The 144,179-nt window shown below is 46.7% G+C and overlaps 1 protein-coding gene and 1 long non-coding RNA gene across 2 annotated transcripts; one reads left to right on the top strand and one right to left on the bottom strand.

The window, feature by feature from the left end:
- Positions 1-61,958: 61,958 nt before the first annotated feature.
- Positions 61,959-105,126, bottom strand: RYBP (RING1 and YY1 binding protein). The gene is made up of 5 exons (XM_064667176.1): positions 104,960-105,126; positions 104,034-104,159; positions 70,148-70,324; positions 69,942-70,040; positions 61,959-66,020 (listed from the first exon to the last, which is right to left on the bottom strand). Exons 1-5 carry the CDS (start codon positions 104,989-104,991, stop codon positions 65,768-65,770), a joined length of 687 nt encoding a protein of 228 aa, XP_064523246.1. The 5' UTR covers positions 104,992-105,126; the 3' UTR covers positions 61,959-65,767.
- Positions 105,127-105,243: 117 nt separating this feature from the next.
- LOC135420145 (uncharacterized) lies at positions 105,244-118,307 on the top strand. The gene is made up of 2 exons (XR_010433393.1): positions 105,244-117,119; positions 117,945-118,307. It is a non-coding gene; the product is annotated as an uncharacterized LOC135420145 (long non-coding RNA).
- Positions 118,308-144,179: the final 25,872 nt, after the last annotated feature.

Genomic DNA, 144,179 nt, shown 5'->3' with positions numbered 1-144,179 from the left:
AAGGCATATTAAGGTGCAGAGAAGGACATTCTCTCCTGGCTTTGGCACAGCAGAACTCAGGGCTTTTTTCTCCCTTAATCCAAGTCTTACTGCTCTGCTGCTGATGGCCCCTACCCCACAGTGCCATGAGTTTGTCCCAGATGTTGGCAGAGATGGCCATTGCTTCACTCTGACATCAATGGAGAGCTCCCTGATCTGGCTCTGACATGATGTTTTCGTTACTATGCCTTCTGAAAAGCACACTAAGCCTTTTCCTACATGGCTGGAAGACTAAAGAGGTCCATTGACCTACATGTTTATCCTGGGGTTCATCATCTGATATTAAGATTTATTTTATGTTTATTTTGAGCAGAAATCATTCTGTTTGCACAGAAAGCACAGTGGGTTTGTGTATGGACACGCATCAACCCATCAGCCCTAAATCCTTCAGCAAAGCAAGATCACCTCCTTTAACACAGAAGGAAGGAAGGGTCTGACTCACTCCCAGCATCAGGACAGGAGGACAATGCAGATCCACGTTTCTAGCCTGCCTCCATTTCCCATCACAGCCATATGGGAAAGGGAACGTGCTCACATAGCTGGGAGCTCGAAGCAAGGTTTTGCTTTCAGCTGAAGTGAGACATATCATTTCCCCAGGATGCACTATTAAAGAAGAAAACCTTTGCCAATGTTATGCTTGGTAATGCAATGATTTTCATAACAGCCCAACATGGTTCATCAGCATGTGATCTGGCATGGGATCAGCTTTCCCTTAAACCATCCGAATGGGCTACGAGAGGTGAGAGAGAGAACAGACACAGTGTCTGGTTGGGTTTTCAAGCAATCCTTGCAGCAGCCTCAGTGCATCTCAGCCCACACTGCCTCACACCTGGCTCAGAGAGAAACTCAGATGCAGCACTGCTGGGTTAGTGGTTGGACTCAATGATCTTACAGGTCTTTTCCAACCTTAATGATTCTATGATCCCATTCTATGATCTGCCTTGGACCAGACCTTGGCAAGCTCACCTCAGCACGCCACCCACAGTGCTGTGGGCTGGGGGGAGCACCTCCCTAGCAAGCCTGGAACCCCCACATTAGTAGGATTTGCTTAATTTTCAGCAGGAAGCTTGATCCCAGGCACTTCTCTCCACTTACAACAGCCATGGTTAAATAGCTACCTAGCATCACCTGAAAATTCAGGCTAGCAGCCTTAAGTAACTTCACCATTAAGAAGGAAAAGAAGGACTGCAATGCAGACCCCTGCAGAGCCAGGTCCCCTTGGTGGACCCCTCTAAGCATGCTGCCAGAGCTGCTCAGAAGCAGGACAGAGGTGCCATCTCACCACACCATCTTCTCCTGGGCAAAGACCATTTGGGATGCTACTATGCACCAAAAAAAAAAAAAAAAAAAAAAAAAAAAAAAAAAAAAAAAAAAAAAAAAAAAAAAAAAGAAAGAAAAAAAAAAAGAAAGAAAAAAAAAAGGAAATTTTCCCCTCTTTTTAAAACATTCAGCTCATTTCAATGATGTGATTAACAGAGCATCTTGCATGCTGTGACATTAATGGATGGGGCGGTAAGGTGTGAAACACTGGTGAGAGAGCAGGGAGCAGGGTGAGAGAGCAGGGAGCATCCCCGGAGCAAATCCTTCTGCAGCAATTCCTGGAGCTGTGCCCCCGGCTGTGTCGGGGGAGCCGCCGGCAGCCACAGCCCCTACACACATACACACACAGACACTCCTGCACCACTCCTGCTTTTGCTCTGGGATTGTGTCGGGGGAGACAGGAGAGGGAAAACAGCTGTGGGGCTTCCTAGAATCAAACCCTTTCTCCCTACCATGGTGCAGGGTTATTTTTAACCCAGGTGAGGTCCCCAGCTCGGCCGGGTTTTGTATCAGCAAGGGAGGGTGAGGTGGAAACCAGCACCCAGAGGTGTGAGTTCCAGGGGGAAACATCCTCAGGAGCAAGGCTAAGGGGGGTTGGAGCAAAACCCCAACATTCTAAGCCACGTCCTTGGCTTTACAAGAGCTGGAGTGTGCTATGCAACACATTTTGGCACACAGCCCTGTGAAGGCTTGAGCAACTGGGAGACAACATTCCCTGAGGGAACGAGGAGCTTTAACTTTTGTAGCACAGCAAGCATGCAAACCCAGGATCTTGAGGGAATAAGAAAGATATGTCATTTCATTGCTGTTCTTGGAACGAAGACAAAAAAGCAAAGGAAAACAAAACAGAGCACCCCTTGGGATCCATAAAGAGGAAACTAAAAATATGATAAATAGGCTGGATCATTATTTTCTGAAGATGACATATTGCAGCTCATGTTATATATCTAGATTTCTATTGTCACTAAGGATAAAAACTTTGGCACGAAGTAAGTCAAGGAGAAAAATTTAATTTCTGCCATACCACAAGCCAATAAACACTGGTAAAGAGCCATTTACTGAAAACACAAGCCAGAAAATCCAGTCCTGCAGGACAGGAGAGAAGGAGAGCACTAGCTCTCCTTGCCAACAGCTGGCAAAGGGTTAAGCAAAGGTGTTATTCATCACGTTCACTTGAATGTTAGGAGAAGCTAAGAGAATTACAAGATCAGAAAATAACTGCAAAGTGTGTAAAGATAATCATAAATCCGAGGGAAATAATACAGGGTAATAAATGCTCAGGAGATTATGCTAAAACACCTTCTGTTTTTATAATCAAGCAGTAAGAGTGGCCAGGTACCCACTGCAGCAGGTTATCTCCTGCAGTGGGGGATGCTGTGGCCTGCGTTGGGATTTACCCGTGGAAACTACTCCCAGAGGAATCTGGAGACAAAGCAGAAGAGTGGAAAACTGAGTAATATTAAAAATAAATACAGAGAAGGCAGAAAGCCGGGATCCTTCATGCGGTTTTAAAGGCACAACAGCATAACAAGAGCAGCAGCCGACAGGGACGGAAACCCCCTCTTTTAGAGCCGCTTGGCACCAGGCGTGAAATCTTCAATTTCAGATGTTGGGGAGGAACCTACACATTAACACATTGTAACAAGATTCAACTACCCCACCGGCTTTCCCAGAAAATAGGGGTCACGAAGCCAGCCTGTACTCAGAGCTGGGGAATTTTTCCTCATTTTCTTCCTGACTCTGCTAAGTCATCTTGTAGTAAAGTCTCTCTTGGTATAACTGCTGTTCTTTTAACTCTTGAAACCCTGAAACGAGACTGGGAGTTTATGAGTTTGTGGGGGTTTTTTGGTCCCTAAGGCATAAAGCACATTCCTGCTCCTTCACATCCCCACTCCAAGTGGAAGCGGGTGGACTGAGGTAGAGCTGGCAGGATGCTCAGGGGCAGCTGGCTGGTCACAGCTCATCCTGCCCCAGTTTTCACATGGGCTTTTGAGAGATGTGCTGAACAGCCAGGAACACTTAACCCCTTAAAACCTGAGGTTTTAGCATCACTCAATGGTAAAATAGAGTCAGGAGGTTTAGTTACATCAGCAAAATGTCACATGAGCAGAGGTTAAAGCACACAGGTTTGCCACTGCGCGTGGGGGTCTGCAGTGCATCATGAAAATGCCTTTTCAGGGTGGTTTGGTTTTTTTCCTAGTTCAAACAGCTCTGAGCACGTGACCCCCTACCAAAACCAGCACACTGACCAGATGTGAGAGAAGCAGTTTGATTTGCAGCTCAAAGGTGGCTGCACGCCACTCAGGGCTGCGCCTGCCCCAAACTTCCATAGATCTCCAACAGCACAAATACAGATGTGATGCAGAACCTGCACACGAGCACAGCCAGGTAGCCAAAACACCTGGGACAGAGCAACCATAAGGTGAGTGTTTCTGCCATCACCCTGCCACCAAACACCTCTCAGTGGTTTATGCACATGTGTGTAAGGACACGCCAGTTCCAGGGGAGCTCGGACACACCAGCACTACATGCTCAGCTGCTTACCCAGATGGGAAGCAATAAACCCATAAAGCCACCTTTTTCTCCTTATTCTGGTGTTTTTGAAGCCTTTCTTTGCATGACCCATGCATTTCAGAAACACACACATAGCTAAGTAACCACAAAATCCATTTCTTTGATTTCCCAAGACACCGTGGGTACAGCAGCAATACCTCCCATGGGAGATGAGGATGCACAGAACACATTCCCCTCACAGGTCTCCATAGGAAATCCCACCCTCAAGTGTTTTTCTCTTCACTCAGAACACATACTTTGACTCCTGTGATGGGAATATGAGGGAACTCACAGACCCAGCAGCAGGCTCAGTCCATCCCTGACACGCTGCACAGAACTTTCCCTTCTGCTTAACAAGGAAAATATTCCCAAGTTACAAAATGCCTTACAGCTACACCTTTGTCTTGGATAAAAATGGAGTACTGTTATCCCTGAAGTAAATGTTTTCAGCAGCACAGTTTGGTGGAAAAGAGCAAGGGGGAAGAAAAGAAGATGAATAGCTTCTTAAAGTAGCTCCTGTTTTCAGTCCTCTCCTCCCTCACATTTGAACCAGCCCTTATCCACCTCTGAATCCTGGGTTTTATGACAATACATGTACTACACCAGGCCCCTTAACAGCCTCCAAAGAGTCAGATTTAATCTGTTAAGTCTTAAAAACAAACAAAAAAACCCTAACCCCAAACCAACCCAAGTATGCATTGAATATAATACCTGGATAAATCTTTATGGAACACCAGGGGAATGAAAAGGCAAAGCAAGATGTATATCCCTTCATTTCATAGCAAAAACACAGCCACTATTCACACTGCAGAGTTTTTCAGATGAAAAAATACTGATCCATCCTTCATTGGAAAAACATGGACCTGCAATTTCCACAGGGGTTCATTTCCAGCACTATGGCCCCATCCTGTCTTGGAATATTTTTTTTCCCCTAATTATACCTATAAAATAAAGATTTGCTCCCTGCATAATTGAAAAGGGCACAACTGATAGATATCTATTTCTGGTCGATGATCTCACTTTGTTTATGTAGGAAAATTTCCAGAGGGTTCCAAAGACACACACAGAAAGGTACCCACCTCCCCCAAATTATTCCCAGACTTCTCCAGTCTGAACGTATTTATTTGCAATAATGATTGCGGCTTTATGCGAGCAGATGGGCAGTCCCTGAGAGGATGATTTGTTTCCCCTCTTTTCTTACTTCGTGATGTATTTTATGATTTCAGCAGGTCAGTGGCTGCCATGTGTTTCTTTCTAATCTGCGAGTGCTTTTCGTTTGCCTCATTCTTGGCAGCCGTCATATTTACCAAAGAGATCAGACACGGACAGATGATGGCAGAGATCCAGGCTCCTTGAGAGTTCAGCACTTGGATGTTGGCAGCAAATAAAGATATATGGATTGCTGTTGTTGGTTCAAACTTACAGGGGCTTTTTTATCCCTTGTTATATTTCAGTATTACATGTGCACATGCATATATAGATAAATGTGTGTGTGTGCTCACACACATGTGTTTTTAAATTCTCTTTGTAATACCCTCGACCAGATAGAATACAGATGAGCTGTTACACAAAGAACAATAGATGTCAACTAGATTACTACCCACTCCTTTTTCTCTTTTCTCCTCTTCCTTTTTTCCCCCCCCCTCTTTTTTTTTTTTATAGGCCTGGTTTGTTATAAATCCTCCATGCCCATTAACCTCTGAACCTCACTGATGATATCTCTCCCGAGCTAAATTGCCTGTATTTCCAGACATTTGTTTGTTCACTTAGAGGTCTGTTGGCAGAGGGAGGGGGAGGACAGCCCATTGCTGAATAGGTCTCATGGATTATAAATGAAAATTCTTTTGCTCCTTGTAAGATGATGCTTTGAGACCTGTAGCAAATGGACAGCTTGAGTTTATAAGCCCACAGGTGGAAGCCAACAGTAGAAAGTTAATCACACTGATAACAAAAATATCCTGGCAGCACAGTGGGAGCAGTGGATCCATCCCCACAGCTGTGTCCTACCCAGTAAAACCTCTGTGCCAATACAAGAAGTCACCTGCTGTCACTGCTCTTGCTGCAGCAGTAGCATGAGAGGCTGAGTGGGGCCAGGACACTGCCCTGCAGAGCCAGGGAAGGCAACAGAGCCCCTGGAATAGACCAGAACAGGGACACACTCCTGTCCAAGGGGCACTGACAGAGGGAAAACTGCAGGTCCAGTTAGTACTCCCAGGAATTTTGTTCCCATTATTGCTCAGGACCAAGAAGTCTGCTCATCCCATAGGCTTGGGTGTAAGCCACAGGCTCTGTGGCTTTGCACAAAGTCTGGCCACTGAGATATCAAAGATGAAACCCCTTTAGCTGTCAGTGGCTCCCAAACAGCCTCCAGCCAGACCTACCACGCAGTTTCTTAATAAACATGGCCCTAGCACTTCCAGGAGGCCTTTCAGCTCATTGGAAACATGCTAAACAGCATTTCCAGCATCCTAACTTTAAAATAAAACCTTGGAAGCAGCAAGAGTGCTGGCATTTCCAACGCAGACCTCCTGCCTTCATTACTGTTATATATATTTAAACTTATAGTTCCAAAATAACATTTTACTTCCATACATCATTACACCCCTTTAAGCATGGCTTCCATCTGATCTGTCCTGGAGCCAATTCCTCAGTCTTCCCTGCTTGCCACGGGTGTGGGTCCCCAAAATCTGCTGCTGGTGGGAACGGGAGTAACTCCCCAGATGCTCTGGCATGCTGGATGCCCCCTCCCAGCCTTTACACTGAGGACATCCTCCACCAGCCATTGCTGGCTTGTGAAGATCATCCCCAGCTTTCTGATCCTACCACCTAGTTCACCCTGTTCCCTGGGAACAGGTATGGAAAAGCCTTCTAGATGGAATACTCATGAATAATGTGGGACCTTTCCTAACTGGGGTTTGTCACACTCTACTGTGACTTATATCAGAGGCTTCCCAGCTAATTTCCATGTCCTGGTTATAGTTCCTAACTCCTCTGGACCAGTCACTGGGCCCAAGCCAAGAGCTGCAATGAGGAGTGTGGGTTACCTGCCCCCCATAAACACACATATAACTGCACACCTGCTGTTCCGTGCAGCTGCAGCAGTAGCAGGGACAAACATCTCCCCAGGAAAGAATTAAACAGCCTGGGGTGGGGTTTTACATAGCAGAGGGGAGGAAGGTCCAACAATCCATGGTTTTCTAGATCATTCATGTTTTTCTTGCTCTCTCAGTAACAACTCCTGATTTCCATGGCAACCCTCACATGCTACAGTGTGTGGCAGTTTTTGTTTATGTGGAACACTGTTCCCACTTACTGGGATGACCAAGCTCCCCAAACAGCCAACAGAAAGCTCCCAACACAAACACTCCACCATCTCCATCCTACTGTCCTGGACATTCATTTGCACATTCCCCAGTGCCTGGGAGAGGACAGTATCCACCAGGATATACACTACTGTCTGCTCCCCATCCAAGAGCTCATTTTAAACTTGGCCATGGTTTCTATTTTAATCCCACACAGACATTTTTGGAAACACTTACTAAACCATTAACACATTTATATGAAAGGAAAGATGTGATTAGCATTTCCCCCCATCACTTCTTTTTGTGTCAATTTTTTGGCTCACAGGCTGCAGCAGAACGTGGTTACAGCCATGCACACAACTCTAGTGGGTGTGAATTCCTTCACGGCATAAACTTGATTTACCTCTGCCTCACTCTGCTGTTCCTCCATTTCTGTACACGCTATTTTACCAACACTCCTGTGTTTGCAGTAAGATGAACATCACAAGCTTTTCCCCAAGCTCAGAGGCCAATTTGAAAACTTCGTCTGGGTTCAGTGTGGGATTTTTAGCAGGCTGTGTTAATGGTTCATTATGACAGTTGATCTGCCTGTCTGGCCCTTATGTGTCTGCTTTCTACACCTTTTGAGATGTTTTCCTAAGTAAGAATGATTTCCAATATAAAACAGCAGCAATTAGTACATTTATTTATTTTACTGTGATTCACACCACGACACTGGCAGTCTCTAATGGCCAAGGCACAGAAAAAATAAACAGTGTCCACTTGAACTATCTTAAATTTATCCCATATGATGGGTCAGAGGAAAATCAAGGCTGCTGTGGGATCGTGTTTGCAAAGATGGAGCCAACAGGGCTGCAAATTAGCACAGAGGAGAGAGTTGGAGAGTGATGCTAACAAAGGGCAGCTGCTTAGAGCTGGGGAGGTGACCCAGCCAGAGAGCTCCAGCAGAGCCTCCTTCCTGAGGCTTTTTGTCCAGTTGCATGTTTTTCTTCACTGCACTGAAGTCTCATTTGACAATTCCTAGCATTCATCAAGGAGCTGCATTCATCATGGACACGGTCCCTGTGATCAAGGGGTCTCAGACATGAATCAGGTGCTTCATCAGGAGACCACAGAGGAAGGCATGAAATGAAATTCTGCCCAAAAGGAGGGCACCAGTGTTTCTTTGGGTAAAGATGACTGAATATATCCCACACCCAAACCGGCTTGGCTGAGACAGCCAAATCTATCAGCTATGACTTTAGAATAATGAAGTTATGCATCTTACAGGTGGGAACTTCTCCTGATTTTTGTGGGCTCTTAGAACTCTCCCAGTAGAGCTGCAGATCATTGGGTACTGGATTCCCAACAACAGGTTTGTGTCACTTAGCTGCCTTCTTAGTCTGCTTTGAAGTTCCCCCACATCCTGCTGGACATGGAGCTGGGACAGCTCAGACTTCTGCTTCTGCCACCAAAGCTTGGCTTTTCTTAGACTTCTGACTCTAAAGGAAAGTCTAAAAAAAGCATCTACCCACATCTCTTGGTATTAGCACTTGCCTGAGACACTGGGACACTGATATTTCCAAGAAAGACACACCACACTCAATTGCATCACAAGTGCTCATGCAGGACAAAACCATGACTCTGACATGGAAGCTTCATCAGAATAGTCTCTCACAATCCTGAGACATCTTTGTTGCATCCAATTTTCCCCTTCCCTCCCCTCCATCTCCCTGAATTTAAGTGGGAAGAGGTGTTTCCATATAAAGCCTACTTCCTCTGCCTTCTTCAGGAAAGAATCTAATCACTGCTGAGACAGCAGAGCCATCAGTATGGAGCAGGGAGCTCCACTCTCCTTATGGGGCTGCACAGGGCAGTGCAGCAAACCAATATATTGATTAAAAACTCAAGGCCTTTCCCTTGACTTACAGCAGCCATAAGAATAAATAAAAGCCATTTTGTAAATGGCTTTGTAAATAAAAGCTCATTTTGTAAAAAGCAGCTCTCAGCATCTCCCATTTGCTCCTGGCCCTGGATTCCCACCTGCATCTTTTGAAAAGCTATTCCCATGCTGTTACATTGGAAACTGTGTGGCTTCCTGCCTTCCTTCAGGTCTCTTCCTTGACACTGGGTGAAATTTCACACATATCAGTGATCCTCAGAGCTGGAGAGGCAAGGAAGGACAACTTCAGAAGCTGAACTTCGAGGAAGAGGTGTAAAGCTAAGGACCACACAAGGAATTGTGGCTTCTTCAGGATGGGGGGGCTGAGACATGGGTGAGTCAACATGCTGGAGGTCAGCTCTGTTTAGATGAGAGTCAGTAGGGCAGCCAGCAAGTGCTGCTGCAGACACAGCCGACAAAACCTCGTCATAACACATTTCTTAGGCAGAAAGGAGCCGCTCAGGTTTACTCTGGCATTCAGACAAAGAAACGTGGGGAGGTGGGTCCATGTGGCCTTCACACACGTGTGAGGCTCCAGAAACATGGGGAGAAACCTCTCGAGGGGGAGAACAAAGACAGAGATTGGATTTTGGAGGTGGAAGTCCTCAGCATGTTACCACCAGCTACAGGTGGCTACCATATGAGCAGGCAAAAACGTGCCTGCGAGCAGAGCGATGACAGGTCCACAGGCACGAGGAGTTTTCTCCAAGATGCACTTAGGCATCTGCTCTATATTAGCATTGTTTTACTTAAAATGAGCATTTGGGAGATATTTAAGCAGGTAAGTGGCTGCACCCAAGCATAAGGAAGAGGCATTAGTAAGCAGATGTGGAGACACTTGTCAAGTTGGATAAAGTCAGTCCCATCACCAAGATAATCACCAGAGCACATTGTGGGCTCTGTCAGGGGACACGAAGAGCAGCAGTGGCTCAGGTCAGCAGCACAGGTTACAATCACTGCAGCGAAATGCTGAGTAGTGAGGAATTGCAAGAGTTTTGAAGAACTGGAATAAAGAGACTGGAAATTGTTGGTCTGCTTAGAAACAGCGGAACCCAGGTTTTATAGCTTGGAAGGAAGAGTCCTTTGTTTTCATGGCAGGATAACAGTGCACATGACTTACTCTCTGTGGTTAAAACTTTTGCCAGCTCAGCCTGTCTGGGAAGGGGTCATGAGCTGCTGTACTCAGCCCTGGCTTGTCTCAATGTTCTGCAATATCTGAGTTCATTTTTACAGCCCTGTTAAAAAAGCTCAAATTAATAACTACACCGTTCGGACTCAGATAATACCCAAATACGACCAGTAACTGTGCAGATGAATGAACAAGGCTCAGGTAGGGGAGAGAACAGCTTCAAAGGCTGAGGGGTAAGATATATGCAAACACCTAATAAATATGACAAAAAAACCCATTAGACCAAGAAGAGCTGACTTGACCTTGAGGCCGAGGAAGCAGAAGGAAGCCACTCATGTGGCTGAGGCAAAGGGGATGTAAAAGCAGACAAGGAGTTTCCTGAGGGCCAGCACTGAACAACAACTGAGGCAGTCAGGACAGAGCAGCGGCACAGCTCATCCTCAAAGCCCAGAGTGGGTTTGTTCCTCTGGATGTGTCCAGCCAGAAGCAATTACTCCTGTCACTCCATACCAGTGGGCCAGACAGGTTAAGCTTAAACCTTTTGTCCAGAACAGAACTTCAGTCTTGTGAACTCATCACAAGGGGGGGGGATCTGGGCCTATGGAAAGTCACAGAACCACAGAATGATTTGGGTTGGCAAGGACCCTAAAGATCATTTTTTTCAACATTCACTTGCATAGTCCTCTACTGTGAGTCTTCTGATTTCTCCAGCCTGAACCACAGGACATGAATGGCAGTCCCAGCCTGCTCTTTTTCAGAGGCCAGGGCACAGGGATTTCACATACATGTTTAAGTTCAGGTTTTCCTCTCATTTCTTTAAAAGACTTAATGCCTTCAATGCTTGGATTCCAGGATTTTAAGGGCTTTAGCTCCGTTTCCTCCTTTCCTGCTCTGCATCTAATACTTCAGCCCATAAATCTCTGCAAGCACATGGCACAAAAACAGATAAGAAAAGCTGTATAGCCATAAAACATGCTGGAAAGAACCAACATAAAACCCACCCAATACAAGGATTATAACCAAAGGAAGAAGAGACAGAGAAAACCAGATTAAGCATTGCTGTCAAAGTTTAAGTCTCAGAGAAGATGTCATATGATAGCTTAATTAAGCCACAATAGATCTTAATCAATCACTCTACTGATGGAAAAGTTTCAGAATAGGACAAGCTGATTTGGGGAATTTTTTTGCAAATATGGTGCTGTACTAACGGCTGAGATTTCCCCCTTCCTCATCTCCCACATCCCTGTACACCTCTCCTCTACTAGGGATGCACATTTGGAAGAGGTCTGATGGACCCCTCTCCTTTAAGGAGAATGTAAATGCCCATCCCCACCCCATCAGCCCTCCTCTGGTACAGAATGCATGCAAAACCTCACCAGGCATCGCCTTCGGCATCTGTGCGATGATGACACAATTAACATGAATAACTATTCCACTCCATAGATTTAGTCCTTTTCCTCTGGGTAATTATGATCTTTCTTCCCCTCCCCAACACTCATTTCAAATCCTCAAGGGTAATATGCAGTCAGCTGATTTTACATTTATCTCGGTTCTATTTGTTTGACACATTTCAGGCAAGCTCCACAAAGCCAAAACCTCCTGCTCGTTAATAACATTCACATCACCTCCTTCTTAGCTTCTTTAACATGCTGCTTTTATTTGGTCTAATTGCAACTCTCAGCGTGATTAATCACAACATTTTTGCGGGGAGCTGGGGAATTTGATATCCCTGTCCTCATATGGATCTGATCACATCCATGCTGAGAGTCCAGGCACGCTTCCTGCAGTCTTAATGTAAGAGCTTAGTGTCAAACAACCCTCCTTGGCCAGTATACACTAATTACTAGTGCTGCTATATTCACCTAGGTACCAGACATGGATTAAAGATCAAAGGTAGATAATATGATCCCACCCTGGGAAATAAAGTTTTCCTCTTACAAAGGTCTTCTTGCATGTAGGCTTGCTTCTCAGTCAACCCTCCAGACTAGATAATTTACCAGATAGAATCATAGAATCATTTAGGTTGGAAAATACCTTCAAGATCATCAAGTCCAACCACAAAAGTTTAGCAGGGATACCGGAGGTTGAAAGAACTAAAATTACACCCAGGAAGACCCTTAATCCAAGGGGCTGAGTCTCCTTGGAGAGAGGCTGCAGAGATGGTAAAAAGCACTCTAGAAAGCAGGCTCAGAATTAACCTGTGCTTCTTACACACAGGAAGATAAACATCACCAAAGAAGCCTCCTCAAAAACAAGTTTGATGCTTGCAATAGTTATGGCTTTAATTTTTTTCTTTTTCATTTTATAGTGCTACTGATGAAAAGTTTTTAAATCAGAAAGCTTGGAATATCATCTTTTGCTTATAGAGGTTGCTAGCAAAGCTCCCTCGGATTTTAAAGAAACATGAAGAGCATCAGTGTACATTTCTGAAGCATCATCTGGAGGTCATACATTAATATTTGAAGAAGACACAACCTTCCTTCCCACTGTACTGGTAGGAGCAGCACGACTGCAGTAAGCTTCTCTGCTACAGGCTGAATTTTTAACCAGTGACATAGTGTCATACCCAATTTCCACCTTCCAAAATCCCCTTTCCCTCTCCCAAATCACCTGGGGAAAGGGCCAAAGCTGTTTCCCAGCGATGGACTTTCCTTTTTCTCCCACCAAGACAGACTGTCAGATTAGATGAAAACCACAAGGACACCAACAGCATCTCCTACTCACTACTCTCCCAGGCTGCCTATTCCCCACATCACTTGCTTTATAAAGCCTTTTAATCAATCGCTAAAGGCCCAGTGATTATCACCTTCTCAGAAAACACCATTTGAAAGAAGGGGCTTAATTGTTGGCTCCTTCTTGGTGGACCCAGAGTTTCATCTTTTTCCTGATAATCCCCTCCAAGTGCTATTCCCCTTTCCATGCTTTACCAGATGTTACCACTTGGACGCTGAAAGGCTGAGAAGGCAAAGACCTAAACATGGGATTCAGGATGGTGTGTGAAGTGGGAAAGGGCCCTTTGACAATAGGCGGGAGATAAACAGGTCAGGAACCCTGTATAGCACACATAGAGGAGTCCTGGGTCACAGCATGGACACGGAGCTGTGACCTTCCCATGTGAGCATTCATGAAGCTGGCTGGTCACCCACAGAGGATAAATGATCCCTGCTCCAGCCAGCAATCACTGACCACTGCATCAGTGAAGGTGACAAGTGTGCAGTAAGGGTATGCAATGCTCCTAAAATCCTCTACCTAAAATCTCTTGCTGTTTACTGAGCATTTCTCACACACACACACATCTGCAAGTCTCTGTAGCCCTGACAACAGGCAGCACAAAAACCAGCATCTCTGGGCATAAAGTATTCAGCCAGTGACAGGCCTCCCAAAATAAAATGGAAATGCAGACTCTGAAAAGCTCCCCAGAGCACAGGGTGGCCCTGCCAAAACCAACACCTCACAATTTCTCACTTAGCTGGTCTCTGCTCCAATGCCTTTTCCAGGTGCCCAGCTTCCAAACTCCTCCCAACACCCAATGTTTAAACAAGATTTGACTATGACAAACAACCCTGGAAGAGCATTGGTGCAAAAATCACATGATTTTGTTTGTGCACTTGAGTTATTTAAGGAAAAAAAAGGCTTTTCTCCACCGAATATTTAAAAAAATCCCACCTAAATCACCATTAATATTCTAAAATACTGTTAAATTGTATTTACACAGGTATGCGTTGTCATGCTCTTGGACCATTACTTGGAGAAAGGCAGAATCCATAGAACTTGCATCACTTCTACCAAAATAAATCCGAAATATCAAAAAATAAGGTAATCAACATTATCTGACAATGATGAACAGAAGGATTTGTAATTGTAATTTATTATCCGACCATACCCTTTCCTCCAAGTTCCCCATTTTGATCTGCCAGGGATGGCACGAGCCATGGATCTTCTGTTGATACAGGTGATCCAGAGGGGTTAATGGAAGGTTTTGTGTTCACACAGAGCTGCTGCAGGTCTGCACAAGCTCGTCTCAGCCACGCCATCCCTGTCACTCGTGGCAAAATGCACGCTCAGAGCGAAGCAGGAAAACCAGCCAAGGCTGGGACTTCTTTCCCTGCTGTACGTTACGCTACACACAGTCAGAAAATCTATCAAAGCACACGCCTGAGCAGCCTGTTTCAGCTTTTAATGTTGCTTAATATAGACTTCTAAGGAGTATCTTCAGTTCAGACACGGTAACTTGAGAGCACAGCGTGAGCGTTACACACAGACAGCTTTGAAACTCAGCAGTAGGCACGGAGAAGCAGCAGAGCCCAGACCAGCACAGTCCCAGCCAGCTGGAGAGCTCTGCCAGGCAAGTCCCTTGTCTGCCACCTCCCTCTATCCCCAAAGGGCCTTGTCCCCCTTTAAAAGGGGCAGGAACACATCTGTAGGTACTCAGCGTGTCCTTGTTCCTGCCACACACCACTCAGCCCTTTCTGCTGATTTTCCTTCCCCTCTAATCACCCAGCCAAGCAAATTCTCAGGGGAGTTGTGCCTGGAAAGGAGCACAGAGGCAGCAGCAGGAGATACAGCCCTTACAGCATAATATGGCAAATTTGGCACCAGGTGAAGGCACTAGATATACACTGAACACTGCTGTTCATGCAACCTAAAAACATCCTAGAGAGACACCAGCAACCATCCTTCCCTGGAAAAACATGAGGGCCAGAATAGATATAGAACACTGAGAGGATTTCCTCATGGGAAAGCACAGACCACACACCAAATTTAGCCTTCTTCAGCTCAGCATAAAAAGAACCCAAACAAAACAAAATACCCAACACATCGTTCCTCACCACCAGCAACCAGCCCACAGGGCTTCTGGCAGATTTGGGATGAAAAAGCCCACAAGCAGCATCTGAGTTTCTTACTGATGGAGATGGGTACCACGTCCAGGGTCACACCAGCATCAGATGCAGTTGCTTGTGAACAGAAAAGACACTGAGCAAGGGGGAGCCGCAAAGGGAGCAGCGAACACATGACCCTCTCAGCACAGTTTGGGTGAAAACAAGGTGTTATTGTCTGTCCCAGCACACCTCAAAGATCCTTGGGCCTTTTTGTGAAATATAAGGACGCAGGCTGTGTTGGCCACAAGTAGAAAGACGAGAAGAAACTCCCACAAAAAAAGGGATGAGCAAACCAGTTTCCAATTTTTCTGCACGCATCAGAACCTTACCAAGCAGCAAAAACACCAGCAGTTTTTCACCAGTTTGGCCCAGCATTTTAGCTGGAGTCCCACAGGAGCTGGCATGGTTTGCTCCATCCTGGCACACGTTCAGACTATCCATTCACCTCCCCATGACTCACCTCCCGCTTCTTCTCTTCCTGGGGAGTTCAAAGGAAGTTGAATCTTCTCGGGGATTAGCACATCACGCAGTCATTTCTGTCCAGCTTCTGCTCTTATCACCAGTCCGTTTCCTAAAAACAAGAAAGGGGGGGGGGGAGAAGGAAAAAAACCATCAGCAAGCCACAATCTGGTTGTTCTCTATTCTCCTTAAAATATTAACTAGACATTGACATACTGGAGTACTTGCTGCAGGAAACCTGCTGCGATTGGGGATAACCGGGACATTACGGAGGGCTATGAATCAACTCAACTGCAGAGGCTTCAAGTCCTTTTGCTAGGCAGAAGTGAAATATGCTCCCTTACAACGTAGTGACCATTTCAGTATTTTTTCCAGTTATCTCCAGAACATTTATTAGATTAGGAGGTTTTATTTATGGACTCTGAAACTTTGCTGTTTCCCAGCGAAGCGGTTGTTATCTGTTTAATGTTCCTTTTGTTCTTCTGGACATTTGCATTTATTTATTTTGATTCATTGCTGCAGAAGTACCAGGCTCCAAGTACCTGCAGTTCTAAATACACCCACAACACGCACGTCTTCAACATTTAAAATATCTTTCCTCTAACAGCCTCTCTAGAGTCAGAATATCTCCATTCCCAGGTGAAACCCAAGCATCCTGGGATCAAAACTGCTGACACGTGACAGCTAACACTAAACTTTCAAAAGCACTTGTGCAACCCGATGCAAGATGCTTCATAGTTTGTCACATTTATGGGAAAGTCAGAGCTTGTTACAACTGATTTATTTAATACAAGGCTTCATAGATAAGGCGCTGGAGAAACAAGCCCTATATATAAAAATATATTATGTAGATATTTTATAAAAATATTTTTTCATATGTTTTTACATATATATATATATATATATAAAATTGGGATGTTATTTACCCCCCAGATAAGCCCAGCCCATCCAAAGCTGGCCTTTCCTCCCCAAAGCAGGGAAATTTCACCTATTCCTCTGCCTCTGCTCATGAACAAGGTTAAAAAGTTGCCCACGTGCCTTTGAGCGATTTGAATTTAGGGCTGAAAACAGGGGGTTTTTTTACCTATACCCAAGCCCTCAAATCCAGATGCGAGTCTTAAATCAAATGATCTGTTTAACACGGATGCAAACCAAGGCCTGAGCTGCAGGCTGGGGATCTGAGCTGTGCTGCAGGACCAGGGCCTGAGCAAACAGAGAGCCCACTGTGCTCCTGCCAGAAACAAAAGGAGCGTGGAGCAAGTTGCCAAAGGAAACCAGGCATGAAGAGAGTCTCCACCCCAAAATACCAGATTTCAGCTTTTGCTGGACTCGGGTGAGTGTGTAACGTAATGCTGAGCGTTGGTCACCAACCCTACAGCATCCAGAGGCAGTTTTCCTTGGAACAGATGTGCTGGGTGCATGTGCACTCTCATGTTCAGACTTCCCCAGGTGCCAAATGTACTACACTGCTTGTAATGTATATTTTGTAGAAATATTTAATGCCTCTCTCAATTAGGAAAATATATGGAACCAAATAATACACGAGTAAAGGCAACAGATATGACAAGGGATTTGCAAGTTTTGGTGGAATTTGGGTATAAACTCTGGGGATCCTTGAAATTAAAGTTGTTTTAATTAATTAATGCAAGCAATGGATTTGGAGCAGCCTTGTAAAACAAATGGAAACTTAACATATCGGGCTTGTTTCAAAGAAGTTTTTTTTCCCCTGGAATGACTACCTGTGGTTCAACAGACTGTCATTTGGAGAAACAAGCAGGAAAAGGAAGACACAAGAGCATTTCCCCCTTCCCCCAGACTCCAACAGCAGGGGAAAGACGACACAACAACAAGGATTTCCAGGAAACTGGGATGTGCTGGAGGCTGCTGGTCACCATCCATGCACAGGAAGGGCATCTGGGAAAGATATGGTCATTCAGGAGGGCTCCCCACAGGGTGAGCCAGGAAGGGGGCATACCAGGAAAGCAGACTGAGGAATGACAACACGAGGTAAGACTGTGACAGCAGCCTCTGCCTTATGCTAACAGCTCAAAGGCGTATTATCTACCAAGAATTCCACCTGGAAAACCACTAATAAAGCAAGTCAGGATATTCCCCAGCGGGGGAATTAGAGCTAATGAGCGAAAGGATGCCTTCCCTGCCCGTTTCAGGCTGTGAGCACAGGCAGAAGCTGCTCACTGGAAGTTTTACATTTACCACTGTGTTGGTCTCTGAAAAAAACCCTGCAATTGCTCAAATTTCTGTGTTAATGGCACTGAGCATCACCCCACTCCACAAGAAGCTGCTGCCCTGACATCCACAGCAATGCCACTGGGATGGCAGCCACAAGGAACTAACCTGGGACACTGGGGACACTAAAGGGGCAGAACATTACAGCAGAGGCATATTAAACCTCAGCACTTGGTAGCCATCATCCACTTCACAGACAGGACACATCTCCTGCTTTTCAGGCTCTCTAAGAGTTTTTCCTATCTCCAGCAGCACACCAGGCATGCAGCAGGGCATCCACTATAAACAAAATCATCCTCAGCCGTGATGATACCGGCTCTGCCTTTGTTGACTCTGAATTCTGCTTTTGAAGACAGCAAGGAAAGAAAACATGAAGATACAATCCTGCTGCTACTCTACAACTATCCCTTTTTTTCCCTGGCTTATCTCATTTTGCATATGTAAAGAACTACAGGCAAGACATCTCTGAAAGCAAACAGACACCAGAACTTCCCCTCAAAATCAGTGGCCAGCACAGGCAGTTTTCGTTCAGGCAGCAGCAAGTTTCCAATCCATGCCTAAAGCAGGGAGGCTGGGGACCACTTCTGGCACTAAGGATCAGGAGGATCTGTTGAGAAGCCACAGTCTGTGACACCTTTGGGATTGGTGCACAGCTCAGGTCCAGTCTGGGAAAACACTGCTGGTCCTTAGGCATCTCCTGAGCGGGAACATCACCACCATCATTCTGACAAAACTACAGAATGGGCATAAAATCCTTCCCTTGAAAAAGAATTTTAAAAAAAAAAATCTCCCCAATAAAAACACAAAGGATCTGCTTTTGAACCCATTTAAAAAAGGAGCAGCTTTTACAATGTAAATAACATGGCTTTAGGAGAGACCTGTGTACAGAAGGATGGGACTGAGGTTGTCAGAAATGCAGGTGGTGAAGGAAAGCGCCTGGAAATGAGCTGTTCTCCATGTTCAACGTTTCTCCAATCATTTTCATATTAGCATATCTCTAAGTGCATATAATTTTCACATCAAAGAGTAATTTTTTAGGTATTTAAAAAGAAGAAGAAAAAAAAACCAACAAAAAACCCCCTAGGATGGAAGTAGAGAATAATTTCTTTCCTGAAGTCTTTCAAGCAGCTCCTCTCTATGACATGACAGAAAAATTACAGAGGAGACAAGTGTTTAGAAAACTCTTCTCTGGAATTCAGATTATTCTTCAAGCACACAGTAAAAAAAGGTTCAGCCAAACTGCGACAGGAAACATAAGGAAAGTCCTGGGAACACCAAGGCACCAAACTCAGGAGTAACCTGCATCCTCTGCCCCTTGCTTAGGGGCTGAAATAATCATCATTCCTGAGCTTCTGGTGGGAGGGAAAACTGGAGACAAGTCTGAGGCTCTCTTGTCTCCCAGCAGTCCTTCCTGGGTGGGGTGGTCCTCGTGCAAAAGCCAAGATTCTCTCTCTCCCTTTCCCTCTACACTGCTCATCCTTTGCTCTGCAGCCTACAAGGCTCTTTTATTCCTCTGGGTCTGGACAGGAGCATCATGAACAAGCAGCAGGCACTTCCCTCCAGCCCTCACCAGGTCCTTGCAGGGCCCCATTTACTCTCCCTTGCCTCTTGTAGCAGCTCAAAGCTGGCCTTGGTGCTCTGTTCCAGCAATCTGAGGAACCAGACTCAGGCAGGAGCTCTCCTTTAATGATATTTTATTAAAAGACTCTATTACAAATAGCCACTTAAGCAAGTGAACCTTTGGAGCCTTTAGTCCATGATGTCAGTGCTGTGGCTGGATGTTTCCTGGGAGTATTAAACCTGATGCTAATATAGGGCTGTTCTATATGACAGCTATAAAACTGGTTAAGCATACCAGGCAGGAGGCCAGCAGGGCTTTTTGTGGCTATCAGGGCTTGGCTAAAGGTCTCCTGCAACAAGGCAGGAGGAAGCAGGGCTCTAGGAAGGGGTTCAGCTTTCCTTCACCTACTTTGCAAGGCTGGATACCCCCACGAGGCTGGAAAAATCCATGTAGCAGAGGCTACACAGCAAAGCCTTTGCACCTGTATCCATATCTCCTTTGGCTGGTGAAATCATCCATCTCTGTGCACAGTGTGGGGTCCCCAAAGCAGCACTGCATCACCAGCCATATAGGATACACCACCCCTCCCTCCTCATTCCAACTGCAGCCACGGGCAGAACTGTGGGAATACCCAACATTTATCCTAAGCCCAATGAGTTTATTGGTACATTCAGTAGCACCATTTACACAAACCTGGCCTTCCAGTTTGCCCTCCACTGCTCTCTGGGAGCAGGTCTGCCCTCTCCACAGATGCACCCCTACGGGTGTCCACTGGGAGCTGCCTGCCCACAGCAAACCCTCCTGCTTGCAAATCACAACCAAGCTACACCAGGAATGTGAACAGTGTTTGCCAGCAGTAACTGATATTAAAACTAACAGTAAAACTGGTTCGACCCACCTGTCAGCTGGAGAAAGATAAGCAGAGGGCATAATAATGCACATTAATCACGTCTCAATCTGCAGTTTTCCACCAATAGGTGGCACCAGCAATTTTTGGAAGTGCTACAACATGGTACATCTGCTCCCTCGCCACGAGGCATCCAGCCCATGGCATTGCAGGGAAGATGGGTGGACCAGCTATTGCAATGGCAGCATCCAGCTCCTTTTTTTCCTTTCAGTTAAGGCAAGGTTAAAACTCCCACAGGCCAATTTTTCCTTACCCAGACAAACTTATTTCAGGATTAAATCTAACTTGAGTGAGTCTTGCAAGGAATATGAGTCTGGAATCTGTATGCAAATACATGAGAAAAAATTGTTTAAAATGGAAACACAGGCTGAACCTTCGTAGAGGACACAACAAGTGTACAATTTAGCACAGCAAAGCCAAAACTTCTTGTAACTGAGGCTGGCCACTCATGTAAAAATGTCTAAGTCACAGTCTAACATAGTTTAAATATATTGCATAAATACATTACCTTGACATAAGTATCCTACTGAGGAAAACATCAAACCATTCGTGTGCCCAAGACAAGGTGCTCAACCCTGTGCACACAATAAAGGAAAAGCAACCCCAGCCAGGTCAAACCAAGCCTGTGGCAGGCACAGCTCCACAGGAAAAGCTTCTCAGAGCCACAGGAAGGATGAAAGCAGCCTGAGAGGCAAACTCCCATCAGCTGTCCCACACCACTACAGGTGCATGGCATCTAACTGCCTCAGCTTACAACTCCAAGCAGCTGAATTCAGCCCGTATAAATTATTAAAGAGCCTGCAGAACATTACACAGTTCATGTAGTTAATGATTATAGTTCAGTGTCTAGGTCAGATATAATTAGATGTTACATTAAAATAGCTTCACAGAGCCATTTATTCTGATTTAATTACTTAAAATGATAATATAATGAGCAGTGCTTTCAAAGAAAAAAAGAAATCTTTTAATGAGCTCATTTTAAGTTAATATAAGGCAAATTAATCATTTAACAAAATGCGATAAAAAGACAAGTCCATATTTTAAAATATGTTGTGCCCATGTCAAAGGGGTTCCTTTATTGCCGTGCTGGGAGAGACACACAAATGGGTGGCTCTTGAAACACCACCACATCCAAAACACTGTACATCTGGAACATCTTTAAACCGTGTTTTCGTCCTTCCCCAGATATACCTGCTATGTCAAAACCCTTTGAAATACAACCTGCACAACAGATTTATGACCATCAAACTGTGTCTTTATTCCAGTGTGAAACAGAGCAATAGCTGTGCAGAGCAGTCACCCGAGGAGGTGAGCTCATGATGAAGGGTTAATCTTGGGTTGGTTCATTAATCATTCATTTGCCAGCTCAGAAAATTAGCTTTCACTTGTTTGTTTGCTCAAGAAGAGATAAGCCCATTCCCTCGCTAGTTCATCTATTTTCTTCCCTTTGCATTGTTTTAGAGATTTTAATCCTTTCCAATTTTTGTAATCAGTCATTTTGGTCTTTTAGCAGGAGTGTTTCCAAGCACGCAGCAATTACTGGAGTGAAAGCAAGCAGCTCCCTGCAGGGAAGGAGCAGGCTCTGGTTCCCAATCCTGCCAGGAATCTCCCCTCACCGCTCCACACAGCATCTTGTGCAGTGGTCGAGCAGAGGAGTCCCCCCACTTCTGCTGCAAACAGGACTCCCTGCACTTCCACAGGCATTTAAATAAGCATCTATATCAGATAAAAGGGGAAGTCAAGATGTACTGAGTGGTTTGCAGGTTGTCTCCCAGCCACCACCACTCACCTCCTCTGTCCTCACCTGGAACAGCCTCACTAAGCCAGGAACAGAAACCTGGACGTGAGGGGGGTCCTACTCCCAACCCCGATTTTTTTCTCACAACACAAACCTCTCAGTAAATTGTTTGCAAACATTTCCACAGCATCACCTGCGAAACGCGTGGTCTCCCAGCTCAGGCATCGCTTGGATACCTCGGTGAGGGAGTAGAGGCTGTCACACAGCAACTGCACTACTCCCACCAGCAACATAAATAATTCGGGGCCACACGTTTCTCTCCTAACATGTTGCCTCTGCTCCCAATTAGGCAAAGCCAGTGGCTTTCAGCTGCTGTGCTCCCTCAGCAGCGGGTACAGGAGCAGGAGTGTGGTGCTATGACAACACTGTGGGTGCCATCCATCTCACAGGTGGCACAGGCAGCCTTCGGGTGCACCCACCCGTGACCTCCCCGTCCCCTCCCTCCCAATTACTGGGGCTTGAGTGGACTGCATCTGGGATATCACTAAGCCTTTTTTTTCCCCCTTTTTTTCCTATTTTTTTCACTGGGTCCTACCCACCCAGCAAAGCCACCCTGGCTCTTTGCCCACATGTGCTTGTGGCAGAGGACCAAAGCAGGATGCTTTGCAGCCCAGCGTGGCCTCAGACACCGCTCACTGCCACCTCCCCTTTTCTAGTCCGAAACCTGGATTTCAAAGAAAAACACAAAATCTCTGAGCCACCAGGCCCCAGCGTGAGGCTTGTGTCACACAGTCATTAATAAGGCTTTCCAGACAAGTCTGACTGGAGAGATAATAGGCTTAAACAATTAGAAAAAGAAAAAAAAAATTAAAAAAAAAATCTCCGTGGTGGAGTGTTTTCCCCTCCTATTCACTGTAATTATTTTCTAAATGTAGATCATTTTATACGATGCAGGCAGCAGTGTTCCAGAGCTAATCAGGCCATATGTTTTCGCATTTTGAAAAGAAAACTAATTAAAAAGAAATGAAAAATGGAAAAGGAAAAGAAAAAAGAAGGTTTGTAGAGAGGACTGGTAGGTTTGGGTCTGAGAGGAGCGGTGAAGGAATCTTTCAGGAATGTATACATTCACTCCACTCGGCTCTGCGTTTTGTTTTCAGAATTGTTTCTGGCAGAAACCTAAAGAAAAATATGAACCAGATGTACAAGGAAATAGTTTCTTCATCAGAATGAGAAGAATAGCTCTCTGTCTGCCAGCAGACTTTGAGCCTTTACGTTTCACCAAGGTGATGTTAAAAATACCCTTCAGTGGTGGCTTCTCCTTCAGCAGTGCCAGGGGCAACTGGGATGCAGGGAGAGCATCCCTGGGCAGGGGGATGCCTGAGGAAAGGGATTGCTCCTGGGGGAGGCCTGGGACTCCCAGGTGCCTTCGGGTCTGGGACAAGGGATGGCACAGCCCATCTGCCAGAAGAGACCCCACAGTCCTGGCACTGCCAGGCGGGCAGCCAGGGCAGGGCAGGGCAGGGCAGGGCAGGGCAGGGCAGGGCAGGGCATGGTACCTGGCAGGCAGCTCCAGAGTTGTATTGGCATTTTTCCAACTGCTCCCAAGGATTTCAAATGCCAGGGGCTCAATCCTAAGCCATGGCCTCACAGAGCCCAACTTTCCTTAAGGGTTTAGGGACCGACCAGCCAGGGTGACCCCACAGGTCTGGTGGGTGGAGGGACCCCCAGGCAGGTGCTACCTGAGGGCTGCAATGGTGGATGTGTTGAGGAAAGGGCAGGCGGCTTGGCAGGAGACTAGAGCAAGCTCTCCCCTGCTTTGGAGAGACGGGAGGGAAGTGGGAAAAAGCACATTGGAAAGTCTCATCCTTGGCAGAAGGGAGGTGGAAAGAGCCCAGAAGCACCCTGTCTGCCCCTTGGCAGAAGGGATGGGGGTTCAGCTGATATCTCGTTCATTGCCCTCTCTCTTCCATTTGCCTCATGAAGCAAATCCTCCCCAGTGAGGACACTCCTCCTTTATCCTCTGCTCCAGGGCTGCCAGCACAGGATCCAGGGTGACAGCTGCTCCCCAGGCTTGGCATGGCCCTGAAGGGTGAATCCTCCATGCCCACCTCCTGGGCATCCACAGCATGCAGGGTGGAAATGTGTAGTTCTGCCAGAGACCTTCCCGAGGTGTGTTGGAAGGCATGGAAAAGGTCCCAGAAATGGATCAGCAGCTCAATCACAGCATCTTAATGTAGGCGTGAGGTGGGGAGGGACTGGAGATCAAGTGGTGGGGGGAAGAAATAATCACAAGTTATTCCCTCTGCTCCAAAGTACTGACTCCTGATGAAACCAGCTGCAGACAAGAGGACAAGCACTGAAGTGCTTCCATGCCTCGTCCCCGTGGCTGTGTCCAAAGCCCTGCTCCCCTCCTGGGTGCTCTGTGTCCCTGGGGCACCACAGAGTCCTGTGGGGAGAAGGAGGCTCCACCACAGTGGGTGCCCTGCCTGCAGACACCCTGGGGTCCCACACTGTCACTCGTGGGTGCTGCAGGGGCACAGCCACCTCTCCAGCCTGTCAGGGCTCCCACAGGCATCTGCAGTGACTCTGGTGGCTTGGGTGGGGAGTTCAAGTGGAAATTTAATAGGACATGAAGAAAGCAAGAGAGAGTGGCCAGGGAACTTTAATCTCGTTAAATACACCTCAAGTCTTAAAGCAATTTTGCCAAGAGGGGCATTTTTCTTGCCTTTGACGTTGCTCCAGCCTCCCTGCACCAGGAACAGGCTTCACAAGGGCTTGTCCTTCTCTACTTCGGGCAGGTCAGAAACTGCTCTGATTCCTCCTGCATGCTGGATTTGAAAGGGGGCAAAAAAAGTGCCCTGATCTACTGAAACCAGCTTGTTTTTTGGGAACCACATCAGCTTTGATGAACAGGATTTCTGACGAGGGTCTCCAGCAGCAGTAGCAGGCAGTGGCTCTTCCGTAGGCGTTTGTTGTCCACAGTAGATGAATTTCTGTCTCTCAACAGTTTTTAATTCCAGAAAAAAAAAATTCCAAGGTTTCATAATTAAAGGTAAGGAAACCCAAGGCCTCACTACAGTAGTATTACAGGATCTTTGTTTTCTAGCCAGCACTACTTTAAAACAAACAAATGCTGCAAGCTCTGGAGTTGGCTCAGCAAACTGGCTTAGTCCTCATAGGCACAAGCTAATACAAAGAGCAAGAAGTTCAATTTTCTGCACTGAAAAAAGACAGATTCATCTGTTTGAAAGCCAGCAGCATCAGCTTCCCAGGTCTATCACAACTCTCCATAAATTAAAAAAGCTCAGTTGTATTTCATAATGCATCTAAAGCAGCCGAGATTTCACATGGGACACCCAGGAGAGAAGTTTAACAGCACATGTTTCATGGTGATTGGCAAATTATCAGGTCATTGCTCCAACTTCCACAAACATCATCAGCCAAAAGCAATAAAAATACACGTTTTGGTCTCAGGAGCCTTCAAACTATTTTCCAGAGTTCGACTGCATGACAAGAGGCTCACTACGACACTGCAGAAGCACTGAGCTGCTTAATTAGAATAACACAGATGCAGTTCACTTTTTAAGTCAATCAGAACAATAAATATAGAACCAGCAGATTTTCACAAGAGTTAATCAAACTTTTTATTTCCTTTGTGTTTTAAATGCAATTATTCTGCTTTGCTAGTAAGCAACCCTGAAGAATCATATTTCTCCTTCTTCCAAGTGGCATTTCTATAGGTGGCCACTCCAGCTTACGTGGGATTTGTCTCATTCAACAGTCTCAGAACTGGGAAAAAGCTCCCACACACACATTTCTTCCAGCTCTCCCATCTGACAGGAGAGCCAGCATACATATGGGGCAGATATCTCCAACCTCAACATTTCCCTGACAATGATATCAAGAAAAAAACTCCAGGGGTTTTGTTAATAGAGAGGAACTTCAAACATCCTTTATTCATGGATTTAAGCAGGCTGTAATCCTATAGGGTTGATTTTTCTCTTGCTGGTGAGAACAGATACCAACCAGTTGTTTCCTGTAACACTCTGCTACTGATGCTTTTTTTCTTTTTTTTTGACTGCTTGAAAAACTTCAAGTTCTTCAGAGAGCCAGGCACTCCCACCCACTCCTTTCTCCCCAGCTTGGGGAAGGCTGCTGCCCACACTGGAGGCGATGGGGCACAAGCCTGCACAGAGCTTTGCCCCAAAAGGCACAGTTGGGTGCAGCCCATATGCTAGAGGAGCCTCCAGATGCACACAGAGCCTCCTCCTTTCCCTGTTCTGCGGTTTGCAGCATCTCTCTGGCCCTGCCCTGCCTGCTCCTGCCCTGCTGCCTTGCTCTCCCGGGGTTGAGCAGCACTGCCAAGGGGATAAGGGGTTGCGATTAGGTACCGCAATTCTCTGCTCGTGTGGGCTGGCAGAAAATTACCGCTCAGCCGGAGAGGAAAATAACATCTTATTTACTGTCTCTCCTGGGACTCGTCTGAGGGCTGAGCAAGTGCTGACTCACAGGCTGTGGAGAGGTGCCGAAATGCAAACCCCAGCTGTGAGGATCGTCACGAACTCCTCAGCGTTGGCAGAGCCCCACACCGGTACCAGCACCAGCATCAGCTGGTCCTCCCGGCTGTCCCCAGGGACAGGCTGGCGGAGGATGGGGACCTCCAGGCACCTCAGGTAGCTGAAGGCATCTTGTGCCTGTCCCTGTGCAGGCAGCAGGTGTGAGGCTGGCTCAGCAAACACCCTCGAGGAGCTGGGGCGTGTGGCTGGGGGGCAGCAGGGGCCGGAAAGGAGCCATCACACACTTCTGCCCCACAGCGCTGCCAGGAGAGCCAGGAGTTTTAAAAAAGGACCCTGTCTCCCATTTCACTTTCCTGCTGAAAACATCTGGTCTGCTTGGCACCTATGCTGCAGCAAATATAGCAGAGCATCTTGCTCACAGGCACGGTGCCACCGCGACAGATGGGTACGAGCGCAGGCAGCCAAGAGACCTTGTATCAGCATCAAGTGTGTTTGCTGAGGGCAGGATTCGCAGCCAGAAATGTCAAAATGGCTGAGTTTCCGTGCCTGTAGATACTGGGGAGGCGAGACTGTGCTAAACCAGCTCTGGGCAGGATTAACTCCGGAATGGTGGGGGGAAGCTAATTTCTGTGGCTACAAAGCATAAGTTTCTGGTCGCGTGGAGCAGGATTAGCTTCTGGCTTGGGGATGTTCCTGCTGCCTCATCCTGTTTCCAGGCGAGAGAGCCCACAGATAGTCTCCCGGAGCTGGCGGGACACCAGCAAGGCGAGAAAGCCGTAACCCCACAGCCGGGAGGGCCACAGGCAACAAATTTATCTTTGCAAAATGGGTTAAGAGACCTCCTCTCAATTAACCCCAGGTCAGCTCGGCAGGCACGGGGAGGTGCCAGGACGTCTCCGCTGCGCACACCCTAGCAGCCCCGGGCAAAGCCACGCCTGGCTGCAGCGGGACGACCGCTGCCTTCATTTTCCATCAGGGAAGGAGCAAAGGACTAATTGCACTAATTAGCGTTGCCCTGATTTCGCAGCGATTTCGGGAGCCAGGCAGAGCGCTGAGCCCCGTGGCGGGTCGGGAAGCGAAGAAAGAACGGGGAGGAGCAGATGTGCGGCAGGAGAGGTGTGGGATGGGCTCCCCAGCCCTGTCCATGGTCACCGCGGGTGGCACATGTCCGCGGAGCAGCCCCTGGGACCCGGCCACCGCAGCGACAGCGACGGTGCGCGGCTGAGCATCCTCCGAGCATCCTCCGTCCCCGCAGCCCCGCCGGGGGGCTCGGCCGGGGGAACCCGCCAGCCCCGTGACCCGCCCTCCATCGGCATCGGCAGAGAGAATGGAGCCGTGCGGGGGCAAAGAGAGCGAGCTGCCCGTGCCACACACCCCGCTGCGCACAGCCTGCCCTCCGGCTGCTGTAATGAGCCCTCGCTGACAAGTGATTGACTCGGCCATTCTACTCCTGCCTGATCAGAGAAACAAACACACTCCGTATAGAAATCTCGGCTCTCTAATCCTGGAGACGCTTCCTGTGGGAAAACTTGGTTGGTTGCTTGGAGGGGGACAGAGCGTCATGGGACGAGCTATTCAGAGAGGTTGGGGGAAAAGGAGGAGCAGGGCTGTGATGCGTTTTTCTCCCACACTGTTGCAGCCTCTCTCTTTCCTCAGCTGGTGCTTTAAGAAAAAAGTAATGCAACACACACCCTGAATAGGAAAGGAAGGAGAGTTGGCAGGAACCAGCACGTCTGCACTTGTTTTACATTTTTATATTTATTAAAATACTCTGGAAGTCTCTTGCATTCCAGCAGCCTTTGGAACAACACCGAAATAAGTTGCATACTGGGGAATGTTTGATTGCCAGCAGCTCCAGACAAAGGAGTCTCCTGAAGGGACCAGCAAGGATGGGCACAGGAGTAAATTACCTGTGCTTAACCACATTTGTGAAGTGTCCATATTCTCCAGGCTGATCCCTTCAGGCAAAGGTAGGAGTGAGCAGCAACTTGACCTTGAGTCTAACCATGAGGGTGCTGGGACTGGGGTGTTTAAAGCATCCACTACCTCCAGTAGCTCTGACTACCTCTAGCAAACAGTTGATCTAGGAAATATCATAAGTAAAGTAACTAAATACTAAAAGAGGAGAGATGGAGACTGCTGGCAGTGCCCTGACCCTCTCAGCTGGTGCCAAGAAACAGTCAGGACCATAGCAGCCCCTGGTGAAGAAGGCAAACACTGCCCTGACAGCTCAGTTTGGGGCGAGGGGGGGAAGTGTCACCAGCTTTCAAATCTGCTTATGAGCTCCTGAGCAGAAGACCAGGGAGGCACAGAGAGATGTTCACAGATCAGGAGCAAACTCACTGCCCAGCATCAGTCTTTGGCTGCCATCAGTCTCCAATGCTTTAGGGAAAAGCTAAACAAAATCATTCTGAACTTAAAGCTAAGGGAGGAAAAAAATGCATCTGTGCTTTCCCCATGGGAACAGCAAAGAATGCAAACCCCAGAATGCAAATGCAGTGCAAACCATCACCTTTCAAGTCACGCCAAAGATGTTCCAAAGCACCTGCTGCCCAAGGACTCCTTGTGCCACTATGGGGATGGTGACAAGTGTCACACGTGCTCAACCTTTCCCCATGCAGGAGGGGACCCAGGGGAGCCACATCCAGCACTGCTGTCTCAGGCTGGCATTGCTCACTGGTCACAGCAGCTCATGTGAACAAGTGTGTGGTCTTTCTTGGGGGGGAGGTGAAGGGACATCCCAGGGCTCCTCATTTCATCTCCCATCCTCCAAAACTTCTCTGTGCACTCACATGCTGGTGCTGCCTCTGCACTGATCCCATTTCCAGGTTACACAGAACTTTGGAGATGGTTTTAAAGCTCAGCCAACAGCATCTCCAGCCACCAGTGTGGAGGAAGGGCAACAGGGGCAAAAATTGTACCTCCTCAGTGCTGGAGGTGTGAATGGTACACCTCTTGTATGTCCATCACATACACCAAAGGAAAGCCATGTAAGAGGTACGACTTCCTTAGTCATTTCCAGGAAACACATGGACTTCTGTCAGCATCCCTCTTTGAAGGCTGAACTCTGTACTGGAAAGGGGTGAGGAGAGGAAACCTGCTTGTGTGTTACATAGAGAAGATCTGGAGTGGGCCTTTCAGATGAAAATGGACATTTTAAAAAAGGAAAAGTTTCATTAAGTCCTAAATGCTTTTCACCCTGTCCTTCTCTGTCAGAAAAGGGCTTGGGTAAAAGTCACCATCCATCCTGGGGATAAGGACAGTTCTGGTGGCTCCTTCCCCGCAGTGATGTTTCAGGAGCTTACCCTCCCTGCCAGAGGACAGGCTGCTCCCTTCACCCCCTGAGCACTAGAGCTTCAGATCTCCAAAATATGGTGATGTTTCTGCCTCCAGCAGCTTGGAAGCCACCCAGCTCTGCAGCAGGCAGCACGGCTGGAGCGGGCAGAGCCAAGGCTGGCACAGAGGAACTGGCTTTGGTCCCTGCCAGCAGCAGCACAAGGGGTGAGCCAGGCTGGCTGGGACCTAGAGGCATTTCTTTTCACTGATGCTGAATGGGAGCAGTGGGTGGCCAAGAGCCCATGAGGAAATCTCCTCGGGGTCAAAGCAATGCACTGGTGTAAAACCCGCTGTGAAGGTAACCCCGCTCCAAAAAATTATTTCAGAAGAAATCCAAAGTTGACTCAAGGGAAGGAGGGAAATTGCAAGTGAGAAAAAGGATAGAAAAGAGCAGGAACTCTCTTAGGCAGCTGAGAAGGAGAGAATGGAGGGAGGGGGAAGTCTGTGCAGATATTGGATGAGGAAGGAATATTTTTCACAGAGCTGTCCTTACCCGAGCAGTATGGTTGCTCAAGACTCTGATCTGCCATAGTCACATTTTAAAAGCTGCAAATTGGAATGCAAATCCAATGCTGATATTGAAAGTACCTGGCAGCTTTGGAGACACAGGAGCAAACAAAAGACCCAGCTGCAGGTATACAAGGGGAAACACACCTTTTGCCTTTCATTTTGGAGAAAAAATGCAGATCTGTGGGTCCAGATAACTGAATTCCCTAAATGCACACAGATGGTTTATACACACCCTGCAGCTCCAGCTGACTGACAAAATACACTGTGAATATCTTGAAGTGTCACAAAATACAGAAAGCATGTATCTGATAACTGTGTCCTACAAGGAGGACACAGACATCCTTTATCCCCCTGCAATTACCTTCACGTGGCTCCACCTTATTCAGAAGCTCTGTGGTCTCCAGACTTTGGAGATTTACCACTTTGCATTTACCTTTTTCTTTTTTTTTTCAGTTGTGAATATTATAGCTTCTGAGATAAAAAGAGTCTGGGAAGAAAGAGAACTCTTTACCTGTGAGGAATGAACAAGAGAAATAGGAGGGCACAAAAAACCCCACTGTTTCTCCACATATCTTCTTTGCATCCTTTATATTTCCTGAGCTGCAATGAAAGTGGTAAATCACAAAACCCTGGTCGAGGACATGGTTCCACAAAGCATCAAAATAAGTCTATGGTGCTCATGGACCCAGCAAATTAGGAGCACCCAGCAAAGACCTAGAATTTATTGTTGGTTACCAGAATAGACCCAAACAATCTGCTGTTAAAAAATTAAAGAGAGGCCTGGAAGTGGCTATAATCCCCCTGGCTTGGCGGAGAAGGAATCTAACTCAGCTTCCTTCTGGTGCTAATAATTAGAAGGACTTTTGAGGCCTGAGGGGGAGATTAGGTTGTTTACAGTTTGGCCTTTACCAAATAAATTAAGGTCTATCTGAAGCCAGCAGAGATTTCCCAGGAGGGGCTTGTCTCCTGCAGCACAGGTTCTCTGTGCTGTCTGTGGCAGCAGCAGTGCCCCTTGGACTGATACAGGAAAGGATAAAAATGGAAAACAGGTTGAATCAGCCCAAGAAAAAGATCAATATCTTTATAAGAACCCCCAAAGCTGATACCAAAGCTCTGCCTGCAGAACAGAGGGAGACTGGAGCATCATTCCTGTGTCTGCAGTAGGACCTCACCATGGATGGAATAACAAGGGTGCCTCTGGTCTCCTAACAGCCTTTCTGAGCTGAAAAGAGGGAGAGGGAAGTTGCATTGCCTGTTTTAATTCTTTTCCCTGTATTCTGGAGGCTTGTGCTGTTTTGTCCTAAATGACACAATCCCAGACTTTGATCAGACAGGCCCTAGGTGAGCTCTTCCCCGAAGATGACAGTTAATGCCATCTGAAGGGCTGCCCAAAAAGGGTCCTTTGGAAAAGCTGACCTTTCTCCAGCTAACCTCTCCTCCAATTTAGTACTTTACATCTGAAATTTTGAAGCCAATTTTCTTTTTACTGGAGCTTTAATGAAAGGAGCAAATTATTTATAATGGCAGTTGTTACTCCGGGAAGAGGCAAGTGAAGCCCTTGGGGCTTTTGTCCTGGACCTCGTGTCACTGTTTTGCTCTGCAAAGCTGCTCTCACATTCCTTTACTCCAGTGGCCTGTTTATTCTACAGAAATTCACACAAAACCTTGTTACACCGAGGCTCTTCCCTGCCCACAGTGTGGGGACTGATGAGCAGAAGGGTCTCACACCGCCCTGGATGGTCTACAAACATCAGGTCTGTGACCAAGCCAAGGGTGGCCCTTGAGAGGAGGCACTGTGGGCACAAATCCCACCAGATTTTGCCTTCTTGTTATCACACAGCCCTACTATAACTCTGCCTCATCCCCTGAGACAAAGCAATTCTGGATGCCAGGCATTTCCCCTCTCCATCCTCCAGCCACCCAGCACTGGCAGTAGAGTGTGTGCTTCTGCAGCTCCGTCCAAAGTGACTAATTTATTCCATTAACATCTTCTAAAATGAAGGCATTTGGGGATGTGAACAGCTGAGAGCAGGAGAAGTGGTAAATGTTCTTGTGTTCACCCAGGGAACTACCTGAGCCTCCAGAGGGGTATGGTGAGCCTACAAACATTTCAGCTGCTGTGGAAAGTTGGATTATTATTTTAATTAACTCTGTCTAAGCACTGTCTGGGTCCTGAGAGTGGTGGCCAGGACCTGAGCACCCATCTTCTCTCTCAATCATCACACACAGCAGCATGAGACCCCTCACAAAAAATAGATGGTAAAGGAACTCAAAACCAAAACTTTTTAAACTTTCATAACGATCTGTTTATTTTATTAGCTGAGAACTGACAGTAGGGTGAATATTATTTGAGTCAACTTACATATATAGGTGAAAAAAACTCCAGTGACTTAGGAAAGGGGTCTGAGAAGGGAGAGGCAGGGAAGTGGGAAACGACTTATTGCTTCGCAATAAAGCTTTTAAAGAAAAGAGAAAGGGGTGGGGAGAGAAGGAAAGAAAAGAGCAGCAGGAGGCCATCTAACAAAGCAGATTCTGCCCAAATTGCCAGTGAGAGGCCCACAAGTCAGTGGGGGCTCACGATGGGGGAAAAAAAGCTCCAGCAACCCTGAGGATGTTGTGAGAGCCAGAGAAAGCTTTGCAAAGTGGGAACAACCTTCCCCGTCACCGGGGTCCTTTCTTTGTTTTCTCAGGTCTGCAAATCACTATCTATATGGTATTTTGTAAAGGCAGCCCTTGCCCAGTGGGTTGGGCTGCTGCTGTCCCCAGCAGCTCATGTCCTATGGGGTCTGCATCCCCTTCTGCTCTAAAATAACTCCAGGGCAGCTGCACTCTCGGTTACCCTGCAGCGTTTTCCCTTTGGCCAGATGATACCAAACAAACTCTCGAGGCAGAGAAAACATCTTGGCTGAATGCAGCATCCACTTTACAAATAAGACTTTGACTAAGCCAACAAACAAATGCCTCTTGAAAAATCCCACGGGTTGCTCCTCGCTCAGTGCAAACCAGCGGGATGCTCCAAAGCTCATTCCATAACCTGCTGGATCCTCTGTGAACCTGAGAGAGCTCTGACAGACCTGTTCCTTCACAGACCTATTACTTCACAACTGTGTAAAAAACATGATGTGTCACTTTTCTGAGTAGTGCCTCAATTTACCAGCCGGTCAAATGGGCAGTAAAAGCTGCCCCGTAAGTTCCCCATTTCTTGCTGGTGGATGAAAATCACCCTGAGTTGATACTGAGCACTTTGTCTCTATAGGAAGCTACATCGCCCACAAAAGAGCTCCTGACCAGGACCAGCCTCTGAGGGACAAGACTGTGAGGGGAGACTTTGAAGTCTTGTCCATTCTTCTCTTTCAAGAAGTGATTTATAGCAGCACTTGCTTCCATGAGATTGATGGACAAAAGAGCTGGATCAGCTACTGTATAGTCAGGGGTGAAAGCCTGGATCCATCAAGGTCAGGGGCAGAACTCCCACTGACTTCACTGAGGGCAGGAATTCCACCCTGCTCTCTGCTTTCCTGGATGCACTTTCACATGGAAACCTTGTGTCACAGCCAGACAGATGTTAAATTCGGCTTCTCCTTCAGCACACACAGCACAGGGACCCACTAAACAAGGCGCTTCAAAGAATCCAGGCTTGGACTCCACGCACACGTGTGCACATGCAAACACACACACCCTTCCCCAAAGGATCTTATATCCTGCAGAGTTGCAGGAAAACACAGTTTGAGAAAAGAAAGGAGGAAAAGTTACCCCAGACTTGGGCAGCAGTGACCTGCCTTCCTGCCAACCAGTAGGTTCTGTGTGTTAGCTTACTCTGGTGATCGATAAAACATTTGGTTCTTAATGGGACCTGTCAACCTCCACATCCAGGAGAGCACAAGTGCACACATCTCCTGGAAAACAGCATCCTCAGTTACACAGCTGATGCTCAGGACTTTGTGCAAGGCAGTACACACACATTGCTGAAGGATAATCACTCTTGTTTGATGTCACCGATAAGAGATATCAAGATCACCAGATGCTGATGTGAAGCTAAGCCAGGTGAGGTTTGAACGAGCTGCTCTGTGTTCCAGAACATCCTGGTTACAGGACGGAGACAGCTCAGCCCAGGCTGGCCTGGCTGGATGGTGCCTGTCACCTACACCTGGGAGTCATGTCCATTCCAAGGACCAAGCAGCAAAATCCCAGGTTAGCAGAGACTTTGTTGGAGAATACCTGCTTGCACCACCTTCCAATTGCACCTTTTTTTGGTCTTATAGTTGCCAGCTATGCCTCCCCCACCCAAACATTCATCAGCCCCACGCTTATCTGCATCCTGGCCTGTGCTGACTTGGCATTTGTAAGATGTCAGTGGAAGAGACACTTCACACATGTGCTTTAGCTCATTGTGTGTCAGAAGCTCAAGGTTTGCAAAAGCGCTTCCTCCTTCCCCTGTGCTTTTTATGCATTTTGCCAAGTAAGCAGTTTTTGCACTTAACCTCCCCTTCACAAATACTCAGGAGAGATGCAAGTCAGACAGCATGGGAGAGTGGAATTTTCTACTTCCAGAGGAGATAGCATGTTCCACACCAGCAGACTTGCTCATGGGGTGTCCTGGGATAATTGCCAAGGAAAGCCTCACATAGATAGAGCAGATAGGACTTTTTCTCTCACTGTTCCACTGAGCCTGTGCTGAGGGAGAAGGTAACTCTGCTTCACCATTCCCATTCTCTGAGCCATCCTGCATGGATAAAAAGCTCCTATTCAGGTCTTACAGGACTCCCAGGGCAGCAGCCAGAGCAGCTTCAGCACATAGAAGTGGCTTCAGTTCCCTGGCAGGGGGAGGCAAGAAGCTAAAAAGAAGAAAGCCATTTGATCTGAAAGACACACAGGACTTCCAGGACCTCTCAGGCTGGACCCTGCAGTGGTCCATTGCCTTTCTGGCCATGCCAAGTAAGCAGTCTGAACCCCCTCTCCTGCAGGGCATCCTTGGCACCCCAGGAGCAGGGCAAGCTGTGCCTGCTGGCAGCAAAACCCATCTCAGAGGCCAGAGAGACTTTGAAAATTAATTTACAGGTACTGAAGTTTCTGAGCACTTATTGTAGGGCTAACTCTAGCAAGGGGGCTATAGCTTTCCAGACAGGCCTTCATCAAAGGCACAGCCCGTAAAAGGGAGAGATCTGGGCAGACAGTCTTGCTAGCCCTGGAATAAAACACACTCCAGCCAGGTCTGAGCTCAAATTACGTGTTCTATGTACCACCAGAGATTTTGGCCTTGCTGTTATTGTGCAAAAGGATTTGTAATGGAATGGAGATTTAATCTATTATTGATTATTGCATTATTAAAAAAAAAAAAAAAACAAAAATAACATTAACTCAGTCTCTTTGAAGGACGAGGTAATATATTTTAAGAAACTCTTAAGTTTCATAGTAACTCTTAAAAAAGCCTTTACTGCCGTTCCCTTTCCCCAATACAAATCTTATTGCCAGAGGAAAAGTTTTACTCCTGTGCTGTTCTTTATCTTTTTGCTTTATCCTGTGTCTGTCCATGACAGCCCCTGTGATCAGACTGTCCCCAGCATCACCTACTTCATCTCCCTTTGTCACCTGCCAGCACTCCCTTCCCCTTGCATCTGAGTGGGGCCACATCTCTCTGCTCCTCAAGGATACTCGAACTTCAGTCATCACCTGGGGTTCCTTTTACCCTGCTTTCCAACAAAACCAAACCCAACCCAAAACATACACACATAGAAAAATACCTCTGTGCTTTGGTTATGAACTATCGGATTAAACCCTCTAGTATGGAGACATTAGAAATTCTTTGGGAAAAGGACTTTACGTTCCACGCTGTGGTGTTACAAGACGTGGGTTTAGTGCTTTAGAACAGTGAAATGGTGCAGACAAGGGGTTGGAACACCAAACCCAGCCAACTCTCATACATTTTCATAGGCAGGTGGAGGGATAAAAAGAAGGCATCAAAGCCTGGGTGCTTCCAAAGTGGGCTGCTGGAGCTCTGTCTTGCACAGGGCATGGAAAGGGGTCAAGTCCACCACAGGTGGCCATGTAGGGCCAGGGATGCTCAGTCAGCTCAGTGCCACAGCCACTGGCCTCGTGTTCCCTGCCAGCCAGGCTGCATGTTGCTCATGTTATGGAATGCATTTTTACAAGCAAACCAATATTAAACCCTGTTTTTTTGGTAAAATGTGTATATTAAGGTTCACATCATAAAAATTACACAGGATATGCAACACAATCAAGCGAACAGTTAGAACCTTACTTTTTGGTATCCTTTGTATTTTGTTATCTTAACTGCAAATCTAAGTTCCTTAAAAACCTAAGTGCTGCCTTAATAGAGCTTTTATTTTGCATCTTGTACAATTAAGCTTCTCAGCAGTGATTTGGGATAAGAGTAGCTGGAGATCAAAGTCTTGCAGCTACATTTTCCCTCATCACCTGGAGGACCACAAACAAAACTATGCAGATTTGTTCACAGAAACCTCATTTAAGGTGAAAAATCCCGTTAGCTATAATCACTAGATGCTTAACAGATGTTGTGCTGGAGCCAGCAGCTCCATACTATGGCATCTATTGTGGAAGAACAGTATTTAGTCATGAGGCATTTCTTTCATAGCACATTAAGATGCTTGAACACCAAGGGAAAAAAACTGAAATAATTTAATTTATAATACTTTTAAAAGCAACCTTGGACCTGGAGCTGCTAAAAATGGGCTTGTCACAAAGGCATCTAACTACAGATCTGCCAAACACCTTCCTGCCTCGCCATGGGCTGAGAAACCCAGTTCTGGCTGGGAAAGCCAGAGAGGGAATGCTGTGAGTCACAGCAATAACGTCACCTCCCTCTGGCCACGCAGCCAGAGCAGAGGGATGTCCGGAGGAGCGAGCCAGAGCAGGGACAGACAGGAATACAGGCACAGCTCCCGGCAGGCTGCGACTCCTGAATCCCACTGTGCCAGCTGTGACTGAGCACAGGCTGCAGCTTCTGCACATGCTGGAAAGGAGCACCAGAGACACCCGTGATTCCAGAAAAGCAATTGGTTTGAAGATGCTGATTTTTTAAAAAAACACGGTAATTTAATTGACTCGGTTTCTGGCCAGCTTTAAGGAGGGACACGCGTCAGCCGTTCTGTCAGCTGGAGAAAAATTGAAACACACCATAACTAGGACTTTTGTGATGGGGCCATCCTTTCCCAGTCACCCTAGATTACACAGAGCCTTTAGAAATGAAGAGACTCTCAAACACTCCAAATGGAAAAATACTCCTGAGAAGCACGTCCTGAGCTGGGAAACAGCGTGTGGAGCTGGGCACCTCTGGAATCCTTCCTTGTGGATGCACCAGCAGCAGCAGTGCCAGGTGCCATCCATCAGTAACTGCAACCTTGCTCGCTCCCTCCTGCCCTGCGTGGTCCAGCCCCTCGGGTGCCTGGACTTTCCCACAGCAGAATTCCCGAGCTGCGGAGCCGCGCTCCATCCCGAGGGTACGGCGCTGGCACACGGGGCCCTCGCTGAGCTCCGTGGCCGATAAGCACCACCCGCCTTTAAGATCTCATAAATCACAATGTCAGGCAGCTTTTATGGTCTAATTGAGCCCGGAGTCCTTCGATAATAAGCCCTGGAGAAGTGGGGGCAAAAAGCATTTCCCAAATCCGAGCTCGGAGGGGGGTTTTACCCTTGCCAAACACTGCTGCCCCCAAGGTGCTCTTTGCTTAACACACCCTGCAAAACAGCAGCCCCAGGCAGCGGTGATTAGGTGTCAGGTAAGTGTGTCGGGTAACTACATGCAGAAGAAACAATGCTCACCATAGAGAGAAAATAAGTCACCCAAAGGCCAGAGAGATAAAGCAAATCCTGCTCTGGATGTCTCCTCAGCTCTCATGTCTCCGGTTTGTGGAAATGAAACATTGCAGCCTGTTAACTCCCCAAAGCCTGGAGCAGGATGTGAACTTATCCCTCGGCAGAAAAGGGGTTTTACAGGAGGAAGATTGCAAAACTATCTGCTCCAATTTTGGAGTGTGGTTGAACTAGGTGAAATCCAGGACATCTCCATCCTGGTGTGATTCCGCGGGGAGAAAAAAGAAATCCTGCCTTTACCTGACTGTTCTCATCTGAAGCCACACACCCATTCCCAGACAGACTTGAAGCAATGAGCTCAGACTCCCCACCCTGTCTCTGGGTGAATCAGCCAGGGGAAAGATTGATAACATTCAGGGAAACATGACCTCCTCATCTTCTGTTTCAACCAGAAAGTCAACCCATCCACCAGAAGTCATCACATTTATCCAGGACATTACCTTGCTCCCAGATATGCTCATTAAGCCCTTTACTTAATGAAGATTGAACTCCTTCCGTTTTCACAGACTTAAAATCAGTTCTGGTAGTTCTGTACACTTTTAAGCATAATTAACTTTCATTTTAAAATCACAGACACTGAAGCTCAACAACTCACAGTTGATTGGCAGTTATGACAAAACTCAGCAGCAATAACCCCTCAGCACCTTCCAAAGAGATCTCAGGAGATGCTCACCTTGGCAAAGGTGGATCCTGGCACAAACACCACAGTCCTGGATGATCCTGAATTTCTTGCACAGGTCAGGATGGGCATCACTGTAAATTAAAGGACCCCTTCTGAGGGCCTGCAAGAACTTACATTTGGAGCAAAAGAGAGGTGGGGGAAGAAGACAAACTGAATGAAGAGAGCAATTGTTTGCTCTGTGTAAGTAAGTAAGCAATCAGAGGTGCCAGGTTTTAAATGAACCACACCTTTAAATACTCAATCAGTTAATTGTTAACATTCGCTTCAAGCATTCTGTTAATTAGTCCATGAATGGCTTCTTTCATCATCTGTATTAAAGGATTTCTCAATTCCAGCATCTTAATTATTTGCCTTCGTATTGAATCGTCTCAGTGCAGACAGAAAAATATCTTTCTTAAGTAGAAAGTTTTTCCCTTTTTATTTTTTTTCTACAACATATAGGCTTTTTTGTTCATTGTTCCTTGTCCAAGAGTGAATACTTACTGGAACAGTGCTGGGAGTTTTAGACAGAAATTTCGGAAATTCAGAATTATGGGAACACTGGTATATAAGTATGGATATATGAAATAGGAAAGGATTTCTTCTGTCTTGTGTATATGCATTTGGAGGTATATTTCTTTAATATTTGACCATTTGTCTGTGAAAATCATGTGGAGAAGACTGCTGCAAAGATGTACTGAAACTGAGCAGTCCAAAAAGGAAAGGCATGGGAATATGGGTGAGTTGGGAAGTGTCACTTGTACCCTGATCATTCTTTCCTTTACATCAGCTCAACACCAGAAGGCAAGACAAACATTCAGGCTCTGCAATTAAATCTCTCTCCTGTTGATGGAATGCCTCACCAGCTGTAACAGCTGTGTCAGACTGCCAGGGCTGAGCCAGCCTCGTGCCAGCACCTCAGGATGCTTTACATGGGCTTGTGCTGGATTCCCAAAAATCAGATCCTTCCATGGACTTCAGTAAAGTCAACGTGTGAGAGAAGCCTCCAGTCAAATCCCTCCAAGCTCTGGCTGGAAGGAAAGCTCAAGTCAGCAGATCTGCTGCCATTGCAGGGAGACCAACCTTGTACGTTTGTGCACACTGAGGAGTGATAACATCGATGTCTCTTCTGAGACACATTTAAGGTTGGCCTTGGGCCCAGGGATTTTGCAATTCACTTCTGTTCTGCCTTGAAATATGTTCCCTCAATAGATATATTTACATTATCCTTTTATTCCAATGTTAGGTACAATCCACAAGGAATACATCCCGTTCTCTGCTTCCTACCATCCCTCCTCTTTCCTGCCTGCTCAGTCCGCACATTACTCAGAGCCCTGGGTAAAGCTCTTTTCCATGCTAAATATGCATCCAACCACTTAATGAGCTTTGGCCAGCTCGCCAGGAGTTTTGACAGGCCTGTTGAACCGGTGCCAAGCAGAGATGAATGTTTGGCTTGGACCAGCACAATGCTCTGTTTGTCTCATTGTTGCATTGGAAGTGTTAGCAAACTAATGTGACAGGATGGAGACGCATACAACTGAAAAATGACTGAAAATGTAATTCCGTGTCAGCAGTGACTCCTGAAGGATTATTTGTCTCCAGTGACTTTCAGGGAACTTTTCTTTACGGGCTCAATATAAAGACAGGTCTGTGTGCTCGGGGAAAACGATCAATTAGCTTAAACCCAGATGTAAGGAGCTGCCCTCTGCTCCCGCTTCCTAAGATTTACTGTAACTCAACCAGGCACTCCACCACAATTATTTTCTTACTTAGTTTTTTTCCTTTCCAAAAAAATGTGTTTGTTTGCTTGCACAGCCCTGTAAGAGCCTGGACTCTGCTCTGCTCCTGGTGTGTGGACAGGCTCCTTCAAAGCCTGTAACGGGGACCGTCCGGGTCTGCAGTTCCAGAGGAACTGCTGGATGAGAGCAAACGATGTTCAACCCCAGCCAGAACCAGCACTTCAAGAGCAGAGCGATGGGCCATTCACCATGGGCCATTACAGAATCAGGCAGAATATAAGGAATGAAGAATGATCCTTACCACATGCCTTTTGTTGTCTGGCACTCAACTGTGTAGAGAAACCTGTGGAGCTGGAGACTATCTACACCATTGTTTCCTTTTGGGATCTGGCTCCTTACTCCTTCTTTTGGGTCTTTTTGCTTGTTTGTTAGTTTTGAAGCTGATCTTCATTCTTGCCTCTGCAGCATCATTTTCCCCTTTGCATCAAATGAATAATTTAATCTTTAAAATGCAGGGTTACATTCAGCCTCATGTTGTTCTTTCACATTAGAAAGGCAGGGTCACCCAGGAATCTGTTTGAACTTACCTCCCAATGTTTGTCCTCTCCAGACAGGAAGGAAAGGGTTTCCCAAGCAGTTTTGATGCAGTGAGTGGCATCCTTGCCCACGGCAGGGGCATTGGCACTAGATGGTCTTCAAGGTCCCTTCCAACCCAAACCATTTTACAATCCTGATGGATGCATACCTATTGCTTTTGAGTCTTAAAAAGCTTTGTAAATCTGGACCAGGACTGTAAATGACATTGTTCATGTGCAATACATGTGGATACCCCCCCAAAATTATGAACTGTGCATGTACCCACTCCCCTAAAGAAATACTCAGCTACACTGTACATTTTATAGTTTGTTTCTTTCACTTTTATAGCCAGCATAGCATTGATAAATATAGCTGTTTAGCCAAAGTCAATGTACTGGAGGCCGAAAAGAGACAAACCATGAACTTTTATTTGGATTCCTGCTGCAATTGTATAAATACTAAAGTTCATTATAAAAATAATGTAAAATAGTCTTTGTAGCGTTATGCTGGCTTTGCAAATCCTTTTAATTACATCTATATTTCCAACTGCTTGCATGTCAGAAAGAGATGGGCTAGTGCTAAACATGCCCAGTTTGTTGGGGTTTCATTCAGCTCGTTGTATCACCGAAGGACTTTTCAAAACCTTGAGTCTTCTCATCTTGTCAGGGGCTATTATTTTTTTTTATTCACATGGCAGTTTAGTAGCCACAGAAAGTATAGATAGGTATTTCACTCCTAGGAAAATTGTAGGATCCTTGTCTAAAGCTCTTGAAGGGACTGACAGGGTCATCAGGTTGTCATTTGGAGAATTCCACGTGCAGATGCCATGGGTTGTAGCTCTTTGGGGATGACGACTTGGTTGCTGCATGTTCTGCTCATGCAGGGACTGGCACTAAGGGGATCCACCAGAAAGCACTACAAACCTGGAAAAAGATTTGATGAAAATTCTTGTTTCCATTTTGCAAACCTCTGGTCCACTTCTGTGGAGCTTTTCCACGCTCCTCTAGTGGAAACTGGTTCCCAGGAGCCGTGTGTTGCTGCTGAAAGCTGGGCAACAGCACAGGGGAAAAGAATTCATATTGCACAAAAAGATAGTGATGGAAAATTTTAACAGCACTGATTGTTTAGGTTTTCTTCCCCTTTTCAAAATGAAACACTTTTAAAATCAAGCTTTTTTTTTTCCACTGGCTGCTTTGTGAGCACGTTTTTTCACCTGGTTCCAATCTAGACTTGCAATGTAAAGAGCAAGAGCATCCAGCAAACTTCCAGCACAGCAGGGCTCACTTTTCCCAAATTCCCCACTAAATCTCATGGCTTATCACAAAGGAGCACAGAATAAATATGACTCGATACAAAACATAGGAGCATGGAGCAGTTTGGAGGGGTGGTAGCAAAAGGCTTTCCCTCCAGACTGATGGTTCAGTGGCTGGAAGACACTGGAACCTCTTTCTTCCTGCTGATTTCCTACTGGACTTACACCTAACAAGATGACAGTTGGGGTCCAGTCCTGCTGAAGAAATTACTCCAGAAGCAGCCCAGCAAAATATCACCAAAGCACAGGAGTGGGAGGGCTCAGGAGGAGTGATGAGCACAACCAATACCCCTGAACCATCAGGGGGTTTGTTGAAATGTGCAGGGGATTCAGCCAGAGCTGTAGCAACCACCCATGGAGCAATGCCACCCACGGGGACAGGGTGTCCCTGCCTGTCCCACTGCACCCACAGGGCTCAGTGCCTGCCAAGTGCCCATCCTGGCTGCACCTCTTCTGCATCTCCTCAAGGGGAGTGGGCATGAAAACCCACCCAAAGAGTCAAATATCCATCAATAGTACAAACCACAACCCCTTCCTGGCACAGCTTGTGACCAAGAGAAACCTGAATTCCTGGAGGGAAGAAGCAAAGTTTAGACAAACTAGGTCTGGCTGCTCTGAATTCCAGTGCCTGGGACCCAGGACACAATTCCTGCCTGGCTCTGCAGTCCTTTCCACCAGCTTATCAAACTCCGTCTTGAAACAATTTCGTCCTTGAACAGATTTGTTAAGCAGTGTAATATGAAGATCAAGGAATAAAGATGAGGAAAGGCAAAATTAGATTAAGGCTGTAGATAGTGTTTGAGTATAACTAATGCCAAACAGCCAGAGGGCAACATGTCAACAATTTAATGGGGCACAACGTAAAATAATGTTTTCAAAACAAGCGCTTCATTGGATGCTTCCCCTTTGAATCAGATAAAGTATATCACTACAGAGAGATTTGCTTTGATCTGCTCTGCAGCAGGAGGTCAGGGGTGTCTAAAGCAGCTATTCAGAGCTTGTGAGTAATAGAATTAAACGACTCAGATCACGTCTCTGAGCTCTCAGCATCCCCCAGATGTGGGGCCAGCCCCTGGTGTGGGGAGCTGACCCCTCTACCCCCAGCTGGCAGCTGAACTGGGTGCTGGCTCTGAGCCTGGGCTGCTCGTGTACAGCCTGTTGTGGGGTCTTTGGGGTTGGGGAGAGATCAGAAAGTCAGGATCTCTGCACCCACATTTATGCAGAGAGCATCTCTATTTCTAGAAAGTCAAGGCAGCACCTACCTCTGTAAAGGATTTCTCCTGCACAAATTAATTCATGTTAGTTCTAGGCACAACTAGCACTTTGTGAAACTTGATCATTGTGAGGATGATTTAACCCCAAAGCCATTTTCCACTCATGCTGGTGGTAACAAGCCCAAACTCTGCCATGCCTTTTGCTGTGGCTTGCAGAGGGGCCAGTTTTACCAGCTCTCTCATTCCAGTGGGCGAGAAAGATGCTTGTGAGGCACAGCTCTCCCCAGCCCTGCAAACAGAAAGACAAGCTGGGGGAATGAAGGCAAATAACAGGGGAAAAGATTGAAATAGAGAATTAGGCACATTTTTGATGGCTGCAGTACACCCACAGCACACCGTGGTATTTCACTGCCTATCTCTGCTCTCCCAGCTGTAAAATTTAAGCAGAAGGAAGTGCCACCCAAAACACCTCCAGAAGGTCCAGCCACAGAAGATGCCATCTCCCAAACCAGGAGACCATTGCAGCAAGCTTGTTCTTGGTAGGACACCATGCAGTAGCCTCAGCACTCCCCCAAAGCACGGGCACAGATTTTAGGGCAAGAACGGGTTAAAAACCCCTGCAAGCACCACCCGAACGACCAGCAGAGCCTCTGCTGTGCAGAGCCCTGAGCACCTCAGCCACTGTGCTGCCGGGCTGCCACAGCAGTCAGAGCTGCACAGAGGCCTCAGGGGAATGCCTGGGAATGGAGGCAATAATAGGACTCATTTATCTTTGGGATGTCACCCTGATAGCAGGCTGCTGGCATGTCACAGGCACAGGCTGGGTTGCTGCTGTTCTTGCTGGCTGCTGGTACTGATGGGAGAGGGCAGCTGGCACAGGGTCCCTCTGCACCCCCTGGATCGGGGGGGTTTTGAAGAATTATAGCTTTATCTAGTCTAAAAATGTTGGGAGCTTTTTGTTAGCTTATTTTTTTAATACTTATTTTTCGCTCCTGAAGGGAGAAACAGGCTGTATGCAGCCCTGTTAAGGGGTGCACACTTCATCCATCTCAGCCGGGCAGTTCCCGTTCAGTTTTAATTTACCTAAGACACGAGGAGTTCACCATTTCTATGGGTATTCAGGATTGCTCTCCCATCACCCATCTTTCCCTCCAAATGACCTGATGATGTAGGCACCAAGTTATCTGCCCACTTCAGCCAGTGTCCCTGCAGCCCTTCAGTGCCCTCCCAGGAACCAGCCCTCCCACACCTCCACAGCACCCAGCCACCAAAAACTCCAGGGCATTGTCAGGCATTTACCCAAATTCCCTGTTTGCACACAGAAGCACCAGTGAGGCCATAGCTGGGATGTACCTTCCCTTGCTCATGATGCTTTTCCAGGAGCTTCTCAAAGCATCAGGTTTCCATCTGTTCATCAGCTTTGTTTTCTTGGCCTCCAAGGAGCAGTTTGCTTTTGCAGGCTGTCACATCTCAATTAGCTCTGTACCTCCGGGCGTGACACGGGGTCACCAGGTCTCCACAGCTTTGTAGTTTTAGCATAGAAAGGTAAATACATCTGCAGGCCCCAGCAGGGCTTGGAGCTGCCCCTTCCCTGTAAGGGACTGGCCCTGGAGCAGGGGCATGGAGTAGTGGGCGCCTCTCTGATGAAGGCAGAAGCCTTTCCTCATTCCACCTACCCTAACAGAAAGGCAGTCTGGCAGAGGCAAGGCTCAGCAGTGACCTGCCTGGGCCACATCCAGTGACAGCTCTTAACTGCAGCCCTGTCAATGAGGTGCTGCAGACAGGCAGGTCGAAACCTTGCTCCTCACATTTTGTAGTGCTTTCTGCAGACAGCAGAGCCTCTGCCCTGGAGACCAGCATTTAAAAGAAAACCAAATACCAAGAGGACCTATAAAATCTCTGCCTCCCACTGCTGGAACAGCCCCAGTTACTTGTCTGGCAGCAGCTTCTTCCAGCTCTCAGCTTATCCCTCCTACAGCCCAGCAACCCCAACCTACTGCCTCTTGGAATGCTGAACCCCTCCATACCTCCTTCTCCATCACCAGAGTGATGGAGGAGGATTACCTTACCCCAACAGCTCAGGCAGCTCCATGGCTCTGACCCTAAATCCAGAGGCAGAAGAGGGGGAAGGCAAAGCCAGAGTAAATCCATGGGCTGCACACTGCAAGGCGAGCTCAGGGAAGGAGAACAAATTTAGCCCTGACTCATCCAGGATAAATTTGCCACCTTCAGTGGGGCTTGTTGGAGGTGCACAGCTCTGCATAGCTCTGGGGGATTGGGGAGGGTTTGACTGCCAACCTGCTCTGTGCTCAGTGACCCATCATCTCCCAGGAGAGAGCACTGAGCTCGGGCTTTGCCCATCTCCTGCTCCCAGGGTGGTACCACGGTGGTTTTGCAGCTGTGGCAGGGAGGGTGGAACCAGGCTGATCACTAATTACTGAAGCTTGTAATCAGCGAGAGGCATCGCTGAGGTTTCTATACCCAGAGAGCTCCAACTGGCTGTCCTGACATTTTGATGCCAATTACCAAAATGCCCGCACTAGAAATAGCTGTAATTGATACAGCAGGTCAGCACGTGTTAATGAAGCTGAAATTGAGAACAAAATGGAAATGAAATTTTGTGGAAATGTGAACAGTTTTTCCCCTCACTCTAATAGCTGGATACAACCATGTGTTATTTATGGCTGTTTTTTTCAAATACAGATGCTTTCTGTGAGGCATCTGGCAGAGATGCCACATTTTGCATCCCATGTGCTGGCATGGACCAGGCAGGGCAGGACCAAGTGGGTGCCCACAGACCCCCGAGCCCACAGGGACAGACAGGCCCCATCCTCCCCATCCCACCCCGAGGTGGGTGGTGCAAGACAAAACATCCAGGGTGGCTTTTTTTCCCCCCTCACACAAACCAGCCAAGGAGCAGATGGAGGGGAAAATCCCTCCTCTCAATTCCTGCTAGACTAACATTTTACCTGCAAAATTGAGGTAGGAGGCTTTTAAATGACTTGTAGGTGGATCTGGTTCTAGAAACAGCTCTGTTTTACAACAAGTCTTTGCTGTTTGAGGAAGGAGGGTGTAACAGCAAACACAGAAACAGTTAACTGCAGCCTGGGGTTCCTGCCTGCTCTCCCCAGGCTGCTGAGATGTAGGGATTCGGGAGTCACAGTCACAAATTTACCATTAAAGCAAATGCCCGTTTCATCCTTTTCAAGGGAGGGTTTTCTTTAAAGCTTTCATCCTGGCAGAGATGTTTGAGGAGCTAAAAATAGGCAGCAAAGTCACGTGAGAACCTCCGGATGTGAGAAATCACATAAAAGATACGAGCACGAGTCCCTGTTTCCTTGGAAATAATAGTAGTAGTAATTCTTGAATGTGAGGTTGTAATGGCAAGATCTGAAACCGGCCCCTTGTTCTCTGAAACCCTCTGTGAGCAGCTGGGGCAGGGTAAAAACAGATGCCAAGGGAATAAACTGTCCTGGAGCACAGCCCTGTGTGAGGAAAATCCTCTCTTGCAGAGCTCCCGAGAACCAGCCCGTGCCAGAGGTTTCCATGTGTGCAGGACTGGACTTGGAGCTGCTGCAGGGAGGGAATGGGAGAGCTTGGGCAGAGGGGGTGGCACAAAGCTCTCCAGACATCCAGCACGGGGCGGTGAAATTTTTGTTGAAGGTTTCAGTTTGGGAAGATCCCAAAGGAAACCCCTCAGTCACTGCACCCCCAAATTTTAGGTCTGAATTTAAATTCAAATCTTCATCTGGTGCTGGATCAGAGGGCTGGCTCCAAGCCTGTGATCTGGCCACCTCTGGGGAGTTTCCAGACTGGGAGTAAAAACAGTGGCACGAGCCATCCCTGGTGGGAGTCAGTGAGCTCAGTGACAGCAGTAAAGGGCTCTCATCCCTCCACATGAAATGGCTTATACTTAAATTTTAACATCCCCAGAATGAGCGCTTGAAGTCACTGACCACACTTAACTCCAGCCAGTTCCCAGGGACGTGGGAGGTGCTGAGCACTGTTAACAGAAACACAGTGACCTACAGGGTGAGAGAGAGGGGTCCCTGCAGCCACCCTGCAGGCACAGAGCCACCCCCCAGCAAACTGCAGCCCCAAATCCTGCTCCCATCCCTGCCTCGCACTCCATTTCCCACTCCTGCATTGCCAGCTTGAGCTACACACCACCTCCTATAAATCCTCCCTAAGTGAGCACCAGCATTTAATTTATTTCAGAAAGACTGAGTGCTTTGCCTGTACGGATTCTGCACGGGAACACGGGTGAAGACCAGTACTCAGATCCCAAAGCCAAACGCTCACCAGTCAGTAAATGCCAGAAATAAGGCTCCATAACCCATCCTGCCAAGTCAGAGCTTGGCACTATAAGACAGCAGTGCTCAAACTTTCCACTAAAGCAGTTCCCAGTGCCAAGCATGTTATTGGACATCACTGTGAGTCACCTATAGGCATGAGAACAGATGTGGCTAAAATCCTTTCACTGCTGTGATTGCAAAAGAATCTACTGGCAGTGGAAAACTGCCAAATTTTTCAAATTTTTGATCTGGGAATGTTGTTCCCCTGGGCTAGAGAAATGACACTCTTTTCCTCGCTCCTCCTCTCTTTTTCTGCCATCCTTTCCTTTTTATTTTTTTGCTACCATCACAACCAACAGCACATTCCCTCATTCCTTTTGCCAGAAAACAAGGATGAAAGTGAGAGGAGCAGGAGCACCCTCACCAGCACCAGGATCACTCCTCTGAGCACTGAGCTGCATCCTGGAAAGGTGGTACCCAGCACTCAGCAGGGTGGGCAGACAAGGTGCTACAGAGCCCTCACCTCAATGTTATACTCAAATTCATCATAAAGGCCTCAAAATCAACCATGAGCACAGATTTTGCTGAAATAATCATCGTGCCAGATGCTCCAGCAGCCCACCATGGCCTGTCCATTGCTCAGTTTGCCAGATGCCTTCATGAGGTTTTGTTCTGGATGACCAGAAACTGAATTAGGCTGCATCCAAAGAGCTGGTGTAAGGTTGCTAGGAGATTCCTCTGTCTGCAAGGAGCTGACAGTCACAGGAGTTACTGATGGGTGCAGGATGCAGAGATAAGGTTTTCTGCTTCTGCATAAGTGATTTGGGCTTCTCTGTGCTCACTCCAGCCTCTCGGGGCAAAAAGACTTTGGCTCAACTTTGAAACGGATGGAGCTCAGGAGCAGGGTGGGAAGGGGGTGCTGGTGAGGGCATGGAGCAGTGCCCAGAAGGAGGAACAAATTGTGGGACAACAGAGGCCCCAAAATCAGATCCCATTCCTAAGTTTAAAAAAAAAAAAAAGCAACTTCCATCTTTGATGTAATGTGATTTGCTCTTCTGGTGGGGAAAATGGCTTTTCCTCCCCCAAGGCAGTGTTATTTGAGCAAAATCTTTGTTCTGCCTGACAGCAGGTACTGTCCATGACCCAAGATGATGCCTCAGATATTGGGGGCCAATTGTCCTCACCTGGCTGCACCAGTGCTGCATCTCCTGGCAGCAGGGCAGGATGGCCACTGTCCCTGTGGCCCACAATGCCAGCATGCACTGGAAAGTGCTACAGGTTAATTAGCACTTACTCATTAGGGCTGGTGCCAAAGGCCTTTGCTGGGAACAGCAGGGAAGTGAAAACAGCTGCTGGAGCTGCCAGGGCTGGAAGTGGAGAAGGCAGGAGGTGACCGAGCAGGGGGGATTTCAGCTGGGATTTAGGAAGCACTCCTTTGAAATCTGCCTTTTGCTAATAAAATGATGCTATCCAAAAAAGGTGAACTCTGAGGCTTTGACAAACATGTTTGCTTTAATAAGGCTGGCCAGGGACTACACAAATGTCACCCTTGAATGCAGCCGGTACCAGACACAGAAACCAAGTGGAGTGAGGAGGCAGTTAAGGCAAAGAAGTGGGTAAAGGACATTAAAACCAGCTCCTTGACAAGCTGCAATGCTCCAAAGTCTTGAGCACGTGCTCACCTGCAGCTGTTCCAGTTTCAATGGCAGTGCTGGCATTTTTGGTCCCCTCAGGGCCTGCAGAGATATTGATTCAACAGCTTTTTCCCAGGATGGTCTGGAGGGCTGTGCTGCTCAGCAAGTGGCCTCCGCTTCAAAATCAGGCTTCAGTTGCTGTGGCAAGGCAAAGCAAGTCCTAATTAATCACATCCTACTGTACAGGGCACATCCAGATTCCTCAGAGACCTCACCTGAGAGGGAAAAAATATATATGTACCCATACATTTTTCAACAATGTACCTCATTTCATACACTTTTTGGGTGGAGAAATTTTGACACTGGTGCCTAGCAGGAGAGAATGCAAAGCTCTGCCTTAACACCCTCTGAAAAGCTAAAAAAGGTTCTTTGCCAAACGAGCGCAAGACCAAGCTCTTGAGCATCCCACCAGCAGAACAAGTGTCCCCACAAGGCCCTCAAGTATTTAGGGACCTGCTCACCATCCCACTTTCTGCCCTGAACCTCAGGCTGAGTGGCAGAGACCTCCAACTGCTGAGGAAGCAGGAACGTGCTGCTCACTGCCTTGCAGGATCTTGGCTCGTAATAGCAGTTGGCGCAGAGTCATCCTTATCAGCTAGCACATTAATCTTAATTAACAGATCGACAGCAACAGTTCCTCCCTGAAGCTCCCCTGAGCATTCCCAGCCTTTGCTGTGCTGCTGCTCCAGCATCAGCACCGTTCCCAGCATCATGGTTGTTCCCAGCATGGGGAAAAAGGCCAAATCTTGCACAGAACCGGAGCGGCTGCACTGGCTCCAGCTCCCCAGTTGCTCTCCTGGAGGCCCAGCTGTACCCAGATGAGAGCCCAGAAGCACATCAACTTGTAACTGGGACAAGGACCAGGAGCATCCCCTCCATCCCAGCATCCCAGATCCTGTTTTTGTCTCTGATGTAGCACCCATTGCCCCTGAGCTGCCTCACCTCCTTTGTCCAGGGACAGACCCGAGAGAGGAATGTTTGCGTGTTTCTGGGAAGGAGGATTTTTTGAAAAGAAGAAAAGAAAGCAGACCTAGAGAGATGATCTATGAAAACCCCAACAGCAGGGCCCCTCTCACCTTCTGCTCCCTGCTGCTCTCAGGGCTGGAAAACCAGTGCCGACTATCCCAGGATCAATTCCCACTGTTGTGCCTGGAGCTGATCTGCTCATTGTGCAGGAACAGCACTAAGGGCTGAGAGCTCCAGCCAGCAGGGACTCTGCTTGGATGGGACCACAGACCCCATGGCCCTGCCACCAGCCAGGGTCAGACCCCCAGACTGGGGCCAGGGGCAGCACATCTTCGAGCAATCCCAAAGTCTGAAGAGGCAAAGGCTGTAACTGGGGGCAGACGAGTGAAGAGAAGCATTGAAGTGGCTGAGGCTCCAGTGCAAAAGAGAAAAGCAACAATTCCTGGCTGCTGGGGTGTGTATTTAGGGCACAATCATTCCTGACATGTAATTAAAGGGCACAGGGACAGCATCCATCACACCTTGTCTGCGGACTGCCCAGGTCAGGTGCAGAGCCAGGACAGCTCAAACCTGGCAGAGCTCAGAGAAGATTGTCATTTTCTTAGGAAAAAAACAAACAAAAAAACCCACCCAAACCAACAAACCCCAACAACAAACCCCCAAACAATTCTCTTGTACAGCAAATCCCAGTGTCTCTGCCCAGACTGGACCCTGGGGTCAGACAGTGGAGGACTCAGGGCTGGTGCTGAGCCTGAGGTGTCAAAAAGATGCCACAAGTAACCAGAGAGGTTTGCTGGCATCACCAGGGGTTAGGCAGGGTCATGGGGAAAGGCAGAGGAGCCAAGTAACCCAGACCTTGTCATAATGCTTTCAGCTTCTCATTATTCCCCTTCTCCTATTGTCAGCCCAAGGCAGGGCTGAGAAACCAGAGCCAGAGACATACTGGAAGAGGTGCTTTTGTCACATTGCTTCTGCTCAATGCTCAACATGCAGACAGAGGGTACAACCTGGGGATGGAGGTTCCACACCTGCAACAGGGTCCCTGTAGTTTAGGAGAGGATGAGACAGGATAAACTGGAGGTGTTAGTTAAGTTACAGACCAAGGGAGGTTTTTTTGGGTTCACCTTACACTGATTTTTTACTAAATAAATACACATTAACCCTCAAGATGATCTTTCAACCAAACAAGAATTTAACTTTCATAAACCATAATGTCACAGCATAGCTTAAGGTCCAAATATTTTAAAAATGTGAACCAGGAGTTCAGCTTTTCCATTTGCACAGATGCCACCAGAAGAGCAGCCTAGTTTGCAGGAGTTCTTTTCCAGGGGTACTCAGTATTTGCAGAAGTTGGAACTCCACATCAGGAATAGAGAGAGGTCAGCTCCAGGCACTGACTGCATGAGTCACTGCCTGAAGTGTTTTTCCAACACAGGAGAGGAAAAAAACTCATCTCAGCTGAAATACCAAGGCTTTAAAAATTAGTTGCTGTTCATGTGCAGTAGCTCTTGTTATTGAAAACACCATAAAAGTTTTACTGTGCTGACTTAGGGTGCATGTAAAGAACCTTGCTTGTCTTGACAGGCCATAAAGGAACTTTTATGACCTATTGGGTCAATGATTTGCAAAGAAGGATTTACGCTGCTCTCCAGGGCTGGGATGCGCTGCTGGAGTGGGAACACACCAAAAATGGCACACAGAGCTGAGGTGGACTTGCTATGGGATAAACAAAGTGTATATCCAGCATGACTGTGTATGTAGATTGTGTTAACTCAGAAGGGCATGGGATTATGGGCTGAGTGGGTTTAACTGATTGACCTTTATTCTTTTGGGGTTTTAGTGGAGTTTAGGAGAAGAAAACCTTACCCATGCATGTGTTCAGCTCTCCCCCAGGGTTAAAGTTTCAGAAATCCAGGCTGAATCCCCAGTGTTGCAACTGCTTTATCTTTTATCACAAAGTGTCTGGAAAGCATCATCTCCACTGGTCCAAGGTTCACTTTCAACACACTCCTGGAGTAACTCAAGGAAGAGGAGGACCTGACTTATTGAAATATCATCACCTTCAACTGATGCTGCCAGGTCTGCTTAGGACAGATGAAGTGGTGTAAGAAAACACCCTGCTGTGCCAGCAGCCTGAGTGTCAGGGCTCGTTTACCTTTATAAAACACTGGCATCCATCAGCACACACAAGGGCAGAGCACTGCAGCTGCAAGCAAAGTGCCAGCGAAATCCAAATATGCACCTCCATCCCTGTAAGAGGGGCCCAGGACCACCTGCAAGTGACCAAAGATGCCCTGTAAAAGGGACTAAATCCCCAGTGCCACCCTCCTGGAACACCACAGCTGGCCACAGAGCTCTCCCTGGCTAGCACGGCTCGTGTCACCCTGTTCTCCTCCGTGACTTTCAGGTGGCTCTCAGCCCAGGTTTGGCTGCCCAAACCCTTTGCTGATGTTGGAGCCACCCCCAGGGCTGGGCAGCCATTGGGACAGTCACCCAGAGCACCCACCACCCTCCCTGCCCTGCAGGGCTCAGCCGGTGCCAGCCCGGGAGGGAGCAGGATGCTGCCCAGTGGATGCAGAGCCCCAGGGAGCTGCACTCCCAGCCTGCAGGGGGGAGAGGAGATGGCAGCCCAGACAGATCAAACACTTCAAACGTTTCTCTCCCGAGTGCCAGTGTGTGCTGAGAGGAAAACTAATGAAGTCTTTGAGTGCTGGAGGGCAGAAGGATCTTCCAGCCAGGTACTTGCAGTTCCCTGGGGCGATGTCTGGAGGGTCCCTGAGGGATGAGGAACTCCTTCAGCTCACCCGGGTGTCCACACTGCTGTGGGGATGCTCATACAGGTCAAACTCTTGAAGTGGGACCCTTCCAGTCTCTTCAAGGAACAGCACTCACTCTCCCTCCTCCAGCTCCCACCCCATCCACGGGGTCACAGCTCATCACAGGCTTTGAGGTGGCTGCACTCCCTCCACAAAGCCTTTTTCCTTCAGCCCTCAACATCCTCATGGATTGAACCAGATTTGCTGCGCACGTGGCAACCAAATGAAATGGTTTCTTTGGCAACAATAATGAAAGCTTAGAAAAAAATTTGCTTTCTGTCTCCTGTGGCTCCAGCAGCCCAGGTAACAGAGTTGGAAGCAGAGCAACTGCAAGCATCTGCCTTGAATTACTGCCTCTGATAGGAATCAGACATGCACTCCAGCATGTCTGCTGCACGTTTATTTATTTATTTGGGGCCTGATTGATTTAAAGACTCCCTATTGCCCGAGCAGCAGCATGGCACAATAACTCACTTGATCTCTGATTTATATTTCATGTTCAAGTGAAGCAGGATGCTTCTGCCCAGCATAAGAGCTGGATATGCCAGTGCTGTGCTCGGCAGCTTCAGAGAGCCTAGGCATGCACAGAAGCAAAAGCTGAGGCTGCAGAAGGAAGTAACCACAAGATAAAAGCCCTCTTATACATACAAAAGTACATGGCCAGGGTCACAAACGCAAACAGGGACTCGAAAATCCCTGTCCCTGTTTGTCCCCCTTGCCCAATGCTCAGTGTCAGGCTGTGTTTTGCAGCTTGGGTCCATCCCTTCTCACCTTCTGCCCAAACTGCTCCCCTCACCCCACAGCTCCAACAGCAACCCAGGGGTCAGTGACTTTCAGAGCCTTGAGCTCTCCAGCCTTTCTGTGATGCTGTAAGACTTTGAGACTTTTGTAGCTCAACAGGAGAGAGCACAAGGGCCAAGGCATAACTCCTCCACTTTGGCCCTGCTGGCCCCTGCATTTTCTCTTTGACCCTGTGCCAACTGCCCTGGCAGCTCTGGAGGCAGACAGTGAGGTAACTGCACCTAATTAAGTCCCTCTGTGTTTCTGTCTCCCACATGGGGAAAGGATCAAAGCTCTCCCCACTGCACTGCAAAGGCGAGGGTGGGGCTCAGGAGGAGTGAGACAGGAGGGGACTCCTGGGCTGGGAGGGGGATACAGTCAACCAGAGAGTCTGTCCTTTCCCCCTGCCAGCATTGCCCTTCCCCTGCGGCCCCTCTGAGACATCCCAAAGTACTTCAGCTCCAAATAGAGAGGCAGGAGCCTGTGAACCCCATGGGAGAAAGAGCCAGTAGTGACCTCCCATGCCCTGTATCCCATCACCCTCAGGATGCCAAGGGCTTCAGGCTCCTCCAGGTGCCTTGTTACCACATGGGAGGTACCAAAAATAGATATAAGCTATTTTAAACGCTTCTCCCTCCTTTTTACAGAAATTGTTACGCGGAGCAGAGTTAAGATCTGCTATTCTCTGCTCTGCTTCCCACTTGGAAATACCTTCTAGAATTTAAGGAGGATAAAAATAGTAGCATTCAATGGGAATAGGAGAGGCTCTTGTCTTCAGAAGACACCGCAATCACGCAGCACCCGAGCCCGGGCCCTCCACTGCCGTGAATAGTGCTGCCAGTTGATCTCCTTCAAAGCATTGTTGAATGAGGTCTCAGCCTCATAATTTAAGGGGATGAAGTCCCTCCTAAGGCTGTGAAAATCTGGGCTCCCCAGATCCATTATTTTATATTAACTCTTCCTGGACAGCCTAATTAGACAAGGGGGCAAGGGCTGTTTCCTCCTCCCTCTGTTATCCAAGGCCCTTTCTCCTCCCGTAAGAGGTTTTATTTGTGCTGCATGGAAGTTTTATCAACTGCCTTTATAGCCCTCCCTGCACTAAATCACACTCCTAATGGATAGCCCGAGGTAAGAGTACCACTGTTTATTCTATTATTTTTTTAAATCTCTGGAATAGCAAGGTTACTTGCACACAGAGCTGCAGGCTGAGCTCTGCCTCCCCCTCCTCCCCGGACAGCACAGTTTTAAGACTCCCAAGTGGAATTACTTGCACTGCCAAAATCACAAGAGAGGACTTATGAAAGCCTCAGCAGGAGCATCTCAGCCTCCAAACACGCATGACAACCCAGGGATGACCAGAGCAGAGTGGCAACCTCCCCAGTTCACCCCCCACTTTGGTGTGTCACCAGCTCCAGGCTCCCAGGTCCCTGTCCCTGTAGGAACAGATTACCTTCAGCTCTGACAGCAACTTGGAAATAATCCAAATGCAGAGATAAAGTAAAAAAATCCTCACCATTTACCCGAGTCCAGATGTTGAGAGTATTGTTAGTGCCAGATAAAGGCGGCAAAAGAGAAAAACATCACTGGATTTCAGTGCTGTTTGAGATCTGCTCCACCGTCCCAGGTTTCAGGAACACCAACACCTTTTTGGCAAACCCAACTTGCAGGAGAACCTATTAAGCACCAGAAGAGTCATTAATCCACTACAAACAAACTGTTAATCTGCTGTTGGAAAAACATCTTCTGATGTCCAGCAGATCCCCTTCCTGCACAGAGAGTAAGTCCCAGCTGTGTGCAAAATACAACAATCAACACATCAGCGGGAATGACTCCAGTGACTCAATGCAGGCTCCTCCTCAAGAGTAGGAGGGATGGTGGTCTGGCTTTTCCTGGTTTCAGCCAGGGGAAAAGGGGTCTAAAAAGCTTCACATCCTGCTCCTTCCAGCTCCTGCTCCTCAGGTAGCGCATGGATGTGGGGTGGAAAGGGACCACTTGGATGAAATCCTTCAGGTAAACCCCTTTTCTCCACTAGTTAAGCAGTCTGGTTGGCAGGGAGAGCACTGGGAGCCCACTACATGAGCTCAGAGAAATCACCAGCTCTACAAGAGTGTGTATTGGCTCCTCACTGGCACTCCACTCTTAGTGGAGTCACCTCCCAGTTGTTCCAACTCATCACCTTTAACTCAATCTTCTGATTGATGGAGACTTTGGATATATAAATCTGCAGGATTTATAACTTGGCACAGAAGGAAAATGATGATTGGCATCTCTAATAGGACTTGCAGTCAGTAAGGACCCAAAAGCATAGCTGGTCCTGCTCGGTGAGATAAACTGATGCAGGATATGAATGTAAGGGTTGAAAAAACTATGGATGAGGGATGTCCAGAGGGGCAACCTCCCCAAGCCTGCTCCAGGATTGCTGGAGCAGCATAGCAGCATGGAGAGACTGAACTCAGGCTCCTCTCCTGCTGCTGTTGCAGGTGCCCAGTTCCTGCTGCCAAGGTCAGAGAGGATGATGACGGGGGGTGGCAGGGGGGTGGCAGACTCTGGAAAAGCCAGGGGGATGGCAGACCCTCCTGGGAGCAGCGGGAAGGTGGAGGCAGCCGACACAGACAGCAGCCACAGCTGAGTCAGAGCCAGCAGCCTGCACGCAATTCCCCAAACCTTGGCAAGCCCTGTCAGCCTCTCCCGCCCCCCTCCAGGCTTTCTCTCCCTGAGTGTCATCACAATTCGGGAGCTCTTCAGTCAGGGGAGGTTCCCATCACTCATTCTCCCTGTGCCATTGTACCACAGCGACTCCCAGTTCGATCCCTGTCAGAGGCTGTCACACACCCATCAAACCCCGCGCTGCCGCAACAATTCAGCCCGCCAGGAATCACCGGATTCCTTTTCCAGGGAACGTTTCCGCAACTCCAGTCCGCATTTTCCTTCCTTAACTCCACACCAACAAAACTTCGGTTGAATAAGGAGAACAATAGGAGCAGCTAAACACATTTCCATCCCCTGCCTCCTGGTAGCAAGCACAAATCCCGGGCACTCAGGGATGCTGCCAGGCTTCTGCAGGCTCTCTCCTGTCAGGTCTGTTAATGCCTGGATGCAGGTCTAACCCTCAGCCAAAGCCTCAACCTCTCACAAAGGCTGAGCAGAGAGATTTTGAGATTTCAGAGGATTCTCCTTGCTAGGAATGAAGAACAGGGACATGTGAGAAAGGTTTAAAGAAGTGAGTAATTTTTTCCTGGGCAGAGGCACCCACTGGGCTTCCCCCAGCCGTGGGACAGTTTCTCAGTCTCCGTTGGGATGCTAATGGACATCTCAAATCTGGGAAAAAAATCCAGATGTATAAACAAATTAACCCACCCAGAGAGTAGCATCAGCCTTGAGCCCTAACCAGTTCCTTCCACTGCTCCTGATTTTGTCTTTTTTGGATCAGAAAGAAATTAATTTAATGGAAAGCTACTTTTTTCTCGCCCCTTCTTCATCTTATTTTTACAAACCCCATAGGGAAGTAAAGCATATGATCAGAGACAGCCTACTTGCTGCAGAAGCCAATTTGCAGAGTAAGACTGTTATAACCACCCAAAAGGTGGTGGGAGGGACTGCTGGCCTTATTTATATTTGGCTTATGCTGGTGATTCCTCCAGAGAGTCAAAAAAATAGAGACAACATCTGACAAGTCACGCTTTTAAACTTCCCCACATCTTTAGCCTGTTACACAGAATCTCTACAACCTATGTAAAAATCTACCATCTATATTGAAGATTATAAGTATTAGATAGGTATTAATTTCTGGGTGAAGGCAGAATTAAAATCTCAGTTGTTCTGCTTCTTTACTCTGAGCTTTAATCCCTCCTGAAATACACACACAAACATGGAAAACTCCTCCTGCCAACTCCACACCAAACCTCCTGGGCACCATGAATCAGACAGCACAGCTTGAAGAGGAACAAAAATCAGCTTTATCCATTCCCATTCTTCTTACCTGGGCCAGCCACCACGTGCTGTTTCTGCAGCATTCCAGCCTCCTCCTGCTCACAGGGATATTTTGTACCCGAATTCAGCTCCCCAGCTTGGGTTTTTTTCCCACACTTAAGAGCAGTTTAGAGCAGCTCGAACACTTCAGACCTCTCCTTCCAACTCCGGCCAGATCCAGTAGCTGTGGCCAATTAATGCATCCTAAAAGCCTTTGATGTGCTGTTATCAAGTGTGTATTACACTGGGAATTTCACGGTACTTTAGTGAATATCGGCATTACAGGCTTTGAATGGCTCTGTCTCACCTGCTGGCAGGAGGAGGGGAGGGTTGCCAAGGCAGGGATGAAGAGCAACGGGGATTCTCACACTGGGACTCTCCAGTTGTTACTGTGCAGTTTTAAGTTTTCCTCAGAATGTTTTCAGAGGAGTGTGCTGGAACAGCCTCTCAAGGAGGTTGGAACAGCTTTGACAACTCCTAATGATGAAAAAAAAGTTGAAAAAAATTAAGAATGTTAGAAAATCATGAAATATTCAGGATCCCGGGAATAATAAATAGCCATGGTGGAGAGCAATTTCTCTTTTATTTTTGTATGGATACACAGAGGAGAACAAAGGAGTACCTGTTTCTTGATTCCTCATCTAGGAAGCACAACTGGCTCATGCCTCCCGTGTTCCCTGCACAGCCAGAGCTGCCAGATCAGTTACTGCTGTGTGAGGAGTGATCCCCGTTTAAGGAGCAACAGGGGACTTCAGGCAAGTGCTGGGAAAGCGCAGTACAGGCTGCAGGAAGACATGGTTTTCTAGCTTTAATATTAACTGAAGACCAGAGCTAGGTATAGAGCACTCTTCACTGTCACAGGCTTCCATGCTCTGCCATGGGGAAGCTTTGCAAGTGGGATAATTGCAGTGGTGTGAAGTGCTTTGATTAGGAATTTCTGAAACAGCCTTTGATGTTGCTGGTGATCTCTGCACGCAGGTTTTTCTCTGCTGAGAATAAACAATGAGAAAACACGTCTGAAGTTTCCAGTGTCTTCCTATTAGATGGGTTCAGCCGGGATCAGCATCAGCCCCAACCCTGTCTGGAAAGAGGCTCCATACAAATATCAAGCAATCCATCATTGTAAGGGGGAAAACAGCAAACAAACCTCGCTGTGTCTGCTGACAGCAGGAGCAAAGACAAGCACAACATAGGCACCTAAATATTCCAGAAACAGCCAAGAGAAAGGCAGGCAGAAAGACCTGACATTTCCCTCTTCTTGTTACAACTACAAAAGCCATGAGGGCATCCAGGTGTTACAAACTGCAGCTGTTCTCCCTCTTCCATTCAGTCCTGCTGGTTCTCCATAAGTGATCAGGATCAGTTTGGGTCTTTTTTAATCTTTTCTGTTTGTGAATCACAAGTTTCAGAGCTCTGCCCTCTTTAAAGCATCATAGAATCAGGTTTGCCTTTAAACAACCAAATAAATGGGGCTCCAGCAGTCCATCCAACCTGCTGCAAGGCAAGACATCTGCCTGAAGCTGAACATGTGCATCCCAGAGGGATCCACAAACCCATAAGCACAGGAGTGCATTCTTTTCATACCCATCTTCTGCAGTTAAGTGGCATCAGTTTTCCAGCCAGGTTTTTGGGGTTGTTCTTTTCTTTTGGTCATGCAAAGAAGGAAAGATGGACAGCAGCTCTGCAATCACAACTGCAATTTCTTCTTGATGTAGCTGCCTCCATGTGATGGGAAGGACTTTGCCTGCAGTTGGGATCCAAACACAAGCCCTGTCTCAGGGTGCTTTGCTGACTCAGAACAGGAATCACATTCCCACGGGATACAGCTGGTCCAGCACGGCTGTTCATCACATCCATCGTGTCTTTTGCAGACAACTTTTGCTTTGGCCCCTGGAAACTCTCACTGTGACCTAAATGCTGCCAGACTTACACAGCTCATCACTCTGAGGGCTGCGTGTCGGGCAGGAAAGGAAGAGGCACAGCCCTGCTGCAGATTCCTAAAGCTCCTTCCTGACTGCAGGGTGTTCCATCTTCATATTTGAATTGCCCCCAAACTGCTGTGTGAAGGGGGCACGGTCAGATTTAAATAAAAATAGTTTCAAAAATTAGCTGACACGTGACCCTTACAGAGGAGAGGGTTTTTCTTCTCTTCCCAGTTATGGAAGTTGGTGCTGTTTGTTATAACACTTACAAATCTTAAAACAACTGACTGTCCCAGAAGTTTACAAAACCCTAAGGAGCCATGAAGAGAATTCCCCATCCTCTTGTTACTTAGAATCATGGAACAGTTTGGTTTGGAAGGGACCTTAAAGATCATCTTGTTCCAACCCTCTGGCACAAGCAAGGACACCTTCCACTAGACCAGGTTGCCAACTAGACCACTAGACCAGGCCAACCTGGCCTTGAAACTCCCTACAGGTAACAAACACAAACCTTTCAACACAACACTCAAGTCCAGAACATACCTTGCAGCAGCCTTGGGTGCCCTTTTTTCTGCTGCCTTCAACCCCCTTCTCCTGCAGCAGGGGCAGCTCTGCAGCTCCAGCACTGGAGGTGGCCCTTGGCTCACTGGGCTCCAAGGCAAGGGATTTCCAGATCAGTCAGTGAAGGGGTGACTTAAGGGGAGACAGCACTGCTACGGAAATCTTGCTGGCTCCATTCAAGCCTTCACCTTCAAGCATCAAGGTGATGAAGATGAAGCCTGTCTCCTCCACTCCCTGCAGCTCTGGCACCTTTGGCTGGTCACAGGTGGAGGATGGGGACCGTAGGCTCTTCAAGGCAAGGACTGTTTCTCTGCTCAGCCCTCAGCATGCCAAGCGAGTGCTTTTCAGGCCTGTAGAACAACCACTACCTTTCCTGTTTCTTCTTATTCTTGGCACAAAGGCATCTGAATCGCTTCCAACTGAGGTTAAAAGCATTTAAGTCTGTTTGCACACGGGGTTTTTCAAAGCGACCTCTACTTTTAACACACACTTCCCCCACCATACACAAAAGTATCCAAACTACTTTTCGTTTAGGAACTGCCCTCATATATATTCCTGAAAAAACAAAGCTCTAGAGTAAGATTTTGTCCTCTTTGCATTTTACCTATTGCTTCATTTTCAAATTTCAACTTCATATTTGAACAGTTACATCACACATCTCCCATTTCAAGTGGTGGAGGGGAAACATGAACTATAAAGAGCACCAATAATTCACATCATCCTTGTTTTCTAGGCAGACAAAAATACTGCTTGCAAAATACCAGTGTTTTTACACTACAGAAATACAATTAGACTCTCAATTACATTTTATTAAATTTACTCCTGGGAGTTTGTTAGCACAAGGCAACCAATGGAACTCCCAAGGGCTCTCACTAAATCCTCTGCACTAAAGCCTCGCTGCTCCTGTGACTACAGAAAGGGGGAAAATGATTATTTCCAAGGACCAGAAGCCCAAATTCTGCAGACACATCCACCACAAACTCTTTGCATGTTGTGAGTCCCAGAGAACAAACTGGATTTACTTGCTTGACTGAGGTTCTCCACGTGCACAACCTGTGCTTGCAGAAGTGGGTGCTCGAGCGGCGGCTCCCGGACAGGATGTACAGACTGACAAGCTGCTCCAACAACAGGACTCTCCACCTTTTCTGAATACTGGCATCTCCCAAAAAAGAGAGCTTTCAGATTTAATTAAATTTTACTATTTTATTTGTGAAAAAACTACAAGCAGAATTCATAAATAGACATTTCTATTTAAAGCAGGAAAATGATAAAGTGGCTTCTAATAACAGTCGTGCACATGCCAGTAACAGGAATATATTAACATCTTTTATTTGCTAGACAAAGAGCAGTGTCCAATATAAATTTCCCAAAAACATTTAAGACCTGTGAATTTCTGACCAGTTCACAAAACCACCATTGACACTTTAGCATGAAGATTAAAACAAACCTAACAGGACTGTCAGCTCTAAAGACTTTACAGAGCGGAAAAACTTTCAGAAGCGTTATACAAGCTGTCTTTCTGGGCAAATGAAAAATATAGCTCGTATAATACATTAACATAAAAATCCACAAGATAAGATTATGTTTTGACATACTTAAACAAGCATTCTATATTTGTCTCCAACAAACAAAGCTAAGGAAATAATGTAACCATCTTTACACAGTAAATTAAGGTTACAAGTCATACACAAGAACAGAACTGCTTGCGCATTAAAAACTGTTCAGCTCCATTGTCATACTCTAAATGTTGGCTCTTAAAACCATTCGGTTACATACAAGCAAAGGTTATTATATAGTCAGCAATTAATAAATTTTTCAATAATTTAAGTTCATGGTAGAGCTTAAAAAAGTAGACTGAGAATGATCTTGGTAAGGCAGGTGAAAACATCTCAGTGGAAATAAAGTCACGGAAGCTGCTGCCAAATTTTCGATCTGTCCAATTTGAAGCTAAGTTCCAATTAGAATAAATAGCCTGGTCGTGTAAAACGCTGTCACCTTTCCTTTGCAGAACTACGTCAACTGAGCAAGTCAGGCAAGCTGTGTCGGTGTCTGTGTGTGTGTGTCTGTGTAAGAGTCGAAACTTCGCAATCGTTAACACTGTGCTTCACTTACCTGCTTTCTGTGCCACTGAACACCGCGAATCTGGTCCTTCCCTACACTAGTGTTTTGGTTGGTTTGGTTCTCAAACACCTTCCCCACCGCCAGCGGGACAGCCACGGACACGGTGCGGGGGGAATCCCGCCGGAGGGCGAGCGCCGTGGGAATGCCACCCGGAGAAATTAAGTGTAAAAACAATCGCTGCCCTTCAAACCACAACACAACAGCTATGGATGAGGCCGGGGGGGGTCCAATGCTTAGCAAGCAATCCCTAACTGAATGCAGAATTACAGGTCACTTGTTCCAAAGAAATTTTCCCATTTATTTATAGCAAGCTACTTTATCAAGGAGGAGGAGGAGGAGGCCAAAGAGACAGATGTTACCGACTTCACCACGAGTAGCTGGTTACGGCAGTTAAAGCTTTTTCAACTGATCTACAGGTCTATTTTCACTTGAAAAAGAAGTAATTTCCTGGTACACACAATGCTTTTTTTTTTTTTGCCTTTTTTTTTTTTTTTTTTGCACAAATTCCCAGATCCAGTGAAGAAGGTGAGCGTGTGGTTTGACTTGAAGCACCAGAATTAGCCCCACCGAGGCCAGCGGGACCTGCCACTCGCTCACACTCCTGGCTGGATCACGGCCGAGATGCACGCAAGCCTAATTGATAATGGATCATTTATAAAGCAGTGCAAAATATACAAGTTCAGGGGCATCTTCAAAAAATCTCTCTTAAAAAATTATTCCAATACATTTCAGTAAAATAAATAAATATGGCTGACCAGTTTACCCTCCCTGAGACCCTTAAAGGAATAGTAAAAACTGGAAAAGGAATGTCTTTGCAATATCCCACTAATGTTAAAATGTGGATTGAGATATTCATAGTATTTAAAACTATGTATAATAAATTGTCTTGATGCTCATAGGAAGCATCTGTTTTCCTTTGGTTATTTAATACTTTAAAAATGCTTAAAAAAGACAGCCTATACTGTGAATATAAGCAGAATTAAGTTGGGGTGCCCACGTTAACATATTCAGAATAAAACTGCTGCTGCCAAGGCACTGCCAAGCACATGCCTTCAAGCAGGGGCTGTAACAGATCCCTAACTCACACATTTCTGTCACCAGTGTGAAAGGAACCTACATCTGCTACTCAAAACCACACAGATTTTAAAAGAAATCTTAAATCAGTTGCCTCCACAAAGAGAAATTTCTCTTACCGAGCAAATAATTCATAATACAACAAACAGGCACAAAGTTGTCAAAATGTGGCCCTCTTTCATCACGCCCAAAAGTTATGCATTTCATGTCAAATGAAGCCACAGCCTCTGTGCCTGAAATTACTGCAAAGCACCCTGGGGCCAAAAAAAAAAAGATGAAAAGCCAAAGAGGTTTAGGGTTTGTTTTGCTTTTTTTTAAAAAAAAGTTTGTTTCACCTCTTCAGCCAAGTGTTTTAGCAGGATAATGCATGGAAGGTAAACTGTAAAGCAACACTAACAGGCCAGGAAAAGAAATTATAGTCTGAATAGCTTTAGAGTAAGAACGAAGGAGATGCTGGTCATGAGCATGAGCCACATGTCGCTCACTTGCCAGCATGAAAGCTTTTCCCTACTTTTGCTCCCACAGCAGGAGACTCAGAAGTGTCCAAATGCTGACAAGCCCATCACTGGACAAGATGCTGTTCAGAAACAATCCTTGGAATACAGATGGACTTCAAGGAGAAGAGCCATCCCCACAGCAGGGATGGGACAGATGGAAGGGGCTGACAACTGCTGACCCGCATGCGGCTGGAACGAGCACCAGCTTGGTTCCTGAACCCGGGATCGCTCCCAGCCCTACGGCTCCCTGCTGCCTTCACCCCACAGCCACCACTCCAGTTCTACAGTTACCTCAGGCACTGAGGCAGGCGGATGGAATTCACTAACTCTACCACCACCAGCACCTGCGGGACTGGCTGTGCACGACACCGTGGTGCTCACGTTACCAAACACATGGATCCATGGCATGACACCAGCAGTCTGGTTGGGAATGGTTACGCTCCAGCCGGGCACGGACCTGCACATCACCAATCTGAGGGACCCCAGTAGAAACACAAGCTACCCGGAGCAACCCTCTCTCATCTCGGATCCCAAGCTGTAACAATCAAAACCGTGTGTCCAGTATGTTTTAGCCATTGCTTAGGGAAGAAATTGGGAAGGAACAATAGAGAGAACAGGTCCCATCCAGGTTCAAACCCTCAGGAACACTTTTCACCTAAGACCAGTTCCATTTCAGTTTCAGTACTTTCACAGAAGGGGACTGTCCCAGATCTTGAACTGTTCAATTTTTTTTTTAATCACTTCACAGTGTTTCAAGCACCAGCGTTTCCATGTATTGGTTTCAAATAACCCTTTATATATATTTATTTATATATATATTTATATATAATTTATATCAAAACTGATAGTACACAGTATAACTGGAAGAAGAACTGAACTTAAAAAGGATATGTTGAAAGAGGATGGAGTTTGTGAATGCAATAAATAAAGCCCCCTTCCCTCCCCACCCGCTCCCTACCCCAAAACAAAAAGTTGTCATGTTCATGGAAAATTGTGCACAGCAGATATTATAAAAAAGTAGATTCAGGAGCACATCCAATTATAAATGATTGTTAGGAAAATCATATAAAACAATGGAATACATAAAAGTGTCAAGAGTAATCGTTAGGGTGAGAAATTCCTTGGTGGCCAGATGCCCACGGCAAGCAGAAATTATCCTGGTTGCATCAGTAAGAGGTCGATGTCCGAGAAAGTGTGTTCAAGCACAGAAGAGGCTCTCCAGGATTTGAACAGCGTGGGCAGGTGGAGTGTTTGAATTTCATACCCTGATTCATAGTTTCCACAACTCCATGTGCAATTTTCAGAAAGATTCGTCGTTGACTGCCGACATGTCCCCCTTTGGCGTGGAGGAACGGGACGAGCCCTTGTCTGTGCTCTCAGAGCCCGAGCTGCTCTGATTCTGTTGTTCTGATCCTGCACTGGAGGTCACTGTAGAAGACGACGTGGATGAAGAGCGAGTCTTTTCTTTAAAGTCTGTGATAATTACTGTGACATTTCCCACTGTGACTGCCAGCTGCTGTGCGGTACTTCTGTCCACATTTTTCAGTCTGGGTCTAAAATAAATGAGAAGCCATTTATTAAAAGGATAAAAATAAATGAGAAGGGAAGAGTTTATTAGAAAAAGCATTGGAAAACAAACTCGGTGTGACTCGTCCTCCCCTCGCTGGCACAGATGGCAGTAGCTGGGAGGAGAACCCAGGCAGCAGGAAGTGCTGCACAGTGGAGGATGAAGGTTTGACCTGCTCCCTGTGCCAGCCAGGCTCAGCCCCAGAGGAACGACCTGTCTCACAGAGCTCTGCACAGGGCATCTGTTGTAGACTTATCCCTAATCCAGCTCTGCCAGAAAGGAGGACACCACGGCAGAGCCAAGCGGTCAGGAGCCAGACAGAGTGAAGGATCTCCTCCCCAAGGGGCAGATGAAAGAGTTCTCTTATCTAAATTCACCATCTCATCATGTGCCCTGATGTTATGAGACAAGGCTGTGACTCTGCAATACAAAACCACATGAAAGCATTCGGCCACGGTTCTTTCATTCCCATGTTGGAACTCTGCAGCTGCAAACAACAGGCACTGGGACAACTTGGCTTCTCTTTCAACTGCTTTGAGCTTATACAAATCAGATGCCCAATCAGCCTATGGATAGAAGAGCTCAAAATGTTCCCTCTGGAATCGAGGCTATTGTAAATAAAATCCAGAATGTATAAAGGTATTTTTTGTGGCCAGACCTTTTGGTTAGGGGAAAAAAAAAACCAAAAAAGGAAAAAAAACCCTAAACCACCAGAAAAGAACCCACTGGTATTTATTGCTCAGGATTATCTCAGTAATTTGCATGCTGTGCTATCATTCAATTAGTAATGTAGCTAATAAAGGTCTAAACTCTAGGAGGCCGACATTCATGCACATTTCACGGGCTGGTCCAAAGCTTTGCTACAACAAACCTTGGACACTCCTCCAGCTACCAGCAAATTCCAAGTCAGCTGCAGTGAGTGCTGTAATTTACAGCTTTTGCTCCTAATTAAGGGTCAGGCTTAAGCAGCGGAATATTCCCAATAGGGAAATTAAAAAGGAGAGTCTTTATACATCAGTGAAAAGTAGCTTGCTGAGAGCTGCCTTATTGAGAGGGATGGAGGGAAGGTTAGTTTACTTTGGGATCAAGCTCCAGCTTTTAAACCACTCTGCCTTTTCTCCTCCTCGTTTGCAGCACACTAGGCTGGTGCAGTAAAACAGAAAAAGAGGGAATTAAGCTCATTTTGCATCTGCCATGAATACTCAATGGCTTGCAGTGGTATTAACAAGGAGAAAGTCCTGCAGCAGTAGCTATCCAAGTGGTATTTCAGAACTAGACAGAAGAGAAAAACGTATTGAGGACAGATGTACAGCTTCTAAGATAGAACAATTGTATTTCTGCAAAATGCTTACAAAAAATAAAGTTACTGCACCAAAAATAGTATTTTCTTATCTAACCTAGGAGGCTGTCTCAAATTTTAATAAGTACCACAGGAAAAGCAGATAGATAGAAAATGCAAAAAAACCCACTGCATAACAGCCAGTAAAACCTCCTCCTTGCAGCAGCCCCTGGGCTCAGGGACCGGCCTTTCCCAGCCCGGTGCCGCGCTCGCGGATCGCTGCGCCCACACGTGTGTGTCGTACGCACGCACCGGCTGGCAAATCCAACACGTAACCACAGGCTAGATGAAATGATGTCACCTCGTTTGTGGGTAACAAGAAAGGCCAGCCAGCTCAGCAGGTTTTGGGGTTTCCGTGGCTCTCGGATGCCGTGCTGGCAGATGCTCCCACACGCAGCACCGAGCGTTCCCGGAAGCGTAGTGCGAGTACGTCTTTTCCTCCCCAAGCCCCGAGTTCCTCTAGGAAACCCAGTTCTTCCTGTAATTTGCCTGGGTCACTTGTTTTCTCTTGTGCTCAGAAACAGCCAAAAAAAAAAAAAAAAAAAAAGCTGGCTCAGATACTGGAACAGACCCTGCTGCCTCCACCTCCCTACAGGGCTGAACGTGAACTCTGGTTATTGCTTGTCAAAAACCAGCACTGAGAGTTTGGGGGTGGGGAAGAGGGTGGGGAAGGAAGAAAATAAAAATGGAACTGCCCATGCATCTTTAAATGCCATGACAAAGTAACACAGAAGGGGAAGCAGGGCTGAGGTGCAGGATTTCTCCATGGTCCCACTCACAAATATTCTCAATGTGAGTTTTAGAACTGAGCTCTCTGACCATTTGTCCAGAAGGTTTTCAGGGTTTCCCCTGTACAAGGAGCTGATTAAGCATGGATGGAAACCTCCAGACAATCTCTTCAGCACATGCATACAATTTTTGCTTCTTATAGAAGGCAAATGGACTGGCCCATTCATGTTATTTTACAAAATTAAACACCCCGGTGCTTCACGTTTATAGTGAAAAAGGTTTATGGTCAAATAAGAAAAGTGTTTCAAAACATTCATTCTGAAAGTGCACAGGGAGAAGTGGGATAAACAAAGATATTTTGTCAGAAGCAGGCATGGTATCCAAGAAGTTCAAACAGGATTTCTTAATAATCCAGAGTGCCCTAAAAGACAATTTAAAAAAAAAAAAAAGAAACACCCAAAACAACAGTTAAACAATCTGAGCATGAAAAAAAGCTGAACTCTGTAAAAATCAGATCCTTTAAAAAGATCCTTGACAGCACTCCCGAGAGCAATGCAAGAAAAGTTCAACTAAACTAAACACTTAAAAAGACAGGTTAAAAACTGAGGGGAGATGAGGTAGCCCTTAAAAATACCCAGCTAGATTTGATACTATTAAGGTTTAATTAAGAATGACAAAAGCTTGCCACAAAACGTGGACTAGAAGACTCTGCAGCAGACAAAGCGACTCCTTCAAGAAAGAAAAACAATTATTTGATGTAATCTCTCAATTTAATATTATGTCATCAGTCAAGTGCATCAAGTCTCCTGCACCTTTAAGTCTCAAAAAAAGTACCATTTAAAGAAGAATAAGACAAGGAAAAAAATCACTGTAATAAAGTTGTATTTCTCTAATCAAATCAGGAATGGATACTTCAATCTTTGGGGGCTGAGGAAGAGTTAACAGCAGTCCCTGCAAACAGCTCAGTCTTGTAGCACAGCAAATTTCACACTGCCCTCAACTACATTCCAGTGGGTTACTGTGTAAAGGATATTCATTCTTATTACAGATTTTCATGCTATTATTTAAAAGCTTCCAAGTCAAGAGTTTTCTGCAGTCACACCTTGCCAATCTTAATGCCAACAGCTGTGCCAACCATATTTCCCATGTGCTTTACAACTGTCTGCAGCAAACTAATATTGCCTGAGTTCATGTGGCTTCATTATAAAACACTTATTACAGCACATTTTGAAAAGAGATGCAATTCTTGTACAGCCCACACAGGCAAAGCACCCAGTTCAGTTCTGCCTCCTGTAGCCCTCAAGTTCAATAACATAAAAACTGGTTTTTGATGCTGAGCGTTTGATTTAAGAAATGGAAGATCAGTATAGGCAAAACTAGGAACAAACCTGTCTCCTACACTCATCTGAAACTTAGACAAATATCAAACCAGCCATTTGTGCTTTTTGTTGATAGCAAGATCCCAGCAAATCTGTTCATGTATACTTAGTTCCTGTATACTTGGAAAATTATCTTGACAATTACAGCGACTGAATTACGGATAAGGAAGTAAAATGTAACCTTTGTTACGGCTATCGAGCGATGATAAGAATTCGATATGATTGCTGGTTAATGTTTTTCTCCCACTGTGCTTTACAGCCAAAAGCAGTACTGCCCAACTGACAATACAATTACTTTAGCAGAGAAGTGAAAACTGAGTGGACAACAGAGTTAATATTTCTAATGCCCAGATCTGTGCTCACCAGCAGAGTATTCAAGTGCTCATATATCAACAAAAGAAGTGTTTGCTATATAACTCAGTTCTCAGACACCAAAAGCTTAACTTCAGTCTAGAGTTACCTTGAAGTGTGATTTGAGTCGCTGGTCTTTGTTGTAGTATTCCCAGACTGTATGCTGTTCACTTCACTAGGAGGATCTTTCACAATATCCGACTTTGGTCTGCAGTAGTTGGAGGGAAGAGGGAGAGCACGATGTTAGTTTAACTGCACAATTAACCAGTGCCACTGACATCACATTTAACAGTGTAACAGATCCTTCACACTTACTTAGTCTTCTTGTTAGTGTTCTTCTTTGTAACACTTGGACTAATTTCCTTCTCTTTGTCAGGTTTTTCTTTGTCTTGTTTTTCCACTTTCTCCTTCTTCTCCTTCTTAGGTGGTGGTGGGGTTGCATATTGCTGGGCAACTTGTTGTGCCACCAACTGAGAGTTTATTCTAGGTTTTCTATAATGACAATAAAAAGAGAGATCTATAGTCAATTTTACACAGTAAAAATAACTACACTGAGAGCAGTATGAAGATTTATTTCAGCAACCAGGGAAGAACACTCCACTTAAAGAACCAAATGGATGTCCTTATTTAACGTGAAGTACTACTGCTGTTACCAAACAAGATAGAAATTTTAAAATAAAGAAATACTTCAAACTGCTGTTCCATCAGTTTTTAGCATCTAACATTCTTAAGTATAATGCTCCCTTTCTTCCATCCATATCATGAAATCACAGCCAATTTTGGGGGGACAATAGTGAAAAAGCAGCTTTTTAAGAAGCTGCCAGCCACGCACTGTGGCTACACTTGAGGAGAAGGAACAGAATGTGACTAAAAAAAGTTTCCTGATAAAAATCAGTCTCCTTCATATCTTTCAATTTAATTTCTCAAATGAGCTGCTGGTTCCCCACAGTACCAAACCTTGCACAAATAACAATGAACAAGAGAAGGTAACTGAGATGACTTTGTCCCGAGGGCCGGGAGCGAAGCTGGCTGGCAGGAGCACAGGAGACAAGTGGGCATTCACACTTCCACAGGGAATGGCAGTGCCAGCCTCCAACACTCCATCCTCACACAATTGTCTGCAGTCCCCGGTGGAGCTCGGACAAAAAACACAAGCAAACTGCCTTTCAAAGACAACTTCCATTCCAAATTGTGGCTTACACAAAGAGCAGCCTCACATGTAACCAATACCTTGGTTATTGGTCCTCACATATCCTGCAGGAATTGCTGCCTCTGTCTCTCATTCCTCATCCAAACTCTAATGCCCTCTCAGCTTGACAAGTCAACACCTCTCCCCCCGGCCTGGCATACCACAAAGGAGTTTATACCCTGAATACTCTGACTGTCTGTGATTGATTCTATCCCTTCAATATGCCAGAAAGATCTATGCTCCCTGTGTCCGCACAGCTTGTGGGAGGGAAAAAAAGCGCAGGTAATCAACTCCATTAGTTGTCCCTAATGAACCAAATACTAATTGGAACAGTTGCTCAGGCTTGTCCAGAGCTGTTAAATGCTCATAAATATGATTCAAATTTTGTACATAGATCAGACTAAACAGCCAATGAAAGCTGTACCCAAATAGTCTATAACTGGCACACAGAACCTCAAGGGTTTCTGCTGCAGAGCTCTGTACCCACACCCAGCTTTTACTGCAAACATCTAGAGAGACTTCAAGAAGCTATTTAGTGGTTTCACACGTTAAAAAAAAAAGAACAAACCACTAATTGCTCACATGTAACATCTGCACTTAGAGATGATACAGACAATGGAAGACCCAGAGAATTTCTATTCCTTGTCACAAGAAAATCCGAGTATCTAACGAGCATCTCTTGGTACTGGTTTCCTGTATAATGGTACCAAGTTACTACTGAAGCCAGATATACACAAATATTTCATTTCACTACCACAGTTATCTGCATACCACACCACAAGGTCTATGCAACAGGTTGTAATCAGGCCCCTGACCCATCTCAACACCACTGTGGTTTTTTCACCCAACACAGAAACTCTAACTCATTTTATGTTGCAATCTGCATACATGTCTGAGCCAACAAAGATGATCTGGTCTTCAGCTTTAAATAAGTGTGATGCTGAAACACTCTGCAGATCAGATAATGCAGTTACCTATTCCACAGAACAGTGAAGATAGTGAGCATCCCTAAAACCCAGTATACAGCAATTTCTGTCTGAATGACTGAGAATAAATACGTTAAATGAAGTTGTTTGGTTACACGGAAAAGATGTTCAGATTGATGCAGCCACACTAAAAGCTGACAACAGTAACTTGTGTCAAGCAACCTGCTCCCCGCCTACTGCAAAAAAAGATAAAATGTCAAGAAATCTTCAAAGAGAGGGCAGATACCATCTCCCTACATGATTATACGTGATTAACCTCACTGCTTGAAGCTGCCACTTCTGCCCAGACTTACAGTTATTCGCTGTTTACACAACCAGCTAAGTCAGAAACCCGAGCCATTCACAGGAAATCCCAATTCATGAATCTGAGGGTTTTTCCTACTTTGCATGACTCTGATGTGCTGCCTGTGATGTTATTTCCAAGCCTGGTGTCCAACCAAGCTGCCCTTCCTGTTGCAGGACTGCTGCAATGCTTGAACCAAGATACAAATTTTAAAATAGAAACTTCAACTAAAACAAAAAACCCCTTATAAATATGTCACACCATATTTCCCTAGAGAAGGCTGGAATGCCAAAAGGACCAGGCTTAAAGCTCTCCTGTGGAGACACTTCACCCTGTGCTCTTCCTCTCCTTATCAGTGTCTGTGACAGCGCACTAAATTTATTTAGTTTTATCATTTTCTGGCCAGCCACTAACATTACTACCACAACTTCTCCAAACCTCATATTTACATATTCCCTCTTACATGCCAGGATGGCTCACTGGTGAGGGCAAAGCCAAAACTGGGAGAGAAGAGAGTGGGAAGGAGGCAGCGACCTGAGGAAAGGGGACCAGCCCTGCTCATGGGGTCCCTCCTGCACGAGGAAGGGAGCAGAAAGATGCTGAGACTTTGGTCAACACTGAGCGTGTTGACCTGTGTTAACAGAAGAGATTTTATTAAAAATAATGCAAATAACCCAACAAACAGCTTTCCAATTCCTGATCTGACTGTTTCACTCACGCAGGCAGCAAGCTTAGGAAAAGGACAAAAACGAGGTAATTTAAGCAACTGGCATAGTAATAGTAATAATAATTGGAGTAATAAGATCCTTCAAGTAAGGCCCACGCTGCCACTACAGCCAGGATACACTGGTTACAAGGCCTTTACTAAAAAGCCAAGCAAAGCAAGTCGAGCAGTGCATTTTTAACCACAGCAAACTATAACCATAGGAACCACAATTGAGCGAAGCAGCTGCATTATCCAAAACTTGCTCCAAGTTTCCCTGCCTACCAAAAACACACTCAAGGGCTACCTAACATCCCTAGCACAGATTATACAGTCACAGAATGGTTTGGGTTAGAAGGGACCTTAAAGTCCATCCACTTCCAGGGATGAAGCAGGCACAGGGCCTCACCACCCTCACAGGGAAGAATTTCTTCCTTGTATCTAATTTATATCTTTCTGTTACAAGCAATTCCCCCTTGTCCTATCACTACATGCCCTTGTAGATCATCCCTCCAGACTCCTTTCCTGCCTGTACAGCCATCCATCCATATCCTAGTCACGCTGTGTGTCAAAGCAGCTCTCCTCATGAGTGTTGTGAATTCTTTTCCAGCTGTGGCAGCAGGAAGCTTGCATTGCCTTCTAGAAATAAGGAAAAAAGTGAATTCAATAATACTTTGCAGTGGGTACTAATCATCTTCCCTTTCAGAATCTGAACTAGGAAGGAAAAAAAGGAGAGAAACAAGGCTCATTCCCACTTGGGCTACCACAATTTAACATGCTCTGGCTTCTGCTGCAGAATTTGGGAGTCCTAAGAGCAGAAAGTTCCCTTCTTTCCTTTTCTGTTTTTGAACACTCAATGTGTCTAAGACCCTAATTTGTTTTCCAGTTGGTCTTTTTATTTAATGATTTTTTTGCCACCTCCAAAAAGAATGCTTCAACCCAAATACACCACTATTATATTAAAGGAAGTTATCACTTGAGCAGAACAACTTGAACAGAAAGTTGCAACCATTTCTAAACTTTGTAAGAATGAACAGCTACAGAAATAACTATTAATCATTTTTTTATCCCAAAAATGTTCTTATCCGTTTACTTTCTGTAACATTAAACTGTTCATGTGCACAAAGAATACATCTAAATGACAAAAAACAAACCTCCAACTCAGCCTTTTCCAAGCTTTCTAACCACACTCACGCTTAAGAAACAACTATATTGGCATTTACTAGAAGGTTTAAAGTATCAACATTACTCACAAACCACAACAAGCTGACAAGTCTCAACTTCCCAAAAATTATCTGAAGAGATGCAGTACTTAGTACTAGACTTAGTTCTTGAATTTTCAAAGCAAGTATCTGAAATAGGTATGTTTACTCCTACCTGAGCATAATGACGGTAAAGTTACACTTTGCTTGCACAATTTCCCTTAATTTAGGTGACAGCCTGAGTAAAGACTGAGTAAAGATCCAACACTGATGTGACAAACAAATGCACATTATCTTTTCACTTTCTAAAACATGAAGAGGATTGTCTTCTCCCCCTCTAAAACTAAGAGCAATTAAACAAAATTGAACTGTGCTTTCAAAGTTATGTACAGACAAATAAATTGTTTCACATTAATTAAACTGTAGTTTACCTCTCAGGAGCAGATACTTGCACAACAACTCATGACCTTTGCAGCAAGGACATTCTGCTGCATGAAAAAGCTGAAATATATGTCTACTGTAAGAATGGCTGCAGCATCCAGGCCTCTTCACCATCAACTACTGTAAGTGATGCACACAAATTACCTTTTAGTAACAGACCAGCTCAGAACTATTGTGCCTGCAAATATATACTATATGCAAATATATATATGTATATATACATGCAGACACTACATGCAAATAACATCATACCCTCAGATTGTCATATGAATTGACACTGGGAAGTTTGGCTCATGGGAAGTGGAATAAACGCAAGACCTTTCCTGAAGGGCTTGTTGCCTGTGTTGCTCTGTGCTCTTTAAATAAATAAAAAATTAAAAATTATAACCCAAACTGTAACTTTAAGGTTCTGACAAGCACCTCACAGCATTTCACTACTTGCATTTCCTTCTTTATCTCAAAGTTTTCCCTTTACAGCCTGTCTCAGGACCAAATCCAGGGCACTGACACCCAGGAATTCTGCTGTAGCCCCTGCAGCTGGGCTCAGGAGTGGAGCAGCACAAATCACTGCACATCCCACACATGGGAGTTACTCAGACCTGGATTTGGAGAGGGATATAGGAGGATAAGTTGCATCATATTTCTTGTGTGACCCCAATTTCTGTATCTGTTTGGGATTTCTCTGGTCCCTGTGCCTTGAGGAAAAGGAAGCCACCTGCCTCCTGCAGACACCACAGAGCAGGGGAGTGACTGGGCTTTATACCCACAGACCTTGAGGGACTCCGGCAATCCCCAGGAATGTGGATCTAATTACAGCCGCTCTTACTTTCCTACAACTATGTTATCAGAAGAATGAAAGTGGCATCGAGTGGGATTTCAGAGTCAAAAGCCTCGTGCAACGTGAAGTAGGGAGGATTTGGATAATTTCATGCTGTTCTGGCTTTGATGCACGTGGCGATACCAGGCGACCTCTGCGCGGCTCCACGACTCCCTGAGAAAATGTGTTTCAGACGCTGTGCAGTGTGAAGTACGTGATTATTTTAATAACCCCGGTCGCACGTGAACTTGGCTTTGCTCAAAGAAAAGCAAGAAAACAAGACTAAAAGTATTTACAGTGTTTATAAAACAGTTAGTGCCAAAACAATAATATAACAAGCATCCTTCTGAGCATAAAGCAAGGTTAGAAATTAACCCATGAGCACAAACAAAATTAACATCACCTTAAAAGAATTTTACACCCAGAAGAACCAAAGCTTTGGAGAAATTAAGCTATAAATATGATGGGTGAGCCCTCGTTCCTGCACGCATATTTTCCAGCTCATTTGTGATGACCACACGGTCCTTTTTAGCAACCAGAAGGATGAATGGACAAATTGTCCTTAGTGTACAACTGCAAAGCAGTATGGAAGCTGTATACATTTATCTCAAGCTTCCTGTGTGATCCAAGACCACAAAGCAACAACAAAAAAAGTAAAAGAAGACTAGAAGGACAAACTGCAAGAAATATGTGACTGAGCAATACTTTGTTGAAAGAACAGATTTTTCCTTTAACACTGATGTGCTAACGCTGTGTTTTTATTTAAATGACAGATGTTTAAAAAAAGTTAATCACAGGAACACCCACTTCTAGGGCGCAGGTGTTGGGCACAGCAACATGTTTGAAAGACAGAGTGTTAAGTCTGAACATTTTGGAAAAAAAAAAACACAAACGAAAATAACAGCTTCACACAAAGCAAGCAATTGTTTGCCATAAAATAAAGTAAGTACATTTAGAAGTGTACAGCCCTCCTCCAAAAACTGTTCAACATCCTCCTTGACCATCCAGCCCACTGCCTCCTACCTCCTCCTCGGAAGAGCCAAGAAGAGGCAGCACAGAGATAAAGAAGCCTCAGTTTCGCCAATAAATATTCCCGGCCACAATAACAAAGCTTGAGCTGTTCAGATTTCAGAAGAGTATTTTAAACTTCTTCTTTATCCACCAGAAGGTTTTAGACTTCAGGTCATTTCTCACAGTTTGAACAACCCCCATGTTCCTCCTGTTTTTAACTTTAAAAAGTTCAAAATTACATGCAGTACTTAACATTTAGTGGGCTGACAAGGCAGCCAGCTCCCTGCCTTTTTAGGAAAATCCGGTTTTCTTCAATTTTTCTCCCCCTTTTTTTTTTTTAGATCCAATTAAGAATGGGAAAGTTATTAAATGAAATGCAAGCTGTCACCTCCATTTACAGGACAGGCACTACAGTTTGGTAGAAAGTGGCTGGTCACTGCCTCTGTGCCACTAGAGAAGAGCTGAGCCTCCTTGAATAGTGCGTGTGAAAAGAATACTCAATTCTTACTTGTTACAGAAGAGCATTGCTTACTTTTAATTATTTGGGTGTATTTACAAATCAAGGAGTTTTATTCCCAAGAGCTGTCACTGCACAGATCCTGTAGCTCACATTTCTGATTTTTTTAGTGAAAATATGCTTTAAAAAAAAAAGAAAAAAAATCACAAAACCAGTGCTAAGAGAGTCCCAGAACTGCCCTATGAAGCTATTTCACTCTGACTGCTCAATAGCACAGTGTAATAGGTTTTTCAATACTTTTACAGTTCTTTGTTAAAATACATTGTTTCATACAATCCCATTACAAAACAGTCTAAAGTCAGAGTCGTAAGATGTTTGTGGAAGCAGTTTGACCAGAATTTTGCCACCCTGAAGCTGAGTACTCACAGAATTCCTCAAAACACCCGTTCCACCAGAGTACAGAACTGGAAACTGCAAATACTGTTTGCTGGTACCACCACAAATCCAAACATGAAAGCAAATCTGGACCATTCACCTCCTATCAAATTAGGAAAGGAACATCTTATATGGTGCTTCTTCCATAGCTGGACTTAGGATCTGGTGGGCTGCCAGCAGGAAAGGAGTCTTGAGCCAGAGAACTGGGCTGCTTGGGAATTTGTTGGAAAATTTTCAGTGGAGAAGCACCACTGTTTGCATTTTAGCAAGTACATGGCTTCTCTTTTGGTTTGTTTTGGTGTTTTGTTTTTTTTTTTCCAAGGGAAACTGATAAATCACAGACCAGGCTCTCTGGTTAAAAAGAAGTGAACCTGAGAATGACCATAAACCCGGGTCTGTTACGCCAAGTCTTATGGGCTCTGCTCACCTCACTGCCCTGCTCCTTGTCTATCACACAATACAGCAAAAATCATCACAAAGAGATATCTAACACAAGAGATATCTATGGTGCATGTGTTTTGGACCACAGGTTTATTCTCCTGTGCCTCTGCAGAGTTCACAACACCAAGTAGCATAAGACAGAAGCTGCTTTACACTCTGGAGAACCTGCAAAACATCAGGAGAAGGAACAGTTGTTCCTTCAATAACAACAACCTTCTCCTTTTGCAGCTATTTAATTTGAAATCACAAAACTGCAAAAGGAAGAGTTAAACAGAAGTTGTTCTTCAGGCTTCTTTGATACAAGAGCAAGGATGGAAAATAGCAGTGATGGTGAATACCAACGCTGAGTATCAGTTATTGGAACAGAGCCTGGGGTTTACTTAAGTGCTAATTCCGTGAAATTTAGCTTACTATGTCTGCAGGAGGCAAAACAAAAATTGTGCTGAAGTTTTGGAAGAAATGCTGCTGTTTCTCCTCTTAGAGGAAAAGCCTGCCTGGAAGCACAGGGAGGGCTGGCACTCTCACCTCTCTTCTCACCTGTAGCACCCATCTAAGCTGCAACAGCAGATCACATCTCCCATCCCTGGGAGTGTCCAAGGCCAGGCTGGATGAAGCCTTGAGCAACCTGGGCTAGTGGAAGGTGTCCCTGCTCCTGGCAGAGGCTTGGAATGAGATGAGCTTTAAGGTCCCTTCCAACCCAAACCATTCCATGATTCTATGACTCTATAAGACAAGACTACATAGCCTGAATTACAGTTTTTCAGATGGTTTCTTGCTCCACTGTTTTACATAAAAAATAAATTTTCTATTAAGCTTTTTTTTAATGGTCCATTTTAAAAAAATAACCATAAATTAAGAAAAAAGAGGACAATACATGTCTTCTGCTTAAAACAAAACTTGCAATATGCAATAGATTAAAATGGCACCAATTCCCAATTGCAACATCACCCTAAATTCCAGCTCAACAAAAACAACTCTACAACTCCCCTTCTTGCCCTCTCCCCAAGTCTACTATCAGCAGTAGTTAGGTCCATGGCTAGGCATTCCAGAGAGAGCACTGCTTCCAATTAATTTGCTGCATTTGTAGTCTAGAAGTTCTACAGCAGCAGAAAAACTGTGTGAATATACAAAATCCACAACCCAAATGAGATGCAACTGTAAAAGATCACCCCAAGCCCAAATTTGAAAAAATGGCCTTGAGATCACAAAACCATTCTACTTAGGTATGTGAAATTTCCTGGGCCATCAATAACTTTAGTTACATATTGCAAGTGCTGCACAAGCTTCATTTCTAGAAACTTACTGCAACTGCCCTTCTCATGCTACTGATCCATCACAGATCCACTCAGAGCTTCAGTTTCACTGAAAACTCAAATTGATACTTCAGCAGGTACATCGAAAGGGTAAAATTTAGCATGCAGCTGCTTCTGGTGTTTTCATCTACAGCCATACCTTACTGCAAAACACCAAGTGTTCCATGATTTATAAGGACTTACAAAGTTGTTATGGAAAATCCCTGATCTCAGCACAGAATTTACTTGCCTACAAGCACCAGAATGATGATAAAACTAAGGCCATTTTACTTGCTTGACAAAAATAAGCTGCTCTCACCAGAAAAAATTTGAAAACAGTTCATAAAGCTGGCAGCAACCAAGATGTGTATAATAAAATACACAGATTTACAACAAAAACAATTACTTAAAATACTTCTTCCTATTTGACTGTTTATTAAGCTATGTGTAATCCTGAGAAAAGTGAACAGGCTCAAAACTTCCTGTTGAGTAACGAAGTGCAGTTGGTAGCACCAGGGTATAAACGAGTCTGATAAAGATTTAACATGTAGATTCTCCAAAGAAACTGCTCATGGCTATTGTATTATAAATTAAAATAACAAAAAACTGAGGAAAAGAATAGTTTAGCAACTCTAGCTAGAGCTAAAGACTAGGAACACCAGAGCTGGTGTTACAAAAGTGCCTTACCACTGCTGCCAATATATATATTTCTGTATCAGACACTGAAATCTTGAGTAATAACAGAAATTGTCATGTATAGAACATCCTTTAATCCAGCTTGACATGTCCCATCTGTGAGCATCTGCCTCCAGGTTTTGGGATAGTCAAGTCTCACACTTCAAAATCGCAGCAGGAGAGAGACCAAACTTGGAAAACAAGCAACAAAAAAAGGAGAAATGCTGAGAAAATGAGCTCCCTACCAAAAAAAGATGTCATTTAAATTCTAAAGCTGATCCCCTCCCCAAAAGCTTGTATGAAAACTAAAATGTAAACTACACTTCCAAAAGCCTCCTTCTTAGAAGTGTGCTATTGGGTAAGCACAAAGTAAAACCTGTACTTTTCTCTCTCATAGGAAGATTTCTACTGAGCAACTCTCTTGCAAAGTCCCCTTAAAACATGTGGGCTGGTTTATCCAAGCAAAATTCCACTGTGCTTGTATGACACTGGAACACTGTACCTTTAGAAAAGAAGACTTCTCTATCATTTCCCAACCAGGATAAGTCCAGATAGAAGCAAAATGAGAAATTTCCATTTCTACAGTGGATGCTGAATAGACTCAATAGGCCCTAAATCTCTAGGGATACAATATTAAAAAAAAAAAAAAAAAAAAAAAAAAAGCCAATTGAGTGAGGCAGTAATTTTAATTCAGCTCCATCAGACACTGCAGGCTTTACCTAAATGAGAGAACCTGAGCTTTTCCAGCAAGCCAAACCTCCTTGTTATTAAAAGAACATCAATGATATGATTTCCTTTCATATGAAAGCAACATTTCAAGAGCCCTTGAACAACCAGGAATGCAGCTTTACTGCAAAGCCCCAGCCTGCAGGAGCTGTGCAATTTGAGAGGGACATCAGGGATGCTCCAGTGTGGGGTGGATGCAGCAGCACAGGGAGCTGGTCCCACTGGTTCCAGTAAGTGGTACCCCACCTACTCCTTCACACCTCTGTCCCAGCACAATCTGCAGTGAAAAGGTCACTGCCAAGGGTTCAGTGGAAAACCTCCTGTTCAATAAACCAGCTTGTTTTTCTAAACCCGCCAAGCAACAAAAGCCGCTCTGGAGGAACACGAGGCAGCAGACATGCGTTTTCAAAAGGCCACCATGTGCTCAGAGGAGCTCTTTTTCCCCATTGTGTTCTCTGAACACAATGTGATAACTGAACACAGATGTACAAGTGACATTTCGGGGTGTCCGGCTCCATCCAGGCGGCACAACACGCGGCGATCCTGCACACGCACGCTGCTTCCCGGGAAAGCCGGAGGGGAAGTCAGCCTGCCGTCGAGAGCTGCTGTTCAAGCACCGTGGGAACAGCACAGCCTGAGAGCACAGAAACTTTTGCTTTCAGAATTATTACTCCTGGGCATGAGGAACTGACCCAGATGGTTTCAAAATTTGCCAGGAAACAATATTACAATAACTCAGTTCAAAAGCTTGTCCTCCCACTAACTAGGAAGCCTTAGAAGAAACCTACTTAGTAAACCATTGGTTTCCACTTGGAGTACCAGTGTGAGTTATTTATGGGTGCCTATCATGATGTAGGATAGGGCAACTCAATTACCTTTGTAAATAAAATTAGCAGAGACCACTCTCCTACACAACAAAAAGCCAGAAATAATTAATTACAACAACAGAAACGTTTCCGAGTTCTCCACAAGCCAACTTCTGATCTGCAGATAACAATGATAACTACTTGTCCAGACAAAACTATCATTTTTCAAGAAAGTTCTCAGATAAGGTACTCTTAAATCTAAAATACTGATTTTATTGTCCTACCACTATTTTCACCCTGATGACTATTGTTTTGCAGCTTTGCATGTGCTCACATGGCTTGTGTTTATTTGTGCACACAAACACACGCAACCAAACTCCTGAATTACCATCAGTCTGGTACAAGCCCCAGGAAGGGAAAGCAAGCAAATTCAGTTAAGAGTTCTTTTTCCCCCCCTCAGTTCTTCAAAGCAATTCTGGTGTTCCATCCTAAAGAAGTGGTTAGTCTCACTGAAAACTACCAGTTACACTGTGAACCTGTGCCAGCGGCAAATCACTCCAACTGCCCTGGCACCATCATTTAAAGTCATTTTCCATTTAAAGAGTCTCACATCAGCGCCAGCACAGCCTTTCATTACCCATCCCACTTAATACCCACAATCTCTCCACAGCTCACTCGCTCGGTCTCCACTGACCAAGCAGCACACAGAGACTGATGTGCGGATTATTGGGATTCCTAATGCTTTCCTCCCCGCTGGCTGAGTGCTGAGCTCTTGGCAGCCTGCCTGACCCGCAACACGTGTGGGTTTGTCAGCCTAATGCACTGTGTCATCTGCACAGTCTCGGGACGGAGCGGACCCAACGGAGCGCGCACGGTAACGGCCGGCAGCTCCCAAAACTTCCAGCTGCTGCACTTCCCAGCACTGGTGGGAACGAAGGTACAGAAGTGAGTGTCTGGGTGTTTGCCACTGCTTGATTTCCGAGAGGCAAATATGTGGGGTGAGAACAACAGCACCCAGCACGATCCTTTAATCGAAGGATGGGGAGTCATCACAGGGCTTTCCCGTACAAAACATCCGTCCTCGCTTGATTGCTGTTTTGCAATGACTCAAAATCCGCACATCAAGGTTCTGGATCTGAGTGTTTTCTTTTTATATAATCTACCTTCTCTTAAACTAAATAATGACAGTGAAAATTCAGAGATACAGGCTCAAAAATGAGTTGTGACCAAGTCAGTTGTCACTCACTGGTTTAAGGGGTTGCTATTAAACTGTTCCTATGCCCAGCAATTAGTCAGGGCAGAGAGAAATGAGGCTTGGGCATTTTTCTATATAAAAGATACACTGAGGTATTTTCAGGTGTAAGACAGTGCATCAGACCTGTAAATCCCACTGTAAATTCTCACAGGATCAATATACAACAGGAAATACCACACAACGTGCAAATAGCAAATAAATGCAAATTTACCATCATGTGTAACTAAGAGGTGTCATGAAAGCGAAACAGGTTTGCAGATGAATGAAATACAGAAGTCAGTGGAGATCATACTTGGAAATGGAAGAAGAGAATACAGCTGAAGTTTCACTTCCTCTGTCCAACAAAAGAGAACCAAAAGCTCAAGCACAGCACATGGCATACCCTTTACAACCTCCTCAGACAACACACACTGCCCAGACACGCTGACTTTCTACTTTATATCTGATGTCAGATTAGAGATATTGTAAATTATCTAAGCAGAGGAAGATAAAATTATCAACCACATAACTAAGTATGGGGATTTTTAGACGACATATTGCAAACCTATTTTTGTGCTAATAAATGCATACTAATTATTTTAGAATAGCAAACACAGTAACAGAACAAATAAAGGAAAGTCCTGAAAAGCACTACTGAGACGACCAGCTGCATTGGGTTTGGTTCTGGTTTCAGTGTATCATCAGCATCACAATATCCAGACACCTCAGTCTCAGGTGTATCTATTAAGACACTTCTTGGTTAGGTTTATTTCCAGTTAAGTACAGGGGAAGTTTTTTTGAGCTCTAGGACTTCAACCCACTGGCGATACACATCTACCAGATTAGAGAAATTACTTGCTTCTGGAGATTTACAAAAATGACTCAGTGGGATTCTACGATGTTATATTACTTCCTCCTCTAATTTCTTCCTGGATTGTGCAGCTAAAAATGCTTATCACCAGAATTTCCAAGTTAAAGCAAGCCAAAAACAGAACCCTGTTTTTACTCGAACGCATTGCGGAAAACCGAGTTGAGCAACCACTTCCTAAGGAGCTCGTACCCACACTCTGCACCAAAACAGCACAAGGTTTCGGGGTTAGCACAACTTTGTGAGCAATTACACATGCACCAACCATCTAGAGAAAACACATGAAAATACTTTCTCATCACTATCTCTTTTCATAATCTGTGGGGTCACTGAGAGCAGCAGCAAGTGCCAGGATTCAAACCAACACAAAACCTCCCCGTCTGTCTGCACTGCCCACGTGAGGCAGCCTTGCCTGCTCCTGCCATTAGCTTTCCAAGCCCACCTATTATTCCCTCTCGATGCACCCACAAAGCCAGAGGGGTTGACACCAGTGCAGCAGCAGCTCTGGCACTCATGGTGAACAACAGTGAGGAAAGTCATGAGTACTGAAGCCACTCCACGAGTATTTGCAGTCTGACCTGGAACTCCAAAAGTCTATTTAGCTTTAAAAGCTGAGTGGAAACTTAGAAAAACACTTAAAAGTTCACTACCTGAAATTGGTCACTTCTAAAAACACAGGGGTACACACAAGGCAGGAAAAGTTGAAGCAACTACCTTCATGCTGCAATAACACAACTGCTCACTTTTCCACTAAGTTTCCTCAGAAGAAGTTGAAAGCAATCAAATACCACAGAAAAACACATGGAAATTATCATTATGGCACAAAAACAAAAGCAGAAAAGCTTTTATGTGCCTTTTAACAAAAGAAAGTCTAGTTTTGAAACAGCTGCTTTACTGACTGGAGCCCACGCCCCGAGGCAGGGGCTAGGTTTGGTTTTGTTGCTGTTTATTTCACAGTTTCCCTGTTTATTCAGCTTCTTTCCTCTCCCGGTGGCAGCCAGGGCAGTGTGGGGCAGGCAGCTTCATCCAAAACCAACAAGCAGCCCTGGATCCCGACAGCCGCTCCACGCTGCTCTCTGAAATGCAGGTAGCTGTGTCCTTCTGAACTTGGAAGAAGCTTCAAGTCTTTTCTAAAGGAAAAGGCAGAAAATCACCTCAGAGCTTCCTTGAAAAGAATTCCTATTTTTTTCCCCTGAAGTGGCATATTAAGCTCAAAGAAGGTAGTGGAGGTGAAGTGGGAAAAGCCAATGAGTTACACAGTCAAAGCTCAATGTAGCTTAAATGCTACTGACACAACTGTTAAAAAACTACCAGCGTGAGTTGGAAGAGAATTCTCTGCTCCTTCCCTGGAGGCTGCAGACATTTCCTGGACATGCTGGTACAGTCACCAAAAGTTTGGGAAGCATCTGACTTCTCTGCTTACAGACAAATGCACTTCGGTGGCGTTTCAGACAATACATCCTACACTGAAGTTTAACCTCAGTGACACCAATTCCATCAACTTCAAGTGAACCTCCTTTACCTTACACAGGCAATGGACTGACTTACTGAGGATCAGGGCTGAAGAAAGAGTAACGTGAGCCTTTTAAATACATCTGTAGCAGGAAACCTGGACACTGAAAATCCTTTGCTCATTTTGTCATCAACAGTAGTGCTCTTCTACAGGGATTTCCCTGGAAAGGCAGTGTTTTAACAGAGCACAAGTCTTGCTCTACCTCCTTTGGGAATGGTGTGCTTGCATGAAGGTGTAAATCCAGGTTTATCATTCCTCTAATCTCATGTACACCTAGACAGCTTTTCCATCACTGTACTGCACCAACAGTCTGACTCCCTTTCTTTACAGCAGCAGCTAAACCAAGAGTTTCAACAAAGCAGACAGACTCCCATTAAAGTGCTTGATAAGTCCCCAGCAGAAGGTGTTTCTGAGGAAAGTGGATTTTCAGTTTAAATAGATGCTGTCTCAAAGGTTACCATTTCAATGACTGACATGTAGTGACATAAAATACCTGATATGCTTATAAAATAACTTTGAATGGACAAAGCATGTCCACACATAGTGCCCACTGCAACACCAAGGCCCAGGCCTTTCACAAGTTATTTCTCCATTGCTCCAAAACCAAACAAAACCACCACAGCAGCTTCACAGGCACACTCATCTGCTCTTTTTATAAAACAGGTTCCAGCAACAAAATCCACTTCTGTATTTCTTTTTTCTTACCAGCAAGAACTTCAGGTCATTTATTTCCCTTTGGTCTATACACAGGAGAAAATAATTCTCATAAAACAGTCCTAAGTTTTAGTCGGACTTACACAGACCATAAAGTTCTCCATGCAGTTAAACTATGTTAATCCGGTATGCACACACCCTCCACACTGTACACAGATGCACAAACAACCTGCCTGGGTAACAAGTGTTCAGTGATGAGTAAACATTTTGGATGCTGCAATACCTATAATAAGCATTTTACAGAAAGCAGCAGTAGTACTGAGGTTGTGATGATCTGCTGTTTTAAGTTCAATGATTTCTAAAGGAAGATATAAGCCTAGTCTAAATCAGCCCCATGAAGTTAAATAATAGGCCCTCAGCCTTGCAAGCCTGCTTTCAGGGAAACCACACAGAACTGGACAAGTTATTCTGAATACTTCATTCATTACTGCAATCACAGTATGTCTCAAATTCTTTCAACCTGGGTAAGATACTCCTCTATCAGCTGGACTCACTTTTGTACTTATCTAAGCTTCCCCCTTTTCACAACTGTTAGGAGCAGCCCACCCACTACACAGGTCTTGCCAGGTAGGGATCATCCTGATGCCTGAGGACAGAAAACTGGTAGGCACACACTCTTGGAAAAGCAAGAGACAGTGAAAGACTGAATAACTCACCCCTGCCTACCCACTGAAGCACACTAATTACAGACAATAATTGAACAACTGCTTTCCTTACTCAGGGAGGTGCAGATAAGAGGTATGGGCCTTCTCATACCTCGTATGGGAGTTTAAAGTGCTCTCAGTTGGCAGCAATGCATAGAAAAAGTCACCGGCTGTGACAATTAACAGCTTCATTTTAAGTCTCTTTTGTTCAACTGAGTAACTCTTCCACTCAGACACTACATGAAACAACTTTCTCAAATAAACAGATTTATTCAAGGCACACAGCTAAAACCTGAATGTAAAACCTGTAAGGCTCCTGACGTTGGGAAGCAGCCACACTGTATTTTAATGCCGTGGAGTTAAAGGTGCAAAGAGGATGAGGGCTCCAGTGTCCTCCTACAACCCCAGTAATACTCTACTGTATCAACTCACGCTTTTTTAAAACCAGATTTTCAGGGAAACTCAAAAACAAGGCCATGCATCAGCCTGCAGAGGAAAAGGAGAGATGTCTACAAAAATGAGTTACTTCAGGACACACACAGACATGTGAAAAATGACCTAGAACTTGGGGTAAGCAGCAAATCCTCAAATGAGGTGTTGTAAAGTAAGGTATGGATAGATTTCACTTAAGAACTTGTTTACTAGCAACATTCCATGAAAAATGTATTTCAATTAATGGACCTATGTTGATTTTATCCACAGTCTGTCCACTCAATCATCATTTCTCAGAACTGGATGCATGGTGGGAATTGAATCTCTTTGTGGGAACAGGTGTGACCATTTGCTGTGTGCAGCGCTGCCTTACATCTGCTGCAAACACAACACAACCTTCATCAAAACCTCTCTTCATTAAAACATCTCAGTTGTGAGATTTTTGTGCCATTTGCTACCTGAATTTGAAAAAAAAAAACGCTTTTTTCTATAGCACACTTTACACAGTGGCTGAAAAGAGACTGCTTGCATAACAAGTATTATGCAATTTCCCAAATAAATAATACCTTTGGCGAGGGGGGGGAGATTACAACAGTCTTGAAGATTTTCAAGCCTGCAAATTTTGGCTTCAAAACCAGAGTCCACAAGCCATTCAAAATCTTCCCGATAAGCACTGCCATCCCATCAGTACCCAAATATCTCACCAGGAACAATGATCCAATGTGTATTAACAAAGGACAATCTCGCAAATACACAATTTACCACCAGAGTACATTCTCCAAAGAAGGTAAAGAGGCTGCCACCAGCTAAAGAAAAACAAAACCAAAAAAATCACCAAAGTGTAACTTTATTAACCATCTTCAGCCTGGAGTACTTTGCCAGAGTAAATATAGTAGCAAAGTATCTCACGTGGAAAAGAAAAAAGCTCACTAAACCACTGTGCAACTGTGTGATCATCATGAAGATGTTTACAGTGTGAGGGCTGTTTGTTTTTTAAACAAGCCTGTAGTTTAAGTCACAAACATCTCCTGGAGAGCAAACAGAGAAGTAAAAAATGAAGCCCAAGAGGCAGCACAGAGAGAAATAAAAGAGCAAGGGACTTGTCCCACAGCCAAATTTTGACAAATAATTTCACTGGCCTGAAAAAAATTTTGCTTCTCCTGATTTTTTTTCTTGGTTTTGTGATTTGGCCTTTTCTCTCCACTGCTATTTCAGCCCCCAGTGCACAGGGCTGGCAACCCTGGTGTGTGACATCCAACAGTGTCACCAACCCTGCTGTGCAACAGGAACATCCACCTGCACCAATCCCTGCTCCAGCCACTGCAGCAGCCAGGAATCTCAAACCTCCACCCAGAGCACAACCACAGCCTTGTATCTGCACTGGAAACAGGCTGAAAGCGACAAAGTGACTCTGAGAGCAAAAGAAGCCTTAAATTAACTGTAATTGTAAAACTGAAGAGGTCCACTGCAAGCTTCAGATCTTGGAGGCCCAGGGAGATTTTCACCAACTTCACGTGGATATCAGGGAGCAGAAAAGAGGGACACTGAGCCTTGCAAAGCCAGCATCCATCCCACCAGAAACTACTGACATTAGATTACACTTTCACAATGGGGCTAATCAGCCTCGTTCCAAAGAGGAGCTGCATTTATCTCCTCAGAACAGCAGAGTTTTTTCTTAATTATCCAAGGTCAGTGGCAGTGAATATTGAACAAACTGACTCAGAGAAGCAAAGTAGATACAAAACTGGAGGGCAGGCAGATTAGCAGTAGTATCACATTTTATAACAAATTTTTAGACAGGAGAATTACTTTCTAATTAATCACCAATCGATGTTTGATAAGGTACCTTTTTAGAAACAGAAATATTATTCTATACCAGCAAAATTCTCACTTTTTCATAGAATCATATAGGCTGAAAAACACCTTTAAAATCTTAGTCCAAGCATTAACCCAGCACAGCCAGGCCCACCACTAAACCATGTCCCTAAACACCACATCTACACATCAACTAAGAGAAAAAAAATATTTGTAAATGTTGGACTGTAAAGGTTTAAGACAATTAAAGCATTCAGTGAGCTAAAGGAATAAAATTACATTCACTTTTTTATCAAACTCACCCAGAATTAGAGCAACACCTCAGAATTCTCATTACCATCTCTGTGTACTTAAGATATTTAGAGACGCTAATATTAAAAACTTGAAAGCATTACACCTCCAGCTCAATACCTATAAGACAGGAGGTCTGAGGTGCACAGACTCATCTGATGCCTTGCTAAAATACACAGTTTTTCCTGACAGGTTTGAGCCTGTCACAAAACAAGCTACTCTGCAAGCCTCAAATAGCCATTTCAGCTCCCCTAAAAACACAAGTGGTTAAAGACTGACAGTTTTACTAGGACTATAACAGAAAGGTGTTGCATAATTGCCCTGAAATTTCTATTCAGAAACCCAACAACGAAAACGTGTATTACTCTCAGGAGCTGAAGAGTTATTTCATGTGGCATCCATAATTACACAGCAGTTAAAGACTTCTGCAAACACAGAAGCAAAGAATAGTTCCAACAAGCCTAAGGTGAGGAGGGATCTTGGTCTGATCAGATCCTGACGAGAAGGACAGAGAAAAAGAAGGGAAGAGGAAAGGTGCAGAAAGGTGATCCCATACATCTCATGATGGAACCAACACATCAGCAACAAACCTGCCCTGACCATAAGGGTGGTGGGACGAGAAGCATCACCCTTGAAACATGTGGTGGTCCTCAGGCAGTGCAGGGATTCATGGGGCTGTATTTCTTTCCAAGTTACATTCTGGCTCCCTAAGCTTGTTGGGTACATTATATAACTATTAATTACACCGCTGTTCGGCGTCCTTTTAACTGCAATGATTCAAACTGCTTCCAGGAGCTCACTAATCCAAAGTACAATCCTCTTGACAGCAACTGACAGATTCAGAGTATTCAGTTCTAGCTGAAAGGAAGAAAAATCAACTCCCTCATGTGCCTGCTGAAAAAAGAGCCAACATTCCTGCTGACCAGACCCAGAGCTGGGACACGCTGCCCACGGGACTCCAGTCCTTGGGTTAATGCACAAAGGCCACCTCAAAATTCTAAGAAATGCAGCAAATTGGGTCTGTTTTGTATTTTATCACAGGCACTGAAAGGTTTCATCCATCAGCTCCTGGACCCAGCAGACACCCTCCTTGGACACGTGCTCTGCCTCTGCCCTTCCCAGCCACTCTGGCAGCAGGAATCTTCCTTGCAAGCTCCAACACAATTCTACATGCATTATTTATCTCTCTTGCTAAGTCATGCAGTGGGGTAATTACTTAACTATTGTAATGATATTTTGCAATGGCTGTACTCTATTATTCTAATTGATTTTCATGAGCTTGCTTTTGCTGCGTGTTTTGAGCAAAGAGCGTATTTTCCTGGAGTATAAAAAAGCCTAAGTTTGACATTAATTTTAAGCCTAAGAGCTGGATGTCAAAAATGAAATTTTAAAATTATCAACGTATTCTTAATTAAAAAAATGTTGGTATGTTACTCAGATTTTTGCCATCTCTGCTAAAAAACACTGAAGACATGTTTTTTTCATTAATCTAATGAAATATAAAAAGTTATTAACTATTTGTGTTAATTACAAAGGTTTTTTCCTTCCAATAGAATGTTGTTTTCCTTGTAAAACTCTTCAAGACCTCAGTTAGTATAATTACCAAATGTTTGAAAGCTGAGAGATTGGCAACATTTTTATTAACAAACTTAAGCTCAAGTCAAAACACATTTGCATGTCTTGCTTAACAATACATTAAATTTTACTGGGATGAATGCTCATCTTAGGGCTCAGAGAATTGTTACAGTAAAACACTCTTTAGAATCAGTGCTTTCCCTACACTCAATATGATACAAGCTACACAAAAGAGCAGCCCAATTAAACAATTATTTATGTCTCCCTACCCCCAGGATATTCTTCAGGCTATGCATGATTCAAGATGTACTTGTAGCAGTTTTGTGAAGTGATGAGCAGCATTTCAAAAAACACAATAGTCCCAGTAGTTCAAAATTGGTAAGAAAACTTTTTCTGCCTCGAGCCAGCAATTCTTTCAGGAGAAACTTTACTTTAAAAGCTGCTAAGGATATTACTCTGAAGGGGCACAGGGAGGAAAAGCAGCGAGGCACGATAATCAACCTGTCTTACCTACCAATAATCTGCTGGCTACACATGCAAAGACATTCCCTCTCCAGGGAGAAGGAATATCATGTTTTTGATCCAAGTGAGCACATGGATGGGACTCATTGAGAACTACAGCCCTGCAAAATTTGGTCAATCTGTTGGGTCTTTCTGTGTATTTCATTTCATTCTGCTTAAAAACAAGAAAATGTTTGGTCACCATCTGTGATGCTTTCTTAAAAAAAAAAAAAAAACAAAAGCAAACCAAACAAAAAAACCCCCAGATCCAGAGTTGTATCAGTCTCAGCCACTGTTCAAACTTTAGAGGCTCCAGGATGACTGAGAGCAATGAGATCTGAGGACTCCTCTCCTCACATGGACACAGACCAACCTATTCCCCTGAGTCTCATTTAGGCCTTTATATAATACAACTCATTCCTCAATTCTTTTTTATCTATTAAAAACATCTACCTGAAAAACAACAGTCTTGGAACAAAGCAAGATCACAAAAGACAACCGTGTTAAGTTTCATGTCAACTTATTCCCTTTCTTCTCAATGCATTGGTCCCAGAGGCCTGATCCAACCCTTGCAGCTGACAGCAAAGTGCTGCATTCACTTCTGCAGCCTCTGGACATGACTCGAAAAAATCAATGCAAAGAGCAAAAGGTCACATTCTCCCCAGGCATCAACTACCTGCTGAATCAAGACACGTTTTCAAGTGCCAACACACTTGGAAATACAGTGACCAACTGTTATTAAAGTAATTTCTTAGCACAGGGTCCATATTCTGACACGCTTTACACCTGTGACTAAGTAAAGCTGCTCCTTACACTTATATGCCCTCATAGAAAAAAGAATAATAAACTACTCATGCTTGTGGCAGTGTAGTACACAGTTGTACAACTTCAGAGTTTTGAATTCAGAGTCCCAGTGGGAAAGTCAGGCTGGCTTAACACGTAAAAAAATAAGTAAAGAGGAGAAAAAACAAAGAGATAAACTACTGCTAGATAGTATCCCTCACTCTCCCTGCACTTTAGGGAAAACCCTGAGAACTGGCACAGAACTGTAACAGGTACATCATTACAGGTCTTTTTTTGCATTATTTGCTGGACATGCTGGGCTGCTGGCAGAAGGAATGCTTCTTCCAGGCACAAGCAGTGAGACTGTCCTCATATTTTACACCTCTGTAACTGCACAGGCTGAACATAGGTGATCTCCCATGCATTCACAGAGTAGGTCTGTGACACAAGGACAATGTTCAACCTCCCTGTTTGTCAACGATTTTTCTATCAATTTAGTAATTTGTAATTGGAAAAAAATGTCATCCTCTTCATAGAGATAGGACAGCTTTTCTTTACCATAAAGTTTCACTATCACTTCTCTGAATGCTGATTCAGTCACAGTGACTCTCAGCACAGCACTGTAAATTCCCAGTCTGTACTTGTACCTTCCCAGCTGATGCAACCCAGGAGCCTTAACAAACCCTTCAAAGGCCTAAAATTCTGAATGCAAATGTGTGGTCCCAGCTTGCAGAGGTGCTGCCAAACTGACACTGTCAATAAGTCATTTAATGAAGCTCAAAAGTCCACAGTTTGAGCTCTGCTATTCCAGCCTGTCCTTGTGTACAGCCTGGCAGTCCCATGGACACTAACAAAGCATGTCTCAGGATGCATTAGATCTTCTTGACCTCAGAAGTTAAGCAACTCACAACTAACTTGACTCACATCCGGCAATAAGTACTTCTAATTAATGGCTTTTAATTGCTGCCAGAGCACTGCATTCCCACACCCATGATGAAGCATGTTCCTTGCTCTAACCCGCATGTAAAATGGCACAGCTCTGACAACCCCATGCCTTTAGTATGCAAACACCACAGAGCTCAGCCATTCCTCCAGAGCCTCAGAAGCAAAGGTATCACTGTACATGAGAGAAAAACGTGTACAAAAACTACCCACCACACCATTCCAGGAGTTGCAACATCACTTGCTTTCTTGCTGCCCCTGCTTTTAAATGATTATCTTCGAAGTTCAGAGAAAGGAAGATAAGCATTGTTTGTTAAGTCTGACTTCATGTGCAGTTTCTGAGAAGACATTTCAGAACCTAAAGTGCTTTCCAAAAATGAACTTTGCCTCCTATAAGCTACGTGTGGACTTCATACTGCATTTACTTTACAGACAGGTAAACCTATGCAGGTGAGCTATTACCGCGTTGTCCAGAGTCACAGTGAGTTAAAAGAGGGGAAAAGAAAGTCTCCACAACAAGCAGTGCCCCACTCCCTGTACTAGAGTGTACACAGAAACACCCACCAGCCACCCAGAACACTTTCCTCCCAACACTCAGGGTTTCCATATGTGCCACTGACCATCTCTGGACACTGAGATAGTGCTTACATAAGGTTTGCAACCCTGTATCCTGAAACAGTAGTGCTCCTGCCCACCCCAAGGAAAGCCCACACTCACTCCTGATGGGATCACTGCTACACCACCTCCACAGAAGGAAAGAGCCCGGAAAGGAGCAAAGCAGCCATTGAGGAACAGCTGCTGCAGGTTAACTCATCCTCCCTGGGCAAAGCTGGATGATGCCCAGCACACCAACCTCAGTCCTGCTGCCACAGACCACCACAGCACCAAGCTGTGCCTTGGCCAAGCCACCCACCACCCTCACTGCCACGTGCTTTGCCTTTTGCTCTGACAAACCAGCACTGTCAGGCACTATTACAGTAACTTCTGCAACCCACGGGCTTCACTTTCAACACTTCTCCTCCAAATAAGACCCACAGCCCTTCAAATCCTACACTGGTATCAGGCAGCTGCCAGTCTTTCCTACACAAGTCAAGCTACTCGTGTGTAAAACCAGTGAGACACACACAATTCCCCGGAAATACTTCCCCATTTTTACGGATTGCTAATGCTATGCTGAATCAGAAACATTTCCTAGAGCTTATTAAATATTTTTGTTAAATTGATCCACACCCATGGACAACAAATGAAAACGGTTTTATTTCTCTGTAAGGCATCTGTGATAACTGAGCAATGGCAGCAAACAGGCACCAACCAGCTTCCTCACCCTATTAGCATTACAGAGGAAAGCCTCCCCTTCTGCTGCTAATGATGTGCTCTACCCTGTATCCCCAGGAGACAAATGACTGCACTGGCTGATTGACTCCATCACAGGGCCATCATCCATCAATGTATTGCCTCTCTTATTGAAATCTCATCTCAGGAAGAGAAAGTGCTCAGTGCCACTTCCGAAAAAAACAGTGAAAGCACTTTCAGAATAAGAGCTCCAAGATATATAATGAGAGCCAAATGTCTCAGCAGAAACACACATTTCCAACAACCTGAGCAGATCAGCATGCTTTGTCCAACCAGGGCAAGGAAAATTTATACCCTTCTGCTAAACTAGATTTTGGTTTTTGTATTAAACAAAGGAATGAAACATGTACCATAGACATAAATTTCTTGATCAAATTAAAACACAGACAGTGAATACAATCATATAGATTAAAAAATGGCAACCTGAGGATATTTAGCAAACTGATTTTCTAAAGCATGAATTCCAGCATCTCTTACACAGGCTGAAATCACATTAACATCACGCAAGCCCACTGACATCTGCAGAAGTGGGAAGAAAATACAAATCCTTCCCCATGTGTTTATTTAGTACACAGATAACAAAAAAAGAAAAAAAGGGAGCAATCCAATTCCATTAAGAAATACCCCTATAATATAAAAAAGGCTGCACATTTGGGACCAGGGTGCAGGGGGTAACCTGTGCTCAAGACTCGTGGGGCAGTGTTCTGATCAACTTTAGATCACTGAAACCACCAAATTCCAGTAGTTCTGCATCCTCTGTCCACCTCCCCGATTCCACCATGTAAAGTTGCTCATGAATTACCCAGAAACAGTTCCACATGCACAAAAATAATTTAGTTCAGGTAAAAATACTTTAGATTATGATCAGTCTGACGTCTGTCTACTCAAAAATATAAATCTGAAGAGGACAGTTTTATCTCAAGCAAGATATTTTGTCTCACTTAGCACCTCTGCATGTTACAAACAATTCATCACAACTCTTGAAATCCCTATCAACAATCTGCTTGAGAAAACATGTCTAAACATTTACTCCTTGTTTAGCCCTAAACAAAATCCAAAATTGACTTGTTTTGCTTCCATTTTATTTAAAGACAACCAATCTGGTAAAGTCCTCAAACTAAAGTTTCTGGAACTCCTGAACAGAGACTCACAGAATGGTTTGGGTTGGAAGGGATCCTAAAGACTAACTTGTTCAACCCTCTGCCATGGGCAGGGACACCTTCCACTAGATCACGTTGGTCCAACCCGGCCTTGGACACTTCCAGGGATGGGGCAGCCACAGCTTCTCTGGGTAGCCTGTGCCAGGGCCTCCCCACCCTCACAGGAAAGAATTTCTTCCTAATATCCAGTCTAACCCTGCCCTCTGTTCAGCTTGAAGCCATTCCCCCTTTCCAGGCCCTTGTCCCAAGTCCCTCTCCACCTCTCCTGGAGCCCCTTTAGGCACTGGAAGGGGCTCTAAGGTCTCCCTGGAATCTTCTCTTCTCCAGGCTAAACAATCCCAACTCTCTCAGCCTGTCTCTATAGGACAGGGGCTCCATCTCTCTGATCATCTCTGAGGCCTCCTCTGGACTCGCTCCAGCAGCATTACATCCTTCCTCTCTTGAGGTTCCCAGAGGTGGGGTCTCACCAGAGCACAGCAGAGGGGCACAATCTCCTCCCTCTCCCTGTTGTCCACGCTCTGGGGAAGGAGCACAGGACATGTTTTGCTTTCTGGGCTGTCAGTGCACATTCCTGGGTCACGCTGAGCTTTTCCTCAACCAACACCCCCAAGTTCTTCTGCCCAGGGCTGCTCCCAGTCCATTCTCCATCCAGCCATGATGGTTGCATAGTCCCCCCTCTCTAGGCTGCCCAGGTCCCTCTGGATGACATTCCTTCCCTCCAGCATGTGACCACACCACAGCTTCCTGTCATCAGCAAACTTGCTGAGGGTGCACTTGATCCCACTGTCCACACCAACATGTCCATATTCCCATATAAGCTGTAAACACTGTTTCTGGAAGTTTGCACCTCCATACAGCAACTGACAAGAAGCACACACCATGAATATTAAATATGGAACATCTCAGCTCCCAACAAATTGCCATAAAACAGATACTTCAAAATGTTTATCAGTCAGAAGGTCAACATCTATTTTACAAGACTTTTGCTTCTGCAGCAAAGAACATAATTACAAATTTTTAGTACTTTGATCTCTGTAGCATAGGAATGTACTCCACAATCCCAGGCCAGTGTCTCAAATAAGACCATATACAGTTCAAAATCAGGTCTCCCAGCTTCACAATCCATGCTTTAGAACCCTAAAACCCCATTTTTCTCATGCATTTCCAGTATTACTTAACAAAAGATTGGCTGTGGTTGTACTCTGAACTTTCAGAAAGACAGCACTTCAATAATAAAATATTATCAAAACAACAGCCAGTTTTAGCCAGTTCATTTTGGTTTTTGCTTGAGATTCACATAACTCAGAAGACACTGAGCTACTGAACAATCAAACTAATCCCACCACACCAGCAAGGAGAAGTGATGCTTTTCCCCTCTCATTTATATTTGAGCCAGTCAGAATTACAATCTTTCCCATGTTTAACAGGCAGTGAATTTGTTGATGTACCAATTAGCACTCTGCTACAAAGAACATGCTCCTAATTAATAGCTGGTTTATGGGAAGAGCGATGTTAAGGATCTGGTTGTATCTCCAGATGTACCAAAAAAGTGTAAAAGGAGCTCTGGTTGATGTAAAGGAAATCTGTCTGCACAAAGAGACAATCAATGTATTTAGCATATGTCAGCTGTAAAAGGAACTTACATAAATGTAATAGAGGTATTTCCACATTATTTCTGTTGTATCCTGTACTCCTGGACATCTGCTTAGGGTAGCTTGGATGGGTTACTCAGTACTCACAACCTGCTCTTTTTGCCATGTCTTTTATAAACATGAAATGGCAAAAAGGAAAATTTTCCCCTTACCTCTCTGAAACCTGCAGGCCTTAAGTAAATAAATACTCATAAACCCTCCTGTAAGACCCCTTCCCACTGGAAGTGCCCCAATTTCTCGTTTTACCTTGTGAAGGAGGAGCCCAGTGCAAAGAGATGTAAAGTACAGCTGCAAGACACAGCCACAGAGAGACTCTGCATGAATCTTATTTCAGGGTAGAGCTACATGTTATGAAACTCCAGCTCACCTTGCGAGTGACCTACATTGTGGGACTGGAACCCACTAACCTACAGAACCACTCGAAATCCCACTAAATAGGTCAGTGGGTTTCCTCATAAGAAGAATTCCCCAGACAAGGATAGATGCACATCAAATAAAGGACAAGCAGAGCACATGCATCCCCTAACGCAGGAGTGCTCCCCGAGCCGTATGTCCCACCCTGCTGCTATATCCCTGCATGCCAGCAGGGCTCCCCAGAACTGCCCTCAACTTCTGTGTTTCTCACCAAGGGACCCTGGAAGGGCCTGTCTGTTTGTTCAAGCCCAGTGGAGCAGTAAGAAAAGGAGAGGCACCACAGCAGGGAAAAGAAAGCCTACCAATAATGCACAGCAAGTCTTGCAGCTGCTGGAGCACAAGTGACACCTGATTCATGATCAGCAGTGAACTAGCCTGGAGTTATGGCAGGGGTGTCCAAGCTACAGCACAAAAGCCAGATGTAGCCAGCCAAAACAATCCATCTAGCCCATAGCAGATTTCCTGACACCTTTCATCCCTCATTTGTCTTGGGTCTCGTGCTTTTTTTCAAGGGCCCAACAGTTCAGCTAAAACAGAGCCCCAGAGCACTGCACACTGCTGGGGAACACCAACACAGCACAGGACAGCCAGTCAGGATCCCACAGGAGCCAAGGGTGGCCACAGAGAACCACGCCTGCATCCACCACTTCCCGCCTCTCAACTATTACTCCAGGCAACACTGCACACTTTCTTATTTCTAGTTCATCCAATTCCACTGACCAGAGGAACCCACGTCCGGGTGCAAATACACCCACCAGTCCTGCAAAGGCAGCAGCCCCTCCACACCCAGCTGATGGGAACATGAAACAATCAGGGCAATTAAGAAAGGCATGGAGAGAAAGTTGCTCTTGCATTCCTCTGCCTACCAGTTCCCCACAAGGACCTGCCAGGAGCAAGGGGTCAGTATCCCCGTGGACAGGACGCCTGTTCGCAGCAGTAAAAGACTTGCATGCCCTCTCCTCCTACATGCACATACATACTTTGATTTAGATTCCTGTCTCCCAAGAAAGCAGTTGATGGAGGAAGGGAAAAATGAATAATATCCACACTGCATATTATCAGTGATATATTAACATGCTCAGTGTTGCAGTTTATCCACTAGATCTTTTGAGAGTCTCCAAGAGAAATCAGAGATTGACATTAAATCCTACCACCCACAATTATTTAACCCAAACGGGTAGTCCACATAAATATTATAAGCACCCCTTATCCATGCTGAAGATTTTACTACTTATTTTAGCAAAAAGATCTTTTTATCCTAATAAAACCAGGAAAACAACAGGTACAGCAATCATTCCTTAATAGGACAGTTGGGGAAAAGAAGTGGAAGAAGCAAAGTGATCACAGGAACCACCACACTCCCTACTGCATTTGTCACCAACAGCATCTCAGGTACCCAAATCTGACAACCGTAGCAAAGGGGTATTGCCTTGGTGCTGCACGTCAATACTGAAGATCTTCCCTGCTGAGAATGATTTCCCAGAGGTGCTGAGATCTAAGAGAAATCCTGGGGTGATGGTAATGAGATCATTAATGCCAGAGCCAAACACTGCAAAGAGCAAATCAGGACACAACTCTCACTTCTTTCAAACAGCTGAAGTACAAGACACAGATCTTACACCAGGGTTATGCTTGCACCAGGTAATAGCTCATCTGAAGCTGAACAGCTTCATCTGCTCAGATGAAGCCTCACAGACTAACTCCCTGCCAGTTTAAAAAATAAGTGTAGCATGAATCTGTACCAGTAGTCAGTTCATAATGGATCAATACTCCAAGGCACATGGCTGAGACAGCTGGGGTCCTGCAATACAAGTCACAAACTTAGTGTGTGGTCAAACCACAGCCCCAGAACTGAGGGACTGCTGCGAACCATCAGCATTCTCTTGTCAAATGCTGTTTGCTCCTGTCCTTGGCTCCTCTGCCCTGGTGGCTTTGCCAGACTTAGCAAAAGTACTCCAAAGTAACAGCCACTTGTAGGCAGTGTGGGTAAACAAGGTATGAGACAACAGAGACCTCAAGAACTCCTGGTATGTGGGCAAACATTTTGCTAATAGGTATTGTGCATTCCAGCACTCAGGACTACCTAGGCAGAGTTACACTGCACTCTCCATCACCAGCACAGCAGTCCCTGAGGGGACACATCCTCAGGATGTGGATGGCCTGGTGGAACACTGGCAGAGCTCCAGGCTGGTACTGACCACGCTTCCCTCCACCTGATCCAACAGCCATTTAACTGCAGCGATCGATGGGAAAATCAGGGATGATTTAACCAGAGATCTAAACAGCCAAATAGTAAAACAAGTGTTCCAGAGTAAAGGCACCAACATCCCTTCCACAACAGCTTTTTCCAGATGAGTTACATATTGCATTTTAATAGAAATTAAGCCACTTAAAGCCCAGTTCTAATGTTAAAGAAAACCAACCTAATGCAGGCGAAAGCTGTCTAACTTGAAAGAACCTAAGTAAACCACTTTGCTTCCAGCCTACAGCACAGCCCCACACCAAAGTAAGCGCTTTCAGAAGAACATTTCTACAAACACATGGCAAATAAGCAGGGCACGTATTAGTTGTAGGAAGGTCAGGATCATAAGCCTGATTCCTCATTCCAGGAATAGCAGGACTATCTGGTGCCTATTCTGGTCAGCCCAGCTTGGATGCAGAACAAGAGAATACTTTTCCACGGTGACATGGACAGTGGTTTGCATCCCTCAAGGCACTAGCTTAGATCCTGCAAACGTGCAAAGGAATTTTCTGGAGAACTGAAGGGGAACAAAGGCCAGTATCTGTGACACCTGTTCCACACAAGAGAATATTCATTTTAGAATTATGATTAACAGTTTCAGCTTGGCCTCCCCTCAGAAATAAGGATGGCAAAAGGGTGAAGCAGTACTGACATTATTCCTTCAGCACTCCACAATGAAGTGTGTATCCACATCACTTGGTGCAAACTCCAAACCAGGCACTTCAGGCATACAGGTATTAGCAACAAATAAAACAGAAATGCTTATTAAGTGTACACCTTGCAAAGGACACACACACTCTACAACTTATTAATTTTGTACTTTAAACTCCCATTGTTTTATTAATTTGCATGTCAGACATCCAGTTGTTGCTTTCACATGTTCCACCGACTTTAAGTGTATTTCTCTGTACTCAAGGCACATTCATGATAAAAGGATGTGGAGTTCAGACAAGGAAAGCACTTATCCTAAAGTTAGAGCAAAATTAACATCGGAGAAGCTCCACCACATCGCAGGGCTTGCCTATTTATCCAACAGGAAAGTTTCAGAAAACAGTATCTCTGAAATCAGGAGGGAGCAAATATTCTCCTTCACAATGATGCCTGAAAACAATCCCAAGGAGAAACACTTCACAGCCATGTCTGGGAGGAGAGAGGAAGTTACAAGAGGTGTACAGGAACATAACATATATAAACTATCAAAGAACCAAAGGAGAAGAGGAGCAAGAATACCATTAGGAAAACCAAACAAAAACAGGGACCCATCACCTGCCCTCAAATAGGAACTGACAGCTCCCCATAACGGGAAATACGAGGCCAAATCCTGCCCTCACAGTCTTAGGAAATCCAAAGTAAACTTTCCTTCCGTGTTAGAAGTAGGAATGGATATTGGAAAGGAACATGTGGAGCAAACTTCCCAGCACAAGTTTTAATTCAAGCCTTCTCCTGTGTGCAGGAGCTGGTGTTGCTACACCAAAGCAAACCACCAGAAGAACTGCAGGACACAAGGGGTGACCAGCACCAGTTCCCTGTGCTGTAACACCATTCCAAAAATCTCCAGGAAAGGAAAAAAGCATTGTACACCCCAGCAAACACCTTCCCACCACTCACTCCCAAGCCAGCTGCTTAAATCATGGGCTCATCCAGCTGAGTGTTGGGTTCAGCTGAGTTGAACACAGCCTGTATCTTTGGCATGATCCTCACAAAAAGAAAACAGTAGAAAAACTCAACATACTTGCTTATATAGAAACTAATAAAAGTTTAACCATAAAATAGCAAGAATCAGGTTGAGGAAAGGGAGTCAGTGACATACTGTAACAAATCCAGCATTCAAGTAAGTGCCACAGGTTTAATGTAATCTGTGCATGACAACTCCCAATTCTTCAGAGATGGATTTGACCTAATTTTTATTTAAAAGTGCACCTGAAATATTTATAAACAGCTTCCTGAAAAAATACTCAGGCGCAATTTAACTGTTTAGCCTCTACAATGATTTTGACTTGGCAGGTCAACTCTGAAACTGTGTTTGAAGCTCCTTTTACGAGATCCTAGGGAAAGGGGATAGTTGGATCTGAGAAAATAAAACTTCTAACTGCTGCCAGCCACCCCTCCCACACGCCAACAGATCATATCAAGTCTGAAAAAAAATACACACGGTGAGAATTAGCTAAGGGCCTCACTAGTTCTTAAATCAGAGAAAATTTATCAGCCAAAGTAAATTCCACAACAAATAACTGGCTTCAGACTGGAGGGAGGGGGGAAGTAGGTCATACCAGATCTTAGAAAAACCCTGGGCATACTGTAATTGCACACAATAATTTGATGAAAACCAGTTGCCTCACCATGCCTTTCACTACTTGGTTGAGGTTTTTCTTTAAAGTGAGTTTGATAAATTTCCATAAGTGTTACTGAAGTAAGTCACAATGAAGCAAGGCAGTTTTAACTGTGGAAGTGTCATCAACTTGTCAAATTGCAACTTAAAAGTCAAGCTCATCAGACACCTTATATTTCAAGTAATAGATTATCAATCATAACTCATTAAGTATCTTTACATCAGTCATTTATTTAAAAAATTCTGAAGAATTTCCCCAGCAGTGACTTGCACGTCACATACTATAACATTCAAAGTAACACCACAAACAGCTCTGACCTCCCAGGATTTCCCAACACACAATGCTCCCTCACAACACTTAATCACTTCTGCTTTCTGTTGTATTTATTCATAAATTATACAAATATGCAAGAAGACATGATGGGCCATTGAATATTTTAAATACTTTCTCAAATTCTACAAACAAAAGCAATTTTAAAAGCAGCAAAAAATGAATAGAAAGCTGATGAATTAAATGAATTAAAATTAGAAGCCATTCATAAGGGTCCATTAAAAGCTAAACAGAATTACAATGTTCTAGACCCAAGGATCACATCTGCAAGTAAGGCTACAGCTCTTAACCTGAAATCATCGACTGCTATCCCTCTTAATAGCTCTTTAAAAGACAAAACATCCTACTACCTCAACAAACAGTTTGAAAATTATCATTTAAAAAAAAAAAAAAAAGAACAAAAGTAAGGGCACGTGAGAGCAAGCTGCTGCTCTCCAAATGAACAGCAGCATGGTGGCCAATGAAAATAATAGTGTCTGATACAAGATCCATCCCATATGGGCTCCTACATCTCATTAAGGCTCTCCTCCCACCAGCACCCAGGCACATGCTTGACGTGAGGCCGCGGGATCGTGGGGACCGCTCGGCTACGCTCTGTAGTAGCACAGCTACAGACCAGGCGACTGCAGGATCAACACGTTTTACCTGAGCCAACGGGGAAGCCAAGGAAACAGAGACCCACAGGAATCAAGCGTGCCGGGAAGGTTCAGTTGGCACCTAAAGTGAGGCTGGACGAGTCAAGAAGCAGCACAGAATGCTGCTGTCCCAGAAGCTCGACCTTATTCATGCTCCAACTAAGCTACTCACAACTGGTTTAAGTTCAACACCTCTGTACAATTTGTAAAAAGCACAGAGATACTTGTAGCCCGTCGTGCACCATAAAACACACCGTGAAGCACTACAGCACTCTGTTACTGTAACTCAGAGTTTCAATAGCCCGAAAACACGCTGTCCATTAAAAATGCAGGCACTTCACTTTGCCTAAAGAACAGTGCGAACAATAACAACCCAACAAGCTTTCACCTCCTCTGTCAATCAAGCCAAGACAGCCAAGTCATGCAAACAGCCTGCTGATGAGAGCACCTCAATACACAGCTGCACTCAAAGAACACCACGCCTTTCACAATGGAAATCTTACGGACTATTTCCTTGGCAGAGCACAGCAATGGGAACTCAAATTTGGAAGGTACAATATGAACAAAATCAGGAATCAACACGGTAGAAACAAACCACAAAAAGACAGAAAAATCAGAGCACCGCACGCCTGTTTTGGCGCCACCTGATACCTCCAGGACAAACTTTCTGAACCTCTTAACTGGGAGAGAGCAAGTTTTGGGGCTTTTTTTTTGAGATTAAATTAAGCACAGTACGTTAGTTTCACCGTCTCACAGACCTCCACAGTTACTCAGCGCAAGGCAATCACAGAGACCTGACAGCTAAAGCTTTCAGAAATCCGCACCATTCCCACACTGAGCACAAAGCCGATTCCTTTCTGATGACAACAGTCACGGAGAGATCAACATCTCAGGGAGGGAGTTGTTGTTCTCATGGCATCTTTAGTTTCAGTCGTTTCCTTTCTCTCTCCCTAATCCTCAATCATTTCTACTCCCGTAAAAAACACGGGTAAACCCGCACCCAAACCACAGAAAACCATCTGCCTCAAACCACAGAGTGGCTGGCTGTGGATCTCCAGGAACAAAAAAGCACAGAACAACAAAAAGATTCCAGGTTGCTGCCACATCAACGAAACATGTCTTCCAGCTCCAATTAAACGCTTGAAAGAGGATTTTTAAAATCCACAAGCTCGTGAACAGGGACAGAAGGGGCTGCACCGAGAGGAAGGGGGGGGTGCAACCGGCCGATGTGCAGGCAACAGCGAAAAAAATCAACAAGTCGGCGCAGCCCAGCGCGGAGCAAAAGCCGCGTCGGAAGGTGCGGACGTACCTTGTGGAGGTGCCTTTCCTGACATCGCAGATGCTGCATTTGAAGGCTTCGGCGCTGTTCCTGAAGGTGCACACGCTACAATCCCAAAAGCCTTCATCGGCTGCAGGTTTGGCTTGCCTTTTCGGCCTTGAGGAGGGGGAGGGAGAGGGGAAGCGTGTGTGTGTACGTGTGTGTTTGGGGAGGAGGAGAAAGGCGGCGGGGGGAGGAGGGAGAGGAGGAGGAGGAGGAGGAGAAAAAGAAAACACACACATGAGAAACCATGTTACAGAGCCCCGAAACCAGCGCCTGCTCGCACCGCCGCTCTCCCCCGGGGCCGGGAGCAGCCGACAAACACGGAGCGGGGCCGGGCCCGGAGAGGTGCGGGGGGCGCCGCGCTCCGCCCCGGCCCCGCCGGGCCGAACCGCGCCGGGCCGGGCCGCCCGCGTCCCCCCGCCCGCGGCGGGAGGGTGGGTGGGTGGGCAAGTTTGCGGGCTGGGAGGCGCGTTCCCTCCTCCACCTTGTTAAACCTCCCTTTGTCTGGGAGCGGCGAGTGCGCGGAGCGGGGAGTGCGAGGGGAGCCGCCATGGCTGCGCTCGCACCGCACCAGCCCTGGCACCGGCGGCAGGCTGGGAGACACCGGCACTCCTCCTCCTCCCGCTGCCCTTCCACGCTCCCTCCATCTTAGGAGCCTCCCTCGCTCCCTCCCCGCCCGCACCCCCCCCCCCCCCCGTACCTGGCGGGGCGGCGCGGGCTCGCCGCCCCCTCCCCGTTCGCTCCCTCCATCTTAGGCGCCCCTCGCCGCCTCCCCCCCGCCGCGGCCGAGCACACGCCGGCGGCCGCCAGCCAGGGCCTACCCGCCGCCATCCCCTCGGCCGGGGCTGGGGCCGCCCCGCCGCGCTCCCTCCATCTTACCGCCTCTCCCCGCCCGCCCCCGCGCCCCCGCTCACCTGGTCGGGCTCTTCTTGTCGCCCATGACCATGGATCGGGGCCGCCCCTGCCCTGCGCACAAAGAAAGAGGCGAGGGGAGGGAGGAGCGGGGGGGGGACGGGGCTGCCACCGTCCAGCAGGCTCCGGCTGCTGCGCACCCCGCGCCGCCGCTCCTGCCGCTGCCAGGCTCCGCTCCGGACTAGCAGCGCAGCGCACCCCGGTGCCCTCCCTCCTCGTCGTCGTCCTCCTCCTCCTCCCTCTCTCCCTCCCCGCGCCGCGCCGCTCCGGCGGGCGGAGCTGCCGCCGCGCCGCGGCCAATGGGGGCGGCCCCGCCGCCGGCCCTGCCGGGGAGGGAGCGGGGAGGGAGCCGGGAGCGCCCCCCGCGCCGCCCCCGGCGGGTCCCACCCCCGCCCCGGCCCAGAGCCCCTCGGGCCGCTCCCCCCCGCTCTGGGACCCCGCCGCGCCGGGAGCGCTCCGGCTCCGCGCAGCCCGCGGTGGCCCCTTCTTTTCCTTCCCTTCCCCCTCGCGGGACTCGCCGTCCGCCCGTCCCCGGGGGAGCGGGGCTGAGTCCCCGCCGCGGGGCGGCTGCGGGCGGGACCCGTCCTGCCTGAAGGGCGGCGGGTCCCGGCGGGGGACGGGGGCGGCTCCGTGAGGGGAAGGGCGGCCAGACCCGGCTCGCCCGCCCGGTGCCTGCACTGGGAGTACCGGAGGGGCCGGGCAGCAGGAGCCAACTCCTGCTCCATGCCCTGACCTCGGGGCCGGGCCCCCGCTGCCCTCACGAGTGCCTCGGCCGCCACCTTCACGAGTTGCCTTCCCGCCCGGGGTCAGGTCACTGGCCCGCAGCGCTGCCGTAGTGCTGCTCCCAGAAACGTTCCCACAAATCCCTCAGTGACCTGTCGACTCCACCAAGCACGAGCTGTGGTTCTGCAAAACTCCTAAGGTGGTGAACAGTGGCATTTCCCAAAAGGTGGCATTTCCCAAAAGCAGCAGTTCTGCCCCGAAGTTCCCCGCTGGGGCCCGTGGAAGCGCTGGGATGGCAGGCTGGACATGCCAAGGATGAGCTGTCACCGTCATTGCTGACCCCCTTTCACTCAGGGACAGTTCCTCAGCATTGGTGGATGGAGGATTTGGGGGCCACCAACAGCCTGAGAGAGGACGGGGCAAGGAGCGATGGGTAAAGACAAAAGTTGGTTCGGCCACACGCCTTGCAGGGCAGACGTTTTTTCACCATGCTTTCCCAGTTTCTCAGTGGCAACTAAGCCAAGCTAACAGCTCCCACCAGTGAGGAGCAAACCCCAGGCAAGGCACAGCCCAGACAGGGCTGTACCTGAGAGCGTGGTGAGCAGGGCTGAAGGGTGAGTGTGGAGACAGTCTGAGCAAAGTTGACCTATGGCTGAATACAAAGGAAAAAATAAAGAAAATTGTTACTAAAAAGCAAACCAATATAAGCGGCTTAAGGCGCAGGATAGGCACTTACCATGGCAGGAGGCAACACAACGATGGTTTGTGCATTACAGCTTCAGTAATCTGGACTCATGCATGAGCCACAGAGGGTTTTTCCCGTCCACCGATGCCCATTTTAACATTGAAACCATGCTGACAGACTCACCTCCCGTGTTTAATAGCTGCATGTAATCCACTTACTCTATCCAGCCCCCTCATCCCCACACAGGTAGTTTAACCCATGCTGGCACCTCCACCAACTACTTTAATTTCCAAACAGACTTCCAATGACTTTTTTCTAAGCCACACAAGTTCCTTGAACAATACAGCAAGACGCAGACATACTCCAAGGGCAGAGTTAAGGTTGCACAATTATCACATGTAGGAAGTGTCATTTTCCCATTGCATCTGCTGTTTTCCAAACATTTTTTGCTCTTTTAGATTATAGCAGTAACGTTTGCTTTGGGAATCTGTGTGGGAACAGGAGCTCAGCAGTGCTTGTGGGGTCTGGTAAGCACAGAGACCTGGTATGCAGTTGCTGCCAAAACTTCATGGCAATGGTGCTTACAGGGACAAGAATACACTGTGTTTGGGGACAAGATCAGTGGAGAACCTGAGAAGAAGAAGAGAAAGGCAGAAAGCACTGAAATTTTGACTCAGGAGATGCTCCTGGTCCATCTCCTGTTTTCTGCCACAGGTGCTTCTCTTACCTCCACATTGTTGTGTTAAGCAGAGCAACAACCACCATAGGCACAGAGTAAAATATTGTGGAAACACCAAGGAGCTGTGGCCCATTCTTAGAAAGCAATTTATCTCCTCAATAAAGTTTCAGCGTTGCTGTTTTCATAGCAAAAGTTGTTTTCTTTCCAAAAACCTACTATATCCTTCATTATCAATTTCCACGGGAAACCTTCCTTCCTCAGCAAATGACGCTTCCAAAGTCACATGTTAAAAACTTGGCAACCCAAGCACAGCGTGATTTCATTCAATACATACACCCATTGGGAGGTGAGCATTCCCAGTATTATAAACACCCTTGGAGCCACAGTTTGGTGTCTCTTCCTTCATGGAGGGCTCCTGCAGGAGTGTTGTGGCCACTGGTGGGCTGATCCAGCCAAAGCATCGTGCAGGCAGCAATTCCCTGCTGACGCCTCCAGACACCAACACACCAAGACAGGAACCACTGGCAGCAGTCAGGGCTGAAAAGACAGTCAAACTAAATGACAAGTGCTTGGCTGGGGTATTTCTTTCGTACAGTGAGTTGTCCCGCTGCCCTCAAAATTCACAGGCAGCACATCCCACTGAGCATTTGGGGATTTTTAATGGAGTTTGGGCTCTCATGTCCTCACAAGGCAGCCTTGAGCAAGTTATTTAGCACTTCTCCTTAACTCCAGCAAGCTGGACTGAAAAAGAGTAAATTTCTAAATTTCTAGGCTCACACAGGAATCTACGGCACAAGCTTTTAAACCAAACTTATTCCAGCTAAATATTTTGAACTCCACAGTGATGTTCAGCTGGTGGTAAATCCACCTGAAGGAATTCCTACCCTTGCATCCAGAAGATGCCATTTTCTCATTTATGCCAAATGTGTGCTTATTTGAGAGCACTCTCAAGAGGATCCTGTTAACCCACTTCTTTCCACCTCTCCCCTTCCCTCACCATGTGTATTTTTAATGACAAAAACCTTGTAAAGAGACACTGGTTGCAGATGCTTCCAGTGCATGACAGGCAGGGCAGGCAGGCTCAGGGGGCTGGGAGATAGGGCACAAACCTCTTGGGCAAATCTGGGTGACACAGCCTGTGCTGGGAGCTCTGGAGCAAATGATTCCAGTACACCCTTTTCATGTCAGCTATGGAGATATTGGGAGGAGACAGATGGAGCATCGTTACCCCTCTGCACCAGCTCGACATCCCCCTCACCCCAACAGCATCACAGCTACTCCTGCTTCCTTGTTTCAGCCCTGAAAACAGACAACAGTCCAAACTGACAGTCCATCAGTCCGTAACCTCTACAGAGCAACTGGCCAGGGATGCTTAGAGATGCACTTCTGAGCTTAACACCCTGTTAGGAGCCTCTTCAGAGTGGTGAGATCTCCAAAACCTGGAGTGCCAAGAGCGCCGGGGTAATTCCCCACACCTGGACCATCGATATAAAAGGATTTTAAAATAAACTGGGGTGCTACACCCAGCCAAAGTCAGTATTTGTGCATAGGGTTCAATGCCAAATATAAATATTAACTTGAGCTTCTCAGCCCCACTGTGGTAAACACACATTTTTGTAATTTTGCATCAGATGTGCATAACTTCTCAGAAGTGACTGCTGCCCTGAACAGCCCAAAGTCTAACCACTAGGAAATTACTTTTCTGTGGATTTAATAAGGAATTTCTTACATAGGAGTTGGAATCAGGCTCAGGACACAGATCCCTCTATTAGTTTAGCTGGAGCTAAAAGGATCAGAAATGATGCTGCTGCTCTGTGGGTCAGGGAAGTTGAGTATCCACCACACAATTAGCACCTTTAAGTAGAAGTGGGTAGAAAGGGAAATTAGCAATTGAGGGTAGAAATGGTGAACCAGCTACACAGGAGCACCTTAACAGCCAGCATTCATTCTGCCCATGTCCTCCTGAAGAGGATTAAATGTGTTTAGCCTCCCCAGGTTTCCAGGATGAGGAGAAGCTATCCAGGGGTGGAAGAAAAAGAGGCTGTGTGAAAGCCGTCAGACTTCACACAAAGCAGCATAATGTTTGCCATACATACGAGCATCCTTGGCAAGGAAGGCAGGAGCCTGTGCTCAGAAGCCTGGAAGTCTTCACCACAAAATAAAATACCAAACCAGAAAGCCCAGGGGCACTGGTGGCCAACAAACTGCACCCTCTCTTGCTTTCAAAGCACAGCATTAACTGCCATGGGCTTCGGATGCCAATGTCAGAGAGAAGTCAAGAGGAAACTACTCCTGGAAGTCTCACTTAGCACTTGACAACATCTTTGAATATGTGGCCCAGGCTGAGTTCATAAGCTTTTTGGGGAAAGTGTTGTGCTGGGGATTGTGTAAACACAGAGCTGGCTGATGGATGGCCCTGGTGCACCACGGAGATTTATGCACGCTCCAGAAAAACGTACTGAATTAACAAGCATCTTGGACTAATACAGGGACACTCAGAGACTTCACTGATAATTGTGACAGAGAAACAAATTATAAGGAAAAGTTATCACGCAGTGTTCCATTTTCCAGACTTCAGTAAAGAGTTGGATGCAGGGTCAGATGGGATATTTTTAGCTGTGCTGGGAGCACAGGGGTAGCAAAGTGGGCAAGGGATTGAGCAAGGAGGAGCTGGAGAGAAGATCATTGGTAGAGGCCCTCATAAAACCGCCTTGGGATGACCATTACTTGATATTTTCTTTAGTGACCCCATTAGGAAAAGGAAGGATTATGCTTATAACCTGAAAATAAGAAGAACAATGTCACAGTGGAAGAAATACGGCGTTACTGACTTTGACAGCTGGGTGCTTGTAATCAAACTTTCTCACTTCAAGCAGAAGCTCATTGGTGTGGCACCCAGGAGGGACAAGACCTCTCTCAGAGGTGTTTTTGTGCCATGGGTGTGACTTACCTCCTGAAAAGGCCAATGTCAAGCAGGGGTTATCAGAAGTACCAATGAATAGAGACAGGGAAGCATTTAATGCCACTGAACAGTGCACAGGCAAGACCTTGTTGGAATTCTCCAGACAGTCCTCCAGATGAAGAAAAAAAAATGCATTCAAGCATGGAGAAGAGTTTCTAGGATGGTAAGAGGGACAGGAAGCCTATTTTATGAGAGGAGTCTCTACAAACTCAACTTGCTCAGCCTAAGGAAACAAAGGCTGGGAGGAGGTATGAGCACTCTAAAATACACTGGGGAAGGCGGCAGCGCATTTCAGCAACAAAAGAGCCAGCAGACAAGAATGAAGAGCACAACTGATCCATGCTGGACATGTGGGCTGGAAACTAGACATCTGTTTCTAACCTTCAGAGGAACAAGGAACAGAAACAGCTTTGCAGTGGGAGGAGCAAAGGCACTCAATGTAAAGATGGACTTTGATCACTTACAGAAGGAGTCAGCGGAGCAGCTCACATAGTCCCTCCTGCCCCTGTGATCCCGCTGAGGTCAGATCCCACTGCTGTCACTAGAGTCCTGATTCTCCTTCCTCACCCACCCACACCAAATATTCTCATCTGACTCATTCCCAGCCAACAGATTTCAGTAGATGTTCTCTCAAGGGAAGGGGAGAGGTACAGGGAGAAGAAAACTCTTCATCCAGCTCTTGTGCCTAGAAATGGATTTCTCAAACACCCAGGGATTTCCGATTTGCTTCTAAATTTGGTATGTGGTTTTTTTTCCTCCCAGAAAACTTAAAACTTCCTGTATTCAGCAAAATAAGGGTATTTTTAAAGTTTTCCTTTTTTTTTTTCCTTTTAATCTATTTTTAGATAGTGTTTCATGGTTTCTTTGGAAAAAAGTTTTAGAACTGAATTAGCAAGTGATCAAATGCCGACTATCAGGAACTTCAAACAGCGAGCCAAAACCTTTCTATCAGAAACAGCCCGCCGAAGAGCAACGTAGGAGAAAAAGGATCTGAAAGATGAGGAGCAATATGCAAGCAACAGCCAGTGCCAAGAATCTCCAGGGTCTGTAAACCCTTAAAATGCCAGACAGACTGGAGTAAAAAACAGCCTGAAAGGTAGAGAGGCATAAAACACTCTGCGTGCAACAGCGTTGAATATAAAACTGGCTGAGTAGAAAAGAAAGCCAACAAAAACTAGAGGCTCTAGCTAAGCATCCTGCACGCTGTACTCTGCAGATAGCAAAGGCTGTGCCATTTAAATCTGTAATCCCTTCCCAAGCAAAGAGGCTTTTGCAACAGCGCAATCTGGATGTCACCAGCATATGAATAGGCATCTTGGGACTGCTCTGGAGAGCAGAGGTCAAAGTTTAGTGATGTATGTACTTGTCTCCCTAATGGGTCTTATTGATTATTATCCATAGAAACAAGCAATGTCTCCAAATCTGCCTCCCCCTTTGGGTTAGATGCTGGCAACCAGGAAAAAGCACCTTGATCTTCTAGGTCCATGCTGTTTGTAGAGTGTTGAAGCCTGCGATGAGGAAAGACACAAAGCTGCTGAACAGACTAGTGAAACACAGCAAGTGGAAGATGGTCAGTAGATCTGTGTAACATCTGCATAGCAATGATGCATGGGAGCACAGTGTCAAAAAATAACACCTAATAAAATATTTAAAAAAAAAATAGGGCAACATGAAGGGGGGGAGGAGAAAATCAACATTGCAATTCAATCACCTAAGTGAATTGTGTGTTGTGGAAGGGGCTGAAAAGCCCCAGCACAGATAAAGCCAAATCCACACTTGTCCAACCACAGGTATTCCAGACAAGTATCTTAAATATTGCAGTGAAATTGTTCTATCTGTGGTACAAAATGGTGGTAACCAGCTGGTATCTTCACAGCACAAACACAGTTTTGTTGTGGCAACTTCAACAGCAGAGGAAAATATTTTAAAAAGCACCAGAAGCACAGGACCAAAAGTACCAATGCTGATTTGTCCTATCACAGTGAGCACTGCTGTGGCAGTCAGCCAGCACGGTGGTGTCAGCAAAGCCAGCTCAGGTAGGGCACTGGGAACACCCTCGGGTGGAGACTAAGCTGATAAATAAGCAAGAGCAATTATCAGACCTCCTCAAACTTCCCGAGTTTGCAAGGTAGAGCCAGAGAAAGCAGACTCACTCTGTAGACTTTGGTACTCCCACTTCTGGCTGCTTCTTGAAACCGGGGAAAAAAACCAACCCTCAGCCCTGTCTACAATGTTTCAGAATCTCAGAAGACATCCCATTTGGATTTAGGTCTAGAAACAGGCTCAGGCAGCAGGGAGGTCCTGTCTCTCTCTGGAGATGTGTGTCTACCTCCATATGTAAATACAAGGCCACTAAGGCTGGTCCCACTGACGAGCTGTCTGAGGTCTGTCTGTCTGCTCTGCCCATCCTCATCCTCACCCACCCCACAGCTTGCAGGCTGAAAAGGGGCAGAGGAGGTTGGCAGCAACACTGGGCTCCCCTGGGCAGCAACAGCCCCTTCCCCCTGGTGCCAAATGCCAATTTTCTGGGCTGTTCCTTGCACACCCACCCTGGCACATGGAAATACGGCATGTGGAAGAGCCTCCCCACAAGAGCTCTGTGCACACATTCCTTTGGCCTCGTAGAGGATTCTCCCTGCAGGGCAGGGATGAAGAAAGCCTTGCTGTCCAATAGAGGACCATGTAGGTGATTTCTGCTCCTGGCTCTGTGGAATGTGCAGCTTGCTTGCACAGGTTATATAAACCCAGTTATCTACTTGCACATTCTCACGTTAAAAAAGATGGGTCTGCACACCTGAAGAAGAAGAAAAGCTTGTGAGTATAAAGCATTGATTGTGTCATCGATATTGAGGCCACAGCACAAACCAGATCAGCACTGACTGCGTTTACTCCAGTGGAACTGTAACAACATGATCCCAGCCCCTGCCAGGAATGTTGTTGTTCAATACACATCTAAGTCACAGAGCAGCAACAAGCCTGCTGCACACTCAATTTTCTTCCAGGTACAGCAAATCTGGCTCTCTCTGGGGGCTGTGAAGGGACCAGCTCCAGGCAGTCAGAGATGCTGTGCTCTGTGCAGCTGGCGTTAGGATCACTGGCATCTGGTGGGAGTGCAGCTACTCAAGACTCACCAAAACAACAACAACAACAGAAAAGCCTCTTTTCTCGTAGAGTACAGCCGAATTCCCTTCCTCTCATTCCCTTAACAGATGTCAGAAAAAAGCATGAATGGCTGCAGCTCTGTGCTCGACTCGCAGCTTTCACACTTGCTGCAGAGCTGGCCTTCTGCTTCTAAACCCGGTTCTGGAAGGTGTTGCTTTTTCAAAAGAAAAATTGAGAGAAAGGAAAAAAAAAAACCCTTAAACACTTAATGGTAAACTCCTTCAAAAGAAAACTTGCTTCAAGCCAAAAAACATTTGCCAAGTTTCAACTAAACGTGAATTTTCTAACTAAATGACGCTGTAATAAACACCTCAATATGGGGGTTTCAAAATGAGAATGCCAAGACAACTTTGCTTCAAGCAGTTAAATATATATATATATATAATATATAACTTTTTTTTTTTAAGAAAAATCAAACTACCCCACGGAGACATTTTATGGTGCTTCAGTTATATATACATATTAAATAAAACAAACCAAAAAAACCCCAAGCAAATCAAATACAGAGAAAGCAAAATGAAAAGCCATAGATTCATGTGTTGCCCATCATTCCAGTCATGCAGGAGGATGTAGGTAGGAGCAGGACTCTCCCCAGAACCAGATCATAGGTCTGGATGCTATTGCAGCAGATTAACCTGGGACCACTACAGGAAGGAAGCATTTCCAGGTGAGAGAAGGGGTCTACATCAGAAATGCTGTTGCAGAACCTACCTGGCCATTTTACCTCATCTGGACTCCAACGAGGGTTCCCAGGGACTCTGAATCCAAGTCCAGTGCCTCCTTCCCAAGTCCAGTGCCTCCTTCCCTGTGTGCTGCACCAAGTGGTGCCTGCTGTGGCTGTAGGTGTGAGGGGCTCCAGCAAGGCTCTCCAGCAGCAAATAGTGATGGTGTGAGCCACTAAACATTCCTGGGACAGGAAGAGCCTAAATTCCTGACTGCTCAGATGTTGAATGGCTTTTCCTGTGCTTTGGTGCACAAGGTGAGATCCCGAGACAGCAGAGCTCTGGGTGCGAAGCGTGAGCACATCGATCTCTTCTCAGGGCCAAGTCCGGCTGCCTGGTCTGCAGACAGCTGCTGATTTGTTTTGGAATGTACAAAGATGCCCTTAAATCCAATTTAGGCATTAAGGGGAAAATAAACCCATGAGTGCCGTATGGTGGCTCTGCAGCCCGAAAGGCACCTACAGCTCCTGAGGGGACAGAGGTGCTGCCATGACTGGTCCAAAACTACTGTGGTGGTGCTGCAAACCACAGCATCCGTGCAGAGATGAGCAGTGGGACCCTGCTGCCAGGGGAACCACAGGCCTTAGGCTGGTTTTAATTCTGGCCAGCTCCCTCGTGCTGTCACACATAGGACAGCTTGGGAAAGCTGCAGCAAGAGAACAACCTGTGTTTCTGCAGGGAAGGACTGCAGCCATGAGTTAGCTAGACTTGTCCAAATAAAGGGGGGAAAAAGCTACTTATGTTGTTTCCCCAGCCTCAGAGCAATATGCTTTCCTAGGATCAATTCATAACAGGTTGTTGTGTTCAGAGCTAAAATTAATCTTACATCAGGAGAGTGAATTAAAACAATGAAGAGCTTCCTGCATCCATTGCTAAAAAAATTAATCGTCTAAGAGCTTCCTTTTCTACTTTCCAACTGGCCACCTTGCTTTCATTCAAGGAAAGCCTGAGTTAAAAAATGAAAAACCGTTTCCAGGTGGTTTTGGTTAAAGCAAACAAAGAGCTTGAATTGTGCAGAGCCTGGTTTCAGGCAGAAGGTGTAGGGTTAGCCAGAAAGAGTGAACCACCACTGCTGAGATACAGCCACTGGCCTAATTAGGTGGAATAGCTATTAGTGATTCCACCTAATTAGATAATTAGATTAATTATCTAATTAACTGAGATTGTTGTTAGACAAAGGCAGGTAGAGCTTCTGAGGTGATAAGGAAGACATCAGGGCAAGGTTACTCTGATTTATATTGATTTTTTTAACAGTTCAAGAACTCCCTTGGTTCCCACATTTATTTACCCAAGTCTCGCTCCTCTGGGGTTGTTTTAAAGTGATTAAAGCAAGGAAGGGGGGGCTGTTCTTTTACAAACAGAGAGAGGGGGAAAAAAAGGAAATTTCACTGCAAGGATTCAGTGGAGGGAAGAAACCAGACCGGGCAGGGGAATGTGTTGTGGATGAGAACTGCCTCTGCCCCCCCTCCACTTCTTGTGCTTGGATTTTGCAGCGCATTCTCCCCGCAGACCTTTTTGGCTACACAGCGTGTTTGTCTTTGGGGAGAGAGACAACATGTGAGCTAATGATGCACCAACACCGAGCGGGAGCTGTGGTGCTGGCAGATTTTTCTCCATCGCTTGCTCTTTGCTGGCAGTGCTGGTGGGAACCACAAGCCAATTAAGGAGGCCTCGTTGCGGTAGACGTGGCGTAAAAGTAGCATTAGAGCATCCTGCCCCAGAGACCTGTCAGCCCTGAATACCCGAGGGCGAGCGCAAGGCAGGTTTGCAGGTTTAATAAGCCAAGTCCTCCTCGCTCAGGCGTGAAGATAATATTATGCCAGGCAGGCCCCGGGTGGAGGAGGCAGAGCTGGAGCCTGTGGCTTCCACGATTTCAGCCACCTGCTTTGAATTGCAGCGCGACGGAGTCAGGCCCACAGCTGAGCCCAAGTTTTAGGAGGCACAGGAGGGCACGCAACCAAGTCGACCCTGTCCTTCCCGTCCTACAGCTATTGTTAGATGCATCAAGGAATTTGACCCACTTTGGGAGTTTCTGGTGGTTTTTCACATTCCATTTGTCCTTTCTGACTAACATTTTGCACTCGTGTGTCACAGCCCTGGCTCTGCTCCCTGTGGTGGATGCTCAGATTGCTGGAAAAAGATCCAGCTGCTATATCCCACTGTGTTTAGAGTTTCTGAGCTCTGAGTGGATCCAAGACACCACCCACACTGGGTTTTGAGGCATCCTCTCCACATGCCAGCTCCACCTAGCATCCTCCTTTCTCACCAAGCTTACGTCCTCCAGCTGCCTATTTGAATTCAGACCTTAAAGACTTTGCACACTTCCTCACACCAAAAAACACAAGCTTTGCAGACTAGGACAGAATTTTTGCAGAGGCCAATAACAAGTGCAACCCCAGGTGGGCTTTTCTCTGAGTTTTGGAGCTTGGCTGGTCTCTGCTCACACTGCAGAGCACAACAGCATTTAGTGATCTGGTGAGTAGTGTGTCCTTAGCACAGGGCCAGCTCTTGGGCTCACCTCCCTGTAGGAATCCTCACAAATCAGCCAGATGGCAGAAGGAAATGGTTTACACACCCTGTCAAGAGCTCAGAGGTGACTTACAGTTTATCTTCTCTAGCTTTGGTTGATCCCACAGCTAAACCAGCCCCTTCCCACTGTAAATGCCTCACCATCTCTTCCTCTGTCTTCTGCACACCTCTGAGGTTTCTCTTTCATACACCCTCAAATCGCTTGACTTCTTCATTCAGCCTTAATACCTGTGTATAATAATAGCTTAATAACTTTATAATAGCTTCAGCCTGTCTCCTGAGAGGTACAGAAATAAACCTGTCTTCCCTAGTTGCACAGACTACGTTAAGAGATCCATTACTGGTCACATCACAATCATTAGAATTCTCAGCTCCCATTGCCCCTGCTCCAGTGTGTGTGCCTTGGCATCCTTTTCAGCAAGATGCTCCACCCAGGCCACAGCAGCACCCCTTGGAAGAGCTGCAGAGTATAAATGTCATGCCAATGCCTTGGGTACTGCCTGAGGCTGGGCAGCCTGTGCCCTGCCAGGTGTGGAGTGTCAGGCTCCCATTCTCCCTTCCTGCACCCTGAAAGCCCCAGAGGCCACGGCCACCGTCTCAGGCAGAACTTGCTCTTTCCTAACAAAACACTCAGGTCTCCACGGGAGCTAAAGGGTTCCGAGTACAGACCAGCCACTCGCTGGGAGCCGCCGGCCATCTGGTAAGAGTATTGGAGCAAGCTACTTCCAAAGCCAACAGACACTTCTTTTGCAGAGTTTTTCCACTGTAGAGAATATCACAAAAATTTCTATTTTGTTGCGTCACAATCCTGGTAGCTAAGAGAGATTTTTATCACTTTCAACAAGCTCTGAAACCCATCCCAGGCCTTCGGGAAGGAGCTCTCTTCAACCAGCTGTGGGATGTGATGCCCAGGGAAAAGACAGGTCCCCAGGAGGGTCACATTGCCTCTCCCCAATGGTTTTGGACTCCTTGGAAATCTGTCACCAGTGCACCAAGGCTGTCTCCCATTAGCCAGCAGGATGGAGGGAGACCACAGGCCAAAAAGAGTGAACTTAATTTTAAGTTACTCCCAGCAGCAGATTTTCAATTCCTATCACAAAATCTGGCTGTTCTTCTACTGTTTTCATCCAGTTCAAGAAGTGTGCAGGAACTGGGCTGCAAGAAATCAGGCAACAACTTAAAGCTGCAGGCTGATCATCCACAGAATCCAGTGATATTAATGTGCTGATCACATTTGGTGCCAAAGGGCCCTGGTGAGCAGTTATTTCATTTTTGGGGGCTTGGAAATTGAGCAGCACATCTCACTTGCATCCCCAGAGTTCAAAGCCCAGAGGACAGTAACTCAGGGAACGGTGCACAGGCAGTGCATTGACACTCCTCAGCATAAATATCAATTTTCACACTGTGGTCAGGTTCTGTAAGTGTGGGGAATTGGTGTGGCAACGGGATTTTAACGAGGTCTGGTTGCGATTAATCCCTTTCTAGGCAGTTCCTCTAAATGACTTGATTCCTTGCAATCACTCAGGAATTACAAGACTGAAGTGAACTGCAAGGGACCACAGTGAACATGTGCATGAAACTATCTGAGTCTGCAAAACAAAGGCACTTGCTGGAAATTATTAAAACAGCACAAAAACATGGAACTCGCCCAAAATGGAAGGTACATTGGAAGGGATAAGAAATATCATATTGCAATTAATGCTGTATAGGACATGACAGCAAGACAGAGCCTACTTATGAAAGAACATTCCAATACCAGAGCAAACCCTGTGGCCAAGCCTGGACACTATGATGGGGGACATCCATCCTGGGTGACAGGATGCAGCAGCAGCCCCGACAGGACGAGATAAAGCAGTAGCCTGCAAATAAACTGAAATCAGTCACTCAAGTTCCTACTCTTACATCATCCATCCCCTTGCTCTTACCCCTGCAGCAGAGAAGATTCCCTGCCCAGAAGGCAGCCTAGCTGCTGCCAGAGTATACTGGGAAAAGGGAGAGAGAGCTTGCTTTGCAGGGGAAGCAAACGCCTCCCTCCAGCCGATCTCCATCGCTCTTTATCTGCCCACAGCTGCTCACAATCTGGCCCCGCAGATAAGGAAGGCAGCGCTCCCCATCCTTCCCTTTCCTCCAGCTGGCGAGGTCTGGCAGCTCCACATTTTCTGGAGCTGGGAAAGGCAGCGCCACGTGGCAGACGAGCCCATGGCCAAGTCCCCATGGCTTTGGCTGGAAGGTGCCACGGTGTGGCAGTGGTCCATGGGGATGGCAGGCATGGCAGAGCAGGCACATCTGCTCCAACCCACAGCCCTCCCTGTGCTTTGGGAGGGTGGTGAGGGCAGGGGCTGGTCTGGATCCCTTCCAGATCCATCCCTCCTCTCCATTCTTTTTGCCATCTCCCTCCCCAGCTGTAGCAGTAACTCAGTACCCTCCTTTTTTCCAGCTCAGCAATATGGCTCTGTCAAGTGCATCCACTGTGAAAGGGCCAAATTCATCCCAGGTGCCCACACAGAGGCTTAACTGGAGGGACACTTGGGATGGATTTAGCCCATTACACAGCGTGTTAATCATATTACTGCAGAAATCTGCACAGTTCCCAAAGCACAAGCTGACGAATCCTCCTGGAGCCCGACAGGCCTCGGAGCCTCGTTCCAGCATGCCAGAGGTTCTTTTATTCATTAATCATATTTGCTTAATAACCTTGTATCTCTCCAGTGGAGGGAACTGCCAGGCTCACATAAGGTAATTGTGGGATGGCTCTCCTGGAGAGCTGGAAGTACTGGCATTTTCAGCTGGTGTGTGTGTGGCACAGCTCCGGGGTAATTTCCCTCCTCATCCTCAACCACAAGGGCACAGGGAGGGATGTGAAGCCCTGCGGATGCTCCATATCCTTCTGTCAGAGCTTCTCCCTCAATCTGGCAGCAAAGTTTATGACAGTGAATTTATAATATTCTGGGTCTGAGCTGCTTCTTGATTGACAAGCCCCTGTGCTGCAGCAGCACGTTTAGTGCAGGTAATTACTGAGGGTGTCAGGGAAAAAATTGTGGAGAAGATCCTGTACGCAGCCTGTTAATTGTAACTGTTCCTCTCGCTAAAAGTTTTGATAGGTGTAATCCATCAAATATGCTTTGTGCAACTTCACAGTGGTTGACTAAAGGCCAATTTTATTGCTTTGGAAATCAATGGGAGCAGCACTGCTGGAAGCAGAAGATCCCGTTGGTGTTTCCCATCTCCTGCGTCAGCAGCCGGTGTGCAAGAGGAAGGTGCTGATTCCAGAGCCTGCTTCTCTCTGCTGCTCACTCGCCCCGTGAAGTGTCTGTTGCCGTCGTCCCAGGAGCATTTTTTGCTCTTGTAGTCTATTAAAGCCTGAGATTAGCACTCGTGTTGTTCCAGCATGTGGTCTCACTTTGTAGCTGAGGTTCAGTAACTTCCCTTTGATTAGGCTCACTGAGAATCAAGCTTTTTAAATATCCTGTGATTATATCACCGAAAATCTTTAACTGGCACATTTTCCAAACTCTCTGCTGTTTGTGTAATGTTTATCAATCAGCACAGGATTTTCCATCACAGTACACCCCCGTTTACACCACAGAGCAAGGCAAAGTAACAGCCCACTACGATCTTCAATGAGTTTTTTCCCCACTGTTATTTAGGAAAAGGATTCCCAGCTGGCAAATGCTGTGGCCAGAGCATGGAAGAAGTGGTATATTTGACTGATCATTCCCATCCAGTATTGTCCACCTACGCCACAACTCTGTTGCACCCCAGCAGATGATGCACCATCTTTCCAAGGGCCGGGGGGGCTCGGAGGGGCCGGGCAGAGCCCACAGGGACATGGGGAGCATCTGGGAGCCGCTGGTTCCTCCTCCCAGGCGAGGATCAGTTTCACATCAGCAGCCTCATGGATGCAGTTAAACTGCAGCCTGGGCCAGTTTTAAATCAAGCCCAGATGGGCCCTCTCCTTCTTCCAGGGGGTGGTAAATCCACTTCAAATCCCACCAACCTGGGAGGTGCTGGGTAAGGCCCTCAGAGTGGCAAGGGGCAGGTTTTACCTGGCGCTCTGTGTGCTGCCAGCACTGCGAGCTGCCTGTAAATCCTTCACACGATGGACGACGATCTGCACTCATTCCTGGTTTACAGACAGAAAAATGAGAGAGGACAGGCACCCAGGGACACCCGGGCAGCACACGTGAGGGGTGCTGCTTGGGGCGCAGCAAAACTCTCCTCCGCTCCTCCTCCTTGGCTCATCCCACCGGAGCAGCACATCCCGCTCCGACGCAAAGCAGAAGTGACGCTGACGGAGTACGACGGGAATGTCAATGCTCTTCCCATCAACAGCACGGGGAAACCAGGGAAAGCATATGTGTGTGGAGCTGTGTCACTCTTCTTTCTGGAATGCACTACCCGAGTCCCTGTTCGGGAAATAGAAAATCAGGGACTTGCTGGCACATGGTGGGAAACAACTTGGGAAATGCAATTGAAATGCTTTTTAAAAGCAAAGGGAAAGCCAACACCCTCCCAAGGCAAGGAGACTAAAAAGTGCCTGGGCTATTTGGGAACAGATAGAAATACAGGCAGGCCGGTTCTGGCAGAGTCATGATATTGTTTAATAACATTGCTGGAAAGCTAATTGCATAGTTTAAAAGCAAGTTTAATAAGTAGTAGCTATGAAAATGCTAGTTCTGAAGTTACCAGGTTAGGAGAAAGCAGACTGGTCTATGCTCCATGTTAATGGCTGAATCAACATATAAGAGCAAGAATCTGGACTTGGTCTAACTGTATAAACCTGCTCGATATTTCAACAGCAAGATATTTTTGCCTTGGTTCTCACAGAGAAAAATACACTCATTTATTTCCCTGAAATACCATATTATGATGGATGCAACTGCCAAGTTATAGCTAATGGATGTAACATGATGGAAAACATCATTATTTAGGTGTGGGAAATTGTTCTTTAGGAATCCAGTGTCTGTAGCAAACCTGCACTCCTTGAACCTCAATTCCACAACGCATTTCAGATGTGGATTTTAAGTGACTGTTTCTAATTAGTCTATCACAGAACCCTGTCAAAATACCTTTTGGAGCATGGCAATAACGTGTGCACAGGATTTTAAACCACATCCAGGGAGCATCTGTGGAACTCGATGCTTGGCTGAGCAGCAAGAAAACAAACGTGGTGACCATCCCCAGCGCTCGTGGGTGCTGCTGCTCCTGTGGCACTTGTCCCCCCACGTCCTCTTACAGGGAAGGTGCCTGGGGACATGACAGCTGGCAGTGCAGATCAGGCTGGTATCATGACATCTGTGAGAGGCTGTTCCCGAGGGCCCTGCAGCTCCCGTCTCCCACAACATGGGTACCCAGGGGCCACGCTGCGGGGGTGAGATGGCTGGCACTGCTAAGAGATGCTCCCAGCTGCACAAGGAAATTGTGAGCTCCCTGGTGACACATGACACGGGAGGAAGGCTTGTGCTGCTATTTCCCACAGGACAACAAAAAGGAGCGAGCAAGGCATGTGAGTGCTGGATACAGCAATGTACCCAAGCAGTCCAGATGCTGCAGAGAAAATTCATCCTTGCTTTGGGATTTCCCTTTGCTGCCCCAAGTGATGGAGTCAGCCTGGTGTAATGCCTGAGGAGAGCTGCTCTCTGCCTGATGGGGCTCCATAACTGGCCTACACTGAGCTTCTTTTGGCCATTTATTCACAGCCCAGCACTGACTCACTGCAATGCCCCATCATACTGCCCAGCCCGAGTGACACAGGCCAGAGCCCAGCAGCCCCAGCCAAATGCACTTGCAGCTTACACAGCACTTCCTTACAGCAGAAGAATCTCTTCTCTGCTCCCCCGGCAAGGGCACACATATAAACATTTGCAGCTGGCTCCCATCAGCCACACAGAGGCCAGTGCTTCAGGTGTCTGATAAATGCTCCTTGCTTCCTATTAATGCTTCTGCTGTGTATCAAAAGAAGCATTAAACCTGCCTCTCCAGCCTTAGCAGGGGCACTCCTGACAGTTTCGGCTGTGCTGGAATAACACGCTTTGCTACTTCAGTGCTCATTTGTGCTCCTGGAACACTCCCACTGGATCCCGTCTGTTCAAGGGATGGATTTCCAAGCACTTTGTGGGTGCCTTAGTGAGTTTGAGAGGTGCACAGCATCCAAAGACTGGGTGCTTTGGGATGCTACCAGATCATCCCTGTGCTCAAACAGGCAGGAGACTCCAGCTGTAGTTACGTGTGCTAAGCCCTTCTAGTCACTCAAGCTTGCCTGGCATCAGAGGAACCACCAGGCCTGGCTCTTACCAGCTCTGCTGCCAATGAAAGGGCACTAGCAACACTGTCTCTCATTAGCTGATTGGGAATTAATGATAATCAACTTGTACCAAACCTCCATCTCCAGCAGTTGTGTGACTGTCATTGTCACATACAGAGTCCTCTTCTGCTTCTCCCAATTGCCCCAAAAAGCCCTCACACAGCCTCAATGACAACAGCACAAAGGAAAGGAAGCAGCAATAATTATTATTTTAGAATGCCAGTTCTTAGATCACTACTGTTATTTCTATTGCACACTATATGGTTTTAAGCATTTGGCACAGTCCTGAGTTGTTAGAGGAAAATACACCATGCTGGATCCAGCAGCCCAAGAGGGGAAGCTGCTGCTGCTCCATGTCCTCAGCACATGCACAGTATAGAGCAGATATACATATATATATATATATATATATATATATATATATATACACATGCATACATGGATGGCCACACACATCACAGAGAGGCACTCACACAGAGCCAGCACCAGTGGCCTCATCCTGCTCCCCTCTCTGGCTGGACAGGGTGGAATTCCACTAGTAGCAATACATGTGTATAAGGTGGGCCATGGACCCCTTCTCCTGCTAGCAGCAAACCCAGTCCTGCACAAACCTTGCCAGGGAAGCTGTCATGCTGGGAGCCGGCAGAATCATAGAACTCACAGGTTTGGGTTACAAGGGACCACAAAATCACCCGGTTTCAACCCCACCACCAGGGGCAGGGACACCTTCCACTACACCAGGAATGCAAAGGCTCAGCTCTTGAGCCAATATATGGCCCCTCGAGTTATCCTCACTAGAGCTGGTACCTGTTGCAGAGCCAGTCTGGAGGGGAACTGCGTGAGGCTGTTTAACAACGAGAGCAGAGCTGCAGGGAGGAGGAGGAGGAAGAGAGCAGTGCCACAGCCACCCTTTCCCACTGAGCAGGGAATTCCATCCCAGAGGGGCAGATGGGAACCATGGCCACCTCCCAGAGGTGCAGCTCCACACGGAGCTGGCCCCTGCAAACAGCCCTTGTGGAGGAGTCCCTGCCCCAAAGGAGTGGGGACACGCCCTGGAGCAGTCCCAGCACGGGGGTCAGGGCATTGTTCCGGCCACGCTTTTTCACCGCCAGGCCTGCACAGAGGGCTCACAGCTGCTGGGGGTTTTGTTGGGCTTTTCTTCTTTTCTCTTTCATAGCTGGGAGCTTATTGTGCATTTCCAACAGCAACCGGGTGACCCAGGTGATAATTCAGCTGCCACTTGGCCTGGCACCAGCACAACTTGGACAGGTTTCAGACACCTGGCATCACGCAAGGGGGGAGGGAGACAAAGGGGATCGATACCCTCTGCCCCAAAGGCAAACAAATGGCATCGATTAACTCCAGCGGCCGCAGAGACTTGCAGAAATGATCTGGGATTCAGCAGGTCTCAGGGAGACAAACTCCTCCACGTGTTTCTCTCCATAGGGAAGTGGTTTGGCATTCCCCTGTGCCTCCTTCCCCGAGCACAGCTGTGGGGTGAGTCCCCATTTGCTCCATCTCTCAGATGTCCAAGGCCAAACCCACACAGGGGCAAGCGGACCCAGAAACCTGCCATCCCTCCCGGGATCACTCCTTGGAGGAGACAAACATTAAGTAGAAAACACATTTCTTAGCCACAAATATAAGCAACGCAGTTACAGGCTTTGGAGACAGGTGTGTGGAGAGAGAAGCAATCCATGCATGTAGCTGCCAAAGCCTCATTTCAGCTCCAAAACATCCTCTGTGTGAAGCAGCTGAGTGGCTGCTGGGATACACACACAGCTCCCACAGCTGCAGTCCAGAACCACAGGCTGGGTCCTGCTTTCCTGGAAATGGGTCTTGGTCCAGGAGTCTTTACACACACATTCTCCTTCTGGGGTTCAGCACAGGCTCAGACTCCCCCCTCTGCCCTCCCCTTCCCCACAGCCCCTCCCAGCATTTCCTGCAATTCATGACTCCGTGCTCGATGGAGGTCGGGAGTAAACACTTTTGTCTGAACTAGTCACTCTGAACTGAATTCCCCTCTAAATTTTGGAGGTGCTGGCATTTACCTGGCAGGGCTCAGTGGGACCCCCCCAGCCAGGCAATGAGCAAAACTCCCCAGCTCCTGTCTCAGCACTGGTCTGTAAAGAGGCCACAGCCCCCTGTGAGGGGGTCACTGCTTTGTAGGACAAACCCCACCCTCACCAGTGCTGCTGGCAGCCTGCTGCTGCTCTTAGTTTGTCTCAGGGGCTTTCCCTCAGAGCTGCTGTGCTCCTGCTGCCTTTTCCTCTCATCTCCCTTCACCCTTACACTGCTCTTCTGGCTGCCCAGCTTGATACTCAGCCAGCAAGGACATAAGCCACCGATAAAAGGAGAGAGGCTTTTATTTATTATTCAGCCATCTCCAGGGTTTTGGTGCCACAATGCATTACCCTACTTCCCATATCCATTATTTATTTCCTGGTTCAACACAGGTAAAGCTAAAGTGAATGTGAAAGATGTTTGAAACCCATACACAAAAGATTAATCCAGCCCAGCTTCCCCAAGCTGAAATCCCTTCTCTGCTCAAAACTTGAACTAAAGATGAAATCCTGCTCCTGCTGGAGTCAAAAAGAGTTTTTAATAATGAATTTCAAGGTCTCAAAGCCTTAACAGATGTTGGAAGGAGGAATGGTCCTGGATGCAGGCAGCCCAGAGAAGGTCTGCCCCACCACCCCTCCGTTTTGGGGCAGGGCTGCCCTCACTATCTCCCACAGGAATGGTTCTGAGCCCCCAGGCAGCTGTGACACCAGTGCTGTGAAACAAAGACCTCTTGGGATCTTGCTACTTCTTTTTTTTTTTTTTCCTGGCATTGAGCATTCGAAGGGAAGCAAATTCAGGAACCGGAGATGTTCCCGAGCCTTTGGGTCACAGCCTTACTGCCATCTGCAAAGGAAGCAATCAGATGTCACCTCGAACCCCTGAATCCCGGGCTGGCACTGGGGCTGCCCCTGCAGGCTGCCTGCCATGCCCCCACCTCCCCGGGCCGGCCACGACTGGCACCAACTCTGGTCGTTAGTGCCGAGTTCCTGTGGACATCATTTCTTCAGAGAACAACAGGATTTCTTTGGATAACAATGCGATTCCTTTAGATAAACTGTGCCTCCGGGAAGGAGGGAGAGGAATTTGATCCTCCACACCTCGGTCCCAGGAGGAGAGTGAAGAAAGATCAGCTGAGATTGTTCAGACATTTATATTCTGAGGAAAGCCAGCACTCCAAGAAAAGGAAAAAAAAAAATAAAAAAAAAAAGGGGGAAAAATCAAAAAAAAAGAAAAAAAAACACAAAAAAAGGGAAATGCTCCTTTTTTTTGTCAGCCCTGCTGCAAAGGATTGAGGGAGTCAGATGCCTCAGAAGCTGCTCATCCAGGGCTTGCTGGAGAAGTGTGATGGAGGATGGAGACCTGTTGGGCACCTCTGTTCCCCAGCCCTCCTTGCTTTCAGCCCCTTCACCTGTGACAAAGCATCACCAGACCAGGACCAATGACCTTCCCTGCAGCAGCTCCAGGGGGCTGAAACTCTCCTCAGATATGCAAGATCTCCCAGCCATGAGTGTTGATATAATGATTACCGTGTTTATGTTAAATACCACTACTTAAACAAGCTGTGCCCTTAAGCCTGGCGTTTGGGAGCCCATGTCAATATTGGCTTGGGAGCAGCAGGGAGCAGATAAGCTGGAGTGGGTGAGGAGTCCTCTCCCATATGCCACAAGCAATGCCTTCTCAGCAGCTTTCAAACCTTCTTTGATCATTTCCCACAATTGTCTTGTCATCAGAAAAGGACTGTGGCTCTTTATAAATAACATGGGCTTTGATGTAATATCGGTATATTTTCTGGTAATAAAATGGCCTCGATTCAGTCCAGCCCTGAGTAAAGCCCATAAATATTGCTTTTCCCTCCTTAAGAGCATTCTTAAGTCCCTCGGAGAGCACGGGGAGGTGCACACATGCTGAATGTGGGGAGGATTCATCACACGCTGCAATTTAACCGTGCACTTAAGTGATTTGCTGAACTGGAGCATTAAATGGGAAGCAGCGATTTCTTTTAACTGCCTATAAATGCCATAAGTTCTTCTCATAGCTGGAGCTACTCTTAATGACTGGTGCTCAGCTACGCCGAAGTTTAAAACCCCGTGTTAAAAAGAAAAAAAAAAAAAAAAAGAAACCCTGCTTCAGCACATGGCTAAGACAAAAGCAACATTTCTTGTCCATATGGAGAACATATTGGTTGAACTGGGCTATGAAGCGACCTTTATCTTCGCTCGTGAGATGAGACCAATTAAGCCGGTGGTGGCGATGCTGCCGGTGAGTTATCGCTCTCCTTCCTCGGGCAGATAAAGGTCAGGTGTGATGTGATGCTCGCTGAGCCACGGCTGGCTCTGCTACCTGTTGCCCTGAGACAGCTGCGGATGCCCACAGGCTGCTGCTCCTTGCACGGCCCAGAGGCTGATTTTCAGCTAACTGGGAGATTTTGGAACCCCCTACCTGAGGAGAGGGTCTTCAGAAGCACATGTATATATATATACATATGCATCCTTTGCACTGTGCATGTGGGAGCTCCAGTCTGAGCAGCCTGAAACAAACCCCTTCTGCATTCCCGGGGGTTTCTCCCCCCTCTGCCAGCCCCATCCCGCCGTGGGGCACGGCTGGGGCACGAGGTGGCCTTGGAGCTGCACATCACCAGAGCCGGGTATCACGGCCGGGGCAGGGCAGCCGCCTCCCCCGGGGGGATGAATTACAGAGCAATAAACCACGCTCGTCTCAGCAGGAGGGTTTTATGCCTGCCATCAATCAGGAGACACAAACAGCTCCGTTCCCAGCAGGGCTGGCGGAAAGCGAGGCAGGAGTGGGTGCACAAGGATCCTGGGGATTTATGGGGTGGTCCCGGGCAGGGTGGGAGTGCTGGGCACCTTTGTAGCTGTCTGCCCAGGGCTGCCCAGTTCAAAAATTCAAATCACAATGTAAAACCCCAAATCTGTCATGAGGAGCCGAGGAGGTTTGGGAGCTGGATCTGGGGGCAGCCTTGCAGGTGCAGTTTTGCCATCTGCTCCCCTGTTTGATCTCTAATTGATAAAAGAGCATCACGTAAAAAAAAAAACCCACAACATTTTGGGATTTGAGATTTGAAGGAAGGGAGTTGAAGATGTGTGTTTGGGGTTTGCAAACCCTACAGCGGCCATTAAATACCTCAGTGCATTGCTGAATATGGCCCTAAACATCTGCTTTCCCATTATTTACAATTAGGAGAAAGAGCAAAATCCAAGCTGGCACATACAAATGACTGTATCCTAAGCACGAACACCTGGACAGAGAGATTATCTCCACTTGATTCTTGCTCTCTGGTGAATTTGCATTTTCCTACTGGGTTTGTTCCTCCAGTGGAGGGGAGCTGCTTTCAAAAGCATCCTGAGCAGCCAGCTACACACCAGCCTCTTGTCCAGACCTTAACCGCAAGGAAAAGGCAATAAAACTACAGAGCCCAGTTCATTCTTCAAGAGAAAAGCTCAGATCCGAGCGGCAGAAGCTCCCCAAACCTGTTTCACTGGGGTGCAAAGGATAAAATGAGCCACAGCAGTGCAGTCACATCTTAACCTTGAAACCCCTCGGGACATCCCCTCTGCACTTCCTTGTGCAGAAGCGCTTCCTGGCTCCCCCAGGGGAGCAGAAAACCAGCACCTCTCCTCCTATTGCCCACTTGGACACTCCCTGTGCACTGGCAGCACCAGTCTCACTCATCTCCATGGGATCCCAACAGGCACCTTGTTTCCTGCAGGAGATATTTCAAGGACATGAATAATAAGGGATAACAACACAACAAAGTGCCATTCATGTATTTATGAACAGGCTTTTCCCTGGCTCCAGGTAGCTTCTATAAAGCCATCCGTTTTAATGAGAGCTTTGTTGTTACCTAATGTTTGGGGATCTTATATTTTTCCTTGCTCTGCTAGGAAAGTTTTCCTTGCTGTTGTATAGATGTTTTTCCAAGCTAAAAATAGGATTATCTTTTTACCAGTCAAGTCTGTCTGGGATTATGTATTCAAAGAGCATGACATAGAGACGTGGAATAAAGGTTTTATGAATCACAAAATTGAATTCTTTAGGGGCTGGCAGCATTTTTCTGAATAAAACAACAACTTAATGTCCTACGTGTTGTATTTTATGAACTGGGACCTAAACTTATCTTGTACAAAGGAAATTACAGAGGCAATCACGGGAGGTCTTTTATTAGTATTTCTTCTCTCCCCGGCACAGAGTAGAATATGAATTGATTGTCAAAGATTTTTTAAGTGCCTTTGATTGAAGAGATGATCTCTGATAAGCTGCTGGAGGAAAATAGAAGACAACAGCTGCTCCATTTAACATCATTTAGCCTCCAGTTCTGGCGGTTTGCTAAATAACTCTTTTATATTCATAAACACATCTCTGTGTCATGGCCATGTCACACACACCTCCCCATTCCTGTGAGTGTGGTGGGTGCCAGCTCTTCCACGGGGCTGTGGGAGAAGTTACATTGTGATGCTGAGAACACACCCAGGTCCTTCCCCACCTGCCAAACCTGGACTCCAGCGTTTTTCAATGCCCCAGCAGTCCTGGCAGTGGACTTAAGACATCCCTTCTTAAACTGGGAGAGAAGGCATCATTCCTGTTTTAGAGCCCAGGAGAGAAAAGGAGTCGTTAGTTGTCCAGGGCATTGTGTCTAGCAGATAATTAAAACATCAAGACTGAATATTTGCTGTTAATAAATTTTGAGGGGGTTGCTGATCCCTGGATAACTCTGCCACGTGTTTTCCCCTGCATCCTCCCCTTGCAGATTATTACACCAAGATGTTGTCAAGACACATTTCATAACTCTGGTAGCTGCTTATTGCCGTGAACCACCTTTGCCCACACCACACAGATTGTCTTTATTTTAACAGTATCACTTCCAGTTTGCTTCCCAGGCTGTGCAGTGGCTCACAGCCTGGAGGTGCCCAGCAGGAGGGCACTGCCAGCTCCCTTCCCTGCCCGGCTTTTGTCTCCTCAGCCTTCCAAACAAATCATGACAGACCTGGGCACGAGCTGCCCCAACCTATGTCTGGGTGCTGGGGAGAGAGGCAGCACCAACCTCTGCTGCTGGGGCTGCTGGGGTTGGGAAGTCACAGCCAGGATCTGCTCCCCACAGGGAGCATCCCCCAGGGAGACCCCTTCCTGCCCCGTCTCAGGGCGCTGAATCTATAAAATTAATCTAAATGACCTCCAAACAGCTCATCAGTGCTGAATGCAGGGGACACATCTGTGACACCCACCCTTGCACTCAAGAGCAGCCCTGCACGAGCACAGCTATAGGCTGAGAAGCCTCTCAGTGGGTTGCAGGTGATTTCCCCGCCGAGTCCATGACATACAACTGCCTCAGGCACAACATCACTCCATGGCTGGGGGAGCAGGACCGGAGCAATGGCCAGGGCAGCAGCCCCGCACTCCCCCCTGCACCCAGCTGCAAAGCCCGACCTGACAGAGTAATTTACATCCCACAGCTCTCCTGCAAGCAGTGCCCTAAGGCACCGAAAATTAATCCCTCGGAACAGTTTTATTACTCGGTTCAGGGTGCAGTTGGAAGATGTTTTCAAACGTGGCTGTGCTTTCCTCCTCCTCTCTCCCTCCTTGCAGGAGGAAAATCAAGTTCCTGGCTGCCATTGGCCCCATCCCTGCCTCTGGCACTCCACTGGCAGCCCTTCCACATGTGTTGCAGCCTGGTTTCTTGACAGCCTGCATTTGATGCTATCCTGGAAAAAAGGCTCTGAGAAGCTGCGTTTAGCACTAGCAAAGCCTCTTCCGAGAGAAACACTTAAAGGGTTATGCAAGAACAAAGCTAAAAGGGCTTGTAATTAGTTAGACTTGGGCAGGGGCTAAATTAGCCAAGCAGAGTCATTACCCGCCTCAGATCTTCACTGCAAGGCAGTGAGAGGATACACACTCATCTCCTCCAGCTACAGAGACGGTCCATTCAGAGGCTTTATTTATCCCAGGAAACCCTCAGTCTCCCAGAGCAAGTGCAGCTGCCAAGCGCTGGCCCTGCGGAGCGGCCACCTTGTCCTGCTGCAGCACGGGAGGAGCTGCTGGGAAACAGGTAAACCTTGTTCCAAACCACCCTGACCCAGCCTGGCCACGTTCTGCAGAGGGTTTTCATGCCCTCTGACCTCCCTTGTAGCCGACTGACTGCTCCGGGGGCAGAGGGGAGCAGAGCAACAGATAAACTTCGGGCTGCAGCAGGCCTGGGGGAGGACTTTGCCAGCTGCCTCCCTCCTCTCGCCCCCAGTGCTGCAGCTTCAAGAGTGAGTGTGAAGAAACAGTGGCTTTTGGCCATCGCTCCTGATGGAGCACTTGCCAAGCAGAACTGACTTCTTCCTCCTGCCACAAGGCTCTTTCTGCTGGAAAACGTCCCTTGGGTGATGCCTGGGATTGAGGGATTGGAGCAGGTTATGCAAAAGATGCCAGCTGGGGCCTGTGCCAGAGCACTGTGATCAAACAGTGCTGGGAGCATGGCTTTTCTTCTGCCCGAGGGCGATGAGGCTCTGACCTGCTGCAGAGGTCCACAAGCAGGAGCAGCTGTGGCAGGGACTGGCAGGGCTCTCCAGGTTGTTCAGGCTGGATTCAGAGGCTGTGGGGATGCAGTAACAGGGACAGGACTGTCCACAGAGGTCAGGTCAGCCCTGTCCATGTCTTCCTAACAGACAGGGAGAGGAGCTGTGTTTGTACCATGGATAAGTGTCGCTTATTAGAGAGATGGAGGGAAACTGAGGCAGCACTTTCTGCCACACAAATGGTTCTCAGGGTGCCTCAGGAGGATCGCTGCAGTGCCCTGACCCAGGCACACATCCCTTTTGGTGAATGGACCTGCCTGTTGCTGGAGGGCAGCCCCATGGCTTGGGAGGTACCGTGCTGGGGCTCAGGGGTGTCAGCACGTTGGCACACTGGTGTGGTGGCCATGGGACACCCTCCCCACGCTGCAGCCTGAACACTGGAGATCCAACCTCCTCCTGAGGTCTCCAAAACTCAGGCACAAACCCAGCAGAATCCGGTTTGAGGATGCAATTCCACCATATCATAAATATTGAATCAAACAAGGCCTTCTGTGCCCTCCATGCTGGGAGAGCTGCTGGCAAGGCGTGTGTGGCAGCTCCGGCTGGATCCCGAGTGCTGTAGTTATAGCAACAGGCGCTGCCACTGCTCACAGCAGTTACACAACTCCCGCCTGCACCTCCAAAAGTGCTCAAACCTCTGAGCAGCAACAGCCACCAGAACCCCATGGGCATGGGCAAGGCCTTGGGCACCCCCAGAAGTGTTCAAGGCCAGGCTGGATGGGGATTTGTTCCCACCTGGTCTAGTGGAAGGTGTCTCTGCCCATGGGAGGGGGTACAGATATTTAAGGTCCCTTACGACTCAAACCATTCCATGATTCTATGGCACGAGCCCCTTGCTAAAAGACACCTGCCCCAGGCACCCTGGGAGCTCCCCAGCCACCTTCACACTGTGACCTGTGGGCACAGACCCCCCAAAAAGCAAGACCTGTGTGACTCCTTTGCTTGCACAGGCCCCAGAGTGTCAATCCACATTATGCAGAAACACTGTGGACACCTGCTGCTGCCTGTGGGAGTGAAGCTCCCTTTGGTCCTCAGCGTGTGAGGGGTCAGCAAGGCACACTGGAGTCTGCAAATGACACTTTGCTGATTTTCTCTTCTTCACAACATGCAGCCAGGCTAAAGAGCAGTTCTCTTGCCTACAGCTCAGACGCCCTGCTAGAAAATCAATAGTCATTTGGTGATACTCTGGCACTTGGCTCGCTGCATCGCAATGCCTTGGGAGGAGCAGCTCTGATTTGCCAGTCTCTGAAGCAAAGCAGAAATCAGTAAGGGTCAGATTGGCCTTGGGCAGGTACTCTCAGGCCATTTGAGCAGCACAGCCTGATAAATCCACCTGAAACTTCAGGAGTCTCATTTTATGCCTGTGCAAGGGGCTGCCCCAGCCTGTCAGATGGCAGAGAGCAGGCTGGAAAGGTCCCCTGGGTTCCCCATGTTCTCCCCTGGCAGGGCAGTACACATCCCACTGCTGCCCAACAGCTCATCCTGAAAGTCCTGGAAAACAGGGAGCACACCTCCCATCAGCCTCACTACAGCCTTGACAGATTTATATATATTGGATTTGTAGGAAACACGTCCCAGCCTACACAGCAATAGGTACGGCCAGGTGGCCCCAGTGTGGAGTGGGGTACTTGGAGCACCTTGGAGCACCTTGGAGAGCAGACAGGGAGCTCCCTGGGGATGGGATCTGATCCAGAAAGACAACAGGATATGAAGAATAGGTACTAGCTTATTTACCTCACCTTGGCTTATTTGCCTACAGAAACAGGACAGGAATTACAGAATTTAGTGCTAGAAACAGGATCTCTCTTCAGAACTGGGAACCGCCCCTGGATTTCTGAGCTGGCACCAGAGCAGCCTAAAGCAATGTGATTCTGTTCCCTGGCTTGACTAGGGAACCAGGAGCAACAAAAGGTGGGCACCAGCCATGGTTTAAAAAAATCAGGAAGCGTAAAATAGCTTTGAGCCACTTGGAATCACAAAACATAAAGCTGATGGAGCTGGTGGCATCTTTGTTTAATGAAGAACAGAAATTGTTCTTTTCTGAGAATCCAGGACAGCACCAGCAGGGCTAGATTTCAGCAGGTTTCAAAGGGCAGCAGACACAGTACTTTCAAATGATAAATAAAATGTAATAGCCCAACCTCAGGAACACAATTGTCTGCTTTCAGTGCACTCTCGTTCCTTTAATTCTTCTCCATCAGTGCAGATATATGAACTGCCACAAATCCCTGCCGCCTCCCCATCTGCACAGCACAGCCTGCAGCACAGGACCTGCTCCGGGTTACAGCCTCATCGGGAAGCAAATCTCTCCCGGAGAGCAGGAGGGGAAGGACATGACTCTTTCCCCTGGGCGCTGTCTGTGATAAGAGGAGAATTAAGACCGCCAATCTATTTCTAATGGAGAGGTTACGAGAGGGCATTTTGGAAGCAATTGAAAGGTTGGTAAAGGGGCTCAGCCAGGAAATGTATGGAGTCTCATTGCCTTTTATCTTCCGAGCACATAAAGTTTGCAGAATCTCTGTTTAGGTTAGCAGGAAGGCTCTGCAAGAATTATACATGCTGCCCACACGCTTATCAAGGGAGAGCGGGCTGTGCTCTATCAGCCAGCTGTGGGGCTCGGCGGAGATAAAGATATCCCCCTGCCCGGCAGTGACTTGGGATAAATCATCCTGTCCTCGCGCTGCCATTACGCCTCACCCCTGCCTGGCCCCTTCCAGCCGTCACACCATTTAGCTGCCGCAGCCGGGGCGAGGCAGCGTGGCCGGCTCTGTCTGCACCGCCCGGGAGCTCTCCCCGCGGTGTGGGAAAGCAGGGAGGGCTCAGTTTCCAGTGCAGCCGTAAATGTCCTGTTCTACAGAGCGATGGAGACCGAGGCTTCAAAACACGCCCAGCGGGGCACCGGGAAAAACAGTGTTTGGATCGGTTGGTTTATAGGTTGGATCCCAGGGCTGGAGTCTGAGGGGCAGCTGGGGGCCAGGTGCCAGCGGGGCAATGCCCCTTCTTCTGCAGCTTCATGGGTGTCACTGTCCCTTTTTGCCTTCAACCCGGCTGCCCATCAGGTCCCATGTATCCCATGCCCATCAGCTCCCCCAGTACCTGCTGCTGCTCCACTACACCACTGGATACAAACCCCATGGAAACATCTGGCTCCACCACATGCATTTTCACCCCAAGACCTCTGACAGCTCCAGGCTCTCTGTGGAATGCAGAAAACCACACAGGCCAAATGACTGTAATGGGGGGGTTAGGTTGGATAATAGGGAAAATTTCTTCACTTAAAGGGTGGTCAGGCACTGGCACAGGCTGCCCAGGGAAGTGGTGGAGTCACAATCCCTGGAAGTGTTCAAAAGGCACACAGATGTGGCTCTTGGGGACATGGTTTAGCGGTCAACACGGTGGTGCTGGGATCATGGTTGGACTCATTCATCTTAGAAGGCTTTTCCAACCTAAATAATTCCATGATTCCATGATTCAACTCTGCCTTATTGCTATGGCAAAGACAGTTTGCTCCGGCCCAAAGCCCACTGGTGCTGCCAGCAGGATTGGGACTGCGGTGGGTATGGATGTGGCACATTGGTGACTGTCCAGGCTGTCACAGCAGCCCAGGCCTTGCATGGACAACTTCACCACCAGCACTTGGGGACCGTCAGGGCTGTGAAGGCAGCACAGAGAAGTCCTCTGTGCCAGAACTTGGTGCAAATCTCAGACTGTGTGTAAAGAGAGAGACAGCCAATGCCTGCAACACTTGTAATTCCAGAGCTTGGGCAGCGGACGGTGCTGAGGGGACTTAGGGCTGCCACGGCCACCCAGGGAAATCTGTCCCTTCCAACTGATCCAGCAACGGGTACGAGGCACGTGGTGTTCAGGAGGCTGCAGGCAGAGCTGGCTGGCCAGAGACACGCCGGGGGAGGGCTGCAGTGTCTGCCATGGCCCGATGTCACCAAGCCATGAAAAGTAGTGGTGCATATCACCAACATCCCTGAAGGCTCATTGCTTTGTGTAAGCACCATATTTACACCCGGAAAATAAAACTGCGCCTGCGAAAGAGAACAAATTAAAACTCAATTTCATCTATACCCAAATAGATGGTCTCGTCAGTGGGAGGGTGGTAGAGATATATTGGTACTCACATAATTCCTGGGTGAATTTTATGGGCCAATTGATAAAAAATATTCTCATGAGAGCAATGCACATTATTTCTAGAGCTCCAGTGTTTTACTAGCGAGTCAGTGCAGAGATGTGTGTGATTTACACTCTGAACACAGAGGGCTACCCCGACATGGGTAGCACAAGCACAAGTGCTCCACAGGGAATTCTTCCCTGGAATCAGTGCACAACACCTCTGCTTGGCCCGTGGAGAAATGCCAGTCTAAGACAGGATTTTTGTGGGTCTGTGATAAAAAAGTTGCAGACACTTTTAACAGCAACGTTCCCAATCAGGACAAAATCCAGTGCAATGCAAAAAGTAAAATCCACAGCAGTCTTGCATCTTTTCTTACAATTGTCTCAAATGCCTTCAGCAGAATGGAGTGATGTCCTCCAGCTCTCCACATGGAAGTGTTCAAGGCCAGGCTGGACAGGGCTTTGAGCAACCTGGTCCAGTGGAAGGTGTCCCTGCCCATGGCAGGGGAGTTGGAACTGGATGGTCTTTAAGGTCTCTCCCAACCCAAATCATTCCACGATTCTATGTGTTCACAAAACATGAACAACTAAACAAAATATATTCACCTGTGATTTCTTTCTGGGTGTGTGGCACTGGGGTGAATTCCTGCACAGAAACAAACTGCTTGGACAAGGCCAGGGCTGTTTGGTAACAGTGATGTCCTTCTGTCCATCCCGGCACAGCACAGAGCAATGCCTGGCTGCTCCATGTGGCACAGTCACACTCAGGGTTCTGAACACCTGAGGATCTCAAAGCACTTCCTAAAATAGCAGCAAAGTGCCCATTCTGTGCCCTGATCTGACTGCAACCCATGGAAATCAACTGCAAAGGTTCATCCTGGGACAGAGGATGCTGGTTCAGACCCCCCATCGATCATCTGTCAGGATTTGCCTATGGAAAACAGATGGGATTTGTTTAAAATGATCACTACATTCACCAATTTGGTCTCATGGGGTTCAGAGTAAAATTCCAGCTGAGAAGGCTCTGGCTGTGCCTGTTGCTGGCCAGGGTGGCACACAGGGCTTGTGCAGCTGAAAGAGGTGGTCACACTTTAGCACACCTGCTGTGTGCACAAAAGCCCCCCTGTGCTCTCAAGGGCATGAAAATTTAAATAAAAGCAAACAAACATGGGTTTTCTGAGTTCTGAGTTTCTGGTGGTTTTGAATCCACAAGTGCTGTCTCTGAGGAAGAGAGATCTCTCAGTTACTTGGTGTCATCTACATAGAAAAGAGCACTCAAAACCAAACCTGAAGCTCACAGGAAAGTGCTTAACTGATAAGAACATTTTTGCATTTTACTGCACCTCTTCTCTGCTGCCTCAGGCAAACCAGAGAAGCCCCATGATTCCAAGGATGCTTTTCTCTGGGATTCACCTCACCCAGCTCAGGCTCTTCACCCCAGGAACAGGGAGATCTGCAGGCACAACCTCTCACCCCTGGGACTGTAAAGGAGATACAGCTGAGAGGGGAAGGCTGTGCCAGGAAATATTTACTGGAGCTCAACATCCACCTGTTGTTTTTTTATTTATTTATGCATTTCTGCATTGACACATATCACAGCTCAGCCAATGGTTTTTGGCATAAATTTATAATAAAATAATCCAAGATGGTTAAAAACAAAACTGACTTCATTGCTTCTGACTGTACAGGTCACTGTAATCAACTTTGCTGTGTTTTAGCCCATTCAGCAGTTTTGTCTCTGCTCATCTGTCTGTACTAGCACACATAACTATTTTATTAAAATCTAACCCAACTACAGAATAAATAAAAATCCAATAGTAATACTGAGGTTCCAAGTTAAAGACAAAAATCTGTTGCCATCCTTCTAGATTGAACTGTCTTCATTTTACCTCACAAATCTGTACTCATGTCAGTTGGCCCATCAGGCTCTTCTAGGCATGCAGATGACTCCAGGGGAGGGACTGGGCCCTGCAGAGGCCCATGGTGATATGACCCAAGCACTGCTCGGGCAGGTTCAGGTAAAGAAGCAGCATTTGATTTCGCTGATATTGCATCGTGGGTTTCTTGGATCAAATCTTACCTTCCAAAAGGCATTTCCCATTGGCTGCAGGGTTTTTGCCATGAAACAATGATTTTCAATATTTCCTGGATGTTTTCAACATCAGGAATAGCTGCTGCATCCCTCAGCCAGAGACACCAAGTTCAGCATCTTGTGGGAGGCAGAGCTTGCAGGGCTGCCTGGGGGGCTGCAGCCTTAGCAGACCCTCTGTGTGTCTCTGTCACGATACAGCTGAATGTTTGCAATCTGGTCACATTTGGGTCTGGCAGATCTAAACAAACTGTGCAGGCTCATGTGCAAAGCAGACCCAGCAGGTCAGCTGTAGAGGATTTCCAGGCTGACTGTTCAGTTTGAAATCAGGTGTTGCTCCTGTGTCAGCTTCACCTTGGGTCCACATGCTGTATTCTCTCTCTGACCTCCCATTCCTTTCTTTAAATGGCAAAAGGAGCTTTTTAGAACACCAAAACTGACCCAAACTTTGAGAAGACACAAGGATGTGACCAAGACACTTGCTAAGAGCTGCAGTGAGCAGGGACTGGAGCCTCCAGTACCAGCACTAAATGGATTTGCACCAGTTGCCTCCAACACGATGTGCCTGCACTGCCTTGCAGGACTGGGGGGATGCTCTGGCTCCTCAAACCACAACAAACACACATAAAAACATGTACTAGTCAATAATTTATTATACTGAGATGGCAGCATAATTAAGTTACCAGAGGGCTTTGGGCAAATATCTGGTAGCATAAGGTGCAACGTGCTTTTGGCACGAGTTTTATTTAAACACGTTGGATCAATTTGAATCAATCTGACATGTACACACTTCAGGGCATGGCTAGTTTCAAATCAATTAAACTCCTTATGACTTTATGATTAGAAACCTGAGGTTAAAAACATTAATATAAAATCACAGTTTATAAAGTGAAAAATGAAATCCCAGTGTAACATCTCATGAAGATCACAGGAATCATTATATAAGCTCCATTAAACAAACAAGGTAAGGGTAATTAGGCTGTAAATTGAGTACAGTAGTTAAAAAAAAGAGAAACTATAATTAGGAGGTGATGGCCACTTAACCAAAAATAAGGAAATGCGGATACCTGTGTGATTTCAAAGAAAACACAATTGATTTCTTGGTAAGATGGTGTGTCCAAGCAAAACCTTCAACAACAGAAGCTGTTGTAGCAAATGGCTGCAGGACAAGCAAGGCAAAGAAACTGGTCTGCAATTGGCCTGGAAAGAGAAAAAAACACACTGGGCAGCGAGGTACGTATAGGGCTGGAATAAAATAGTGAATAAATTCCTAAATTGTATCACAGCCACAAGTTGTGCTCTGAAGCTGTGATTCAGCAGAGCACTGAGCATGTGCTCAGGTCTTTCCCGTGGGGAGAACGTACGTGCAGGGGCTCTCCCGGAGAGGCTGCTGTAAGTCCCACTAATGTGGACAGGACTGAAATGTGACCATTAGCACCTGGCAGATGAGAAATAAGTTCAAGCTGGGAGCCTGGGAACATTTCTAGGGAAAGGTCTGCCAGGAGATTTTACCTTCTTGAGCACTTAGTATAGGAATTGCCAAATTCAAAAGCGCCACCCCCTGCTAAGCCAATTTTCATTGACAGAAATCCCAGGGGAAGGAAATCCTTCCAAGGAGCATTCAGTCTATGGATGGAGCATGATAGTCCTGCTGCTTCTCTGGCTTGGCACAAATGACCCAAACAAAATCCAAACCACCCCAGCACAGCTGCATCCTGGAGCGGATTCAGGCCAGCACATCTTCCCAAACACTGTGAAAGAGCCTATAAGCAAACATCCTTCAGAAATCTGGATAAAGGTATTGCATGTGCTTTTACTGCCCTGCCCAAAACATACATGTTGATACAAAAAAATACTGTGGATGGGAAAATGCAAGAGGCTTCCCAACAGCTCCCTCTCTTACACAGGGGGCAGGAATCACTTCCAATAGCACTCAGCTGCATGTGCTAAAGGGCAGGGTCCAAAGTCCTCTAAGTTATCAGGAAAACTCATCAGCCTCAGCAGGCTTTGCACTGGGCCTGGCCCCCCAGAGCTCCTTCACTCTTTGTTTTAATGCAGTTGAACACAGGATGCCCACACATGGCTTTGGCAAATTAATCTTTGCTCACATGCAAATGGATGGTGGTGTAGGGATGCAGAGGGTCTGAAGGATAAGAATGTGAAATGTAGAATCAAACCATCATTGAATGGTTTGGGTTTGAAGGGACCTTAGAGATCATCTAGGACAATCCTAACTGATGCCAGGCAGAGGAAGGCCCTTCCAAAAACATCCCCCACCCCGTACAGGCAGCCCAGGTCAGGTTTTGCCCTCTGGATCTGCCACAGGCAACCCAGGCAGACCAGTCTGCCCAGTCTGCCCAGTCCCACCAGACAAGTGACTAAGAGACAATCCCCTTGCGGTGCAGCCCAGCCTGAGAGTTTTCAGGCAGCCCAGCTCCATGTCCTCCTCTCCCCATCCTTCTCCCTGGAGAGCCCTCACCACCCACCCAGGCTTGCACAGCCCAGTGTGGGATGTCTGTCTGTCTGTCTGTCTACTGCCAGATGGTTTCACTTCACACATTAAGGCATCCAGTCCCCTCCTTCCTCTCTCCCAGGCTTGCCAGGGGCTGCAGCACCGGGTCAGCCACAGTCCCCCTGCGTTTGCTGCTCAGAGGGGTTTGCAGCAAACACACGACCTGTTTCAAAGCCACACAGAGCCTTCCAAATCCCATCACAGCGTCCCCACGGCTCAGAAAATAAGGTATCAAGGCTCTCGTGAGGCTTGAAATAAAACCCAAATCTGCCACTTTGAACTTCTTGGCAGCCAGTTCAGAGCCTTTGAAGCTGAATCCCGGTCCCACCTCCCTCCCAGTTCAAACACTGCCGGAGTGACTCCATCAGCTGGCCAGCACATTGGGACAGCACATGGATGGGAGGGGGCTGCAGCACCCCAGCAGACCTGCCAGCACCCCAGCAGATGGACCAGCACCCCAACAGATCTGTCAGCACCCCAGCAGACCCACTGGCACCCACCAGCATCCGCCAGGCACTGTGCCTTAAGGGAGATTTGTAAGGAAGGCACCAGCTGGGGGGTTATTGCAGGGAATTAATAGCCAGAAAGAAGGGATGTGCTGATGTGGTGAGCCGTCAGGCCCCCGGGATCAGCCCCCAAAGGCTGAGGAATCTGAGTCAGGCCCCACAGCCGTGACCTTGGGTTAGAGCACGGGGAGGTTTGACTCGCTGCCCGAGGCTCGGCTGGCTCCCTGGTGGGTTTTGGTTTGGTTTTCAGGGATGGGATGAATCATTTCTCCACGCTTTTACCCCTGCTTGGAAAGGTGAGAAACTGCTAAAACCCATAGAAACCCCTGAAGTCGGTGATATTTCCTGTGGCTTTGCTGCAGGCGCCAGAAACCATCCGACCCCTGGGGAAAGGGCTCCGTGTGTGCAAACAGAGGAGAAAAACTGGTTCTGTCACACGAGCCGTGGCGGGGCCGTGGGGGCTGGTGACACTGTCCAGCCTCCTCCCTGCAGACAACGGGGCAATGAGCCTCAAGTTGGACTTCGGGGGCTCCCAGGGACCCCCCCTACCTGGCTGTGCCTCCACAAGGGGGGAGCAGGATGGGAAGAGGAGCCGGGGCGGGAGGTTTTTACGAGCTGGCACAGGGCAACTGGCCAGGGACGCCTGAGCGCTGGCCGGGAGCCAGCACGACGCTCCTGCATTTATTAGGGGACCCGCTGGCTTGCCAGGAAATTACACAACAGTTAAATACTTTATACGCTGAACTAGTTTATTAAGGAACTGCTTGAGATTTTTTTCATAGAGGAAATTCTGGAAATGATGGTGCTCTGAGCGGGAGCCGGCCCCCGATGTGGCACAGCGCGGTGGCACGGTGCGTGGCACAGGGCTGCTGCACTGCTGCTCGTGGGGAACAGGAGCACAGTGTGCAGGGAAAAGAGCCATGAAACAGGAGAGCTCTCCCAGGAGCCTGCGAACAAATCCAAACCAGCAAATCCCAACGGGCAGCTACGGCTGCACATCAGCAGAGTCATGGCTGCCGCGCAGGCTGGCAAACCCACATGGGTTTGTAATCTGTGAGTGTGGGCACTGCTGGACAAAGAACGTGGTAAAATAAATCCCAGTGGGGAATAAATGTTTGTTCGTGCCTGGATCAGGCTGAGGAACGGACACATCCCCACTGGGACTTCCCACACCAACACCCCTGCCCCCCCTGCCCTGTCCAGAGATGGGACCAGACCCCCTGTGCCTTCTCAGGTCTCCACTTATTTTCCACGGATGCAAACCCAGCTGTGACTCAGCCTGGCCTCACATACCAGGCAGGATCTCGAGGCTGCCAGGATGGTAAATGCCAGCACAGCAACTAAGGAGGAATAATTCCCGCAGGTAGGGAGTGACTCAGGTGCAGACCTCAGGCTCGCAGGTGCCAAGGCCAACACAGATAAATGACAAATAATGAACCTTGAGACTAAAATGAAACAATGAAAAATGAAAAGGTCAGGGTAGGGAATGATCAGAAAAGTCATCGAGGCTGTTGCAGATAAGCAGAGAAAGGGAAAAAAATGCCCTCATTTTCTTATGGCAGTGAAGGAGTGCTGGGCTCCTGCCTGACATTATGTGCTGGTGGCCAGGGGGTTTTATTCCTACAATCCTTCCAGCCCCAGATTTTGGTTGGTGGCCTCAGGCACAGCAGCAATCATCTGCAGGAGCAAGGAGGGGAAGACAACAGTTTCTGATCAAGCAGGAAAATCAGGGAGCCTGTAACTGCCAGGGTGGCTCCGACAGGGAGCTCCTCAAAGGAGGGCATGAAAATCAATCTTAGACTGGATGTTATATAGGAAATTTTCTGAGATTGGATATTAGAAAAATTTTCTTCACTGAAGGGGTTGTCAAGCCCTGGAACAAGCTGCCCAGGGAAGTCATTGTCCCTGGAGGGATTTAAAAGACCTGTGGATGTGGCACTCAGGGACACAGTTTAGTGGTGGGCTTGGCAGTGATGGGTTAGCAGTTGGACTTGATGATCTTAGAGGGGCTTTCCAACCTAAATGACTCTGTGATTCTATGAAAAAAAATCATCTCTACCAACACAAACCAGAAAGGTGGCCCATGGCAGGAGGGTGCAGCCGTTATCGGGCTAAGGGCAGCCACTCTGCACCTCCCAAAGAGAACCATCAGAAAATGAATTTTCTGTGGCTGGAGCATCTGTCAGCAAAGTGTTTGCACTGCATTGATCACTGGAGAAAATGGGGACAGTGAGTGTATTGACCTTTCCAGGGAAGCACTGCAGAACCACAGGCTGGATGCTGTGGAGCAGAAGTGTGGCTTGGCTGTTAATGTAAAAAAGGGAGGTGTCTTGCTCCCCTCCACCTCGGGGGCACAGAAACCATGTCCTTCCAGTACTGGAAGGATGGATTTCCCCTGGCTTTGCCCAGAAATCACTATGTCATTGCACAAGGCCTTCTCCCAGCACCCGCTTCCCTGTGCTTCTACTCCTTCACCTTCTGACTTTGAAGACAAGGTTGTGGGAGGTACTTGTGGAGCTCAAGAGCACTGTGCCCTCCGCCCCCTCTAGTCCTGGACAATCCAGGCACGCACAGGCCAGTGGGCACTAGATCATGTACAACTGCTGGAGTGTCACCAGCGAGGATGTGGCGAGCAGTGGCTATGGCCACTCACCCGTGAAATGTAAATTTAATGTAACTATTTGCAATGTAAAGTGCTTTGCACTTTGAAAAATACGCTATTATTTGTGCCTTTTATTGGAGAGAGGGGAAAAAATATATTCAGAAACAGTCTCTTGTGCGTGTTCAGTTCTTTCTGCATCCAGAGTTATGGAGTTTATATTGAAATTTAGCAGCTGCGGGATCCGCGGACCAACAGTGCCATCACCACTAAATCATCTCTTATTTAGCTAATGCCCTTCATCGCCTGCAAAAGCTACATCTAGAATAGAAAATGACCTGCCAGGCTTCCAGCACGCTGGTCAGGAAGATTCCTTCCTTCAGTTCCTCCAAAATGCACCGTCCCAGTAATACCAACAATGTGTTAATAAATATTTCATGACCATTGGGTTTATTCTGAGGCAATAATAACATTTTCCCGAGTCTTTTTTTTTTTTTTTGTGGTTTTCATTCCCCTTACCAAAAGTGTCCACCTCAAAACAGTGAAACTCATTGCAAAGGAACAGATGTAAATGCATTAAAGAAACTCTAATCCACTACTGTCACAATTACAATATTTTATTCTATTTAAAATGATGATAAAGACTTCTTAACTTTCTAGTTAAATCATATTAAGGAGCTGTTGTTTTAACTGTATATCTGTAGATATTAACATAGCAAGCAAAAAAAGGCTCACACAAACTGAAATACTTCAATTAATTCAAAATAATGTGAGTTGGTTTTGTCATTTTCTGACTTTCAAATTCCTAGAATCATAGAGAAGGATTTGGGTTGGAAGGGACCTCAAAGACCATCTAGTTCCAACCCTAGTGGCAGGTGGCTGTAAGGGACATTGCTCAGAGCAGAGCCATTCCCAGCTCCATCCCTTGCCCAGGTGAGCTGAGGGGGTTCCCTGCATCAACCTGGTGGGACAGAAAATTGATGATGGTG

Source organism: Pseudopipra pipra, chromosome 11 (genome assembly GCF_036250125.1).
Source record: "Pseudopipra pipra isolate bDixPip1 chromosome 11, bDixPip1.hap1, whole genome shotgun sequence".
Classification (NCBI taxonomy): domain Eukaryota; kingdom Metazoa; phylum Chordata; class Aves; order Passeriformes; family Pipridae; genus Pseudopipra; species Pseudopipra pipra.
This window is presented reverse-complemented; position numbering and strand designations above follow the sequence as displayed.

Coding starts and splice junctions, on each gene's coding strand:
- RYBP (XM_064667176.1), bottom strand. CDS start 104,991: ATGGTCATGGGCGACAAGAAGAGCCCGACCAG. Junction 70,041..70,147: donor AACACTAACAAGAAGACTAA/GTAAGTGTGAAG, acceptor CAACTACTGCAG/ACCAAAGTCGGATATTGTGA. Junction 66,021..69,941: donor GACTCAAATCACACTTCAAG/GTAACTCTAGAC, acceptor CATTTATTTTAG/ACCCAGACTGAAAAATGTGG.